This window comes from Rhinolophus ferrumequinum, chromosome 13, assembly GCF_004115265.2.
Source record: "Rhinolophus ferrumequinum isolate MPI-CBG mRhiFer1 chromosome 13, mRhiFer1_v1.p, whole genome shotgun sequence".
Taxonomy (NCBI): domain Eukaryota; kingdom Metazoa; phylum Chordata; class Mammalia; order Chiroptera; family Rhinolophidae; genus Rhinolophus; species Rhinolophus ferrumequinum.
The window spans coordinates 38,208,422-38,349,499 of record NC_046296.1 but is presented as its reverse complement, the minus strand read 5'-3'; the positions used below and the strand labels follow the sequence as shown (position 1 = coordinate 38,349,499).

General features: G+C 47.4%; 1 protein-coding gene and 1 long non-coding RNA gene across 3 annotated transcripts; one reads left to right on the top strand and one right to left on the bottom strand.

Moving 5' to 3' along the window:
* Positions 1 to 24,048: 24,048 nt before the first annotated feature.
* On the bottom strand, positions 24,049 to 70,970 carry KCNK12 (potassium two pore domain channel subfamily K member 12). The gene is made up of 2 exons (XM_033125065.1): positions 70,546 to 70,970; positions 24,049 to 25,098 (listed from the first exon to the last, which is right to left on the bottom strand). The coding sequence occupies exons 1-2, from the start codon at positions 70,934 to 70,936 to the stop codon at positions 24,197 to 24,199; spliced, it is 1,293 nt and encodes a 430-aa protein (XP_032980956.1). The 5' UTR covers positions 70,937 to 70,970; the 3' UTR covers positions 24,049 to 24,196.
* Positions 70,725 to 100,495, top strand: LOC117033106 (uncharacterized). Of its 2 annotated transcripts, XR_004424833.1 has the most exons (6): positions 70,725 to 70,843; positions 73,130 to 73,226; positions 74,240 to 74,336; positions 95,498 to 95,576; positions 98,091 to 98,236; positions 98,612 to 100,495. It is a non-coding gene; the product is annotated as an uncharacterized LOC117033106 (long non-coding RNA). The 2 variants fall into 2 exon arrangements; XR_004424834.1 differs by lacking the exon at positions 73,130 to 73,226 and having other exon boundaries at positions 70,738 to 70,843.
* The last annotated feature ends 40,583 nt before the right edge of the window (positions 100,496 to 141,078 follow it).

The following is a 141,078-nucleotide window of genomic DNA, read 5'->3' as shown; positions in this document are numbered from 1 at the left end:
GCCGTTACTAGTTGCAGGGGGCGCTGCCCACCATCCTTTGCGGGAGTTGAACCTGCAACCTTGTGGTTAAGAGGCCGCGGTCCAATCAACTGAGCTATCAGGGAGCTTAGCGGCAGCTCAGCTCAAGGTGCCTTGTTCAATCTTAGTTGCAGGGTCGCTGCCAACCATCCCTTGTGGGACTCAAGTTGAACCGGCAACCTTGTGGTTAAGAGCCCACTGGCCCATGTGGGAATAGAACCCGCAGCCTTCAGAGTTAGGAGCACAGAGCTCTAACCGCCTGAGCCACCAGGCCGGCCCTGGGAAAGATTTCTTAAGTCACAAACACCATCCATAAAATTTGCACACTTAGCTATACTGAAATTAACAACTTTTTTTTTTTCATTAAAAGGCATCACAAAGTGAAAAGACTAGATCCATAATGGGAGAACATATTGGTACCACATAAAATATTAAAGGATTTATATCTAGACTATATAAAGAACTATAACATCACTAAGAAAACAGATACTTTAGAGCAGGGGTGTCAAAACTGCGGCCCGCGGGCCAACTGCGGTCCATGATCCATTGTTAATTGGCCCGCAGCAAATTCCAAAAATATATTTAGTTTACTTAAATAAACCAGGTGAGGCAATACGTGGCCCGGCTGTTTGTGTGTTTTACCGCATATGGCCCTTGGTGAAAAACATTGAAAAAAGTTTGGACCCCTGCTTTAGAGTTTTAATACAACTAAATAACAAAAAGACAGCCCAGTTAAAAGTCAAAGGATCTGAACAGATACTTTTCCAAGAAAGATACACAAATGGCTAATGAGCACATGAAAAGATGCAGGATGTCATCAGGTAAATGCAAAGCAAAACCACAATGAGCTGTCACTTCATACCCGTTAGGATATCTAAAATCAAAAGTCGGATAACAAGTATTAAGGATGTGGAGAAACTGGAACTCTCATACACTGCTTCTGGAAGAGTAAAATGGTGCAATTGCTTTGGAAAACAGTCTAGCATTTCTTCAGTTTCCATATGACCCAGTATTTCCATTCCTAGGTATATAAGTATATCTAAGAGAAATAAACATGTCCACACAAAAACTTGTACACAAATTTTACAGCAGTATTATAATAGCAAAAAGTGGAAATAACCCTAATGTCTGTCAATGAATGAAGGGATATACAAGATGTGGGATATCCATACAATGGAATATTACTCTGCCATAATAGAATGAAGTACTGATTACAGGTTACAACTTGGATGAACTTGGGAAACAATGAGGAAGCCATTCCTGAGAGTATATGATTCCATTCACGTGAGTCCAAATAAAGTACAGAAACAGTAATTAGCAGTTGCATGGGGCTGGCAGGCAGGGAACAGGGTGGCTGGGGAGTGATAGCGAACGGGTATGGGTTTTCTTTTTGAGATGAAAATGTTCTAAAACTGGTGATGGTTGCACGTATTTGCATGTACTAAAAGCCACTGGACCTTACACTTTAAATGGGTGCATTGTATGGTGTGTGAATTATATCTCAAAGCTTGTTTTTAAAAAAATTCAGGCACTTTACCCAAGAGAAACTCTAAATGGTCCGTACACATGAAAAGGTCTTCAAGCACCTGTCAGAACAACGAAAACCATGCTTAGGAACCCCTTAGGACCGCCTCCCCAGGTTCACAGCCTTTCAGGTGTGACAGTGCCAACTGCTGGTGAGGGTGTGCGACATCTCTGTTGGTGGGAATAGTTAGTAAAGCTGAAAATACACACATGACCCAACAGCTCTGTTCCTAGGTGCATAGTCTAGATGCTTAAACACGTGCCACGTACGGCACATAAAAGAATGTGATAGTATGGGAACAACCCAGCTACGAAAATGAACTACAGCTACACAACATAGATGGGATCTTCAAAACAGTAAGCAAATGACAAGGAATAATACAAGTTTTCGTCATTCATAAGTCTGAGTGGTTTTATCTGCCCAGCGGTATGAAATGCGGGAGGGCTTCTGGAGCACTACAGCATGCTATTTTTTGACCTGAGTGGTGGTTTTGCAGGCTTATAATGTTAAACTATATAATTGTACTTAAAGTTTGGTATGACAACAAATGAAAATTTAAGACCAACGAGCCGTTTAAAATGCTCGTCTTCATTTACTGTGCCCTTTTGTTATCATTAGAGTGAGTTACATCAGTTTTTCTTTTCTAGATATCAAAAATTTGGGAACAAGACAAACTCAACAGGAAAAATTTAAATGCAGACATTTTTATTGGTTTACAAAATAATTTAGTCACAAGTGAAACACTGAGTCAAAAAGCAATTTTAAAATTCCAATGAAATATCTCATCCCCTGGTTAGCTGTGAAAGAGTTTAGATTGCTGCAGAAAAGCATGTATAAAATGGAAATCTGTCCACAGTTTTAGTTGTGAGGGCTACAACAATGGGGCAGGGGTGTTGATTCTGAGAACTGTAGTCTATGAAGCTCTGATAAATCAGGCTGCATTCATTTCTCTAAAGGACACTTAGTGTTTAGTCCTAAGATGTTTTGAAAATGAAAAAATATAATAGACCTGTTTAAGATGTTTCAGACTTAAGCTGTGCTTATTACATGAATATGCTAATAAAGCAAGCAGGCCTTCAGTGAATCTCCTTTTGGAGTGATAGATGTAAAGCAAACGATAAACTAATTTTTGATCTGTGGAAAGACAGTTGCATATAAAATTTTTAATTGTGGCTTTTTTCTTCACTCGGACATGAACTTGGGTAACACCAGAATAATGGCAAATATAGAAATACCCAAGATTGCGAACTCAACCTTATTCATGAAATCTGTTGGTCACATAACCTTTTTCTGAGAAAATACATGAGTTTTTGCATTTTTTTGAGGCAGAATATGTATTTGATATCTGTACAGGTTTCTCTGTCTTTTATGTCTGTTCTTATTGAAGTGCATTAATTCCTAAAGAATGAGGCCTATATCTGCTTAACTCAGTTTGTACACTTAGTAGAGCATAAGTAATGGACATTTGAACATATTTCAATAATAAGATGGAAGAGAAAACAAATGTAAGTCAACAAGAGACAAGAAAAAAGATGGAAATACAAAAATTCTTGCTTTAGAATTATGCTACACGTAATTCATAAACTACATCTAAATTTATACAGGAGATTATATTGGTTTGCATTTTTTTTTTAAAGTGAGCACTAAGAATCCGTCCAAGATGCAATTGTTTTTGTAATTTGATTTTTTTCCTTAAAAATACTGTTTTGAGGGTAAAAATTGTAACAGAACAGAAGAAAGATGTTTTAGGATAGATATATTTAAAGAATAACTTTTTCTTCTTAAAATCTCTTATGTTCCACATACTAAGCACATCCTGTTAGACTTCTTGAGTATTCAATGCATCTTCTATCCTTGGTCTTTCTGTATTTAGCTTTTTTGGGAAGTTATGTTTTTACCCACAGCATATGGTATGAGCTGCTGATTCAGTACTGAGTGGCTCTTTAAGCTTGTTAGTTACATTCTGTTGATTAAAATGGTGTGCAGAAGAAAAACCAGTCCCTGGTCTGAAATAATGCTAATCAGCTTATGGGGAAAAACAAACGAGTAAGGAGAATTTTCATTTACAGAGAAAAGCTCTGTTACTGCTTTCCTAGGCTCAGTGTGTTGGGTTAAGGTGACAGGGTATGGCCAGGGAAGATGATAAAAATGCCCAGAATGATACACATATTTTTAGACTAAAACTGGAAATGGAGCCCAACTTAAAATAATCGTTATCTGTCTAATGTTCTCTCCACTCTCCTTGATACATAGGCTGCTGCTTTCTCTCATTGTTCTGCTGCAGAATTGTCCTATTTTGCCCGTTTTCAGATGTTTGAACATTTTAGTGCAAGTGCGCGGGTATCATAGAGGAAGGAGTCTCTTGTCAACAATGTCTCATTGCTGGTAGCAATGCCTCCTGTCCTCTGAGGCGGGGAGGGGGAGCTCTCGCCCCGCAGCCCCCCCCCCCCCCCCCCGCATGCACGGCATTCATGGTGGCTGACAACATTCAGAACATGGTCCAGACTCAATGGGTGTTAGCTTATTTTTGCTTTGGCTTGTAGTTTGTCCAAACAAGTGCCCACACACCTTTCATCCAGCTATGTGGGAAATTCAGCAGTGGCATGAACAATGTGGGATGTTGGCAGCCTTCACTGGACCAAACGGTTCTTATTTCTAGACTTGGTGAATAAAAGACTACACTGCTGCCGCCTTTGGTTCACCTCAAAGAGAGAAAAACTATACGCTCCATTAAATGGTTAAATGAAGAAGACAAAAGCTGTCAGTGGACAATTTCTTATTCTAACACAAGAACAATGGGCAATGAATTCAGAATCAATCAGTAAACAAAACCATAGCAATTAACCAGTATTATCACACTATTACTATTGTGTTTATTTCCTAGAATTTTATTGACAGTTCCCAGTTAAGATTCAGTCACTTTATGAATAATTTTGAATGGAGATAGCTTAAAACCGAATTAAGGATAGTTAAATCTAAGACAATACAACTATTTTCAATTTAGCCACTGATCTGAAATTTTAATACGCATCACCCATCCAGCAAGATGTATTTTATTCGTTTTTCTCTTCACATAACAATCAGTACTTATATATATTATCAATTTTAATGTGATGTTTTATTGCTCAATGTTGGCTCAGCCACGTCAATCATGGAAATAGACTTTCCACATTGAATCCTTGATATTACAATGTGGGTGAACAATTTGGCACTATTAAATACTTTGAAAAGGGTAAGGTAGTGTGCTGGGCTCCTCAAAAGTCGCCTCCTCTTGATACTGAAAGGTAGGTACGTACTTCTATTCTCTATTCTCTGTGCTTCATAGATTGACAACCCCTAGGCTCAGGTTCAGTCACTTGCCAAGGTCACAGAACCAATTAATAGAGCTGGGATTTGACCCCCCAGCAATGCGTCTCCAAGACCTTTTTTTTTTTTTTTTAATTCAGAGGCTTAAAATATAGTTAAGAACCTGAGATGCATGCATGATAAATTTAATCTTTTAAATATTAATGTAAAAACGAGAGCTGTAGGCAATGCAACAGGAGTTAAGGAAAGTAGAGGGAGGTGTGGTACAGATGTTACATTTCTAATTCTGTTGTGGAAGGCTTGTCTCTTGGCTGCCAAAGACACTGCAAGAGGCATCTACCTGGGCACCCACTGCCCACTTGGGAAACCCAGCCATTAAGAAGCTGCATTATTTCAGAAGTCCACCAGTCACCAAATGCTGACATCTAATCAAGGGATTGCAATGCACTGTGTTTGGGCAAAGGATTATATTTCAGTGAGGAGAGAGAAAGATGGCAGCTAGACGCCTGGAAAATGAGTTAGAATTGAATGTCCGCAGTGTTTGAAACAAGACACTGAAGACGGTGCACTCGTCGTCTGGTCACGGGACTGGGAGGTTCTGTATGTTCTGTCTAGAGCCAGGAATGTTTTATCCGTCTATGGGGAATAACCCTAGACATTCTCTCCATCACTCTGCTCTGAGTATGTGCTTAGGGACCTGCACAGACCTGGAAACGGAGTTAAAGGGAGCAACAATGTGGTGTATGAGGAAGGCTGTTTGAGTTGGGTTAGTCCTTGCATTGCCACCTTAGCTGGTGTCTTGAAACTACTCCTTGGATTTTTTTCCCCTCTTCTGTAATTTAAGGGGGTTGGATTATTAGAGTTGTCAAATGCCACATCTTCAGGTCCAGGCAGTTGCAAGGTGCAGAGAATAGTGGGGTTAAGGTAAACACCCCAATCTGAAAGCATTCAAAAATTGAAAAACACTGCTGATCAAGAAAAGGAGTACAGGTCTGATTTTGTTCCCTGGGTTGGTATCTAATATTTCTTGATTATATGAAATGATTTTTCCATACAAGCTAAAAAGAGCTCAAGCCTCTGTTTCAGTTAGTCTGTGTCAGCATCCAAATAGCCACCCCAACGTGGTCCTGCCCTCAGCCTTCACCTTTTAAATTCATTGTTAATAATCTTAATTTTTTATTCTTAATCAGCAGCAGCATTTCGCTGGTTTCTATTTTTTGGTTTTTCTGTTTTTTAAAATATTTTTGTATGAAACAATCTTTTTGTTTCTTTGTATTTTTTTCTTTTTATTTCTTTCAGCTGCTTTATTTTTTATTAGCTGTGATCTAAGTACATTGAGGCTTGGAAATATTCATTGATAATGCTTTTCCCTGAAACACTTTTGGTGGCCCCTTCACTAGAATCAGACATGGAGAAAAAAAGACCCAATGAATTCCAAGTAGATAGAAAGGGAGAGGACCTCTGAGAAAGGCAAGGTGATTAGATCAAAGCAGCTCCATGCTTTTTCAGCTCCATGAGCTTAAGTCTAGGTTTTGGGGAGAGCCCATCTTAATAGGGGTCAGGAGATGAAAGCAGGCTGTATCCGCCAGAATTGGAGGTGACTTAACCAACCTTCAAGACTGAAAAATAGTAGCTTGAAACAAATCTAAACATCAACTAGCTGGAGGACAGGAATCCCTGGAAGGATGGACAAGAAGAAAATGGAACGAGTGGACCTGCTGTGTGTCAGTACAATGAGAGGAGTTTGGAGGTGAGTTAATAAAAGCTACAGAGTAACAGTAACTGGGAGAAGGGAGTGGGATTAACTCCAGGAATATCAAAAGTTATTTTTAAACAGTAAATAGCAAGAGAGTACACTGCCTACCTCAACTGTGAATTTTACTCTTTAAATTATAATTTAAACACCAACAAGTGATTTAAGAAAAATAGTAAAAAACAACTACAAATAATTGGGAGGAGGAGGGGTGTAAGAGTAAATCTGCCACTGTTTCTGTGAGATAATGTCTAAAATTAGAAATTAGGAAATAGCAGCATAAACATGTTATTTTAAAATGTGGAAATAAATGCTAGAGGATTCTAAGAACTGAAAGTGGCTACCTCTGGGCCAGGGAACAGGGCAAAACTGAAAAGGAGGCTGTTGTTTTTCATTAGAAACCTCATGATTCTACAATTAGATTTTTAAAAATTACGTTAATTACTTTGATAAAAAGCAATATTAAATTGAAATGAACAGAAGAAAACTCTAAAAGTACATTTAAATAGCGATCTTACTTATTTTGCATGTTAACATCTAAAGAAAAATCCAACAAACACATGTCAATTGTGGTTGCATTACTGTATAATTAAGGTCCTTCTCTTGGAGACAATCTAAATTGACAGGAAAAATCTGTCTCAAATCAAGGAGTATCACAAAATATCTTCAAGTGCCCTTAAAATTGTGTCTAAAGAGAATTTACTATTTAAAAAAAAAAACATATCAAGGGCTGGAGAGGAGGAAGGGGAAATGGGCGGGGGTGACTGCTAGAGAGTATGAGATTTCTTGGGGGGATGATAAAAATGTTCTAAAATTAGATTATGGTGATAATTGCAAACTTCTGTAAGTATACTAGAAACCACTGAATTGTACCTTTTAAAATGGGCAAACTACGTGGTATGTAAATAATATTTCAATAAAGCTGTCCAAAATAGTAGCTTAAATAAGACATAATAATAACCAACACATTTATTGTGCTATGTGTCTGGCACTCAGTTTCATCTCAACAACATATTAGGTAGATACTATTATTCTATTTTACAAATAAGAAAACGGGTATAGAGAAGCTAAGTGACTTGCCTAAGCTCATACATGAGTAGATTAGGACAGAAGTTATTTTTCTTTCACATAAAAGGAATCTGGAGGTAGGAGTTCTAGGTAAGGTGGCTCCATGAGCACTGGGGACCCTGGATCCTTGGAGCTTGTTCTTCTACTTGGTGTGGTTTCTTTTTCCAAAGTCTCCTCATGGCCCCAAACAATTGCTGGGGCTCCAACCAATGCATCCACAGTTTTGGCTGCAGGAAGGAACAGTGTACAGGAGGCTCTTTCCTACCTTGAAAGAAAATACGAAAGTTGTACACATTGCTTCCACTTGCATTTCTTGGCCAGAATTGAGCCACATGTCTACGCTGAGAGAACTTGGGAAGTGGAGCCTTTTATCAGATCTCCCCACCTCGTAAGGGCAATTGACCAAGACTCATTTTGGAAACTATGCTTTGAGAATGGCCAGAGATTTTTAATTAGTGCTTAGTAAATGTTTTGGTATGATAATGTTTCCTCTTCTACCGGTTGTCTTCACAGCCCCACCTAGTCTTTAATTTTTATTTCCCCTTCAAAACGTCACTTAACTTCTGTTCTTTCCTTCTCTTTCCCTCATAATTCTTTGGACTCCATTCTGTTCTGTGATCACTGTTTCCACTGAATCCAACTCAGGACCTTGTCTGTCTTGCCCACAGTTCTGAGCACAGTAGACATGGAATATGCGCTCAGGAAATACTTGTGTATAGTGTCAGCTCCCTGTGGAGCTGGATTATTGACACCTTTGAGCAGGGACTCTGATATGCCCCGACGTTTATGCTTTTCCCTCTGGGCTGTCCTGTAGGGTAGTGGGGCATTGGAACATTGGCATGGCTGGAACGAAATGACCCTCCACAGAGCAGACTGGTAGAGGACTGAAGCCAGAATGCAAAGGTCAGGTGACATGTCCTAAGTCTCAGGGCTGGTTGGTGGCAGTGCTGACCTGCAGAGCTGACCTGGTTGGTGGGCCTCCTGACCCCCAGCCACCTACCCTGGCTACAGAGCTTCTCAATCAAACACTGATTTCCAGGCAGAGCCTCATCACACAGTCATTAAATAAAATAGAAATGGGTAATAAATTTTTATGTATTCAGAAATTGTTTCTCTCCTCCCCTCCTCTTGGGATTGATTAACCTTGCTGGAAATAATGAAACTGAACTGATTTTTTTGGAGCACTAGATCTAAGTGGTAATTAACTGGACCTTGTTTATAGACTTTAAAAAGACCATAATACTTATTAAGATGATCCTTTTCTCTCATCTACTCTCCCACCAGTTTTTCTTTTGGTGTGAGAACTGACAAGCCAGAAAATAAAGGTGCTGCAAGAAAGAACAGTTCCTTTTTTCTAGGACTGTGTCAAATTTCTAAAGGGCAGTGCTGGAAGTACCATACTCTCTTTGGGGGCAAAATTGTGCTTCTAGGACACCTCACTGGAGAGCAAGCTCTGGGGGAAGAATGGCCAGTTCAGGACGTACCTGGTCCTTGGCCAAATGCCGTCCTTCCCAGAATCCTGCTGATAGAGACTCCGAGTCACCTCAGAGGGTTCTTTGAGGCCATTTCTGCTTTCTTGTGACTCTCTTAACATTATCTCTCAGACCATGGGAATCCATCCAAGTCTGTCTCTTCGTTCCTCCTTAGATGAAGTAGACTTCTGTTTGTCCTTAACTGGCCTCACGCGTTTCAAAGTCAGCCCTTCCTCCAAGTCTCTCAGGGGTTATTGAGCAATTCCATCTCTCTGGCTAAGGACACTTGGTGAGCTTGTGCAGGCACCACAGTGTCCCTCGGAGCTAGTCCCATGGTGACTCCTGCCCAGATTCTATGGTCATTAGAGATCCCAGGTAACAGCTCAAGAGAGGGCACCATCCCTTGGGAGCTCTGGGGACTTGGCCTCTTAAAACTTTAAGACATTCTCTAGTACATCCCACCTGGGCCCTGGCAGCCCAACAACCTAGTAATGAAAGGACTACCTCCTTGGCTTGAAACTGAGTTGTTTTCATTCCACGTGTAGCTTTTACCCTCTCTGGTTCCTCTTCTATGGCTTCCAGGCTTGAGCCATGCTTCTGCACACATCTCAGTTAATCTGCACACAAACCCGTAATCTATACAGACACGAAATGGAGGCTCAGGAAAGTGAAGTGACTTGCTCAAGGTTCCTGAGCTAATGAACGATGGAAGGACTGGCTTCCCACCATGCCTTGCTACTCCTGTGCTCCCAGAGAAAGCACGGTCACAATCAAACAAGCCGACTAATGTGGGCGAGGCAGGTGATTTCCCCACTTACCGACTAGTAAATGGAGATTCAGAGAGGTGAAGGGCCTTGCCCAAACTCACACGGCTGGTCTTCTGTCTCTAAATCCACAACACCAAACAACTCAGCTGGTGCAGCATCTGGCAGCATTTTCTTGGCAATGTCTTTGCAGGAATCTTGCGGTCAGATTCCTCCTGCAGGGGTAAGTAGTGGCCTGTGCAGACTATGCACTGTTTCATTCATCATGTTGCTGGGTTCTCGTTTGCCACTGTGGCAACAAAATGTGTGATGTTTTCCTTTTCCATTTGCTGAGAAATGCAGCTCCATGCTGTGTATCAGGCACTTTCTGTAGGCAGATATTTATCCCTTAATTCTTGACTTAAGTGTGGGCAGAACTCAGGTAGTGGGAGAAGGTCTACAAGTAGCTGGAGGTTGGCTGCAAAACCCTCCTTTCACTGACTCACCTGCACACTGTTGTGTGGGGAATGTCTAGTCGGAGGCAGCTGTCTTTAATGTATCCATCATCTCTTTATTTACCTCATTTTGTTGGCTTCGTAATCCCTCGTGGATAGGATGGTCCAATTAAAATCTCAGAAGGAAGCTGGCCTCTGTATGTGGTCCTCAGTGGAGCGACTAAGCTGAGCACAGTAAAATGAAAGGTGAGACAAAGCCACTGCCCAGGTTAGGATAATTAGAATCTGAGGCTTCGTCCTTGTGTAAAAGGAAAAAAAGAGTCCTGGTTGTTGATATTAGAGAAAAATGTTTTATCCAATAAAAAGTCATCCTGACAATTTTCTTCTATTGGAGCTTGAGGAGAAGCCTGGGCGTGTTTGATCTCCCAGTGCTTTCTCTGTACTTCTCTTAGGACACTTTTCACTTTCTGCCAAGTTGTTTATATGCTGATCTTAATATTCAATTTTTGCTTCTAGATTGTATGTTTCTCTGTCTACGTCTGCGGACAGCTTGCAGCAGTTTGTACATAGAAGGTGCTCAATAAATGATGTAATATAAATGCATGGATGGCTAGATGGCTAGATGAATGGATGGGTAGATGGCTGCTTGGATGGCCCCTAGTAGTCGGGTTGGCACAGGAAAAGTAGAACTTGTGGACTGATGAGGGGAGGGAAGACGGGGCACCGATAAACAGTGGTACACACTGTGCCCCTTACAACCAGCCTTTCCGCTAATCCTTACACCGATACAGAAGGTAGGCTTTGTTTTCCTATTTCAAAATGTTGAAACTGATGCTCAGAGGGGTTCAAGAATTTGCTTACTGGGACCCTTATCTAGGTCAGCCCCACTCTCAAAGTCAACCTGGCACCAAGTAGACACCGAAAGTTGATTTGTATGACGTTGTTTACCCAGAAAGTGTGTCGATGTTGGATTAAAGTGGCTTCAAGTGGAGCGGACTTGGGCATGACTGAGAATCCGCAGTAGGAGCTGAGGGGAGAGCTGGCCTCCCCCGGGCCTGGGGAACTCAAGTGTCAGTCTCAGAAAACTGTTCCGCTCCTTGGTTAGACAGGAGTGTGAGGACAGGTGGGGCCTTGCTCTCAACCTGTCCTAGAATGCTGTGTGCTGGGCCAGGTGGGGCCCGGGCCCAGACCAGCCGGCCCTGCCTATCTCGGCCCTCCTCCCCTCCCACGTCCCCCAGCCTGGCCTTCCCCACAGGCAGCAGACTCGACCGTTCTCAATGCTTTTTCCAGAGTGTAAAAGCTGAGAGAGGTGTCCCCTTAATGGGCAGGCCTCGGGGGAGGAGAGATGAGGCCTCATTGTGGGGTGGGGGGGCGGTCCAGGAACAACGTTCGCCAGGCCTGGCCTCATGTTGATGTCACCATCAGAGGAGACAGAAGCCAATGGACAAAAGGGTTTGGAAGCCCCGACTGTGGATTTAATTCTAGAGACTGAATCCTGGGTGTGACAGCCCAGAGAGATCGTGGCCTGACCTGCTGAAGTGTCCTGGTCCCAAAGCCTATCCCCACCCTGGCTGTTGGCTGTACCTCCCAGAAGCCCTGTCTTGGTGACTTGGGGATTGAGGCTCCCATCAGCAGGCCCACCCCTGATGAAACAAGCTGCTGTGGCTGCTCTGTCCTCCTTGAGGCTGGGCTTCTGAGCTTCTGACAAACGGGGAAGCTGCTTAGCCTCGTGCCCACCACCCCCTCTCCCCAGCCCCTTGAGGTGCCAGTGAGGCCTGTTGTTTCTGCTTTTAGCTTTGCCATAAACAGCCCTATGTAGGGTTCTGTTATCAGTCATTTATTTATGGAAGTGTAAGTGGAAACCATAATATCTCCTTTCTCTCCTGTTATTTATACCGCAAATCATATTGTGGAGAAAAATGTTTCTGTCAGCAAAAAGAATAGTAATCCTCATGTCTATTCATATGGCCTTCAATAATAGACACTATTATTTTACATATGCCATCTTTTGGGCATGGATTATTATAACCTTATCTTACTGGTACCCCCGTGGTAAGCACCCTCATTTGCTTACCTGACAACTCTGGGAGGCCCAGATAGTACTGGCATCTATTTGTACAGGGACTCTCAGGGGTCCTCGTGGCCTTTGGAGTGGGTGCTTGGTGCCTGGAACGCATCCCCAAGATGGAGGAAAGAGATTGCCTCCTCCCATCCAGCAGGAAGTTGGCAAGGGAGAGAGGAAACTCCCTGTGAGGTTGCAAAGACTTAAGGCACTGGTACTGGATCTTGAAGTCCTGTGGGGAGAAGTACTTTTGGGTATGACACAGTGTACTGCCACTGGGCACAGGGGTTAGGGAGCCAGGTGGGCTGGGGTCACCTGGGGTTAGACCTTGAAGGCCTTGATGTGAGTAATGGAAAGGAAATGTTAAAAGAGGGAACCCACAGCAGTGGCGTAGAGCATCCCCTTGGGGGTGAGGGCCACGTTCTCCTAGCTATGGCTGGTTTGGTGGATAAAGCAGAGGCTCTCTGTCAGAAGTGCCAGCCGTTCTGCTTCGAGTCCAGGCTTTCCCTACATGTAACCAGGAGGCTTGAGCAAGTCGCTTCTCTTCTCCACCCCCCCACCCCCCGCCCCGCGCCTCATCTGTTACGTAAGAGGGTCAGAGTAAACCAGGGCTTAGGGCGGCCTGTGCAGGTATCTGCCTTCCAGGAGAGAGGGGCTGACCCAGGCTGCAATCTGGCCTCATCCACAGACAGCTCTCCTGTGCGGCTCTAGGCAGCTGCCCCAGTGGGCAGTAGGTGAGCCAAAGCAGGGAATGAAAGGCCAGTGACACTCGGCTTGCTCCCCCTGGGGTCAGATGGCTTGTTTTACCACTGCCTCTAAGAAGGCACTGGGACCTGGTGGCAAATCTGTCTGGAGTTTCTGCAGCAGGAGCGAAGCTCCTAAATCGCATCGATGGTGAAGCAGCTGGGCCTGAGCCCCACCTGGCATCCCCGTGCAGCCCCCACAGTCATGGTGCAGGGAGGATGGGGCGCCCACTGCACGTGACGCTGTGGGAGGAGAGGGGAGCGCCTTGATGCCTTCAGGGAAAGGGGCTGAGGGGATAGCAACATCTAGAGAAGGTTGCATCCCAAGATGTCTTGGGGCCCAAAAACTTGATCTGCCTCTCATGCTTTTGCATCATTCTCATTAACCTGTTTAAAGTGAATAAAATTCCCAGAGTAATATTCTTCCCCCTTTTTATTATTTTGAATTTTAACCAATGGAAATGGAAATCCCTTATTAGGGAGGGTGGGGCGCGGATAGGGGGACTGGAAGGGGCAAATGTTCAAAGTTTCTGGAAAAGAGATGTTCTCTGTCGCTCCTGCTAGTGGAAATCCCCCCCACCCCCCACTGGATGCTCAGAGAAGAATCTAGGGAAGTTGGAACACGGAAGAGGCAGACAGATTGACAGACTCCTGCAAATATCGGGGTGTTTGGTTAACAGTATTTGAAACTGGGGTCAGGACACAGAGACCCTGTCACATAAACATTAAGTCAACACTGGAGACCAAGCATTTGTTAGAAATGTATCCGGGAATGGCTAGAAAGTTTTGTTTTGTTTTGTTTTTTAAGATTTTATTAGGGAAGGGGAACAGGACTTTATTGGGAACAGTGTGAACTTCCAGGACTTTTTTGTTGTCCTTTCAATCTTAGTTGTGGAGGGTGCCATTCAGCTTCAAGTTGTTGTCCTTTCAGTCTTAGTTGTGGAGGGCGCAGCTCAGCTCCAGGTCCAGTTGCCCTTGCTAGTTGCAGGTGGTGCAGCCCACCATCCCTTGCGGGAGTTGAACCGGCAACCTTGTGGTTGAGAGGACGTCCTCCAACCAACTGAGTCATCTGGGAGCTCAGCGGCAGCTCAGCGGCAGCTCAGCTCAAGGTGCTGTGTTCAATTTTAATTGCAGGGGGCGGAGCCCACCATCCCTTGCAGGACTCGAGGAATTGAACTGGCAACATTGTGGTTGAGAGCCCACTGGCCCATGTGGGAATCGAACTGGCAGCCTTCAGAGTTAGGAGCATCGAGCTCTAAGTGCCTGAGCCACCGGGCCGGCCCCTAGAAATTTTTTTTTTTAAGGGAAAGAGTGTTCAGGCTTACATTCCGCTTCATTTCTCTGAAGCCAGAAGTCAGCACAGTTGATTCACGAGGCTCAAATGGCCTTTCCTGTGGCCCGTATCTTATTAGTAGGGTTCCCGTCTCTATCTGCCAGGAGCCAAGGCTTTTCCCTCCCTCTACTCCATCAGAACCTGGTCCCAGGAGAGGATGCACTGTCAGTCATTTACACTTTAGTGTGACAATGTCATTTGTACTCTCTCTCCCAGGGATGTCTGCATTCCATGATTGAACGTTCCCATGAAAGTTGCTGTTGCTGTAAAAGGCATTTTGGCACTCCAGGGGCAAGGAAGGAATTTATTTTGGGTAAAGAGACAGTGTTAGCCCCAATGTTTTCAGTTGCAAGGGAACCTAACTCACCCCATAGGCAAAGGGGGAAGTGACTGGCTCACACTGGTGGGAAGAAAGCGGAGGAGGCTCCAGGTTTGGAGGAAGAACTGCAGGCGCCAGGCCTCTGGGACCACTGCGGGGCTCAGGCACGCAGCTAGGGCTGCCTCTGCCGTCCTCTGCACAGTGGCCGCCTTCTCCCCTCCTGCAGCAGACACTCCACCTGGCAAAGGACTGCTGTGACCTGGGTCTGAGGAGAACTTGATGAGCCTGGTCTGGACCAATGTTAGATGGAGAAGCAGAGAGGAGGGAGTATAGGCAGAAGAGGGCGATAAACTGGTGTGAACTGGTTGCTGAGATTTTGATAAACAAAGAATGTATCTATTCTTTGCCTGATGGAAGGTAGATGAGGAAGTGGGGGCAAAGGAGCAGAGCTGGGGTGAAGTACAGAGCAACTCAGTGCTGGGTATGGGGCTCAGCCCTGAAGCAGCCTCTCTGACGTACCTGCTTCTGTACTTGCGCTGGATGTACCTGCTTCTACGGTCATCTGCCACCATGTCCTGGCTCCTAGACTATAGAGGGCCAGATTCATGTCTTATAGCCTGTAATCTCCATAGGGCCTAGCACAGATCGTGCACACAGTAGGTGCTCATATGTATATATTGAATGAATGAACTCAAGACCAAACAAACAGCCTGCACTGAGCTGTGAGCTTGAAGGAAGGATATCTGGCTTCTGTTGGAGATTCAAAAGAGAGGCTATGAATTGCTATGTCAACTTCTCCTTGCTGGGCCTCATTCATCTCCACCTGCAGAGTCAAGTGAATGCTCCTCTTTTGTTCCCCCTCTGCCAGAACATTCCACAATGAAGGTCTGAGTCGAAGGGAGTAGCTCCATACAGTTTTTTTTTAAAGATTTTATTGGGGAAGGGGAACAGGACTTTATTGGGGAACAGTGTGTACTTCCAGGACTTTTTTCCAAGTCAAGTTGTTGTCCTTTCAATCTTAGTTGTGGAGGGCGCAGCTCAGCCCCAGGTCCAGTTGCCGTTGCTAGTTGCAGGAGGCGCAGACCACCATCCCTTGTGGGACTTGAGGAGTTGAACCGGCAACCTTGTGGTTGAGAGCCTTCTGGCCCATGTGGGAATCGAACCGGCAGCCTTCGGAGTTAGGAGCATGGAGCTCCAACTGCCTGAGCCACCGGGCAGCCCGCTCCATAAAGTTTTACTCCATGTCTTACTTGCAGCACTTCCTAGAACTAGGCTTTTAATATAAATGTTTGTGTGCCTGTGCATATATGTATTTGAAGCCATGGCTCTCATCTGTGTAGGTACATGTATCCCAAAGAAATGTACCCATAACCCCAACATCTGCAGTGGCCTTGGTGAGAGAGCCTCCCCCTTTATCAGGGGGATGCCAACAGAGCATGGACGTTACCCACACTGGTTTAAAGTCCTAAGGGCGGCCCTGGGGGTGGGGGGGATGGGTGCCTCATGGTGAACAGCAGCTGGGGGGCCTTCCATAGAGGACAAGGGAGAAAGGCCACCTGGAGGCAGAGAAGACCACAATGGTGCTCAGTGGTTAGGGAAGGGCTTCCGCTTCTGCCACAGCGCCCCCGACCCATCCCAGGGCCGCCGCGGAGTTCAAGCTTTCCGGTCTCAGAGATCTCTCTAGAGCAGGGGTGTCCAAACTTTTTTCAACGTTTTCCACCAAGGGCCCTATGCGGTAAAATACACAAACAGCCGGGCCACTCACTCGAGGTGAAGGACGTATTGCCTCACCTGGTTTATTTAAGTAAACTAAATATATTTTTGGAATTTGCTGCTGGCCAATTAACAATGGATTGCGGGCCGCAGTTGGACCGCAGGCCGCAGTTTGGACACCCCTGCTCTAGAGCAACACTATGTAAGAGACCTTGCTGCAATGACAGGAATATTCTGTGTGCTGTCCAATATGGTAGCCGTTAACCACATGTGGCTATTGAGCACTTGAAGCGTGGTTAGTGCAACTGAAGAGCTAAACTTTTAATTTAATTTTAATTCATTGAAAATTAAATAGTTGTGTATGGCCAGTGGCTACTGCATTGGACAGTTCTAGAAAATAGACTGTAGTTGTCCTAGAGGAAGCAGAGACAAATGACAGCAGAGACCTGGAGCTCGGAAAGGTTCCTGCAGGGTTGGGTATGTGTGTTGAAGCTGCAGCTTTCAGCAGGAAGCCGGTCAGTCCTCAGCAGGACACATATCCTTCTATCCTGCATCCAGATGGCGGTCCTGCTCAGCCCCGTCCATGCAAAGAGAACTGGCACACATTGTTCACGTTGGTTCAGACACTTGGCAGATGTTTGCTAAGGGTGGTTCTTGATAGGAATCCCCGTGGAATTCTTACAGTTCTCCTCCCGGCCCTCCTGAGCCTCAGAGCGACAGAGCAGAAAGGACAGCCCCTCATTTTGCTGACGGGGAAAAGGAGGTTAGTGAGGGAAAGGGATCTGCTCACAGTCAGCCAGAAGTGAGCAGAAGCGAGCTCTCATTACCGAGCGTTTGTTGCCTTATGCTTAAGCCTTTCTTTAGCGATTCCACCAACATCCCTTCTGTGAACATTTCCCTCAGAATGGGGTAGGAAAAGGCCAGGAATGTAATTTTCTTGGCCCAGACGCCAGTTCTTGTAGTCACAAAAGTACTCTGCAGGCTCCAGTCCTGTGGAACTGCATGCGGTTCCCTCTCTGATCTTCTCATCTCCTGTTCCTTCTGCCTGGACACCTCCTGCCCCCATCAGCAGGCTCACTGCGGCTCCCTCTTGGGCTCAGCATGGACAGTCTGCCTCTGAGAGCCTTTCCTGACTGCCCAGGCAGGCTGGCTGGCTGTCCCTGGGTGCCCCTGACAGCCCAGACTGCCCCGTGGCGTACAGCCCTCATCCTGCCATGCTGGGTGCCCTGTCCTGTCTCCTGTTAGCCTCTCACGAGCCTGGAGTTCAGGAGAGCAAGGGCTGTGCTGTCTTTCTCACCCTTTTCTTTCCAGCTCCTCACACTGGGCGGCAGGGGGTGGGTGAATGGGGTGGTGGTGGCAGTGCTGGACCCAAACTAGACAAGTTACTTAACCTCTCTGATCCAGTACACAATGGGGGGAAAGTACCAAATTCCTAGGGTTGGTAGAGGATAGTGAGATAAATAGGCAAATCTTTTTGTCCAAGGGCCTGATTGATAAATGTAAGTTCCTTTTCCTAATCTTCTCGTTAGAAAAACAAATATATGCACAGAAAGGTAACTGATCGTGGAAGAGAGAGGGTTGGCAGTCCATCCAGGGATGCCGGCTGGGACTCTAAAATGTCATAGGAATCACAGGCCTTAGACCTTGGCAAGGTAAGGACCACTTCGTGCAGTCGAAACCCCTATCTGAGCTGATTACACAGCTGGGGCAGGAGACCCAAACAGAAAGGAGGGCTGATGGGTGGCCAGAGCCCAGACCCCTCCACTGCCACTGTGAGCTAATGGGTCTTAGCTGGAAGCAGCATAAAAGGGAGGTTTCGTTTCAGAAACACTGTAGGCTAGTATTTTTCAGACTGCTGGGGGTGATTCATAGGCAGATCATGAAATCAATTTGGTAGCTTTGACCAGCATTAAAAAGACCAAAAGACCAGACTAGAAAATAGTACACTGCATGTCACTGCAGTTGAATGAAACTTGGGTGATTTTTGCAAATTGAGGTGGGTAGGGTGAGGACTTGAGGGACCTGCCAATTACGTCTCATCTTTAGGGCAACCTGAAGGTAAAGGATGAGCTGGGGCGGGGGCTGTGAAGGGGAGAAAGAGTCTCAGTAGGGTTTGCCCTGTTATGATGGTGTCAGAAAGGAGAGGTTTGCAAAAGCTTCGTGGGCAGAAGCAGTCATCTGGATGAAGCCTTCTTCCCCAGCTGGCAACACAGAAATGGTCCCCTGCAGAAGCAACAGGGGCTGCCTGGGCCTTATTATCACGAAATGCCTTTTACAATGGTGACACTTTGCACTTAGGGAGCACTTGATACTTTTCAGAGTTCCCAGCCTCTCATTAACTTTCCATAAGACTCCTGGAAGGTGGAGGGGACCATATCATTATCCCACTGTAGAGATGGGGAAACTGAGGATGTGAGCAAGCAGAGTGACTGCCAGGTGCAGGACTAGGAGATTCAGACCTCCTAGCTTCTAAACGGTGCTCTCTCCACCCCGCAATGAGAATGCTTTGTGTTCAGGGTGAAGGTTCAAGACCCTGGTTGCCCATTAGAATCACTTCAGCAGCTTCCTCAAAATTCCCGTCCTCGGGGCCGGCCCGGCGGCTCAGGCGGTTGGAGCTCCGTGCTCCTAACTCCGAAGGCTGCCGGTTCGATTCCCACATGGGCCAGTGGGCTCTCAACCACAAGGTTGCCGGTTCGACTCCCGCAAGGGATGGTGGGCTGCGCCCCCGGCAACTAACAATGGCAACTGGACCTGGAGCTGAGCTGCGCCCTCCACAACTAAGACTGAAAGGACAACAACTTGACTTGGAAAAAAAAGCCTGGAAGTACACACTGTTCCCCAACAAAGTCTTGTTCCCCTTCCCCAATAAAATCTTTAAAAAAAGAAAAATTCCCAGGCTTGCCTACACTCCTCCTCAGACCATTGAAATCAGAATCTCAGGGGTGGGATGGCGGGTGAGAAGGGAGGCGGAACCCGAGCAGCAGTGTCTTAACGCTTCCTTTGGCGAGCCCAGTGCGCCATGTTGGCAATCACAGCCATAGTTGCCACTCATGTCCCGACTCCCGCGGTACCAGTTGCCATTGTGCCTTCTTTCTGGCCCTGGCTGTCAGACACTGGCCTTGGCCCAGTCTGGCCACGCTGCCTGGGAGGTTCATTGTACTCCTGGCTCAGAGGGATGTCACTATTGTTTTGCAGAGTAACTCCTTTGGGGAGCTGCCACCCAGGTCCCATCCTTGAAGCTGAGGTCTCCAGGGGCCCCCTGAGAAGAGGTGTGAGCAGGGAGATGGGCAGGCAGGCGGCTCTGAAGACAGAAAGCAAACAGCTCAGGGGGTGGCAGGCTGCATTTTATTCATCGTTGATTTAAACACCCTTCAAGTCCTCTCTTAGCGCTGCTCAGAAAAATAAATGTATTGGTTAAGACAGCCTGCTGGCCTGCCCCACATGCTCTTCCCACCCCTCCTGAGAGAACGCGTAGCATAGAAAATGATTTGTAAAGCCGGGGGAGGAAAAGAGGCTAGAAGAAAGGGGATGAGGGGCTTGGGCCAGGTTAGTGCAGAAATCTCATTGCTTCTCGATGCATAATGAGACTGGCTGGGCGAGGGGCTGCACGTGCCTGAAGGTGCCAGAGCTGCTCCAGGGCCAAGAGTCCAGGCCGCGAGTCCGTGCTGAGCCGTCCTGTGGTCTGGGATGGTTTCAGCAGCCCTTCTATGCCTTCCCACCCACAGAATGGAGCAAGCATGTTATACAACAACCATTGCAACAAAGAAGCCCCAGCGCCTCTTCTGGACTCAGAAGTGCCCTAAGCAATCTGTCTGGATGAGTTTTCCAGACAGTGTGCGTGTGGAATTGTGCTTTTTGTTTATTAAGAATGTAAAAAGTTACAGTAAGATGGAACCACCTGGCCCACAGCTCCTGTGGTCTCCACTTCTGTGGGCTGCCATCTGCCTTGGTTCCCCAGAAGCTTCTCCTTTGGCCATGAGGTCTCAGTCACCCCTCACGACAAAGCACTCAGGAAGAGGACATCTGCTAGGAGGCCTGACTGAGGGATGCAGGAGCCTGGGTAAATTCAGCAGCTATTTGCCAGGGCTTGGCTTGGGTTAGGATGCTGGCTTCTGTGTAAAACACAAATTCATGCAAAGTGTACATGAAACTCCCCCAAGGCAGAGAGGAATTTTCCAGGCTCTAGTAGATCTCCAGGGAGTCAAGAACGGGAAATCTTTCTTCTTACAGTGGCTCAGACAAGGATTTTTCCTTGGAGAAAGGGGTTGGTCGCTCTTTGTAAGGCTGGTGTGTGTGTGTGTGTGTGTGTGTGTGTGTGTGTGTGTGTGTGTGTGAGAGAGAGAGAGAGATACTGTGATATATACTGCTCATGTGAGATGCCCAGGACTGTCAGGCATTTTCCACAGGCTAAGGGCCCAAAAGTGAGTCTTCTGACTCCTTCAGACGGGCAGGCTCTGGCTACAGTCAGAGGACACAGAGGCCTGACCACCTGGCCTTACTAACTAGCAAGGACACTACAAGTGGCTTCTTTGCCTGCCTGCTCAGCTGAGAAGGCCTGGCTGTTCACCAAGACCCTGGCCTCTGCGTGGCCACAGCCGGGTGGCAAGGGCTTCTTAAGAGCCCATGCCATCTTTGCCCCACAGCCCCAGCGTCGGAGGGATGAGTGTGGGCCTGAAGTTAGGAAGCGACTCCTGGAGCATGGGGGGTGGTAGAATGCAGTGAGCAGACAGCTGCGGGTCAAACTGGAGACCCCTACATGATGGGAGAGGCCACAACATCTAGGAGAATGGAGCCCTTAGTGTGAAGTTTTGAAGAACCTGCACCAAACAAGGGTCCCTATCGATGTCAATGTTTCTGAAATGATGGGAGGACCCCATCCCTGCTTGTCAAGGAGTTCTGGTTCTCAATGCCTGCCCTCAAGCAGCATGTCAAACAAGCCCTTTAGATGTAGGTCTAGCTTCCATTAATCCCCTGACCTTGGGAGCCTGGCTTTTCCCTGGCATCTAGGGCACTGAGTCTTTGTCCTGAGGTGAAGGATGAAGATGTTCTGAGATGGGGGGAGGGAATCAGGGGAACACGGGCAAAAATACACACATGCCACTGGCCCCTGAGCTACCATTGTACGTTGGAGGACTGGTGTTTCTCTGGGAGGTTGGTGAGAGGAAAGGGTCCTTCCCTGTTCCCTCAAACTATGCCTAGGATTTCTTCAAAAGCTTGCCCAAGCTGCCCGCCATCACCTTCTTCCAAAGGCAAACCATAGGAAAAGAAGTCACAATAGCTAAGGCTGCAGCATGAGTGATTTAGGACAGACTTTAGGAAGCACTGCTAACAGAAGACTGCCAAAGAAGGTACTGAGTTTTTCTTCTCTGGAGGCTGGTCCTGTTCCCTCCTCTGGGGATGGAATTCTGTGCAGTTCTGTGTGCTGGTCAGCAGGGTCCCCTAGACACCTCTTTGGCCTGTCTAGCTCAAGGAGCCTCGATGGCTGGGTCTGAAGCCTCTTGTGCTGTTTCTGGGGTGCGCTTCCTTTAGGCTGCTGCTATTTTCCGTGCTCTTACGTTCTCAGTCTAGATGCCTCTGTTAGGGGATCTCTACTTCCCCCTCTGGATGGTTCAGATCCCCAAGTTATTTCTCGTTGTCTAGGTGACACTTCTAATTGGATGCCTTTTCATCTTTCCTTCTTTGAAAGGGATAAATCTGACACGGTGAGAGGGCCCTGCCCTAGAGAACATGTGCCTCTCTGAGCGTACAGTCCCTTCAGTGTGACGGCAGCCTTCACTCAGGCACTGGCGGGGTGCTCACGAGCTGGCCTGACTGACAGTCACGGTGGATCCCGGGAGCGGGGCTCATCTGCAAGCCTACCCTCAGGACGCAGCAACACTCACCTCTCTCCTGGCCGCTCTGCCTCACTATCTTTATCCCCAGATTAGGGCCTGTGTTTAATAACCAATCCCAACTCAGATTAGAAATCACACAAAGTAGCTGGAGAGTCACTCAGATCCCAATGCATTTTTTCCTTCCTGCCATGAACTAGAAGGGGAAAGAGGAGGTGACAATCAAGCGTGACTCTTAATACTGTGTGTGTGTGTGTGTGTGTGTGTGTGTGTGTGTGTGTTTTCCAGGCACATATGCTTCCCTCACTACCAGGGAGGGAGATTTCACTGCTTTCGATGCCTCTCCAGCAGACGGTGCTTTTCTAAGACTCCCCGTCAGAAGCTGTATATACTGGTGGGTCACAGTGTATCTGATTAGACTCTGGCATTGATCCTTGGCATAGTCATCTTTTCAGATGAGAAACTGGGCTGAAAGGATGGGCATCTGGCCTTCCTCCAGGTCAGTGACTCCTCTGTGGCAGAGGGTAAGTCTGGGAGAAACTGTCCCTCAGCTTGAGGATCATCCAGAGCAAAACCTGAATCCTAATACTGCTTCCATCCACCTGTTCTGTCAGCTAGCTCCCTCCCTCCTGCCTTTCTCCACCTCTAGTACACACTGTGCATGGAGGAAACAAATTCACTTGATTATGAATGGGGGCCAAAAAGGGTTTAGAATGGGATGTGTCCCCAAAACATCTGGAGCCAAATTCTCTGACATTTGTAGGATGGCTGCCTTGGGTTTCTGGTGCTACAGGCCCTGGTGCTCCAAGGGTGCAGCTGGCACAGCTCTGATTCAAGGGGGTTGGGGGCTGTTCTCTATACCCTCAGGATCTCTAAAATGGGAAAGCATTGAGCTGATAATCAGGAGTTAAGAAAGAAAAATCCACACCCACAAAGCAAAATCTTGTCTGAGAAGACTCAGACATTCCTGGTTAATGAGGAAAAGCATTCTGGTGGATGATGCTGGTGAAAGAAAGAATTAGGGGATTCAGAGATGCGTCTGGAGCCTCCGAGATCAGGCAGGGGAAGCTGAGCAGAGCTCCTCCTGCCGTGTTCCCCAACCTGCAGGCCACCCTGGGCTTCCCTCATTAGAAGTGGCTGCCCTGTGTGCTGTGCTGAGGGGACTAACTCCAGGCTGAGAAAGGCCAGCTAAGCCCCTTACCAAGGAAATTTCCAAATCTCAGGGAAATGCCACAGTCCGCAAGTTGGTGCTGTTTCACCTCATTGCATAATACTACAGCATTCTGTGTGTGTAGCCGCTGTTCTATACATACACAGCAGGAGGTAACAGATGGCTCTCCCCACCCCCACCTGTCAAAACTGTGACTATATCACTTCTGACGACCAGAAGGAATCTGCTAGGCTGGGCCAGGATTCTAAATGCTGCGGAGGTAATTCAGAGCCATGAAAAGTTGCACCATATGTTTTGGGGTTGCCGGCTGCTTAAGTGCATGGGTGCCGGGTTTAATGCCAGTCTGCAAAACCCAGGGCTGGCACTCTCCTCCCTGCAGTATGCACCGGGTGAGGGTCTGGGGTGCCACTTTTTCTCTCCCTGGAGATTCTGCTGGGGGTCACGGTTCTCCAAGAGGGGACCCACAAGGAAAACAGGCTCCCCCTAAACCTGTTCTTGATAACATCAGGCCTGGCCAAATAGTATTTCTTTTTTTAAAAAAAAGTTATTTTTTTTGGTTTCATTTTATTGGATAAAGATTAAGAAAGCGCCAGCGTCTGAGAGAAAGAAAGCGAGCCACGCCCGGTGGCACGCCAGCCTGGCGAGGGCCCCTGGCGCGGCGGGGCGGGCAGGTGGACGGGTGGTCTACCTGGAGGCGCTGGTCTCGGCCAGGCGGTTGTTCATGATGCCCAGCGCGCCCACGCCGCCCGAGAAGCCGTTCTGGCGCGTGTTGATGCACACGCTGCGCGGGTAGCCATTGGCCGTCTCCGACAGCTGCTTTTGCAGCAGTGCCAGCGACACCTTGTTGGAGGCCGTGAGGTCGCGCATGGAGATGAGCTCGCCCGACAGGCGGCGGCCCTCGGCGTCGCTGTCGCCAGCTGTGGGGTCAGCGCCGAGCGTGGCCAGGCGGCGGCGCAGCCGGGAGCCCGGAGTGATGGCGTTGCGCCGCGCCAGGGGCGCGCCGGGCGCGGGGCAGCAGCGCGCGCAGCAGCGGCAGCTCAGCTTGCGCAGCATCCAGTTGAGCACCTGCTTGATGAGGATGGAGATGACATTGAAGAGTGAGTAGATGCAGCACACGCCGAGCAGGATGAAGAGGAAGTTGCCCAGGCGGTAGAGCCCCTGGTTCCGGTAGGCGGCGTGCTGGCTGCTCACCAGGTCCCCAAAGCCGATGGTGCTGAAGGTGACAAAGCAGAAGTAGAGCGAGTCCACGTAGTCCCAGCCCTCCACGCTGGTGTACATGGCTGAGGCGCAGCACGAGAGCAACACGGCGAACAGGCCCAGGATCAGCAGCACGTGGTACACCGAGGGCTTCCAGCCCGCCAGGCAGTCGGCCTCCGAGAGCGCGGAGCCGCGGCGGAAGGTGGTGGGCAGCAGGCCACTGCGGCGCAGCTGGCGCTCCCGGCAGGTGCGCATGATGAAAGCCAGCAGCGAGATGATGCGCTCCAGGAAGAGGTTGAAGAACAGGATGGTCCCGGCGCAGCCGAACAGCCCGTAGGCGATGAGGAAGGCCTTCCCACCCACAGTGGCGGGGGTGGTCATTCCAAAACCTGTGGAGATAGGGCAAGGGTCAGCGAGGTCCCTTCTGGGCCGGTCGCTGTGCCTATGCAGGCGATGACATGGCTCCTATCTTGAGTGGTATCACTCAAGTGTAGGGGCAACAGTACTTAGACATTTCTCTCCCTGGTGGCACTTGACATTGTTTCTGATCTTGGCAACTGGTAAACTGATGGGGAACTCATGGCCCCTCCGGTTGGGGATCTATAAATCAAAATGGGTGGGGCAAAATAGTCACTAGGAAGGATCTATCAGGGCCCACAAAACAGAAACCGCTGCAATACCTACAAAGCAAGTGTCACCTGCTCTCCCACCCCTCAGTCAGTTTTGTAAGGTAACCATTGGCATACCTGGGCCTTGTTAGGGTAAAATTCCATAGTCTTCATCATATGGAATTTCTGAGGAGCAGGGAGAGTATGTTCAGTCCAAGTAGCTCTATTTGATGGTCTCTGAAAAGGGGTTTATGAAACTGACAAAAGGGTTGTTTGAGAATGAGTCCACAACCTTCCGAGGGAATGTGGCTGGGCCATGGGGTGTCGTTCCTTCTTACCCAAAGACCGCCATCACCCTTGCTCGCACTTGTGGCCAAGGGAAAGGCTTTGGCCCAGTGGGGTCCTGTGCCGCATGTGATGGGGTCGCTTTCGTCCTGGGAGGTCGGCTCTGTGCCTGGGCAGCTGCTTATTGCTTTGAATTCTTAAAATTAAGTCTTAACTTGCCCACTTGCTCAGTGCACAGTCTTTAAGGGAGATTCTTTATGAATTGAGTTTGGCATAATGCTTGGCTTCCCACTAATGTGCTCAGTCCTTCCAAACTGTGAGCTCAACCTGCTGCTGGCTTTAGTGTCTTTGTTGGATCCATGGTTGCCTGACTCTGGTTATGGGAGGGGGTTTAATATCTTGGTAGGAAGATTCCCTTCTGCTTGGAGACCGAGCTGAAAATGGATCATCTGTCTGAGCAGCTTTCAACACCTCTGCAGTGAAAGGTCAGGGGCATCCCAGTGTAATTCATAACCAATGTCAAGAAGGCTGCCTCTGGCCAGCCCTGGGAAGCGGGGGAGTAGAGTTTTGTCTCCTTTGGCTTACTATTTCCTTAAAAGGGTCAGAGAAAATATTTTTTCAGAGTAATTCCTTAAACTTGTGTGCTAATCCCGTTTCCCTGAAAATAAGACCTAGCCGGACAATCAGCTCTAATGCTTCTTTTGAAGCAAAAATTAATATAAGACCTGGTATTACATTATTATATTACATAATATAATATAATATTACATTACATTACATTACGTTATATTATATTATAGATCCAGTCTTATAGTACAATAATACCGGGTCTTCCATTAACTTTTGCTCCAAAAGTCGCGTTAGAGCTGATTGTCTGGCTAGGTCTTATTTTTGGGGAAACACGGTCATTCTCTAGATTCCCTGGAGGAAACGCCCACTTGCCTGACCATGGTCTTGATCTTATGCCTAATGATTCAAGTTAGGAGGAAACATTATGATGACACCCATGTTGAGGAAGATGGAATATTTCCCTACATTCAGAATTTGTCCGCAAGAGAGTGAAAAACCAAACTAGCAGTGTGACCAGAAATTTGATAGAGGGATTTTGCTACACTTTAAAGCCAAATTCAAATTCTTGAGTTTGTTAAAAAAAAGAAAAAATCAGCTCCGAATCTATAGTATTTCTCCCTTATCTGTGGGTTCACTTTCCGCAGTTTCAGTTACCCATGGTCAACCACGATCTAAAGATATTAAATGGAAAATTCCAGAAATAAAAAAAATTTGTAAGTTTTAAATTGTGTGCTGTTCTGAGTAGCGTGATGAAATCTCGTGCCTTCCCGCGTGGGCCATGAAGCATCCATTTGTCCATTGTATCCACACTGTATACCTGCTTCCTGCCTTTTAGTCACTTAGGAGCCGTCCTGGTTATCAGGTTGACGGTCCTGGTATCGCAGTTCTTGTGTTCAAGTCACCTTATTTTATGTAACAGTGCCACATTTACATAACTTATTAAGTGTATTCTAACTGTTCCATTTTATTAGTTATCAATAATCTCTATTGTGCCTAATTTATAAATTAAACTTTATCATAGGTATGTATAAGAAAGAAACAGTATATGTAGGGTTTGATACTATCTGCATTTCAGGCATGCACTGGGGGTCTTGGAACGAACATATCTGCCATGGATAAAGAGGGACTACTGTATATGGCTCTATGGGGAGTGACAGTGTTTGTATTTACGTGTGTGTGTGTGTGTGTGTGTGTGTGTGCATTTATAAAAAGTCCTAGATCAATAACCTAAATGTCCAGCAACATAACTTACTCATGGTCTGTTCATAAAAGGAAATACTATATAGCAACGAAAAAGCATGAACCATAGCTAGTTGCAAGAACATGGATAAATCTCGTAAAAAGAATGTTAAACAAAAGAAGCTGGACACAAAAGAATACACTCTGGATTCCATTTATATAAAATTAAAAACCAGGCAAAACCAAACCATGGTGATGTTTTTAGGGATGCACACTTGGTTGGTAAAATTATTAAGAAAAATCAAGGAAGATTTTTTTAATAGAAGTCAGAATTGGGGTTTCCTCTAGGGGTGGCAGGGGGCAGTGACTGGTAAGGGATACAGGGGGCCTCTGCATGCTGGAAATGTGTTGACCTGGGTGGTGGTTACATGGATGTTATTTGCATAGTAATTTGTGAAACTCTGTGTTTTATGAGGGTTTTTGGAGGGGGTAATCTCATGATAAGGAAAACCTTTTTAAATTCCTAGGCTGTTCTAACTGTAAAAGAGACCTTAATTCTGATCTACCCCTCACTATATAGGTGAGGGAGCAGGGGCATAGGGGACATGGCCTATAGTTTTTGGGAGACAGGCACCATTCATGTGTCCTGGCTTCTAGCCTGGTGCTTACACCATTATATACAGCACTGCTCTACTCATGTAGGGTAAACAGCACCTCTGGTAGAGGGATCACTTGGCTAATGGACAATCCTGAGCCTGGAAAATTAATACTTTGCCTAACTAACAGAATGTTGACTGGGATTTTCCTATTATTTAGGATTTTCAGCTCAAAGCTAAGAGTAACATGTGGTACGCTAACCCCCATTATAATGAGAAGTTCTAGATATCTCCATATTCAATTACTAAAACAGCAAAATGGGTCTGGTACCTAGCAACCCCCACCACCCACCTCCAGGCTGTACTGAAAGGATAGAAATTATCCAGGGATAATGGGAGATGGTCATGGAGTAGGAGAGTTATTGTTGTGGGGGGTGCCGTGGCATCCTTCTCCTACACCCAGGCCAAGTGATGGAATGTGGTCAAGAGAGCCTCAGGCTGCAGCAAGAGGAGAGATGACAGCTCACCTCCCAGTGGATGCTCCCTGAGCTGCAGACATTCTCAAGCCCACCCAGGGGCACTGGAGTGGAGCATGGTGAGCATTCTGGGAGAGCCAGGGGTGGCTCCAGTGCTGGAGAGTTGGGGTGGGAGGCTGACTGGAGCAGCCCAGTCCAGAGGCAGGAAGGGGGCAGCAGTGGGAGCATCTGTACTTTTAGGACTCGTTGCATCACGGATGTATGAGTTACATGGGTCAAGTGGACATAGTGGAAGGCAGCCAGATCTGAAGAGATTCTGCGCCAGAGGGCTGCCTGCTGGATCAAGAGGCCCTAGCAGTGAGAGGCTGATGGGCAAAGGGCTGGAGACAGAATGCAAGGTAGTCACAGGAAGTACAATGGAGAGGACACCACCCACTAAGGGAATGGTGCAGGGCAGTGGTCCTTGGGGTGGGGTGTCTTCAAAGACTCATACATGGGCCCCATGAAAGGACATGTCTATCCTAACAGTGGGCACTGCTGTACCACCAGCAAAAGCCAAGAAATGATGATAGTGGCACCAGTGACATAAGGCCAAGAGCAAACAGAGTACCCCTCCAGCACTGCAGGTCCCTGCATGTCCCTCAGCCATGGGCCAGGCCAGAGCTGGAATGAGAGGTTGAGCTTTGATTAGAAGTGAATTCAAAGATTTGATTTAGATTGAACATTTGAGAAAGAGTATCGATTTTAAAACTGCCAGTACTTTTATAAAAACACTATTTGGAAAAGCCTTGCTTCTACCCAAGCTGTTGTTAAGAGATCTAAAGGGGTAGCTTTTTAAGACAATAGATAAAGCCACTTCCTATGTCGGCCCATTTAATAAACTGGTTCCACCTAGATTCGCTCTGGCTGTGGCGAAGGCCTACCTGCCACCCAGCAGTGTCGGCTCCCAGGTATCATCTCACCTTTCTCCACAGCAACCTGTGAGGGAGGCACGCCCCCAGTCAACAGGAAACCACAGGTCAAGGGGTTACGTAGTTGTCAAGGCCCACAGCCCAGAAATGTTGGGGCTGATGTCTAACATTCACGTTCTTTCCACCACACCAGACTGTCTTCTGACAGTACCACAGGGCCTCCATTCCTCTTAGAAAACCAAATCGCAGTCCTTCAGGGTGGGCAGCCAGGAGAGCACTGTCATGTAGGGAGGGTAGCTGAGCCTCAGTCAAACTTCTGTCCCCAAGAGTCCTCTGTCCTCTTGTGGCTATCTTCCCATTGATTGTTGCTGGGCAGAGGGGCCACTGCTTCTTCCTGGATGTTTCCACGAAGGGCGATGCATCACCCTAAGACAGGTGGGACTATTCAAGCGGGACTAGACCCAGGAGGAATGCGACGCAGAGAGCACTACTACTTTTGGCTAACAGTCGGGCTGGTTGCTCAGGCAAAGTACTCATCTGCCCCTAGGAGTCCCCACAGGACTGCTTCTGCCTGACCTACCCCCTCTGAGTCAAAGGTCATCTCCTCCATCTCCGGGAGCATCCTCAGATTCCTTCAAATTCCGCCATGTCTAGACTCCTGGCTTCCGCCTCAGGGAGCCCTTTGAAGTCTGGTTTCTTACTGAGGATCTGTCCTCCTGGATATCCCTGAATGACAGAACTAGACCCGAGATCTGTTTTTCCACCCACCGTTCTCCTTTCCCACAGGGGATGGCCTTATGCTAGGGCCTCTGTATGGCAGCACCACCAGATATGTAGCTGGGAGACCAACATGCACCCACTCGTTCCTCAGCAAACATTACCTGAGGACCTACTTGGCAAGCCTCTCGCTAGGCTCAGGGATATGGTAGAAAACTAGGCAGATGTAGTTCCTGCCTTCATAGAGTCTCCGGACTGCCTTGGAGATTTTGTACAGACCCTCACCCCTCTGCTGTCAGCACCTCACCCCTGGGCCAGGGCACAGCTTTTCCCTGCTTCCCCCACATGGAGGCTGGGCCAGAACTTGGCCTTGGGTCTCCTCCATGACCACAGTCCCAAAATGATGCCAAATACTTGACTGGCTGTGGCACTGTCTGCCCAGAATGAGTGGCCAGGCAGGTCACGAGGTTCTCTGACAACACAGAAGGCACCCAATGCCAGTGTCCGTCTCACTGCCCCAATTCCTGAGGTCGGACTCCTGTGCCTGCTTCACGTCCTTTTGCTTCCCTACAGACCACACTGTCAGCTCAGCTCTAGAGACTAAGTGGAGAGGGCACAGTCTACTCTCCGTCCCCATCAATAGACTCAGAGCTCTGGTGGGGGCCGGGGTGCTGAGGCCCTGAGGGCAGTGGGGTCCCTGCCTGGGCTGCTGCCTAGCTAGATGCTCCCCAGAGTGGAGGAGCCATCCCCAAAGCTCTGGCAATCTGCAGGCGTCCAGGCTGGCTCTGGAGAGGGGCCTTGAAGCTTCAGGCAGAGAAAAGGCAAACCCAGCCAGCCTGAGAATCCCCTCCTTCCCCAGTCACATCCTGCAGAGGCGTAATCTGTCCCCGGGTTCACACCAAGCCTGCTATTTTGTTTATGCCACAATTGATCTGTCATCCCAGTTTGCAAAGAGCAGACACTTGGGGGCTTTATTATGCCACTTTGACAAAAGCTGTGAAGCTCGTTCCCACAGCCTGCCTGGTGCTGCCTTCGCAAATGGGGCCCGAGTGACAGGGCCTCCGGAATTCAGTTCAAAGAGCCTGGAAGGGAGATGGGGAGCCCAGCACTGATCTCTATCAGGTGGCTCCACTGGAGCCATATCCAGTGGACACATCCAATCCCTCCAGCCACCCTGTGAGGGAGGCCTCATCAACCCCAACCAGGCAGGCCAGGACATGGGCCAGGGGAGGTGCGGGTGCTCGCCCGAGTTTTTAGTTAGTAAGTGGCTAAGCGGACCCTGAAGCCCTTCCCACTGCGCCAGATGGGAAGTTTTGGCCCCTCACATTGGGGGCCTTTTCCTGTTGGCTCTGCAGTGTCAGTGTCGACTCTGAGGAGGAGAAATATAACTGAGAGTCCAATCCAGGATACTTTTGAGAGTAAAAGGGCATTACTAATAATTACCCAAGGACAGCATGTGTAACCAGAGCTGTTCCAAGCAACTGGGATGTATGAATGATGTGCAGGTTCCAAGGTAGGCCCCATTCCAGAGGTTTATGTAGTGGGCCAGGGGAGGGGCCAGGAATCTGCATTTTAACAAATGTCCCCTGATGATTCTGATGCAAATGGGCTAAAGCCTTTCCTTAAAGAAACAATGTTATAAATTATCCATAAGGTCAATCCATGATGACCTTGCCGGTTGGAATCTACCCAATTTCAAATATTTTGATTCACATTCCTTTTTTTTAATTTCAGTTTCATTGAGGTATAGCTGGCATAAAATAGTAGGATATTTAAAGTGTACAATGCTATGTTGATTTATATTTCAAGTGACCTAAAATCCTTGTGGTGGACATTGTACCTGTCTCTTTAATAACCATTACCCCCACCATCAACCGTATAGCAGCCCGTCCTCTTAGAGAACTGACCCAACTCCAAGGGCTACTCCCATTAGTCTAGGCCTATCAGGATTATCCAGTCCCTTACCATGATTGGCTCAAGGATGGGTAGGCCTAAGCCAATCAATGCAGGGCACTTCTGTGGCTACAGAGATTGGCTCAGGAATGGGCATGTGACTCCATTCAGGCCAATCAGATGAGAGAAGAACTTCTCTGATACTTTCTGGGTTAAAAACTTGTCACTTTAAAGGAGAGCTGCCTTGCAGACTGAGGAGGAGATAGCACCAGGGGTGGTTGGCAGCCATCTGTGGCCATGAGGAGAAGCCAGCCTTAGGATGAAGCTGATACTACATATAGGAGGCTGAAAGAAATGAGGCTTCAATGACCCTTATGAGCTGTCAAATCAAACTGGCCATGCTGCCCAACCTACCTCTGAACTTCTAGTTGCATGAACCCATAAATTCCTTTTCCTGCTTAAGCTTTCTGTGACATGCAACCAAACACACTCCAACTGGTGCCAATGGTTAATGGCCTGGTTAAGCAGCCCAGTGTCAAGGAAATAGCACAGACTTGAACTCAAAGGTTTGACTTCTATTGTGGCCTTCATCAGCCAAGTGATGGGAGCAAGTCCCTTTCACTAAGTCCTGAGCCTTGATTTCTTCATCTGTAAAATGTAAACCTCCCAATGTGAACCCTTTTTGTGAATTGTAATACACTCTACCAAAGTGTGTTCCTCATGAAGAGATAATAGACTTAATGGAGAGGTGGGGAGAATTCCCATGGTTTTTTTTAAAAAAATGAGTTAAAGTGAAACAAGTTTATTTACTGCAGGACTTTTCAGGACGTTTACTGTGTTGTGACTTATGAATCCAAAGGGGTTATGCTAACACTTACCTCATGTGACTTGAGTGTTTCCGAGAGTAATCTTTGGGAAATGTTGCACTCTACCCTCATGAAGAATTAAGGATGAGACACTTAACAACATACACGAGGATTTCCCACAGTTTAGAAAAGTCACCGTGACACTGCAATGCCTAGAACAGTGCCTGGTATGTAGCATGTGCTTTGGCCAAGTTTGCTGAGTGAATGGATACTCCTAGGCTCTCACTTTGCTTGTTTGGAGTAGTGATTCTCAGACTAGAATGCCTAGAACCTACCTGGGGATCTTGTTAGATTTGGGGCTGAGGCTCACAATTCTGCATTTCTAACATGGTCCCAGGCGATGCCACTGTAGCTGTCAGTGAACTTTATTTTGAGTAGCAAGCACAGATGACTTAGTATTAATTATATTTTGGGGCCTGTCTTCACCATGATATTGGAAACCCCGTGCTAGTAAGGGCCACATCATATTGGCTATCTTGAATTAGGCTGCCTAGGTTTGAATTCTAGCTCCACCACGCCCTAGCTCTGTGTCTTTGAGCAAATTAATGAACCCGTCTATGCCTCAATTTCCTCCTCTGTAAAATGGAAATAATAATACACTTACCTCAATATTTTTTTTGTAATAAATTGAGTTAATGTATGTAAAACACTAGGAACAGTACCTCACACATTAATAAGCCCTTAATAAAGGTTTATGAATCTTTCTACTCTCTACAGTGAATGAAGAAATCTTGTATAAATTAGGCACTGATGGTTATTTGCTGACTGAATGACTGAGAGTAAACATTGTAAGAACTTCTAAAGGCTGAAAGGTAAATATCAGAGAGAGTGGGAAAGCTGAGGTGTGGGGTCGGGGGCGGGGGATGGGAAAGGACGCACTAGGGTTGCCAGGTAAACATACAGGTCACCCAGTTCAATATGAATTTCAGATCATGAATCATTTTTAGTGTATGTCCCATGTAACGTTTGGGACAAACTTATACTAAAAAATGATTGTCTGAAATTCAAATTTACCTGGGAGTGCTGCATTTTTATTTGCTAAATCTGGCAATCCTACCCATGGCCCACTTGTCTGCTAAGTACACTCCTCTGAGAAGGCTTTCCCAACGTCCCCTTATCACCTGATCCTTCGTGACTGGCTGGAGGAGGCATTAACAGCCTCACTTTAATACCGTGTTTTCCAGAAAGTAAGACCAGGTCTTATATGGTATTTCCCCGAAAACAAGACCGGGTCTTATATTAATTTTTGCTCCAAAAGATGCATTAGGGAGTATTTTCAGGGGATATCTTATTTTTTCATGTACAACAATCTACGTTTATTCAAATACAGTCATGCCATCTTCTTCTGGAACTCGTCATCACGTATTAAATGCATCTGTCTGGCTGACGATCTTCCCTGGGGCTTATTTTCGGGGCAGGTCTTATTTTCGGGGAAACCTGGTAATCAAGAAGTCTGAAGCTCACACCAGGCTGGGCCTTGCCCAAAGCCAGGCCGGCAGCCAAGCCTTCCAGTGCCCCTCCCTCTCCAAACAGGGCCAGAGAGAGATGTGGGGTGGGCTGTGTGGGGGAGGGTGGGGCTGCCATCAGGCTGCTCTGTGGCTAGAGCCATGACACTGACACTCCGCTCCTAGGGGAGAAAGAGGAAGCTCCTGGCCACACTCCATGGAGGAGGGCAGGACCTGAGAGAGCACTGGGCCAGAGAGACATCCCTGGGACATGAGCCTCAGCCCTGGAACCCCAAGGTTGCCCATTTCATCCTTATCTAAGTCACTCCCTGGGGAGGACAATCAACCAGCCTGGAGAAGCCCCAAACCTTTTGGGAGGGGTGGGTCTGGAAGAATGGCTGGGCAAAGTCATTAAGGCATTCAGTGAGGAATGAAACCTCGGAGGGGTTAATAATAGCTGACGTGTTGAGCCCTCACTATTTCCAGGAACTGTGCCAAGACTTCATGTATATCAGTGCATTTCTTCTTCACAACAACTCCATGAGGCACTGGGTTTCATTCATTTAAGTCACAGCGTTTTCCTTGAATTTTAACATCCCTGAAATCAGGATGCATCTTACAATCAATGACCTGGCATAGTTTATTTGATAATATTTTGAATTCTCAATGGCATGCAATAATGGTGCATTTATAGTTGACGGTGTTTTACATTTAATGAATGACAATGGGAATTATTATCATCCCCAATTGTAAGATTAATAAACAGACTGACATTGAATAAAGACACTGCAGTTAAATAACTTGCCCAGGTCCCAGAACAAGCAAGTGGCAGAGCCCAGATTTGATAGTAGAGGAAGTAGCTTGCAATGTGATGAGGGAGAAAGTCAAATGCACAAGAGTTCAGAAGAAGCAGGTTGTTTCTGGCTCAAGGAGCAGTTTTTCAATTTGGCTACACAACAGAATCACTTGGGAAATTTAAAACCATCCCCAAGGACCAGGTACACGCAGACCAACTTAGGTCAGAATCAGCTGAGGTCCTCCTGGCGGAGTGACTGGGAAAGACTTATAGAGGAAGAGGAATTTGTGCTCAGGCTGGAAGGGTAGGTGGGATTTTGAGAGGGAGGAAGTCGAGGCATGGTTTGAGAAAGGTGTGCCGCGCTGGGAGTGCACAGGACCAGCCGTGTGAGGGGTTCACCATGGCCAGTTTCCATGTGCAGCTCGGTGTGCGGCCCACAGACAGTACGCAGTACCTTCTGCCACTGGAGTGGGTGAACCTGTGGAAGAACAAGGCTGGGAGAACTTCCTCTCCACCTCGTACTGGGGCTGAACTTACAGGAGATTTGTGGGAGTGAGAGCTTTACCTGGCACCTCTAGGAGCTTCTCCAGCACCTGAGCCTAGCATCTGGCAACATACTTTGCTTTCTAGAAACTGACAAGCTCTGGAACCTCCAGCTGCAGAAGATAAAGTCAGCAAGTCTCCATTCTTGTGGCTTGGGAAGGGCCAACATCACCTTTGTCGGAGAGCTGAGAGCAGGAGATGGGAGCGGGGGCTCTGGCATTAGACTACGGCACCTCCACTTGCTAGTCGGGCAACGTGGAAATGTTACCTCTCCTTCTAAAAATGGCCTGATGACTGCCTACTTGGAAGGTTGCCGTGAGGAGTAAATGAGGAGGTGGTTCTCACATGCTTCCCACAGTGCCTAGGACATGGTAAGCACTCAAAACGCAGCAAGCTTAATTAGGAAACACCACAGGCGAGGCGTGGCCCTTGCATCACAGCTGAAGTGCCACGCTGTTTCACCTGACACGAGCTATAAACAAGTGCTGACTAGGAATTTTGGCAGCAAGGAAAAGCTCTCCCCAGGACCAAACCAATTCTACCTCTGACTTGGCTGTCCTTCCACCTCCCTGGGCCTCAGTTTCCTCAGTTGTTCCAGGTGAGTGGCAACATCCCTTCTGGGCTTGCTTCAGGCTCAGGGCTCTGAGCTGGGTGGGGCGTCCAGCTGGAGGGAGGCACCACCTTCTCCAATCCCAAAACTGAGTGTGGCCGCGGGGTGGGAGATTCCGGAAAATGGGACTGCTGTGGAAAAGTGAATACTGTGGGCTGCTCTATTTGTTGGCATTTGTGGATTTGTCTATATCGCAAACTAGATGGACAGACAGCTCCCTGAGGGCTGCGAGCTTGGTTTCCTTCACTCCATAGAGGGTTTGGGGCTGGGCTCATACTGGCCGCTTGATGACTCAGGCCAAAGAGGCACTGGCCAGCAAGACACTTGGAAAAAATGGGCTCCTTCCCATTTTCCTGTTTGCTTTTGACTTGTTCTGTGGGGGCCTTTTTGGGTTGATCTTCTATGTTTGATGAGAGCAGGAGAGCAGGTAGGGGTGGCTGAGAGGGCAGGGGGGCTTGGAGAAGAAGACTGAACCCCACCGGCTGCAGGCCGGTGCTTTTTAACGTCAGGAAGGTGTTGGTAAATTATGAGCAATGGGTAAGCGACACCAAGAATCGGCTTTGAACCGTGGCGCTGCTTTCCTCACCAGCAGGGCTGACGTGAACCTCCCCCCTCTCTGGGCTTGCCTGTGGGATTAAGGTTTTCTCTCCTCACCAGAAATCATTCAGCAAAATGAGTTATTAAAAGCTGGTTAACTACTCCTGCCTCCGGGTAGCTTCTGATTAACAACCCCTCCTGGGGAGCAGCTGTCAAGCTCAGGCCCCGGGGAGCTGGCTGAAAGATGACTCATTTACATAGAGCCCATCCTGCCTCCCTCCCCAGCCCCCCCAGATCTGTCCCTGTCTCTCTGATGACTAATCCTTTTCAGGGATGAGATCACCACCCCTCCTGCCCCCCACAAAAAGAGCAGAGCCCTAGCCTCAGCCCAGAATTGTGGGAGAAAATGGAATCCAAGGCCAGGGAAGGCAGGGATGGTCCCTGATGGGACAGAGGCCTGGCCAAGAGCCTGGAGTTGGGGCAGTGAGATGAGGAAAGCCCCGATGTCTGCGCTGTCCCTGTTCCTTGCTCCCCTACTGCAGGGTCCCCCCCACAAGGCTGTGGTAGGGCACATGCAGCCTCTCAGAAGGGCAGACAGACCTGGCTGTGGGGTGAAGACAGGTCCATCCACCTCTGCTTGGAATTGTCAATACAAGGTCAAGTGAATCACATTTTACCTCAAATCATTTATCATAGAGGAGCCGAGTTTTAAAAAGGAAACCTATGGTGGTTCCTGTTTAGCAAAGACTCCTGCTGTCATGTGGACAGTTGCAACTCTTCTCAGTCAGTTCAGTTTTTATATACCTGGAGAAGCACCCCTTTCCCCAACCAATGGGAGGAGGGCCTCCGTGCCCAGGCTGAAAGGAGACGTATGGAAAGAGGCCGAGTGCCTGAGAAGTTAAATTCCAAGCCTTCTGGACACTCAGGCCTGGGGTCCACTCCTCAGGTTCTGGATCTATCTATCCAAGGAGTTGTCCCAGCACTTGCCTCCCCCCCACTTCTTCTCACCGCAGGCGGCCTGGTTGGCTGCACTGGAGGAGTGATAAAGATGAGACGACACGATGAAAACAAACCCACACTTTAAGCTCCAGCCAAGAAAGTACTCTAGAGGGTCCCTGCAGAACCCTATGTCAGCCGTGCTGGCCCGCTGACACGCCCCCTCCCCATAGGTCAGTGAACTGAAGGGTCTCTGTAAGGGCCTGGCTGGGTCAGGGGGGTCTGGACTTGTGGCCCCTACACTGAGGCTAAGGGGTGAAAGGCACCCCTCCTCCACACCAGGTGGGGGTCGGTTCCCAGGGCACATTCCGCTCTCAGCTGCCTACAGGAAAGGGAGGTTGATCCCTGGCTCACAGGAAGTGAGGGATGGAGGCGCTGAGTTTATGGAGCCTTTGGCCCCACCTACCCGGCACTCTGCTGGTGCTTTCACAGTCCTATTCCCAGAGCAACTCCTGGGGGGGTGGGGCATGGTCATTATCCAAGTGAAGAAACAAACGCTCAGAGAAGTAATGAGTGAAATAACACCACCAGCATGCAGCTCCAAACCCCACCTACGTCTCTCCTTCCATTCTACTTCTTGAGATCCGATTCAGCCTTTGGTTCAGAGAATGCAACTGTGATTTTGCTCTGAAACATGAAAACAATTGTACAAAGCCAGAGACTTGACCAAAATACCTGCCTGGGTCCGTGGCATGAGTGCACCAGATTCCGAGCGACAGGAGACAGAGGCTGGGGCTCAGTGGTGTCAAGGACCTTGTCCAAGATCACAGAAAATGGCACAACTGGGATCCCCACTCAGCTCTGGCCAACTCCAAGTCCCACTTCCTTTCACTCATCACTTGGCGTTATCCCCTCCTCTATGCACACAGAGAGGCTTTGATGGCCTGGGACGCATACTCACTGGTTTCTCTCTCCTACAGTTCCGTTCTGCACCTTGTCCCAGATCAGCCCTATCGAAGCACAGTTCTGCTGGGGTTACTCTCCTGCTCATACCACACCGAGCTCTTAACTGACAGCAGGATCTAGCATTTCTTAGACCAGCATTCAAGGCCCTGGCCCACTATTTTTTGCACCATCTCCTCTCTTTGAACCTTCTTCTTCAGGCCCTCGGATTCCCTCTGTGACTTATTCACACACACATATTCATTTGCCAAGTATTTACTGAAAGCCTGCTCTGTGTCAGGCACTGTGGGGATATGAGGTGAGCAAGACATGCAGAACCCCTCCCTGCACAGAACCGAGTGTCTAGCAAATGTTATCAGGGATGTTCTCTCCTCCATGCCTTTGCACCCACCGTTCCGCACCTTTCCAGGTCTGCAACCACTTAGCTCCATCTCAGCCATACACATCCCGTTCATCACCGGGCAGCCCTTCAGCTCATGGCCCCTGCACTAGTGACTGCTGTCCCGGAGCACTCGTTAACCCTCTGAGTTTTTCCTGTGTTGTCTTGTCAATAAGGACACAACCCATGTCTTACATGTCCTCTCGCCTTCTATAATGCAAGTGCTAAATTCCTGACAGAACTGGCAGTTTGTTGAGTGGTCACAGGCAGGTACTGTAACAGAAACATGGTTTCCATCTTAGTTTTCGTTAATTCATCTAACATGTCCTTGAGACCTGCTACGTGCCAGGCATGGGGCTGGCGAAGGCATATGCTGATATGTGTATTGTCCATGCCCTGCAGCCAAAGGCCACCAGGAACACAGCCACAGTTGAACAGAATTGAGTGTACCGACTCCTTGCCACAAGGGAGACTGCACCATGGGGACCTGTGGGGCATCTAAGTCAGCGGGTAGCAGAAGGAACTTATTTTGGATTTGGGCTTGGTTAAGTGATTTTGGGGAAGGCTCAAGGAAGCAAGGCTTTGCTCTGGCTTGGACACTGCCAGGGATCAGGGATAATTCTAGGGCGGGGTGTCACGATAATTCTTACCCAGAAGATGGGAATAATGGAGCAAGGCCAGAGCTGTGATTGGTGAAGAAGCAGCAGTTGCTCATATTAATCAGAGAGAGGTGTTTGGTCATTTTTGTGGTTTGGATTGTGTGCTTATTTGGTCTGTGTTCAGAGATGATTATGGGTGAGTGGTCTTGTTTTCATCTCACTGCATTGCGGTCATAAAGGAGCTGTGTCTGACGTAGCTGTCCTGTGAAATGGCTTATGTTCAACATCAGAGCACCCCAGCCTAGCTGTAAGCACCAGGCTGGTTAGTTCCCTGCTCTCAGGGGCTGCTTTTGTCTTCTCAAAATGGTTCTTTACTCAGCATTCCATCACAGCATTTTTTGGATGCCATTCATTGTTTGTTTTTAAAGAAATTCCTTCCAAATCTTCCAATTTATTTGGTTATATCTGTGCATGTGTGTGTGCACACATGTATTTAATTCCATAGTTGGAGCACACACGTATAGATTGAGGAAATATGGGTGATTTTTATTTTAATTTTCTTCTATATGCTTTTATAAATATTTCACATTTCCTGTGGTACAAACAGGGTAGTTACTACTTTTGAAACCATAACTTGTCCTCCAACATGCATTGTTATTTTTTTTAAATTTATAAATAAAAATGAATAAGATAAGGTCCTTGTTCTCAAAAGAATGACCATGATACCCTATGAAAATAAGAGCATGTGTGATGTGGGATGCCAGAAACAAGGGAAGAGGCCTGGAAAGGCTTCCCAAAGGAGGTACTGCTGGCTGAGTCATAAAGATGCTTAGCCAAGCAGGTGGAGGTGGTGGGCAAGGGCCTGGGGGGTCTGGGTCGGGATGAGGATTCAGGGGTCATATGGATAAGACTGCTCCGGGAACATGTACAGTATGAGAACAAGGGCCTCTGGGGAATTCCAGCATTTAAACAGCAGAGAGGAGCCTGTGAGGATGCTTTGATTCCCTCAATAAATATTTATTGAGGACCTACTATGTGCCAGGCACTGTGCTAAGCCCTTGAGATACATCAGTGATTCAAACAGATAGAGTTCCCTGCCTCATGAGGCTGGCATTTCAGCATGGAAGATACACAAGTAAATATACACAAACATAATACACAAGTAAAGTATGTGGTATGTTCGAAAGTGCTAAGTGCTGTGAAAAGAAGCAGAAAACCAGAGTTGGCTACATGGCTGGGGTATGCTGTGGGATGCAAGGAAGCAGGCTGTGGTATCGAGTGGGGTATGTCAGCACAGGCCTCCTAAGGAAGTACCATTTGATGAAGGACTGGAAGGAGGTGACATCTGGGGTAAGAGTGTTTCAGGCCAGTCGACAGCCAGAGCAAAGGCCCTGAGGCCGAGCAGCTGGAGAACAAGAGAAGAGGGAAAAAGAAATAACACACTGGACAAAGATTAGTCAGCAGCTCTCTCATGGACACTCTCAGGGCAAAGTTTAAGTTAGAGAAATGCCCAGAATATGAGAAAAACTTATCACTCTCATTTTTTTTTTTTTTTTAGAATTAGAGATAAACAGATAAACCAGTAGTTTTATAAAAAGAGGAAGAAATATAATAAATGATTCAAGTAGATTTCAAGTGACAATGGAGATATTGAATATAACCAATAACTGTCTTTTTTTCTCTATCAGCAGAATTTCATGCCATTCTAGAAGGAATTAAGATTATAAGAACAACGATTAACATTTTAAATAGCTCTGGACAGGGTATAGGGCAAACTTTTAGATCTTATCACATTTGCTCATCACTATAACTCAGGAAAGAGAATGTCATCATTGTCCCCATTTTATAGATGATCAAATTGAATCCATGGGAAGTAATGTGACTTTGAGTCTGCGCCAAAATGTGTTGCCTCCTATCTCTCAATCTCACCTCTAAAGCCTGACATCTTTCAGTTATAACAAAGGAAATACTGGAGAGCATATCAGTTTGTGTTTTGTATACAGGGTGTATATGATCTCAGTCAATGTTTATGTATTAAAATTTTACATGACAGTGATAATAATAACTTTTTAAAAAAGCCAGTCTCTCTGGCTGCTCTGTTGAGGACAGCCTGCAGGGTCAGGATCAAGGAGTCCAGTTGGGAGGCGGTGGCATCAGGCAGGTGGGCGTGGCCCACAGCAGGGTGGTAGCAGAAAGGGACTAAAGAAGGGAAGGCAAAGGAAGGACACAAAAGCAGGAGAGAACAAAGTCACCAAAGCCAGAGGAGGCAAGTGGTTTGAGAAGCAGGAATGAGGGGGCAAGGAAACTTCTAGAAGGATCTAGTAAGATAGAAACCTAACAGTTCCCCTGGGTTTTGGCAACTAGGAGGAAGCTGGCTCTAAGCACGAAGGGAGGGGGCACAACCTCATGGATGCCAGATTGCAGGGGGCTGTAGAAGATGCTGAGAGGGGAAGAAGTGGACAAGCTAGTGGAGACTGCCTTTGAAGCAGCTTCCTGGGGAAGGCTAAGCTTACACCCACACCTGGCAAGGCTCAGGGTCAAAACAGGCGCTTCACTTAACCTCAGGGAGTGTCATGGACTGTATGTTTGTGTTCCTCCAAAATCGAAATGTTGGAATCCTAACCCCCAAGATGATGGCTCTAGGAGGTGGGATCTTTGGGAGGTTATTAGGCCATGAGGGTAGAGACCTTACAAAGGGACCCCGAGAGCTCTCTCATTCTCTTTCCACCATGTGAGGACACAGTGAGAAGGCAGCCATCTGAAAATCAGGAAAATGGCTCTCACCAGACACTGAATCTGCTGGCGCCTTGATCTTGGACCTCCCTACCTGCAGAACTGTGAGGAATCGATGTTGTTTAAGCCACTCAGCCTATTGGTTGATTTGTCAGGGCAGCCTGAACGGACTAAGAGAGGGAGGTTGAGTAACTTGCCCAAGTATCAGAATATGGTGGTTAAAATCCCAGGTCCTGTAGTCGGAGATTCGGGTTGCATCTGGTCCCCACCACTCATTCAGAGCACTTGCCACAACTCCATGTCCTTATCTGGCCAATGCAGACAGTATTACCTCACAGAGTGCCTGTGAGGCTTAGAGGGGACGGCGCCTGTACTCAGCAAAGGGCTTCGCAGCATAAATACTCCGTAAATATGCTCGTTATTAAGGCTACTCACCCCACAAAGAACAGAGAAAGGAGAAGGCCTAGCTGGGCAGACCTCTGTCTCGGAGGAAATAGAAATGATGGTCCAAAATTTCCTAACAGTATATCAAGTGTCAGCTCTTGCGTTGAAGGCATTCATTCCCTGTCTTAGTCTGTTCGGGCTGCTGTAAGAGAATACCATACACGACAGAAATTATTTCTCACTGTTCTGGAGACTACGAAGTCTAAGTTGAAGTTCACCTGCAGATTTGGAGTCTGGGGAGAACTCGCTTCCTGGTTCACAGACAACATCTTTTCTCTGTAACCTCACATGGTGGGCGGGGTGAAGGATCTCTCTGGGACGTCTTTATAAGGGCTCTAAACCCACCCATGAGGGCTCTGCTCTCATGACCTAATCACCTCCCAAGGGCCCCACCTCCTAGTACCACCACCTTCAGGGTTGGGTCTCAACATATGAATTTTGGCACAGGGGACACAAACATTCAGATCATAGCCCCTCACTCACCTCTACACTCACCTGGTCACTCACTTTTATAATATCATGAAGTACCTACTAGGTGCCAGCCATGAGGTATGTTCATTGTACTGAGGGGCTTACTGTCTGGCCTGGGAAATGGGGAGCACAGGGTCACCCCACTAGGGGCTGGAGACCCTGGGAAATCCCCTCTTGTAGGGACTCTAAATGTCATCTCGACATTAAGTCAGGTCACCAAAAAATAGCAACAATGGACCATGTTATCCTTGCTCTGCCCAGACATGCTTTCACTATGGTTTAATGTTTCACTTCCAGCCTTTAGGGAGGGATGGTGGAATCACCTTTTTGAAAAGGTGTCTTCTTTGTCTTCTGCAAAACCAAAGAAAAAATATCATTGCCCATGTCCCTTACTTAAAGATGCATGAAATTAATTTCTCCTTGAATTCAGGATCTGAAGTGTTGGTTTCCCAGGGGCACTTGGGCCCCTGCTCTCTTTTCTGGAATGCTGAGTGCCTAGTTTGCCTGCACAATGGAAGTTCCGAGCCAATGTAGTGATTAATTGTTTAGGACCGTGTCCCAGCAATTGGTATACTTCTCATCCACTTTCAATTATTTTTCAGCTTCTGCCATCCCTCCCTCCCCCTTCCCTCGTCTTCTTTCTCCTGTCCACAACATTTGTTAAATACTTGCTATGTGCAAGCACTGTGCTAGGACTCAGCCCTGCCCTCTCAGAGCTTACAGTTCAACTTATTCTGGTTTATCACTTAAATTTGTTCTAATCCTTTGTGGAACCAAGCTGGGTTTTAGTCATATATAATAAGCAAGAGCAATTTCCAGAATTCTTCAAGTCACAGTAGTCCCATCAAATACATGGCATCTCTATCTCTAAGGTGGTCTTTAAAATGCATACCGACTCTCCTTCACCCAGGGAGGTTCTGACGTGCTTCAGTCTGAAGGCAGGGGATGGCCTCATGACTTCTTGTTCCCACAAATTCGTATGCTGAAGCCCTAACCTTCCAGGACCTCAGAATGTGACTGTACTTGTTTATAGGGCCTTTAAAAGGGTAATTAAGGTAAAATGAGGTCATACAAGTAGTCCCTAAATGTGAGTGGTGTTCTTATAAGAAGAGATTAGGACATAGACACACACAGAGAGAAGTCCATGTGAAGACACAAGAGAGGACAGCCACCTACATGTCAAGGCGAGAGGCCTCAAAACACACCAACCCTGCCCACACCTTGATCTGGGACTTCCGGCCTCCAGAACTGTGAGAAAAGCCGCCATCCAGCCTGTGGCACTTTGTTATGGCGGCCTGAGCTGTCTAATGCAGCCCGTTTGCTCGGCTGCAGAAGCCCTGCATTGCTGCACCTTGCTCATTCTGTTTTACTGCAGTCGTGGCAGCAGGGAGCTCAGATGCAAAGCTTAGTTTCTGAGCCCTGATCAGGAGGCTGTGTTTATATTTATCCTGCTAACTGCAGGGGACTGTTTATACCCAGAGCAATAACCTCCCAGGCGAGATGGGGGTAGCCAAGGAACCAGCTGCTTCTGTCAGGCCTGCTGGGTTCCTCCCGCCTCATGCACATGCTCAGGCCCTGTGGTTCTCATGTGCCACCTCCCTTCAGCCTCTCTCTGATGCCAGCTCTCCTCACCCCCACACGGGGCTTGGACTCCAGGGGTGGAGTATGGCCTTCGTGGAGCACAGGGGGATTGCACAGAGAATAACTGCTTCTCACAAGCTCTCCGGAATGTGCACAGCCCAAGGCCTGGTGCCTTTGCAAATGAGTCACAGTTCTAGTCTCACTCAGATCCAACACAATACTGGGTATTTAGTAGGTGCTCAAGAAACAGAATAAGAAGGAGTTTGGGTTTTTAAAAATCACAGTAGTCCACCCACATTCACGACTTAACTTTCAGTTGTTCCACTTATCTGCAGTCAACCTCCATCTGAAAATACAGAGGGTGCCAAAAAAATGTATACACATTTTAAGAAAGGAAAAAAAAATGTATTAAAATTGTAATACTCAATATATACCGATAACAAAAGATGAATACGAGTCATATGTATACATTTTTTTTGGCACCCCTGGTATTAAATGGAAAATTCCAGAGATAAACAATTAGTAAGTTTTAAATTGCACACCGTTCTGAGTAGCATGGTGAGATCTCACACCATCCGTCTCCACCCTGCCCGGGACATGAATGACCCCTTTGTCCAGCATCTCCAGGCTGTATACGCTACCCGTCCAATAATTGCTTAGCAGCCATCTCCAGTATCAGATTGACTGTCGTGGTAGCGCAGTGCTTGCATTTTAATAATGGCCTCAAAGTTCAAGAGTAGTGACGCTGTCATTTCAGATATGCCAAGGAGTAGCTGTAAAGTGCTTTAAGTGAAAAGGTATTAGGTACAGGAAAAAACACAGCATATAGGGTTTGGGACTATCTGCCATTTCAGGCGTCCACGGATAAGGGGGGACTACAGTAATCTAGACTCACACTTCATAAACTGTAAAGTGTCTCTGCCCCACATCCTCCCTTCCTGCTCCCCTTCCTGGGAACTCTCAGGGGGAGGGTCTCCTGGCAGTGCGTGCCAGCCACCCTGGGCTTGTTCTGGGGTCTTACAGCTGGGTTGAGCTTTCTGGGGCCTAAGAGAGGTTTCAGCTGGAGCCTGGCCACACTGCACAGATTCTTATTTTATCAGAGAAACCAGTAGTGCACAGGTCCTCAGCAGGGACAGCGTGTGAGATGAGAGTACCAAAGCCAGGTGAAGGTGCCCCTGCTTCTGCTGCCTGCAAAGAATTCAAGTGTGCGGGAAGCCAGTGCATGCCACAGTGACCAGCCAGAAAAGACAGAAAAGTTTACAGGTTTTCAGTGCGGACTAGTGAGAACACTTGATATTCCTGGGTGGGTAAATATATGGGTCAGTCTACACATGGACATGCGGATATGATCTTTTTAAAGGAATTATTTGATGTGGGGACTTTAATTTACTTGAGCAGGTATGTCAATATAACTGAAAAAGAGTACTGCCTGAGCATTACCCTGTTTCCCTGAAAATAAGACCAAGCCAGACAGTCAGCTCTAATGCATCTTTTGGAGCAAAAATTAATACAAGACCCAGTATTTTATTATATTAATGTATTATGTTATATTAATATATGATATTATATTAATATATTACATTATATTAATATATTATATTATATAGACTCAGTCTTATACTATAGTAAAATAAGACCAGGTCTTATATTAATTTTTGCTCCAAAGGACGCATTAGAGCTGATTGTCCAGCTAGGTCTTATTTTCGGGGACACATGGTAGTATACTGCAGATCCTGTCACAATCACCATTTCCACCACCACCACAACAACAAAGAGCAACAACCCTACCACAATAAGCACAGGTTTGTTTCTTTTCTTTGTTTTTTTTTTTAAATCTCTGATCACTACACTGTGTCACTTTCCTTACTTGCCTCACAGTGGCCCATGTGGGGATCGAACCAGCAACTTTGGTGTTATTAGCACCATACTCTAACCAACTGAGCTATCTAGTCACCCCCGGGGGTTTATGGTTTTAAAGGTCATTTTCATACACAGTTTACCTTTCCTCCCAACCATCTATGCGGTGAGTACTATTATCCTGTTTTCAAATGCACAATCTGAGGTCCTCAAAGGCATGTATAAGGCAAGAAAGTGGGGGAGGTGGTATCGGAATTGGGATCAGTGACCACATAGTGGCTGACCCTCCCCTTGCAGGTCTCTGATGTTGGACAACACTGTCTGGGACTTTCAGAGCAGAAACCCATTGGAAACTCAGCTGGGCCCCTAGATGCACCTGCCCTGTGGCCAGCCAGGCTCCCCAGAAAGCAATGGGCTGTATTCTCCCAGGCATGTGCTATGGGCTCTTTGGGAAAAAGAACAGAGAGAGGATGGGGATGGTTATGAGGGTGTGGAGCTGCCCGTGGACTGGTCCTGGGCGCTGGGCCAGCAAGCTAGGGCTGGGGGATGGGTCAGGGCCACCTTCTCTTCCCTACCGCTGTGATTCTGGAGGTCTGTAACAGGACGTGTAAGTCTCTGTTTCCCATCTCTCTGCCTACGAGTGAAACATCGTCTACCCAGCTTCAGTTCTCATAGCCACTTCTGCCACTGATGGTAGGAGGGCAGGGATTCTTGCCACCGATGAGCTAGGACAATGCTCCGTCACTGTTCCTGGAATCAGGGCCCCCCCAGATGTGGTGCCAAGTCCCCAGGGCCTGTCGTCCCGCAGCTCTTGGTGGCAGTCAAAAGCCAAGCAACATTCTAGAAATACCACCACCAATTTCACGTCTCCTTTTGGACTGACTCTACTGTCTCAGAAGAAAGCAAAGACTGACCTCTACCCTGATGACAGACACACAGACACGCCAGCACTCCCCTTGCACTGCCCTGTCCTCCCACACCCTCCCGTGGACACACACAGCATGTCGCAGGGGTCACGTGAGGCCAAAGGAATTCTCATCGTCTCAGTTCTTGGTGAAGTCCCAGCCTGTCCTTCCAGGAAGCCTTGTAGCCCAGGGAAGCCCTGGCACCTCCGTGAGGGGCCCCCACTGCGTCCGCTCTATGTGACAGGGATAGCTTACTTGCTGAGAACAGCAGCTGGGGGTGCCTTTCTCTTCCAAACCCGTAGAGATGGCCAGCACCATTATTCCCGTGTTCTCAGTAAAACACATCAGTCCTGTGTACTTTCCTATCTAAGTCATAGATTGCAAAAGCTGAAATTGCATGCGATTTGTTTTAAATGCACTTTGTTGGCAGATGTGGGCTCAGCATGAGCACACTATAGTTTTCCAGCCTCTTAAATGGCCCCCTGTAGCTAACACATACCACGCACCGAACATAACCCAGCCCCTTTCCACCCCCCAGATGTCCCAATTACTTACATGGTCTTCACCAGGGCCCTTCTGGGGGGCTCTGCAGGCTGGGTCCTGTGGGGGATGCAATTGTGCTTCTGACAAACTATGGCACACCTTCTCCAAGGAATACTGTGCTTCCAACGACAGGGATGATTTACAAAGTTTATGTCTATGTTACATATCAATACATGAAAAGACCCCAAATTTCTGTCCAGAAAAAAGACTCAAAGACCTATCTCTGGAATTCTATTTTAGTGGTGGAAATGTGGGGATTTATTTTCTTTCATTTCTTTGTGCTTCTCTCTTTTTCAAATGTTCTATAATGAGCACATAATAATTTAATGAATTAAAAATATTCATTTTGTCATTATTTTTAAAGGCAGGGTCTGAGAGTTTGGTGGGGAGGGAAGTCATACGTGTGTGGTCAGGTCATCATTGACAGCAGCTAAAAGAAGAAGGAGGAGCAGTGTAGCCTGAATTATTAGGGTGGGCTCTGCAGAGGAAGTGGCCTTTGAATGTTATGGGGATTTTGCATAAGTGAAGGGGAAAGGACAGGAGAGGGTGTTCTGCGCAGAGGTGTGTGTGGTGAAGACCCAGAAGTACACAACACCCGGTCTTGTGTGACAAGAGCTGAAAGTGCAGCAAGGGGAGTGTTACCGTGTTTCCCCAAAAATAAGACCTAGCCGGACCATCAGCTCTAATGCGTCTTTTGGAGCAAAAATTAATATAAGATATTTATTATATTATATAAGACACGGTCTTATATTACATAAGACTGGGTCTTATATTTACTATATTATATAAGATCCGGTCTTATATTAAAATAAGACCGGGTCTTATATTGAGTTTTGCTCCAAAAGATGCATTAGAGCTGATGGTCTGGCTAGGTCTTATTTTCGGGGAAACAGGGTAGCTACACTCAGACTTGGAGCGTTTGTACAAACTTGGCCAGTTTGTAGAAGCCTGGAGGAAACCCGGGAGGCTATTGACAGAGGATGGACCCTTTGGGAGGTCTGGAGACAGCTGGATGTTCTTCCCTCATTCAGTCATTTAAGTACCTTTTATGTCTCTAAATTCCTCTTTCAGGCAGCACCAAGTTTGCCAATGGGAAGGGTGTGGGGTTGAGGGTGGAATGGCAGAGGAGGCAGGGACACCTGGATTAGAATCTCAGTTCTGTCACTCACTAGCTCTTTGATCTGAGAAAGCCCTTTAACTTCTCTTTGCTTCCGTTTCCTAATCTGTAAAGTGAGGACATAAATTGTACCAACTTTGGGGCCGGCCTGGTGGCTCAGGCGGTTAGAGCTCCATGCTCCTAACTCTCAAGGCTGCCAGTTCGATTCCCACATGGGCCAGTGGGCTCTCAACCACAAGGTTGCCAGTTCAATTCCTCGAATCCCGCAAGGGATGGTGGGCTGTGCCCCCTGCAACTAGCAAGGGCAACTGGACCTGGAGCTGAGCTGCGCCCTCCACAGCTAAGCCTGAAAGGACAACAACTTGAAGCTGAACGGCACCCTCCACAACTAAGATTGAAAGGACAACTTGACTTGGAAAAAAGACCTGGAAGTACACACTGTTCCCCAATAAGTCCTGTTCCCCTTCCCCAATTAAAAAAAAAAAAATCTTAAAAAAAAAATTGTTCCGACTTTGACAGGATGGTGGTGAGGAGTAAATGAGATAAAGTGTGTGAAGCGTTTTGCACAGGGCTTGGAAGTGTTGGCCATTTGCACTGTTCGAGAACAAGGAACAGAATTTCTAAAGATAGGGAATAAGGAAGAATGGAGAAGAGGAAGGTGGTAGAATAAAAATCCCAGACTGAATTTCACTAAGCTTCTTTTTTTTTGCTGTGGATAAATAATTTGCTCAGGAGGCCAGCTGGCATTATCTACATGCTTTCTTGGGGAGGAACCCACCCCACATTAACCTCCCAGAGAAAGAGACCACTGTGGACAGGGAAAAGCTGTAAATGACTCAACACGTAAGTGCCCCAGGAACAGCCCCCCGCTTCCCCATCCAAAACACTTCCAAGGGCTTTGCAGGGCCCAGAGATGTGGGACCCATTTATCTGGCTTGGACTCCTCCAGCTCTGCAATTACTGCAAGGGTGTCTGAATCTATTTGTTCACTGGGTATTGTTCTCAGACATAATAACGTTCTCCTACATGCTCATGCTATTAGTTTCCAAATATATGTAAAAGTAAAACCATTAATGCATTTAAAAGTGGTATTGAATTAATTCAAAGGACTTTATATCAATATGTATTTTCCCTACTAATGGATTTTGAAAGTATATGCAACTTCTATCACATAGGTTCTATAAAAATATTTCTAGCATTTAAAGTGGTCCTCAGGTTTTAAAAGGATGGTAGACTTCTGGTTGAAGGTGATCGTCTAATCACCTGAATTTATCTGCTCTCCCTGTAAGACCCTATTGAAATGATGGTAAAGGAATATAAAGGTGTAAACTAGCGACACCACTGAGAATGGGGAGGAGCTTTCCAGTGGATGAGGAATTTCAACATGCTTCTGGAAGGCGGACAGCAGGTGAAAGAATGGTAATGACCGGGGTGAGTACAGTTCAGAGAGGGCAACAGCTGAGGAGGGGAAGGACATGCGGTGCCTCAAAGAACCCTGGGAAACACCACATAGACAATGGCAGGCTGCTCACGCACTGACCTACAGAGGAGCTTCAGTCTACAAGTCCTACTTATGCACACTGAGTTTCCAGTCAGATTTTCTATTTTTAATTCTTAAATGTGAATGGACAGCCACAGCTCAGACATCTGAGGAAAGCCTGCGACCTCTCTTTCTCTCTCTGTTCTCCTCCTAACTTAGCCACTCCTTCATCTTTTAGACACTAAGGTTCAGTCTTCAGATCTCTTCTGGGTCTCATGATCACTCCCCGGGACTCAGTGGTTCCAACCTCAGCTGCGGAGTTTAACAAAATACTAATTCCTAGGCCCCACTCCCAGACAATATGATGCAATTGGATGGGGGAAGGGAGCCAACCTGGGAATTAAGACTTCTTTTCCCCCCTTCCTTCCGCCTGCCCCGCACTCCGGTTCAAGCTGTTGCTTCTCAGTCTAGTTGTGTAGGACACAGCTCCCTGGCCGATGCTGGCATTATGAGCCTTGCGCTCCCCCAGGCTGAGGGGCAGTTGGTTTGGCTGCAGCAGCACTCAGCAGCCCATGGCAGCCTCCCGCTGCTCTTTGCAGCCCAGCTCCAGGGAGAGCTGTTGTTCACAATCTTAGCTGTAGAGGGCGCAGCTCACTGGCCCATGTGGGAATCAAACGAGCGACCTCGGCATTACCGGCATGGAGCTCCAACTACCTGAGCCACTTGCAGGCCTGGAAATTAAGACTTTTTAAAGCTCTCCAGGTAATTTTAACATGTAGATGCAGCCAGGGTCATACCCACTGCCCTAGTTGATCTTGGGCAGGGCTTTAAATAACGCTTATGAGTGGTCCTCATCCCTGCCTGCACCTTAGAATCATCTGGAGAACCTTAAAAAATATCAATTCCTAAGTGTGCTTCCCCAGAGATTTTGACTGAATTGGTTTAGAGTCAAGCCTGAACACTGATTTTTTTTTCTAAGTTTTTAAAGTGATTTTAATACCACTGTAGCCAGGGTTAAGAACCAGTGGTCTACAGATCACAAATCCCAAATTTGTATCTCAGCCCTGACCTCTCCCTTGAGTTCTAGACTTAAATATCCAACTGCATAACAGACATCCAACTTGAAGTCCAAGGGATGTCTCAAAATTAATATTTTCAAAACTAATTTCTTGATTCTCATCTTCCTTCCAACCACTCTCCCCTCTCCCCTCCGCACCTTGATTCTACTATAGCCTTCCTCACCCCAATAAATGGCAAGGTCAGTTGTTAAAGTCAAAAGTCTTAGAGTCCTTTTAGATTCTTTTCTTTCTCTTATACCCTAAATCTACCTTCAAAACATATCCAGAATCTAACCACTGACTTTTGCTTCAGGACATTAGGGAGTAGCTGGATCCAGACTTTTCTCCCACCACCAACAATTAGGAAACTGGAAAATAATCTACAAAACAATTATATTTAGATACTGAAAAACAGTATAGGATTATCATCCCTGAGAGAAGGGAAGCAAACAACGTGAGACCTTGGTTTCACCCTGGTTTTCTGCTAGAGGCAATTTTCAGACTGCAGTAGAGTGAGACGGGAATCCAAATAGAGCTCAGAATTCTTGCTGAATTGAGGAGACAGAGAGTTAAGTTCAAGGAGGGCAAGGAAGCTAAAACAAAGGCAGTACTTGCAGGGTAGTGTACTGGAGAGGAAGAAACTAGCAAAAGAAAGAGCTCCAGAAATTTGCATAGGGGTTCTGTTGAATCTTTGGCTGAATAACAATCTGTGCAACTCAAGACCAAGAAAATAACAACTTCTAGGAAAGAACAATTGCCAGAGCTATAAGCCAAACAATTCCCAGATCTCTCACAGATCCAGAAATCACTCTGCCAGGGTTCCACTGTTTTACTAAATACACAAGGCATTCAGTAGAGACCCCATAAAGGTTATGCCTTAATAGTGTGGCTAAACTAGTCCCAGAGAAAAGGCTCCTTTATATCTGCCTTTAAAAAACTTAAAAGCAAACCTGGAAAAAATCAAATACATCTATAAATAACTTAACTGTCTGCCAGGACACAGTCCAACCCTTTTTAATGGACTACAACGTAAGCATCAAGAATAAAATTCACAATGTTTCTAATAAAAAATTATCAGACATGTAAAGAAGCAGGAAGATGTAATCCACAAACAAAAGAAAAAATCAATCAATAGTAATAGACCCAGAAATGCTAGAGACTGGGAAATAAACAACAAAGACATTTAAACAGCTATTATAAATATGTTAAATATGCTCAAGGACATAAAGGAAAAGATGAACATAATGAAGAGAGAAATGGACAGAAAAAATAACTAAATGGAACTTCTAGAGATAAAAAAATAATGTCTGAAATGAAAATTTCACTAGATAGGATTAACAGTAGATTAGACACTGCAGGAAATAAAGACTGAACTTGAAGATACATCAATAGCAACTATCCAAAATAAAGAGGAATAGTAAAGAATAAAAGACTGAAAAACAAAAAAAGCAAAGCTAAGAGCCTCATTTACCTGTGTGATAATATCAGGTGGTCTAACCTACGTGTAATTGAAGTCCAAAAAGAGATTGTGGGGATAGCAGTATTTGAAGAAAATGGTCAGAAATGTCCCAAAATTGATAAAATTTATAAATACACAGACTAAAGAAGTTCAATAAGCCCAAAGTAAGGTAAACACAAAGAAAACTAGACCAAAGCACATCAAAACCAAATTGCTGAAAAGCAGGAATAAAGAGAAAATTTTAAAAGCATCCAGAGGGAAAAGGCACATGACTTACATATAAACAAAGATAAAAATCATAGACTTCTTGTCAGAAACCATGCAAGCTGAGAGAAAATCTTTAAAATGCTGAAAGAAAAAACAAAAACAAAACAACTATACTTCAACCTAGGTTTCTATACCCAGTGAATGTCTTTTCTGAAAGATCTAATCACGTCTCCCTGGCTCCGCCAATCATATCCTGGTCCAAGTCACCAGCGTCTCTCATGTGGAATATTTCAAAACTTGTTTCCATGCTTCTACCTTTCCTCCCGTACAGTTTCTTCTTGAACAGCAGCTGGAGTATTCTTAAAATATAAGTCAGATCATCTCATTCCTCTTCTCATAACCCTCCAGTGGCTCCCCATTTCACTCAGAGTAAAATACAAATGACTTGCCATGGTCCCTACATGATCTAGTCCTTGGCTATTGTCTGACTTCACATTCTAACACTCTCCCACTTGACCCTTCTCCAAACATTATTCCAGGCACACTGGTCTCCTAGCTGCTCCTCTAACAAAGCACGAAAGCTCCTGCTTAAGCACTTTGGCACTCGCTGGAATAATCTTCCTCCAGGTAGCCACATGGCTCACTCCCTTGCTTCACTCCACATCTTTGTTCAAGGGTCATGGCATCAGAAACCCTTTCAGATCACCCTGTGAAAAATAGCACCCCATTTCTATCACTCCCCATTCTCTAATCTTCCTTTTTTCTTTTTATGTAGCATTTATCAACATAAGACGTTTGTTTGTTTGTTTATTTGTTTATTGACTGACCATCTCTCCCAACTAGAATGTTGGCTCCATACAGTGGAGAAATTATCTATTTGTTCACTGCTGTAAATAGTATGTGAAATTAGAAACACACACACACACACACACACACACACACGGCATCCATACCTCAAATTTTTATGGAGCTTTCCAGTTCTGGACTCCTTGATGCATAAAAACATTTTGGTTCCTTGTGCTTTGCTCAAATGGGGCAAAGAGGAGTTCTAAATGACATGTGTTTTCCTACAGTGGCACCATACTGGGGTTGGAAACATTACAAGGGAGAAGAGCTAGGGCCTTGCAGATGCTGGCTCATTGATCATGTTACATAGAGAAGCTGGGCCTCCCCTGCAGGGTCAGAATCACCTCCTTCCCTTCTCCACCCTGGGGCGGGGGTTAGGGTAAGGAACTGGGATAGAATTAATCAGTACTCGGCTCCAAGTCTGCAGCTAGGGTGCCCTTCTGTCATAAACAGCTATACATTAAAAAAAAAAAAGTTTTATGTAAAAACATTTAAAAAGAAATAAAGCAGATATGTAGTTGAAGGTGAAGGTAATTTTAGGGACAAAGATGCAATGAATTAAGGTCACTGCTAAATACCAACCTCTATTGCATTCTTGCTACCTTTTGAGCAGGGAGGGGAGGGCTGCCAGTGGAGCCCAGCTCTGGGGAAGGGGATCTCTCCTCCAGCCTCAGCCTGACTTCACTCCTCACCTCATGTGTGGCTGCAGCCTCCTCAACAGCCTTCATCCCAAATCTCTGGATGCACTGTAGAGATCCCCAGGCCCACAGCCCCTTTCCCTGGATCTTCCTGTGTGGCCTTGATGTCAAGAAATGGAGCAGGAACAGAGAGCAAGAAGACCCAAGATTAGTGAAGGTCGTGTTGAGTCCTATTGAGTGCCAATCACTACATCCTGTCATTTGGCTCCTGAAAGCATTTCTCACAGCTTCTCTCCTGCTCCTTTCCAAAGGCCACAGGATCCCTATCCCCAATTCACTCTGCATACAAACATTCAGCATCCAGGGTTGCCACATAAACAAATGAGCAAACATTTATTGACCCTCGACCTACTATGTAAGCGTCCTCCCCACGACCCAGTGAGGCAGACATCTCTGGGAGAAAGATTTATATATATAGCTGCTAAGTCTAACATGCCAAATTCTGCTACCTCTTTGTTTGAAGCGTGTCCACCAGTAGCTATAAAGTAAAATTATAACTCAAAAACAATGAGACACTTAGAGCTCATGAAGAAACAATACACATTGCCAATCCTTTTGAATGAATTTGGAATCACACTGCAGTTCAGAGCTGAATATACAAACTAAGTACACACTCCTCAAGGATTCACCACCCATTGAGACATGTAAGCTCCCCATAAAGTGGAGGGGACAGCTGGTAGTGGGCTGATTTAAATGTTCGAGGTGAACAGCCAAAACAAGGGATTTCACAATTATCTGGCTGTTTCCAGGCAATCTAGAGACCAACAATTTAGACTAAGTAGACCCCTGACTTAATGGTGTAACTATAGAGTGACTATCAGCCAGAATGCTGTTCTAAAACACTCATCATCACATTACACTCCTGCTCAAGAACATCTAATGGCTAAGCCTTATTACTCCTAACGGCCAAGTTGAAACATTTCTGTCTGGCTTTCAAGGCCCTCCAATATGACGTAGAGCTACTAAAGCAGTTTTACCTGTTATTGTTCCCTAACATGCCTACGGAGGCTGCTCCTGACCTTGCTCACACTGTTCCCCCAGCCTACCTACCCTGCAACCCAGGAGGTGGCATCAAACACTGGAATAAGCAACGGATCTGGGGTCAGCTCAGGGTCCAGCTTTGCCTCTCACTGTGGGACCTCAACGCAGTTATGTATTAATAAAAACACTAGCTTACATGAGAGTGCTTATTGAACACCAGGGCCAGACTAAGCACCTACATTCATTGTCTCATGTAATTCTCCCAGCAAACATGTGAGACAAGCACTATTGTTATTCCCACTTTATAGATGTTAAAACTGAAGCTTTGAAAGTTCATTCATTTGTTCAACAAACTCCAGGTACTGTGCCAACCAATGGGAATGAAACTATGGATGAAACAAGAACCCTGCTCTGCTCTCATGGAGCAGGGAGTGGCCAATTAGGCAACACACAAATACATGAGCCAGATGGTGTAGGAAAGTGGTACATGCTCTAATGAGACAGGGAAGTGCAACGGACTGTGGCTGGAGGTGAGCGGGGGATACTACTATAGTCAGGGTGGTGAGGGAAGGCTCCTCAAGGGTGACATTGAAGGCGCCTCAAGGGTGACATTTTTAGCTATAGACATCGAGGCTTGAATGCAGTGGAGAAATCAGCCATGCTAAGAGTCATGGAACAGTGCTCCAAGAAGCATGAACAGCAAATGCAAATGCCCTGACGCCTAATAAGTCCAGTTCGACTGTTGTGAGTTGAGCAAAAAGCAGTAAGGGGGTGGGCGGAGCGGGGACAGATCATATCACGTAGGGCCTTGTAGGTCACGGGAGGAGTCAGGTTTCCTGTAATGGGAAGTCATTGAAGGGTTCCAAGTACAGGGAGGACTTGATCTCATTTACACCTTGAAAGATCTCTTTGCTGTGTGGAGATGAGGTTGTCAAGACGTAGGGAGGAAGCTGGGAGTTGGTTAGGAGATGATTTTGTTGCCCCAGCAGTGGACGATGGTGGTGGTTGGAGGAGAGCAGTAGAGATGGGCATGGAGATGAGGGCACGACATCGGAATGTATTTTGCTGATTGAACTGACGGGATTTGATGATGGATAAGATATGGAAGGTGAGGGAGGAAGAGGAATCAGGACAGTTCCTCATGTGGGTGCCATTTATTGAGATGAGGAAGGCTGGGAGAGGACAAGAGTCAAGAGTTCTATTCTGGTCTTTTTGAGGTTTGACACGTATTAGACATCCACATGGAGATGTCGTGGAGGCAGTTGGACCTATGGTCTTGAAGCTTAGTGTGGAAGACTGGGGTCATTCACCTGAAAGCCATCAGCAGATAGATGGGATATAAAGCCATGGGTGTGAAGGGATCAGAGTTTGCCAACCTAACATATGCGGCTTTGGCATAAAGGTTGTTTTGAGCGGAAGCCAATGGAGAAACAGCAGAAACAAGAAAAGCGTTCTACCCTTCTCCTATCTGCCTAAATGTAGGATATAAATTTCCCTTTGTGAAGATGTCCCCCCTCCCTTCAACTGTACCAGAAAGAGGAGAACAACTCTTAAATCACCAGAGACACTCCGACCACCCTGAGACTGCATGAGGCCACTGGAGACCTTACAGGAGCAGACTCAGAAACGTGGCGTGGACTCTTGATTGACGCAGATCCAGGAGAGAAGGGAAAGGGAAGGGAGATGTGGACTACTCTTTTGAGAAGTTTTCCTGTAATGGGGAGCAGAGAAATGGGAGGTAGCAGGAGGGTGATGCAGGGGTCACGGGAGGGGTCTATTAAGAGGGAAGAAAATACAGCCTGTTTACATACTAATGGAGGACAAATGAACAATGCAAGGGGGCTGGGTAATGACAAGAACAGCGTCCTTGGGAAAGTCAGAGGGGACAGGACCCAGTGAAGCAGGCATTTGAAAGTGGACAATTCGTTTGCTGTCTTAAGAGAGAAAGCAGCTCCACATGATGAGTGGATTTGGGAGTGAAGCTAAGAGAGTCCCTGTCTGATTACTTTTATTTTCTCAATGAAGTATGAGCAGAGAGCGAGGGTTATGGGAGGCTGGAGGTGGGATGAGGGGGACACAGTAGGAAGGTAGTAGGAGAGTCTGCCAGTTGGAGCATCCAGCTGGTACCCAGAGCCTCTGATTTAAAGTTGGACCAGTCAGCATCTTTGCATGGTTTTCTCAGCCACATTCAGCTACTTAGGTGCAGGTAAGGAAGAGGTGGAAAGCTGGCATTTTGATGGTGGCAGAGTGGGGACAAGGGTATATATAGCACAGGAGAGAAGGACGTTAAGAGTCCTTGCTGAAAGAGTACAGTCAATCTAAGGTGGATTAGAAAAGAAGTGAGGCCCCACAGATGATGGAAACGTCAGAGTAGGAGACTGCAGGTCTTGTGGTCCAAGGATTGTTCTATTAGGGTAATAGAGGAGACGAGCTGGAGGGACGGGAGGTGGTGGTCAGAAGGAGAGATGTTTACAGTCAAAAACTTTGAAGGTAGTGTAGTCACCAGTCATGGCAAGACCATAGGTAGAACAAAGTACCTCCTGGAGCAGGACAGAAGAAAACATTGCTATAGATGAGATGGTCAGAAAACCGTGAGCTCCGAGTCTTGGATGGGTCATGCATGGGAGACTGGAGAGGGGTGGGGGGAAGGCAGTGAGTCTGACTTCTTCAGAGAATGGACGGGAGACCTGCCCCTGGCCCTCAGAACCTCTCCCTAACTGCTGTATCCCACTGCAGTTGTCTCTTGGTGATGCAGATTTCTTCCCTCTTAAAATGGACACTTGAAGAATGCCCAGCTGCCTGGCGGAACAGTCCACCTGCCCGCCAGGTGGACTATTTGATAACAATGCGTATCAAAGAGCTGTGTAAGGCCCTGTCCGTACAGTAGGCACACAATCCAGTCTTCAGCTGGCCTGACCAACTCAGTCAGTAGGGCAGCATTCCACCTACGTGAGCTCTTGTCATACACGCTTCTGAATTGCCCACTGGGTCGCGTATTGCTCACACGTTTGACCACAGTCCCTTGACATTAGGGGCTGTGCTGCTCTAGGGGTCTGAAGCTTGTATGAAGGTGGCAATGCCAGTCAAGAGGACTTTGTGCCACTGCTGGGTTCCTGACTCACTGGTTGTATGTTGCATCTCACCTTAAATGCACCTGGGCGCTTGATTACTTACAGAAAAACCCTGGAATGAATTCCTTCACAAACTGAAGTTTTCTTGTACAAGATGAACCATCCTCTGATTTGTAAATGGGGATTTTCATATTTTACTTTTTCTTAAACGGGTGCCGAGGGAGAATTGAGAATCTGGGAAACAGCCATTATTCCACAGATATTCCTGGAGCCCCTCGCATGTGCCAAGCCCTGTGCCAAGCACTGGGAGACACAGCAGAGAACAGAAGAGCCAGGCTCCTGGGTGCGCAGAGGGTCAGGCCCTGCAGTTCCACGTCAGCACTGATAAAGGCAGGGTCCTCTTTCTTGCCTGCTGCCTGAGGCTTCCAAACCTCCCTCAGAACTGGCTTACCTGCCATCTCAGCTTTCCTTCCTTGCCCTCCATTTAAAAATAGAATCCAATAATCAAAAACTGCCTGGTCTCCAAAATGCATCCTGCCCCCATAGGAAATGCCAACAAACTCAACATGGGCAGAGTTTTGTGTTTTCCTTTTTCCCTCTCAGCCCGGGCTGTCCCTGCAGCATTTCTGGCAGGTCCTGGTGTTAGCAGTTCAGAATTCAGAGCACTTGGCAGCCAGGAATGAGATTGTGGCCATTTGGAAAGACTTAGGGAGAAGTCACACAGAGTGGAATTTGGGGTTTGTGTTTATCTCAACTGTAACTTTCCAGAAAGCTGGGATAACTGATTCCAATAAAAGCCTCCCCAAATATTTTTGGAGGCATTGTGATAGTGCTGGGTTGTATGGAAGGAGGTGTTTTTTTCCTGGTTTGAGGAATTATATTTAGTTACTAGTAAAAGTTGTGTCCCATTTGTGAGCCCATATCTGGTTTCTAAGGGGTGAGCCATGGGCGGGTGACAGACACGGTGGAATGACTGGGTTATGAGGTAGAACTCAGCAGGGCCTCCTTAGGGCTGGGGGCTTTGGCCAAGGCCGGGCCGAGGGGGAATCTGAGTCAGGGGGAATGCTGGGAAGCCTGGTCTCCTCATTCAGGACTGAACTTTTCCTACGACACCTGGGGCCATAGGGGCTGAAGCTCAGAATCTTCTGGTTTCATTTCACTCCAAGGTTCTGCTGGGCCCTTGGCAGGGTAGAACAAGGACCAAGCTGACTCAGAGAGCCACGGAGACAGCATTGTCAGCCAGGGGAGCCCCAGCCAGAATGAGCTGGCTGCCTGCTGTACACCTGCCAGCGGCTGAGAGATCGTTAACCCAATGGTCCAGCAGAGGGGCCAGTGCACAGCCCAACCCTCTGGCTCCAGGGCCTGGGACGGGGAGCAAGGCACTGGGAAGTTCCTGGAGACCAACCTGAGCCCAGCCTTTTCTATTCTTTTTAAAAATTATTTCCATCAGTCCAAGGTTTTCAGTTACTCACATTCATTTATTCCATTCAACGTATATTGATTAATCACCCACTTTGTGCCAACCATTATGCTCCATGATTTACAGAAACTACCACTTTGCTTTAATTATCTCCATCGCCAAACACAGTGCCCATGTCATAGTAGTTATTCAGGGCCTAGCTGGTGCCATGATGGCTATTCTGGTTATTAATGTGGCAGTGACAAGCACTGCGGACACCTAGCTCCTGACCTGGAAGAGGAGGAAAGGAAAGGAATTTGTGACACCTACTGTGTACTGGGTCCCGTGCCAGCTTCTGACATCACTTACCTCACTGAACAGAGGCCTGCATTCTTGCCAGGAAAACTGGCATAGAAACAAGTAATTATCACAGCTCTGGGGGCAGTAAGAGGGGCTTCAAAAAAGGCCTCACTCTAGAGGCCGCATTTGAGCTGGGCCTTGAAGACCAAGTTTACTCAGTAGAAAAATTAAGAGCATGGGAAGGGCGTTCTAGGTGCAGAGAACAGCACAAGCAATGGCCCAGAAGCTTAAAGTGCCTGAGTTTAGTGGTTGGGGCTGTGGAGGGGAGTGTGAGGGGTGGAGTGGGCCAGGGAGTGAAGGGGCGTGGCCAGAAGCTAAGAGTGGCTACCCTGTCTCCCCAAAAATAAGACCTAGCCGGACAATCAGCTCTAATGCGTCTTTTGGAGCAAAAATTAATATAAGACCTGGTCATATCATATCATATCATATCATATCATATCATATATATCATCGTATCATACCTGGTCTTATATTATAGTAATATAAGACCGGGTCTTATATTAATTTTTGCTCCAAAACACACATTAGAGCTGATTGTCCGGCTAGATCTTATTTTTGGGGAAACATGGTAGAGAGGGTGGTGCATTGGCAGGGTCTTGATTTCATCATTTCCCTAACATCTGGGCAGGTCTGCCTCCAGGACGTGACCTTGGGCAGAGTCTCTCACAAACCAGCTGGCCCTCGGAAAACCCAGTCCTGAGCTGGATGTGTCCTCAGACTTTCCTGGCTGGTGTGCTCCAGTGCAGACCTTCTGGTTGTTTGGTTTTCTGTTCCTCTCTCCATGTCCACTGCTGCTATTCCAAGTGCACGGCTGAGGGCCCTCAGGGCTGGGTTCCCTCTCTGGGCAGGCGCTTGGTGCAGTGGGGCTTCAAAGCTCCCTTCAACACAGGCTCCAGAGCTCTACTGAGCTCTGCACAAAGCACCAGGCTTGTCTACCGTCTTCCGTCTGCCTGGCAGCCTCCCTTGCAGAGAGGTGCAGGGATGTGAAGGACGGAAAGCAGGCAGCCCTCAGCTCAGAGCAGCCATTGCGGCTGCAAGGAGCACAACACAGCCAAAGCCAAGTCCCTAAACTGTGCCTGAGCGCTGTCTCACATCCTCATCTTCTCCTCCTCCAGCCCTCCCCCCAATAGATCTGACTGGGCTGTGATCCTGCCCCCGCTGAGGTAACGCTCAGGGGCAGCAGAGAGGATGCTGGGCAATCAGGAGCCCTGAATCCTCTATCCTGCCGTTGACTCACTTGTTGTGGGACCCCAGGCAAGTTCCTTAACCTCTCTGAGTCTCTCTGTCCATCTGTGAAATAGGGTGATAGCGTCCTCACTGCTGTTCCAGGGTTTAGGGGAGGTGCGGAGGACCATGGGGGAAACACAGGAAACTGGCAAGCAGGACGTGTGTGTGTGTGTGTGTGTGTGTGTGTGTGTGTGTGGTGGGGGAGGCAATGCCACCCGTGATGCTTCAATCATCCCTCTGCTCCCCAGACAAAGGCCCTGCTGCCAGCATGGTGGGGTCTGGTAAGAGGAGGTGCGGGCAGGGCCTGCAGCCCCCATCCTGCTCCAGGCGGCCTCTGATGGACAACGCTTTCTCCACATCAGGGGAGCTGCGGTAGCCCCCAGGTGAAAGGTGAGGGGTGAAATCTGGGCCTGGGGCCTGGAGCAGCACCCTGGCTCCCACCACAATGGGACTGTTTGCCCCAGTGCCACCCCCCAAGACCTGCACTGCATTCCTCACCTCGGACCCACCTGAGGCACTGGGGGCCTGGCCTCTGCCACCTCTGGCCTCGCTGCTGGGCTCAGCTCCACCACCTCTCCCTAAGTCCAAGCATGGCCAAGGGGCCCCAGCCCACCCGGAAGCCAGGATGGTGGGCAGGCGGTGGCTTCCCAGGGCCCTGTTCTGGGCGTGGGGAGCAGAGCAGCACATTGGTTTAACCCTCCACTTAATCACTTGTTCAGTTATTTGCCAAATATGCTCTTTAAAAAGATTACAGGGCACACATACGTATGTGAGGAATTATTAAGACATTCTAGTTGAGGAACCAAAGAAAACGCATTTTAAAAAGCACCCTCCCAGGCCAGTTATGTAACAGTGTCGGACAGCAAAACACCCCAGAGATAGTGGCCACTGAGAGTGCGACAGGTGCCACACTGCAGGGGAGGGAGTGACCCCAACGGTTGTGCACAGTGGTGTGGCTGGGTGAACTGCAGGGGATGAACAGTGCCTCGGTTGCCCTCCTGTGCAGCGAGCAGCGCAGCGCTCACCAACGGGGCTAGCCCAGCTTTGGGCAGCTAACGCTGACGGAAGGCTCGCCAGGCCCTGTGCACGGATTAGCTCACTCAGTCCTTAAAGTTACCCCATGTGGCAGGAACCATCATTGTCCTCGCTTTATAGAGCCAACCTGGGTAAGGAGAGGTACGTCCACTCGCCCAGAGCGCACGGCTTGTAAGTGGCAGATTGGGACTGGAACTCAAGCTCAGGGAGGAGGCGACACTCACAGACAGGGTCCAGAGCAGCCTCCACCAAAGCCACCTGCGGCTGGCAGAGGAGGCCTAGATTCTCCGGAGGAAGAGCTAGACCTGGCGATTGGCTAGGGGAAGGCAGGTTTTAGAACAGAACTTCTGGGGCCAGCGCTTGACAGCAGTGGTGGCAGCCAAGAGCTGGCTTGGGGTGAGGGCCAACAGTCTTTGGTTCTGTCCCCACTCTCTTCCAGCATCTCCCATGTACTGTGAAAAGACTTTTCTCCATCCCATGGAAGGTCCTACGACCTCATATCCTCAAGACCCTCTGCCTCTCCAACCTTCCCTGCATAAAAATCCTGCCATTCTCTCAGGTGAGGCCAGAGGCCAAGACTGCCCAGCGGGCCCCTCTAAGCCTCACGCATTCTGGTTGTCTGGCTGGCGGCCCCTATCCTAGCCCTGGATCCTGGGAAAGTTAGTGGAGCTGGGCAGAAGCAAAGGGAGGACCAAAAGATGGAGGGAGACCCAGGGCAGGAGGTGACCACAGGAACACAATGGCCTTTTGCTCTCTCCCAGCTCCTGAGTCTGAGGCAGCCACGCAAGGGCAGGGAGAGTCCCACTGCATTTGGTGGGGGCTCTGGACTCCATCTTCCAACACAGACCTAAGGCCCGGCCACCACCTTCACATGGAGCAGGAGCTTTTCCCTGGAGGACACCTCCAAGGCACTGGACTGACTGTGCCGCTCCTCAGAAGCCCCGCCTCCTCTCTACAAGCTCTTCCCTTTCTCCGGGATGTACCGCTTAACGCTCCCCTGCTTGGAAGCCTGGGACCCGCTCAGAAGAACCATGGTTGGAGGATCTGAGTCTATACTTGTCCCATCATTTGCGGGGGCAGGGGGGGGGAGAGAGAGAGAGAGAGAGAGAGAGAGACACAGAGACAGAGAGACAGAGAGACAGAGAGAGAGAGAGAGAGAGAATGACCTTGGCAGTATTCAGGAAACTCTTCCAGGGCAGGGCAAGAGCTCAAGCCTTGAGGTCACGGACCTCAGAGTCCATACAGGTGAGCTCCAGATCTCAGCAAACGCCCCTCTGACTTGCTGTGTAACTTTGGGCAATGTCTCCCCTCTCTGAACCTTGTGTAAAATGAGGAACAAGGCTAAGTTAGCTTCTTCAAGTTGGTTGTGGAGGATATCTAGGGCTCCTCAGAGAAGGCTTTGGGGAGTACACAACATCCCAGGGGAGGCCCAATGGGCAAGGCTCTGGCCCCCACCCCTAGTTAGAGCAGCTCTGCTCCTGTCTGTTTTCTAACTGGGCTGTGTGTTGGCTTTTGTTGACAAAGTGGTCTAAATACTTGGGAACAGTTCTGGAGGATTTCTATGGTGCTATCCAGTTGCAATACTCTAGGGGTAGATCTTTGCTCCATGTGGCACGATTCTCGGCTATTCCAGGCTGGGGCCCCTGGGCACAGTCAGGACAGAAAGGAAAACTGCTCTCCCTCAGCTTGCTTGGCCCAAGAGTAGGGGCAGACTGTCCCTAGAGCACAGGTGACAGCAGGGAAAAGGGTCCAAGTACACTTCTCTCGCAGTCTGGAAGCTGCTTCAGCCTGTTGATCCTTCCTGCCCTTCTCCACTCACCTAAAACTTCCCAAAGGAAGTGGCTTTTTCTTTAAAGCAAGGGAAACTAAAGACCCTGAAGCCACAGCCTTGGTGGGGGTGGGGTGTGGGAAGGGGCAGCTCAGCTCCTGGGACTGAGTACAACCTGGAGAGAACCAAGTGGATCTGTGGCCTGTTTCCATGGAACAATTAGCTGAATAACTATCCAATCTCTGCTAGGCTTTGCAGAGGTGTAGGCTCAGCTTGGGAGAGACCAGGCAGCCCCTCCCTCGCTCCAAAGAGGTCGGCCATGGAGGCATGAAGACAGCCGTAGCCATTCACTCAGCAATTTCACTGCTAGGAATTCAACCCAAGAAGATATTACAGAAAGAAAAGGCTATCTGCATAAAGATGAGCACTGTGGCATTACTCAAAATAGCCCCCAACAGGGAATCACCCAGCTACTCAGCAATAGGGGCAGTAAATTATAGAACATCCACCAAATGGGATGCGTATTGTGCACCCACTAAAATTAGTATGTGAAGGCTATGTGTAAACATGGACACATTGATGATAACATTTTAACAAAAGGGAAGCAGTTTGGCACAGACCAGTTTATTTCCTTCCTTTTCCCTACATAAGGTATGACAAAGAACTGCAGGGGAACTTGCACAAAGGAAGAGTTAGGTTTGGGCAGTTGGACCATGAATGACTTGTTGTCTTAGTCATTGAATAAATACTTATTGAATGTTTACTATGTGCTGGGTCTAGTGCTGGGGGCTGAGGATGGAGCAGTGAATGAAAACGCAGTGAATTTCCTGCTCTCCATGTAAAGTTTCAAATCGAATGCTATATTCTTTTCCCTCAATGTCCTTCAAAGTTGTCATAGCATCATCTTTCAATACAAAATAGTTGGTGAGGGAAATAAGGGAGGAAAAGTGCTCTTCTCCTGGGTAATGTATTTCACTCCTGGTATTAGAACCACTTCCAGCTGGATTACACACATGTTAGAAGAAAGTCCCAATGTAAGTGTGGTAGTGACATTTCAGTCTTATAATGTTTCCTTTGAAGCAAAAAAAATAAAATAAAATAAAATAATTAAATCCACGTTAAAAAAGAGGAAAAAAGTTAGGACTTGTTACTAATCTCGCAGCTGAATAATTAAGTGCGCCTAAATCTGAAAGTAGCAAGCTACATTATGCAGTGCCAAAAGTGACAACTCTTATACCTACACCCTCTCATCTATAGCGGCATGGTTTTAGCTGCGTAGCTGAAATATGCTGCCAGAAAACCTAATAAAAGGAAGCAAAAATATTTCTGTTTATATCAAGCTGCCATTTGAGAAAGACTTTCAAATATGTTCTTCCCTATGTGTAAGTCTGACAGCAGTTGCATAATTAAAACTCCGGTGGAGAGTTTCCTTTTAATCTTTTCAAAGTAAACCAGCAAAACATCCTTTAAGATGTCAAATGATAGATTAATACTCTTTGGATTGCTTAAATATTTTTTGAGCTGGAGCACTGCCTCCAAGAATATTGCTTAGTACTAAACGCACACAAGCGGCAATCTTTCTCTCTAGGAGTTCACAGGGGATGTAGATAACGACACGCCAAAGGCCACAAGTGCATATATAGTGAGTTATGCTTGTCTTGGATTTTGTTCAATGGAGGGACGAGTAAAAGGACATATTCACATGAAAACAAACTTGATTTCAACCCCTTGGGGATAGGTCACATAGCATAAGTGGGAGAAATAATAATTACCCAGGATTTTAGTTCAGTGTAAGCAATCAATTGAATAATTTAGACCACAAGGTGGATTTTTATTTTGCTTGAGCTATTCAGGTTGACTTTCTATACAGGCTTAGCTACTGCTGAACAATCACTGGCAATTTTCTCACTGGTTCTGTGCCGTGTAGACACACAAACGGCCTAGCTCTGGATGTGGGACTCTGTTTAAGCCAAATGTCAGGACAAATATTGCATCTCCTCATGATGTTCCATCTGACCCTCAGTACTCACAGCCACACCTGAACTTTTCCTCTATGCCTCCCTCTAGCTGGAGGCCCATTCCTGTTCTTTCTCCCCATCCCCGACACACACATGCAAAAGAAGGCTGAAGGAGAGCAAGTGGCTTCTGTCCTTGGACCAGCGTTTACCAGAAGGTCTCTCACTTGTTAGCATTCCAGTCTCTGCCCTTCTTGGTTAGATCTTGTCTTCCCGGATATCTAAGACCTGCCAGATGCTGTTAGTCAGTATAACCTCTAAGATAAGTCGGTTCCTTCGAGTTTTCTCTGGACTTAATGAGTTGTTGGCCTGATAACAGATCGGTCTTTCTGCCCAGCCCTCTTCTCCTCTCTTCTCTTCTTTCTCCTCCCCTCTTCTCTCTCTCTTAGTCTCTCTCTCTCTCTTTCTCTCTCTCTCTCACACACACACACACACACACATTATTAAATACTTCAGTCTCAAACAAGAATGTGACTACCAATTATACACATGAAATCTGTGGAACAAACATCGCCTAACTTGGATTCTAGACCCAGCTAAACACATAATTAACGGTGAGTTGAGACAAGTCCCCTAACACTGCATCACATGGGATTGGACGAATGGCTCCCTCCTTGTTCTAGTCATCTTTAGTAAGGATAGCCAAGATATGCCACCAACGGCCCATACTAGAATGTGCTTTAACCTTTGCTTTGTAGAATAAACTTTAACTTTTCAAAATATAGCACCGGATGTGACATGCACAATACATCATATTTATGGAATGAAGGAAGGAAGGGTTTCTATACTAAACTCTAGATGAGTCATTTAGCTGGGTCTACACAATACACACACACACAGAAAAATGTCCACACTGTTGCATGGACCATTCACGCTGTGACATTCACTGAGCAAATAAAACTGAGTGCATGCTAATTTTCCTCTTCACTGGATGAGGATCCTGACTGTCCATTTTGGACTCTTTGGCTCCCTGAGTTGCTGAATCCATAAAAGCTGAATCCAGTAATAATGATAATTGTCTCGGGGCATTTAAGGAGAAGGAACTATATAAGCAGAAGAGAAACTGACATAAGTAAGTCTTTACTTAAATGTCATCCAAGTGCATTTTTCAAGAGAAGGCTGAAATGACAATCGTGCTATTTTGGAATTCAGCAGAACTTATCTGACCAATTTGAACCACTACCCCAGACCATGACAGCAGGTAGATAACAGACAGAGACCCTGCTACTTGTGCTACTATCTTGGTACTCCTGCAAAAGGCTAGTTCAATGCTGAGCTGTCCACAAGCTAGTTCTGGTCTTCGTGCAGCTCCCTCAGAGATGAATGTTTTCCTGCAGCAGATTTTGGAAACAATGTGCTGGGTCATTCGTAACACAGCCACACGCTTCTGCCCTCCTACACTGCTTGCCTACATCCAAAAACACAAATCAAGAAAGAGAACGTAGTTCCTTTCCACTTGACTAAAGAACAGCCATTCCTGCCAGGAGATTAAAGGCTGGGGCTTGGAACTATTCGCCAATACACTGACTTGATTTTGTGCAAAGAGCTGAGGGAAGCTTTAGAAGCTGTGGCTGGGCAGTGAATGAAGAAATTGATAGGAGTTCATCAGAGAGACAAAGAGACCCCACGGGTCACTGGAATGGGGCTCCATCTGGATAAACTCACAGCCCATAGGGGAAGAGGACACTGCTTTCCCTTTACCTTTGGGTTCCATTAGGAACCCAAAGCCAGAGCATGTCACTGGGAGAGAAATGCTGTGGCTGCCCAATATGTGCACAGGTGTGCCTCTACGTGGAAGAGAGCAAAAGGGTGTTTACAAGAGGAAGAGCGCAAATCAATAATGAGCTATGAACACATGATGTCATCCTCCAGGACTAAGCATCCCTAGTACTTTTAAAGCACTTAAAAAAACTCTAGTTGCTATAGCAACTTGATGCAGCCCTTAAAAGGGGATTTTTTTGAAGGGGTCATTTTATATCTTCAATCACCATAACAACATGATATAGCTTTTAAAGCGTATTTTTATCCAATTTGTGTGTGTTTTGGAATTGGGCCATATTTGCCTTTTTTATTTAAAGTAATCATATAAAGCATGACACATGAAAAATCACTGAAGGAAAGGAAGCCCTTTAGTAGACTATACATATACACTCAGAGAGACCTCTCCATCTGCTCTATCCTGCACATGGCTGCCGTCTTCCTGCCTCCCAGCAGCCATCTGACGATGGCTTCTGCTGGTCAGTTAGTCCATGCCCCTGTCTCTAAGCAGCGTATCAAGCCAGCCCAGAAGCTACCCAAGGGAAGGTGTGTCTATGAAATCCCTCACTTCTCAGCCCAGTGAATCTAGCCTCTTCCTTCAAAACCACCACCGGGACACAGTGCCTTGGGGTGACTAGAGGTCCCACCAGTCAAATGCCTTCTCCTACCCTGGGACTCCAAGCAGGAGTGGATGGGACACACATAAAACCTTGCCCAAGTGAAAATCTTGTATAAGTTATGCACTCTGTACAGTAACTGGGAAGGAGGTCTGTTTCATGTGACACCCAGGGCCCAGGGAGAGAGGAGGGGATGGGCAAAGTAGGTGAGAGGACAAGAAGAGATGGTAGATGTGGACCCTGGAGCAGTGGTGGCTCCAGGAGCCCTACAGGAGACGCTCAGAGGAGGGATGAAAGTGGGAGGAGGGGGGAGCTTCAAGGAGTATTTACAAAACATTTTTTGCAAGGTTGTGAAACCATGAACTGTTTATGCCAAAAAATAGGGAGAAGGGATGATGGAGAGTATAGAGAAACTACCCGTCCCCCCACCCCAGCTACCCCTTGGTGCAACTATTGGTTGGAAAGAATGGCCAGGTAACAAACAGAGGTGAAGAAATTGAAGGAGACGGTGGGGGGGGGGAGGCGAGGAGAAGGGGTAGAAAGCCGGGGGGGGGGGGGGGGGGGGCGCAAAACAAGAGTGGCTGAAGTCCTGGCCTCCAAGTCTCACGGGCTTTTCTTTGAGGAGGGGGCGGTGTAGACTGTAGGGGAAGCGTGTGGGAAGGAGATCTCGCAAAAAGATTTGGGGGAAAGTGGTCGCATTTCCCTGGGGAGAAGGGCTAGAGGTTGTTGAGGGGAGAAAGCATGGAAAAAGGGGAGGAAGTGAGAGAGGGAGAGGGAGGAAGGGAGGGGGAAAGGGAGAGAGAAAGGGGAGATAAAAAAGCTGTGAGTAAAGGTGAAGAGAGAAGGGGCTTTCCAAATCATTTGTAAAAGGAAACTGAGACCCAGGGGCTGTGAGAAATAGGAAGGCAGCCGCAGGCCTTTGGCACCTGTGCTCACAGGAGGAGAAAACTGAGGCGCACAGAGGTTCGGAGCTGGCAGGTGCTGGAGCGCGGGCGACCCCCGCGTCTGCCCAGTGCCTGCATGAGAGTTCTCCCCATTTGGCCGCACTGCCAGGCGAGTCACCGCTGGGTGAGCGCCAGGATGGCCCTTTCACGCCACCTTCCGCGTGGAAATCCAGTTACGAGAGAGAAGGGCAGGAGGAGGGGGACGGGAGGAGAGGAGAGGGTGAGACTCAAGTCGGCAATGGGATATCAGAAGAGAAGGGGCAGCGGAGGGACGCGGACCCAGCCGCCGCACAGCAGGAAGGGCTGCAGGTGAAAGGCGCGGGGAGGAAACGCGCGCGGGGCGCGCCGCTCACCTATGGTTGATACCACTGTGCCCACGAAGTAGAAGGCGCCGGGGAAGTCCCAGCGCGGGCGCAGCGCGTCGGCCCGGACGCCGGCGGCCAGCGCGGCCTCGTAGTGCCGGAGGAAGGCGCGCAGCTCCGGCTCCGCCACGCCGTGCGCCGCGCTGAAGTTGCGCAGCGTGGCGCCCCAGCGCGCCCGCGCCTCCGCCTCGCCCGGGCTCTCCAGCGCCGAGAAGACCGTGGCGCCTGCCACCAGGTAGAGGCCGATGAGCGCTGCCAGCAGCACGAAGCGGCCCGTGTCCTCGTTGAGGTGCGAGCGGCGGCAGCAGCAGCAGCAGCAGGAGGGGCGCGGCAGGCGGCGGCGGCAGCGGCGGGGCGGGGGCCGAGGGCTGCGGGAGGACATGGTCCGGAGCTCAGCCCCAGGGCCGGGGCGGCGCTCGTGGCCCGGGCCGCGACATCCCCCCCACGGGAGCAGAAGCGTGAGGATGGTGGCCAGTGGTCGGGGGGCGCCGCGGAGCCCCTCGCCGCCTTCCCAGAGCCCGGACGGCTGGGTGCCTCCGCCTCCTCCTCGGCGCTCAGGCCGCACACGGGTCCCGCGGCCCTTCCAGCGCCCGGGCTGGGGCGCTCCTCTCCCCGCCCCGACGCCTCGCGGGCTCCCGCGTCTCCTCACCCGCCGCCCTCGGGCGCGGGGGGCTGATGCTAGGCCCCTGCCTCCTGGTGGCTGGCGTCCGCGGGGCCGCGGGCCTCATACTCCTCTCCAGACAGGCCGCGGGCTGCGGGAGGGGCGGGCTGTAGAGCCCGGGCGCCTAGGACTGGGACGCGGCAGCGGAGCACAAAGAGAGGCCCCGGGGGCGTCCCATGAGGCGCTCCCGGCTCTGCGGCTCCCAGGCTCCGGCTGCACAAGCAGTCCAGCTCCCGCCCCCGGGCCTGAGTTAGCGGCGTCGGCTTCGAAGCCTCAGAACCGAGCCGAGTCAGGGGAAGCGCTCCCTTTCCATCTCTAGCCGGAGAGCCGCCCGGCACGGAGAGGCGGAGTCACTGGCGCCCGGGGCGGGGTGTTGGGGTTGGGGGGAGTAAAGAAGGGAGGAAAGGGGTGGGGAGTTGGGCTGCTGCGACTCCTCCGGGTCGTTCTGGCGGCACAAATGCGGGGCACCGAAGCAGGTGTCCGGACTGCAGTGCTGGCTACCACCCCACCAGGAAACCCCGTTCGGCCCCTCCCTGCACTTCGGTTCTAGAATCCCTCCCTTATCTCCAAGCTGCCGCCAAACTTTGCTCAACTTGATGGTGCCCTGTGGTCTCCGGGGCTGGGGGCTGCACGATACGACTCCACCGACACGGGGTTTCTCTGGCTCCAGTCTGAAGTTTAAGTTCCCTCTTACTCGCTTCTTCCTGGATCCATCCGCAGCGCCAGGTCTCAGATGGTTCTTTTGGGGAAATGATCCCGCTTGGAAAGGAGTGGGGGTGGGGTCACTCGGCTCCGGCGACCCAGGAATGAGGGCGTCTCCCCCGCCTCTCCACTGAGCAGGCGGCCAGCGTCAGCACCGCGGACAGCGCATCTGTGCCGCAGCCGCGGGGCAGGAGGCTCTAGGGCTTCGGGGCCGCAGCGCCCGGCGCTGGGCTGTGCTCCCCAAACGCAGTTTCCCTTTCTACGTGCTGCGTGTCTCCCCAGTCGGAGGCAGGTGGGATCGCTGAAGCAGCTTGCTGACAGGGCGGGGATGCTGCAGAATGGAGACAGAAGGAGTCTAGAGCAAGTAGGGAACCAAGGTGCCACCAGAGGAGGAAGTGTTTAGGTCCACCGTCTGCTTGGATTTCCTCTGGCCAGTTTAGCTCCCTGGCACCTCCAGCCCAGCGTTGGGGAGTCTGGATGAGAACCTGACTGCGACAGGGTGGGTAGAGGAAATGTAAGGGGAGCTACCTAGCTGGCTCCCCTCCACCCAGGCTGGAGGCGGGGAGGATGGGGTGCTCTTGAGCGCCGGGGGAAATCGTCACCCCTTCTGCCCTTCCACCACCGGGGAAACACCAAGGATGCTCTTCGCTGTTGCGGAAGCTTCTCTGCCAGTGGGTCTCAGGCCATCTTAGACTGGGCCACAAAGTTCTGTGGTGAGGACGCCCTTCGTACAGAAAGAAAACCATCCTCTTTGGACAGCTAGCCCATTGCCCATTCCCCTTCCACAAGAGGGGGGACCCTGATGATGATGAGATGACATAGATGACAGAAAATAAAAGATAATGTGACTGTGCTTACGTACCCTAGCTGGGTGGACTGTGGCAAAATGCAGACCTGGCCCTCCACCCTAAATACCTGGCCTCCACCACAGAAAACACTCAAACGAAGGTTGACCCAAAGTGGTGGCAGCAGCATAAGGCCCTGAAGGGTCAGAGTGCTCAAAGTGATCCCTGAATGAGCCTCCACCACCCATTGAGCATTTTGTGGACTGGAAACCAGGGGCCTCTGACCACAGGGCCCAGGTGGAGACTGGGTGTGGGGGAGGGAGCATGGAAACCTGTGGGAAAGCTGCAGGGCATCTGACTTGGGATGCTGGTTTTCCCAAACCAACATACACTGGAGTCTTGAATCATCCTGGAAATGCCTCTCCAGTTTGTAGATGGAGCCAAATGGAGATGGCAGGGGACCGATGGGGAAAGACTCCACCACCAAAGTCAGAAGCAAGCTTCCTGGCGCTGGGTAGCACGCGGTGAGTTTCGCAGTGATCTTCTTAGAAAGAGGCAAAGGAATCTTTGTGTGTGTGGAGGAACATCTCATCTGGGAGAAAGGGGAGCCCTCTCCTCCTTTGTTTCCAGAGCTTGGTGGGAACCTTATACAGACACAAATTATTGCCAGTGAAGGCTATTGTTAGGATTGGCAAAATACACTTCAACTATTTTCTCTCTCTCCAAGACTTTGCCTATCCTGGGCCCTACCCTGGTGTCGGCCCAGCCTGTTCCCCATTCCTACAATACCCCCATCTCTACAAGCTCCTGCAGGCAGGGGAGATTGTCCAGCCATGGATCTCTGGGTCTGGATTCCACTTCACTGGTCGGAAGCACTGACAGAAGCCCTGAGAAGTGTCATTCCAGGAGTTGGCTCTGGAGTTTCCAGATGCATTGACAGACCTCTCAGTGGCTTTCTTTGCTCAGACTCCCAGGGCAGGGACAGAGTGCTTCACTGCAGTGTTCCATGCCTCTGGACCAGCTCCTTGCCCAGTTGGCGGAAGGCCTACCTTGTCTTCCAGCTTGTTATTCTAGCTTGATTAGCAGTGAACCCCTGGCATCAGTCTCCACTCTGAATGACCTAATCAATTTATGTAATAGCAAAATGATGAGTTCCCTGCACATAGGTACAGGTTCTTTGGGGAACCAGACCCATGATGAATGCCAATTTTGCCCACTGAATCAACATTTAAGTCACTGACTTCCAGCTAGCTATCCTCGAAGCCTTTCCCCCAGCCCGGAATTGCTCCTACAGGTTCCTAAAGATGGGGGCTTGCTAGCTCAGTGTATCCTCATTTGGGTCCAGCTTGCCTGCACCTGCCAGTCATGGTTGTAGTCATGCCCATTTGATCTGATTATGTGACTGATATCCCTAGACCACAGGCTCCAATGGCTCCCCCAAAGCTGTAAAACTTTAGTGCCATCTTTCTCCTCCTCGCTAGCTTTTCAAATATATAGCTCAGGTTAGACCTTTTATTTGTAAACTTTTCCTTTATAGGATATTTTGACTCAATCACTTGGATGCCATCATTTCAACTTGTAGATCATTTGATTCTGCTACGCTCTTGGGAACTTCAGAGAAGACACCTAAGCAGGTATGGCCTCTGTCTTTCTCTTTCTGTCTCTCTTTCTCGTTCTTTCTGTCTTTTATAAAAGAAGACACAATGGCAGGAGTGGTAACTAGGAAAATGAGGTAAGGTCAAATGCAATCAACTGGCAATTTCTCTCCTAGATATATACTCAAAATAATTTAAAATATACATCATACAAAAACTTGTACATAGATGTTCAAGCAGCATTATCCGTAATAATTATTAATAAAGAGTGGAAACAGCCATATGTCCATCAACTTGTGAATGAATAACTACTATGTGATATAACCATACAACTAAATATTCAGCAAAAGAGAATGAAGTACTTATATATGCTAAAACATGAGTGAATCTTGAAAGCGTTTTACTATGTGAAAGAAGCAAGTCACAAAAGATGACATACAATTTCATTTGTATGAAATGTCCAGAGTAAGCAAATCCATAAAGACAGAAGTAACTTAGTGGTGGCTAAGGGCTGGCATATTAAAGAGGAATGGGAGTCACTGCTAACAGGTATGAGGTTTCTTTTGACGATGATAAAAATGTTCTAAAATTGATTGGGGTGATGATGTGCATAGTTCTGACTATGCTAAAAAGCATCACATTTTATTTGCTAAATGGGTGAATTGTATGGTAGGTGAGTTATATCTCGATAAACCTGTTAAAAAACAAATACAAATGCAACTAATTGAACCAGTGTTTTTTGGAGAAAAAAAAAAGAACAGAAAAGAATTTATCCCAGAGAAAAATAAAAAATTGGAAACAATTTAGCTTTGCTAAAGAGAAAATTGATTATGAAATTAAAGGTGCTTGCTCCAAAAATACTTTCTCTTAAAAATTAAATGATGTAGGTAAAATTTTGATGAAAAACTTATGTGTTCCAAGTAGCAGATTAAAAATGTCCAGGGTGCTTCCAAATGTCTTTGATCTTCCTGATCTCAGAATTCTACTAATATTCATTGCCTGCATTACTCATTGAAAGTTAGTTGTGTAGCAGGATACCACAATGCTATGAACCGTGTGTGTGTGTGTGTGTGTGTGTGTGTGTGTGTGTGATGAGCTCTATATGCTCTGCTCTTCCCACAGGAGCTTGAGGTCTGGTTGAGGAGACAAGATATACATTTATGAAGCAGTAAGGACTTTGCCATAGCAGATAGGAGCTGATCATGGGAGGTCAGAGAAAGACGCGCGTGGTGAGGGCTGTAGGAGTCGGAAGAAGCTGTGGGTAGAAGGCAGGTGCAGACTGGTCCTGAAGGCCAGGTAGGGTTCACGTGGACTGGAAGACGGGAACATCCCCCCCCCAAGAGAATTGGCCTGGGTGCAAACGTGGAAGCACGTTGTGTTCAAGTCACTATGGCAAGCAGTGAGTGGATGTGGGTGAGAGGAGAGGGAAGAGTCTCTGTGTTTTATAATCCACGACCTTGTGGGCTGGCCTCTCAGCCTCTCAGTAAGACTTCAGTGCATGCAATTGACCCCCTGTAACCCAACGGGGAGTGCTTTTCTTCCAGAGTGAGAGTCAGACATCTAACATAGGTGGACTGAGGCCTACTGAAGCCAACTTTATGGCAAACTTTCTCTCTCCCCACAGACACCGCCACAGTGAGTGGTATCTGCAGAGGAAAAGAGGGATCAACAAGGAACATATTGAATATAGAGTCAGGGGCTCTAGTATTAAAACTTGCCTGGGTTCATTTCCATATCTGTCTTTCAAAAGAATGCACCATGTTATCTTTATGTCACTATGAAGCTTGAGGATTAGTAAAGCCACTGATGCCTGTCTGTTTACAAGGAGCTAGGAAATGAAGCCCAGAATCCTATGGTGAGGAGTGGCCACGAGACCACTGGGGATCACTCTGTGCCTCCGCGCTCTCTTGTCCAGAAAGCTGTGGGTTCCTTGTCTGAGCGTCTCCATGAGCCCTCTATTCCATCCAAATCACTCTTTATTAAGAAGTGATTTTTTCTAATAGCTATGTACGGTGTCAGATGGGTAGTAGACTTGTTGGGGTTATCACTTTGTGAGGTGGATACATATCTAATCAACATGTTGTTTTATACCTATGAAACTAATAAAAAAAAGTAATTTTTAAATGTCTATTTCAACTCTTTCTAATTTTAAAATCTGATCTATATTTTTTTGTTCTACAAGTAAGGCCATCCAAGTATCCAGTTTGTCCCAAATGGATTTTGATATAACTTTTTAAAGACTATATAAGTAAGATATAATTAACTTAGAATAATTGGAAAATTCAAAAAAGCAAAAAAGAAGAAAACACAAATTACCCCAAATTCCATCCCATTATCCAGAATTACTGTCATCAGTCATTTTAATGAGTTTCTTGCCTCATTGGCTGGCTCTATCTGTCTGTCTATCTATCTATCTATCTATCTATCTATCTATCTATCTATCTATCTATCTACCTATCCCTATCTATCTGCACATAGTTAATGTTATTAAAATCATGGAATACTGTACATACTACTTTAAACTTACCTTTTTATTTAATATAGGTTGTTCAAAAATATTTCAAATATTTCAATTCAAACATGTTTTTGAGCATATACTATGGCCCAAAACTGTTCCAGGTCGCTGGGATTGATTAGTTAAACCTGGAGCTTACATTACTTTCATCTATAGAGAGAGGGTATTATTTACTGGCATCGTCCCAAATGAAGTTTCAGCTGAATTTCACATTGCGAGTGTCCCTGGATTTTTTAGGTTCCTCCCTCTTTTTCCCACCCTGTATTTTTTCATAACTCTTTCCATCTCCATTAAAATATCAGTAAGTGTTTGGGTTTGGCTTCTCAATGAGATGGCTAGTTCCCACCCAAGTTCATTTTCTCCCTCTATTTCAGCAACAGAACAGCCGTTTTATTTGGGGTGTCAGTGTGCCCAGTTAAAACACTACATTTTCCAGCCTTCCTTGTAGTTAGGTGAGACTGTATTTTTAAGTTCTAGTAAAATAGTATGTAGTACTTTCAGGAAGGCTGTGCAAAGGAGGCTAATTCCACAGGAAGGGGTGCCCTTTTGCCCTTCTACCATTTCTCCTTCCTCAGTCAGGCTTACTAGAATGTGGATGTGATGGCTGGGGCTCCAGCTGCCATTTTGAATTATGAGGTGACTTTGAGGATGGAAACCACCTTGTGGAGGAGAAAGATGATGAAATGAGCTTGCATAAAAGAGGAAAGTCTTCTTTATGGGACAGAATTAGCCTTTATGTATTTAACCCACAGTTTCCCATTATCTTTCACTAATATTCCTAATATTCAGAAGTCCCAGCTTGAAATCAGTCTGAGGTAAGAATTTAGACTTCAAATGCTGTGAGACAATTAACAGGCCTGACTCCTTCATCGGTTTCAATTTTTCCTTTTCATCCCTCAGTCTCCCCTCTTCTCTCTGGTACCTTGTGCCCTGTGGCCTCATTGTGGTTGACTTTCCTGTAAGGTCATTTTCCCCACCCTCCACTTGATTCTTCCATGTTTTTGCAGTTGGGAGAGCTGAAATGTCACCAAATTTTCTAATTCAAAAACACTAGTTTACCAGAACCAAAAGCAAAAACAAAGCAGAGGAGGAGGGCACAAGGACAGAATGGTGTGGGGTTGCCATAGCTGATAGCTCATTGTTCTAATGAGTCAGAGATTTGAGAATATTGAACCAATCTTTAAGAGTAGAACATTTGTTTTAGCTAGGCATCTCTAAGAAAGAGGATTGAACCCAAGAGAAGAGAGGAGTGGAAGGTGGCACTGGAAACCAGGCAGTTTTGGGAAGCAATTGTTCTTATAACCAAACCATTCTTCATATTATTAACTTGGCTTGCGGGTTGCAGAGCACGTGCGAAGACAAGAGATTTGTTCATTAGACATCAATTAAAACTCCCATGCTGAAGATGGATCACAGTTAACTGTTTCCCTTGCTAAGAGCCCAGAAATGAGCCTTGGTGGGTAGGGAGATTGGAGGAGGGGTGCGGGACTGGGGGTAACGTTAGGCGGGGTGGGATTAATGGAGGTAGGTATGGGGATGGGGTGGGGAGAAGAGTCTTGGGGATCCCTTTCCAGGTAGGGCTTTTGGGGGAAGCAGTGTTCCTGTGGAGAGAAAGTCTTCTCTATAAATGAACGTGTATGTGTGGTGAGCGTAACCTTATTCCTCCCTCCTTCCTTCCTCTTTTCCTTTTTCCCTTCCTTCTTTCTTTCTCCCCTCGCTCCCTTCCTTCCACCTATGCAACAAATATTTTCAAACCTCTACCCTGTGCCAGACAATATGCTGTTAAGGATTCTGACTCATTACAAATTGCCTTTATTTTAGGTCGGGGCAGGAAGGAGGGTGGGAGTGCATTGAGGACAGTTGAAATCACAGATAAAGAAGCTTAGAGCCCAGAGAGGCAGTCAGAGCTACTCACATCCCCAGTGCACTTGCAATCTCCACCAACGCAAACGTCCATTGGACTAGCTGGGCTTGAAGTGGACTCTATTCTCTCTGTGTGTGGTCCTGAGGCCTCCTGCATCCAAGTTTCCAACTGAATATGCAGTGTCGAAGGCTCCAGCTGAGAACTGCAGAATCCCAATATCTGGACATTGGACCTGGGAATTTGCAGGCTCAGCAGACTTCCCAGGTGAATCTCTTGCACCCTGGCATTTGTGGAAGTTGGGCTTGGGCCCTCGGATCAATTTAAACGGGCCTTACAGGGTAAGAGTCTGAAAAAATACTTGGCCATAATTCCTGTGTTGTGAGGAAAGGCAAAAGAAATGCAAAGTGAGGTCTAGGGCCAGTTTTCCCATTCACTTGCCACATGGCCTTGGCTATTTGCCCTCAGCCCTCCCTTTTTTCATGCCACCTATGGGTTACTGTTTGAGCCAATCTACCAATAAACATCGTCTTCCTTGCTGCAGAATTGTAATTGTATCTAAGTATCCTGGATGCTCAGCTCAGGGGCAAAGAGGTGATGTCATTAAAAACCTTTATATGAGTGACTCATACAAGATAGCTCTTCAGAGTTTGAAGAAAATTCCATCTCTATCCCAGACTCCCTGCCCTGCTATCAGGGAGATTCTTGGAGGCCTAGGAACCTGGATTTTGGCTCTCCCAGGAGCACAGTTGTGAACACATGTCTGTATTATCTCCAGGGCCCCTGAGGATATTGGCCTGAAGCCCCAGGGAGGGAGCCTGTCCTCCCAGTGGTGGTAAGCAGACCCTCTGTTCAGCATTCAGCAACTCACGCTGTGTAGTAGAACAATTGAGATTTGTCAGACAGAGAGATGAGAATGAAAAGGAAGAAGAAAGAGACCAGCTCTGGAAAGGTTTTCCAGAAAGTTCCAGTGTCTTCCCGGCTTGTTGACGGAGGAAGGTGCTGAATAAATGCACTTTTACAGGTTGATTACAATCTGGAAAGTATTTTTTCATTATATGAGTCCTCATTATGTTATACATAAAAAAGTATAATATACTGTAACCTGAGAGTAATAAGCCAGCGAAGTACTGGCTGGATTCACCTTGGGAACTGTGGCTGCCCTTGGTATTTCTCATAAGCAGATTTTATCAGGAGAAAAGCCCAGGCAGGGGTGAGGAAGACCCCCATGAAAATGCCAAGATTCCCAAGACTCTTTCCTCTTCCCACTGCCCTGAATGGAAACTATGTCTCAAAGGGGCCCAGGTTCAGGGAAAGAGCCCTGTATTTGCTCATTTCTTTTTCCAACAAGTATTGTGGGGCAACAACTACATACCAGGTATGTTGTGAGGTGCTGGTTACAAGAGCTAAAATTGACTTTGTTCCTGCCTCCACAGAGCTTTTGGCCACTGGAGAATCAAACATCACACAAGTAAATGAAAAACAAACGTGACAATAGCTGAGGGAGAACTACCTGGGTCTGTGAAAACGCACCTGACCAGAGTTGATCGAGGCGGGGCTGAGACGTGCAGGCATGGACCAGCGGGAGGGCGTATGAGCGCCAGAGAGCAGCCATGCAAAGGGAACGGCATGTGCAAAGGCCGCTTAGCAGCAGGGCAGAACTGAAGAAGGCCACGGTGGGGGCATATGAGGCCAGGCAGAGGGCTGACCTCTCAGGGCTTTAGAAGCCCTATAAGAACGAATGCCTAAGAAAAAGGGGAAGCCACTGTCATATTCTAAGCAGAAGGTGCTGGATTCATAGGCTGCCTCTGATTCTCCCAAAGTCTCACTGTGGGTCAGAAGGAACTTGGTCCAGAGTCCTGATTCCTCCCTCTCACCTGCTGCATCTGGGCAGACACCCAACTCCTGTCTATTCCACCTTAGAAATTACTCTCAAATGGAGCTTCCTTCTCCCCGAGCCCACTGCCACTACCACAGTGGGAGTCCCAGCCTTCCCTCCCCTGGATGATTGCAGTCCTCCTGGGTTCTTCACTTGAGAGTCTTCCCTCTGCAATCCACCCTCCATGGTGGCTTCCTTCCTAAAACACACACCTGGCCTCTCCCTGGCTTGTGCACGGCTGGTAGCTCCCCAGAGCCTAGGGGAACAATCCTAGTCTCTTTAGAGCAGCCCTCAAGACTCTGCTTTCTCTGACCTAACCTGTCCGCTGCCTCTTCTCCTTACTCCCCCATCCCCCAGCTCCCTCTGCATCAGGTGCTGTAGCCCTAAGGAACTTCTCAGCCTTCCCCAAACACACACTCCATAGCACTTTGCTGTTCTCCCTTCCTGGCATGCCTTCCCTTCTTCACCGGAAACTTCCTTTCCTTTGTCAACATAGCAACGGATATGTCACTTCCTTGGCCAGACACCGTCACACGCACACCCCTCCCCGCCCCCCCGAAGGAACATTCTGCTGCTGTAGCTCCTTTACCCTCAAGAGAGGGGGGAAACACCTATGATGGATGCTCAAGAAATAAAAGTCCACATATTGTATGATTCCATTTATATGAGTTGTCCAAAATAGGTAAATCCATAGGAGACAGAAAATAGGTTAGTGGTTGCCAGGAGTTGGGGGAAGGAGGGAATTGGGAGATATGAGGTTTCTTTTGGGGGTAATAGAAATGTTCTGGAACTAGATAGTGGTGATGGTTGCACAACATTGTCAGTATACTAAAAAACACGGAGTTGTGTACTTCAAAGTGGTTAAAATGCTGAATTTTATGTTATGTTAATTACAAAAACTTTATTAAAAATGATGAAAAGATAGATAAATAAACTACTTTTTCTTATTTTCTAATTTCTTTTCATCTCAAATCTTTCCCCCATTCCTCATCTACTTCCCCATTGGCAACCATTTTAATTTAAATGGAAGAATTTATCTGATCACAGACCACAGATGAATTATAATAAAATACGAATTAGTAGGGTTGAATCATTGGGGTTTGACATTTTTGTAATTTGTCTTTCTCCTGCTCATGTAGCAACTCTGAAGGCGGGGAGAAGCCACCCAGCCCTAGTGTGTGTCATCTTCAATACGTCCATCGTCTGCCTGGCAAAAGACCAAACTTGGATTGATATCAGTGAGAAACGTCATCATTAGAATTGTTTGTAGTTAGACTGTGACTGAAATAACTTTTCAAAGCCCTTCATACACATGGGCTCATTGGTTCATCATGAAAACCTTCTGGGAGAGGCATCCTTTTAATGGACAGAGAACGCGTGTACCCTGCCCGGCCAGTGAGTGGCCGGGGAGGGCTGAGCTGAGCTCTGTTGACTTGTTGGTCATTTCAACTGCCGGCGGGAGGGAGGATGCCAAACATTGTTCTGCTTGTGGGTTGTACTTGTTACTCTTCTGCTTGTTCTTGGCTTGTACTTGTTATTCTTGAGTAGAGCACAGCGTCCCAGGAAACCTCAGAAAACACTAGAAGGCACAGGCATTGAAGACATCACTGTGGCCACGATTGACTCAAATTCTCATCGTCAGCCCCAGGAGACCTATGAGACATACCATTAAGTGGAAATTACAGCAACCCCCTTCATCCCAAGATGTGACAAATATCCTTGTGATCAGAGAATTCTCAGCTGAGAAACGTAAGATGTGATTTGCAAAAATGGATTGGGGAACCAGTTAATCTGTGAACACTCATAAATATTTTTCCATGAATTAATAAGGAAATCCCCACTTATATTTCAAAAGAGAACTTCAACCAGATTGTAGATAAATTATGTAATTTGTTACAGGCTAACATTTTCTTGGCACGTACTATGTTGTAAGCACTGTTATAAATACTTAGTACATTAATGCATTTATTTAGTCCTCACGGCAACTCTATAAGGTAGGTATTACTATTGCCCCCATTTTATAAATGAGGAAATTGATGCACAGAGAGGTTTAGTAATTTGCCCATGGCTACACAGCTAGCAAATGGCAGAGCTGAAGTTTGAACCCAGGCAGGCTGACTACAGAGTCCATCCAACAAATGGGGCCCACAGGGCTGTGGTTAGTGGGACAGGCAATCAATGCCAACGTGAGATTTTGGCTGAAACATTTGAGGTGGAGGATACAGCACACAGAAGGAAATCTGCATTTAACAGGATCTCACAGGAGCTTAATTTGTGATTGTAAAAGGCTTTCTGTTGTGCAGTTTGCTTTTTTTCCCCCAGAGAGGGAGTAGTTTGCATGGACTATTTTGATATGTTTGTGCAGAGGCCAGGTGGGCCAGGTTAAGGGTTGGGAGCTGGTGGGGAACCAGTGAAGCTTAGTGGGCTGGGCGGAATGAAGGAGGTGGGCTCGGCCTCGTTATTCATCTCCTACCCCCTTCCTACAGAGCACTTTCCAAGACTATACTCTTCATCTGCTCCCTGTCCTTTTCTCCAGCACACTAGAATCCTCCCACATTTCAGAAAGATTGCAAATCACCTCCCTTGTCCTCTGGAGGGAAGGGCCCTGATTCTTAGGCGAAGAGCTAGACAGAGATGGTTAATTAAATTTTCACATAAGTAGGCAGTGGCTTCCCTGGTTCCCTGACATGGGGGTCAGCAGTAATTCTTTCAGAGGAGCATTGTGGAGACTCAGCAGACTGACTCTGAGTTGGATGGTTGCCTGACGGGCTGGCACAGGGCCTGGTACCCACACTCTCTCTGCCGCGGCCCAACTCCCACCTCCTTACTTTCTGAGAAGCTCAGCTACTGCAGATGGGCACTCCTGCCCTCTACATGCTGTGGATGTCGGGGAGGGGATATGGGCTGGGGTGGGGCAGGGGGACGCCTAACTGACCCTTAGGCAGTTCCCCACCCAGAGGTCCCAGGCTCTGTGAGAAAAGCTCTTCAGGGCTGCAGCCCCTGAGGATTTTGTGCCACGTGGCTTCCTCCAGCCCTGGGAGAAACTCTTGAACTCTCATCTCTGAAACCATCTGCATCCCCCCCCCAGATGTACTCTTCCCCGCAGCAGGTGACCCAGTGCAGGCTTACGGTGTCTACACTATCAAAAGGACTCACCCTGACTGATTCAGCAGGGTCAGGAGTGGGCATGCACGCAGGCAACCCCTGCCCCCAGCATTACCCTATCCCTCTGGCCCCCAGATACTCTGCCAGGCACAGAGCAGGACAGAGGTACGGAGAAGCGGAAATTCTGTGTGTGTGTGTTGGGGGTGGGGTGGGGTGGGCATGTCCATCCATCAATCCAGTCAAACCAGTGCAGGCTCCTCTCTGGCCCCTCCCTGCTCTCTGTCCCTCAGGCCGGGGACATAGAGTGGCCAGGGTCAGTCAGATCTATACTAAGGGGAAAGATCGCAGAGCCCATCAGAACCTTCCTTCTCATTCTCCAGGGAGGCAGGGGTCTCTGTCCACTGGAGAACCCTTGGACCATGCTGACCAGGAACCTGTGTTGCCCTTTATGCCAAGGCAAAATAGGTAGCTGCCTATGCGGCATGAATTAGAAAAGGCTCAGTGCCACCCTCAGTAGATTTCTCTTTTCTGTCTGATATCCCATTATTAGCAGTTCTCACCTTTGAGTATTAATCGTTTCAATGTTTATGGAAAGGGGAAAGTGTTACACTTGAAGTCCCTCTCTTCCACATTGTATTTCTCTTACCGTATGAAAGAAGGGCTCTGGTGGGGCACAAATTTCCCATCCCCCCATGTCTGGAGCAGGGTGGAGGTCACTCAATCAGCGCAGCTGCGTGGAAGAGCAGTGGGCTTGCCTTCTCTATTTTGCTGTGAGCGTCACAGCAGTGCATGAAGGAGCGGACAGGCAGGGAAAAGTGGTAGGCTGGTTGTGAGTGGCTGCTGTGAATTTGAAGTCAATTCAGTCTGGCTGGCTTACTGAATCGATGTTGGGAAAACACAGCCCTCTCCTGGGAGGAGAGGTGCTTGGTATAAATAGAAGGTATTATCGCTGTGAGGCAATTGAGGGATGTCATATTGCTCAGTAGACAAGGCAGTAGTGAGAACCCCAACCAGTGGGCTGCAGGGCTGTGAGCGACTTACTGTCCTTTGCTTGTCCCAAGAGAAAGAGCCCTTTCTGCATTCAGAGCTCACAGTCAGGGTGACCTGAGCAAACCCAGTGCCCGCTCTGGGCCCTTAGCCCTTCTCTGCTGGGCACATTGAGCCACCTCCATCTCAGGCGGCACTACATAGGATCCTAACCCTGCTGGTGAACTGACAGCAACAAGAGAGTGCCCATTCTCCACTCAAACTCTGAGTAAGAGCTGTGCCTTTCCCTGATATACCACCAGGTTCTTTATTTTAAATAGCTTTATTGAAATATAATCTACACACCATACGACTCACCCATTTAAGTGTATGATTCAATGTTTTTTAGTATATTTGCAGATACATACAACTATCATTACAGTTTTAAAACATTTCATCACCCCCCCAAAAGAGTACTGTACCCATTAGCTTACACACACACACACACACACACACACACACACACACACACACACACACACATCTCCCTGTCAACACCCCAGCCCTAAGCAACAACTCTGTGTTCTGTCTATGGAGTTACCTAATCTGGACATTTTATATAAATGGAATTGTATTCTATGTGACCTTTTGTGTCTGGCTTCCTTCACTTGGCATAACGTTTTCAAGGTTTATCCAGGTTGTGGAATATATCAGTGCTTCATTCCTTTTTATGGCCAAATAGTGTTCCATTAAAGCACATACCACCTTTTGTTTATTCATTCATTGATGGACGTTTGGGTTGTTCCTGCCTTTGGCTATTATGAAAAAAATTTTTTGTGGACATGTGTTTTCATTTCTCTTGGAAATACACCTAGGAGTGGAATTGCTGTGTCTATGTTTAAGGAACCCCATCTTGTTCTTAACAACAATTTTCAAACAATACAGGTAACTGGAGGCCTGATAGACAATCATTCAACAAATACTTATTTAGCTCCTTCTGTGTTCCAAGCACTGTTCTGGAAGCTGGGGAAAGCACTATGAGTAGAGATCAGTCAGCCATGTAGCTTTGCTCCTGTAAGGACTTTTACTCTGAATGGAATACAGAGAACTCGGAGGTTTGTTTTTCCCCCAAAAGATTTATGGAAGTATAATTTACAAATAATAAACTGCACACATACTCGTACAGAGGGTGCCAAAAAATGTGTACACATTTTAAGAGATGTTATCTATGTAGCAATAGTTCGCCATAATCAGAAGTGTCTGGATGCCGATGGTAACCACTTTGAGCATTGCAGGACTCAAAACATGACTATTTATTGAGTATTACAATTTTAATACAGTTTCTTCCTTTCTTAAAATGTGTATACATTTTTTGGCACCCTCTGTATAAAGTAATACAACTTCGTGAGTTACAAAGTGTATATATCCAGGAAACTATCACCACGGGGTAATGAACATCATCCCTAAATTTTTCTTGTGCGCCTTTGTAATTCCTCCCTCCTGCCCTTTCCTCCCCACCTACCCCAGGCAACCACTGATCAAACTACAAATTAGTCGCATTTTCTAGAATGCAAGAGTGTGCTCTCTTTAGTGTGGCTTCTTTCTCGGCATAATTATTTTGACATTTCTCTATGTTCTTGATTGTACTAATAGTTTATACGTTTTTTATTGCTGACGTTGTATGGCTCGTTCATTGTATGGGTGTGTGACACTTTGTTTCTCCATCTCCCCATTGATAGACATTTGGGGTATTTCCAGTTTGGAGCTGTTATAATAAAGCTCCTATGAATATTTGTGCACAAGTCTTTGAATGGACATATACTTTGATTTCTCTGGAGTAAATACCTAGGAGTGGAACGGCTGGATCATATGGTAACTGTATGTTTAACTTACAAGAAACTAACAAACTGTTTTCTAAAGTGATTGTACCATTTATACTCACACCAGCAGTAGATGAGAATTCCAGTCACTCCACATCCTTTCCAACACTTGGTATGGTCAGTCTCTTTAATTTTACCCCTTCTAATAAGTCTATAATGTATCTCATTGTGATTTTTAACTTGTGTTTCTCAATGACAGTGGTGTTGAGTGTCTTTTCATGTGTTTATTTGCCATCTGTATCTTCTTTAGAGAAGTGTTGATTCAAATCTTTCACTACTTTTTTTTAAAAAACGGGTTGCTTGTTTTCTTACTATTGAGTCTTGAGAGTTCATTATATATATGCTGGATATAAGGTCTTTATCAGATATATGATATGTAAATATTTTCTCCCAATCTGTGGCTTATCTTTTCATTCTTTTAAGTGTTTTTCACACAGAAGACATTTTTAATTTTGATGAACTCCAAATCATCAGTTTCTTTTTTGGGTCATGCAAAAGCATGACCAAAAGTTGTCATATCTAAGAAAACTTTGCCTAACCCAAGGCACAAAGATTTTCTCCTATTTTCTTCTACAGGTTTTATAGTTTTACACTTTACATTTAAGACTGTGATTTATTTTTGAGTTAGTTTTTGTATTATATATGGTGAGAGGTATGCATTGAAGTTCATTCCTTTGTGCCATTTGTTGAAAAGACTATTCTTTCTCCTCTGCATTCTTTTTACCTTTGCACCTTCGTTGAACAATCATTTGTCCTTTTGGGTCTATTTCTGGACTTTCTGTTCTGTGCCATTGATCTATTTATCTATCTTTATTCCAATACCACCCTGTCTTAATCAACTTTTTAATAAACTTGAAGTCAGACAGTGTTCCTCCAGCTTTGTTCTTTCTCAAAGTTGTTTTGGTTATTCCATGTAAATTTTAGAATCAGCTTGTTGATTTCTACAAAAGAGCCTCCTAGGATTTTGACTGAGATTTCACTAATTCCATGGAACAATTTGGGGAGAATTAACATCTTAACAGTATTGAGTCTTATGAGCCATGAATACAGTATATCCCTCCATTTGTTGAGATCTTTGCTTGCTCTCAGCAATGTTTTGTAGTTTTCAATGTCCAGGTCTCTGCAGGGTATTTGTGCTCTCACATATCTTAACATGGAATGGTCACCTACTAGGTGAGCTCCAGGTCTGCAGCAATAGTTATTCTGTTGACTGACAGAAGAAGGCGTCTCCTGGGGCCACTTGCTGGGAATACGGAGGTGGTTATAAACATGTGGTATCAACAACGGCTCACTCTCCCTGCTAGAGAGTGCCTTGCAGTTGCCCCTTGGGGATTGATGAGCCTTTTGGCTGTCATCCTGCAGACCTTCAAGATGAGCTCAAGCTCCTTGGAGCTTCATGCCCAACGCAAGCCTGGCACCCAGATCCACAGAAGCGGGGTTGAGCCTGTCTTGCAGAAAGCCAGCTCTCCTTCACACTCAGCTTGTGCACAGCCTTCCTGACATAAACTCGTCATCTCAGGTCTGTGTATGTCCGTTGAATCATTTTCTTGGACACTACTCTCAGTTTTTCGAGGAAAATGCCCACAGATGAGAAATAGCCACATCAGTGCTGTTGATGCCAAAAGTCAAGAAGTAGTGGTGTCAAGGTGAGTGTTAGTTCCCCTCTCCCAGGCCCTGCCAGCTTATTCTGGATTAGAGCCATAGATGCCAGGCTGGCCTCCTTGCCTCTAGACTCTCAACTGCAAATTATTTCTGCATGGGGTGGGCTAGATTTATCCTTATACATCACTATGGCATCAAATTGATCTACTCAAGAAGTAACTTCTGTGACTCCCCAGGGCCCTCTGGATAAGGTCCAAACTCCTTGGCCTGGTATTCAAGGAAGCCCAACATCTAGTCCTTCCCCATGTGCCCCAAACACTCTGCTCCGGCCAGATCCGTCTTCACTGGCCCCAGCATGCACCCAGCTCTAAGCCATTGCACACGCAGCCCTGTCCTGCTCATCCCCAACTCACCTGCCCTAATCTCACCTTTCCTTAAAGACCAGCAGACAAGGCTCGGGGCTGCCTCCACCGCACAGCCTCTACTCAGCCTTCTTCAGCTGAAGAAATCAGCGTTAGAGCACAAGTACCTTCCCCCATGCCCAGTCTGCGGGGTTTGGGCTCACGCCTCTCCGAGGCTGTGCCTCCCTGGACTGGCGTTTTCCCCAAGCATGCAGCTGGAAGAAGCACTCCTCAGCTGCTTGGATTTTTCTCCTACTCTCTTTTGATTCCTCAACTTCCATGCAAAGTGTCACCCATGGATGCGAAGACTGATTAATTCTAAGTCTGGGGCTGGGGCTGGTACAGACGCAGTGGTTAGATACTGAATTAAATGACTGCTAAGGTCCTTTGCCGACTTATCACGACTCAGCGCACGGAGGAGCAGGTGACATGCCCTTGGGCCTTCTGGAGATCAGTGCCTGTTCAGGTGTGAGCTTCTCTTTCAGCTTTCCTACCTGGAAAGCAATCGCTGGCCATTCTTGTCAACCTGGTTGCTCACTAAGCCAGAGAATATATTTTGTTGCGAAGGATTTAAGCACAGTTTTCTATTCTCAAGGGACCTCCCACCTCAAGTCCAATTTCCTGTCCCTACCTCTGGCGCCTGAACACCCACCATTTGAGGGGTCTTTTTGGTGGAGTAAGGAACTGGTCCCTTCATGCTCCTGGTCTCTAAATGCCAACGGGTGGCTGCGAGAGTGGTGAGTTATGATCTCTATTTACACATAAAATCTCTGACACAGCTTCCACCCAAGTCCTCCAGCTTCCTCTTCAGCCAGATGGCCCTCCCTAAGCCCTTCCTACGGAGACATCTCAGAGCCACCTCCGGCTCTCCATATGAATGAGTTTATCCGGCCTTTCTCTGAGTGGGAGACAGATTGCAGGCCTGTTCTAGTGGCTGGGTTTCTGCGTCTCAAGCTCTGGGCACAGATACGAGGTAAGTTCTTTGCCTGTGTCCCGTGCCTCTGTGTACTGGTGAGCAAGTGTGTAACGAACGGGCACAGGCTCTCCCCGCCCACTGCTGTTTGCACGTCCAGATATTGCTGTGGGCAGCGGTCAGACTTCGCTTCCCGCGGTCAGCACACTTAAGGAGCGGTGAGATGCCAAGTGCTGCAGCTCACTCGAGCTCTCCCAGGCCTGGATGAGCTACTGACGCGTTTCCTCCCTTGCTGCCTTACCCTGAGTGTGATCTAACTGAGCCTCAACAGTTTCTTTACTGGGCATTTCATTTGTTTCCAATTCTTAGGCTGTTATAAATGATGCATCAAGGATCATCTCTGTGCATTCTGTCTGTCATTGAAATGGCCTCCATGGGAGCCAGACAAAGACAGGAGGGATGCGTAGAATCCAATTGGATTGTAAATATATTCCAGAGATGTGGCCCTGCCAGTGTAGAAGAGCATGAGAAGAATTCAGAAGAGCATTAAGTAGCCAATAGAGGAGTTCCAGTGGAGGGAGGGAGGAGTTGGGGGAGGGAAGGGAAGGTTTGCAAACGCAAACCAAACTTGATAATTAGGGAAGGTGTCATCGAGAGCACAGCCCGACACCACCTCATTTGGAGGGTGTGAACTGGGAAATCTCAAAATTTTAAGCGGAGCTACTGTAATTGGGCTCATATTATCCCTATTTTCATAAGAAAAAAGCTCAGATCTAGACATATCCCAGCCAAAATGTGGTCTGTGGGAGCCTCAGCCTAGCAAGAAAGTCACCCTAATTTGCTTAGATGGTAACCTCAATTTTCTTAGAATGGTAAAATTGTTGCCTTAATGAATTAGTGTTTTTAACCCAAGGAAGGCTTAGAATTAAGTATGACATGAAAAAGCAAATCAAAATCATGATATTGCTAAGTTTTCTAATTATTAAGTTTAGGCATAATCTATGTGTATTTGGTTTTTAAAGTGTTTATTTAGACTGACGACAGATTAGCTCGATGAGTCCACCTTTCCCTGTCCTGCCTCTGCAGTGGCTTTTAAAACAATGACTATATTCATTTTGCCCTCTTTCATCAGGCAAAATGGGGGCCTGCCCAATTTCAAGGGGAGTAGAAAAAAAGCTCCACTTGAAATTGGGCAGGCCCCCATTTTGGGTGGCATGGTTCTGGAAGACCATGTGAAACTGAAAATATTGCTGTGGACCCCCAGGGCCACCCAGCTTGCCCTGACAGTCCCTTTGAAGCTGTTTAGGTTTTCATTAGCCATTTCTTCAAGGCCCTTCCAGCCTCTATCCACACCACCCAGTGCCAAAGCTGCATTTTTAAGGCTTTATTATAGTAGCAGCCTACTTCCAAGTATCTCAATCTGTATCAGGCATCTATCGCTGCACAGTAAACCATCCCCAAACATAGTAGCTCAAAGCACTAACAACACTCATTTTTCTCATGAGTCTTTAAGTTAGGCAGGACTTGGTGGGGACAGCTCATCTCTTCGCCACTCTGTGTCATCTGAAGCAGTTGGAAGGCTGGGCATGGAGTTCACTGGAGGCTTACTCACCAATGTATCTGGCAAGTCACCCAGCTGCAGTTAGGCTAAAACCAGCAAATTCCTCCACATCTTCCCCATGTGGCCTGGGCTTCCTCACAGCGTGATGACTGAGTTCCAAGGCGAAGTGTCTAGAGAAAGGCAGATGGAAGCAATATTGCCTTTTCCTGGCCTAGCCTCATAAATCATGCAGCGTCACTTTCACCACATTCTGTGTCGAGGTAGTCACAAAGGCCACCAATTTCCAAGGGAGGAGAAATACTCTCCACCACTTGGTAGAGCAGCGGCAAGGTTCTAGAAGGACATGTGGAACCAGAGATATTGCTGGGACCGTTTTTTGAAACTAATCTTCCATGTTTCTGCATGGGTCTGTCATTAGCTATGGACTACCCCAGGAGATACAAACTCCCAGGTGCTGTCAGCTGGGAAAAGTAGTGACCGAAGTTCTGTCTGCTTAATCTAGTAGCTGGTATGGGGGGTTCAAAATATAGGTACGTGGAAGTTGGGCAAGGGGTGCACAGAAACACTCAAGGATAGACCTAGGAGCTCTGGAAAGTGCACCAATGGTGTCTGTTTCAGGACAATTATACAAAATACTGATGGATCATATCCCGTATCTCATGTGACAACAAGCATCTCAGCCTTTCAGGAAACATTAAATAACAGGAAATGTGAACCCAAGATCAGCTAGAGGCTCATTTGTAACAAAGAGCTGGCCTGACCTGACATGTCCATCTCTTAAATCCTTATGGTCTCTGACCACTGAAAGGACGGACCGGTGGCCTCCTCTAAATCATGCTGTTACTTAACCATGACCTGTTTTGATCCAACATAGACTGGAAATCAACCATTTTGTTTTTACTCATGGTCCTATATACATGCAAAATGAAGAAGTCTTTAACCACTGAACATGTTGTTTTAATAAGGCGTAGATAATAGCTACCACAATATATTAAAAGATCTTCGTTGGGCCACCAAGACTGTATTGTTTTGGGTATGGTGGACTGCTTCTCTGAACAAACAACGGGAAAGATTTTTTGCTAAGGATGAGCAAACACGTTCATGGGAGGTGGGCATAAAAAAGCTACAGAACATACTCCTTGCCTGCTAACACCAGGAAGACTGTTTAATATATTTGTCAGGACAGTGTCATGGAATAGACTTTCACTATAAGGTTTTAAAAGCTCCATCAAACCTAGAAATTTTTCTATTATTGCCAAAACGTCACAGGCGCTTAGACCCTTCCCACCACCATAGAGTAGCTCTGAGAACACTCCAAATAAAAGAAGAAAGGATTCACTGAGGTGTCCCAAGGTGGCAGGACGTGTGTGAGGTGCTGTTCCCAGACAGAGCAGACATCCTTTGCTCTGTAAATCAGTCTCTGAAGGAGTCAGCCTGACTCCAGTTCTGACATCATGGGGAGAAAAAGCCTGCCAAGCTGCCTCAGTTTCCTCAGTGCAACTGTGACCAGACTGATTGGAAGAGACATTGATATTAGCAGTGCTTAGCAGTGCAACAGGGGAGCCACACCCCACACCCTGTTCCAGGAGGATTGTGACAGGGTGATGGCATTCCCGTGACCTTATGTAAACCTTCAGTCGTGTCTCTAGGGACCATGAGCTTCTGGCTTCTCTGGGGTCCCAAGCCTGTGGCTGTGACCTCCATGGCTAGATTCTATTTCTTTCTCTTCTAAATCAAGACTCTCTCCTGACCCATCTTGGAGTCTTTAATGGAGAACAGTTTTACTACACAAAGCACTTTTTCTGGGGAGATCACTCATCGAATCCCAGGCCTCTGTCTCCTTGGAACAATGAACAATCCCAGACATAAGAGAAAGCCATTGTGGAATCCCAGCCCACATGTCTGGGAAGCACTGAAGGAGAAGGATGACCAACACTGGGAAATATAGCAGGCTCTTCTACTGGATTCCAGAGTGGTATTCAGCCCAGACCTCCCCCCTTTCTCTTCCTCTTTGGCAAATATCATAGGAGCAAGAAGACCTGATCTAATCTTTGCTGCTAGAACTGTTCCCTCAGCAATGGGAAATGCACAGGATTTGGAGATGGAAGGCCTGGGAACAAGCTCCAACTCACCCCTTACTAGCTGTGTAACTGAGGCAAATCCCTTGGCCTCTCTGAGCCTGCTTCCTCATCTAAGCCTGCCTTCCCTTCCTCAGAGGGGTGAGGTGGAAGACAGATGAGATGCCTGGGAAAGAGCTCGGTGAGTTCCAAAACTCTCTGTCCAAATATAGATGGCATAACTTGCACTGACTCAGCACAAAGTTCCAATTCCCTGTCTTGGGAAATCGCACAAGATCGCTGCAGGATCTTGAAGACAGAACAGAACTGAGTGATCTCTACTGGCTACTGGGCTGCCCTGGAGACAGACATTGCAAGGCCTGGCACCCTCAGTGCATTCCTAGAACCTCTCAGGCCCGCAGCATCTCGAAGCAGTGTTGAGCGTGGACTATCTGCGCATACAGTGACAGGAACTGTCTCTTCCTATAATGGCTACTGACACAGAACGCAGAAAATTAGCTTACAGAATTAATGAAGACCTCAGAGAAAAGCAAGATTTGGGATGAAATGCCAGTGTCATGCTGGGTGTTGAGGTGTGATCAGTGAGCTTGACTTTGTGGTTCGTTTGCCCTGGGCAGCCTTGCTTTTCAGCTGCCCAGAGCTCCACCTACAGGGAGAGGACTGCTGTCAGTCACACCATCTTTGATGCCAGTGGCAGCCACTGGCCCTTCCCTTTTGGGTGTCTGTTCTCTCAGTGCAGAATGAAAGGTGTTGGCCCTGAAATTAAGGGCTGTTAGCCCTTGACTAGCAGGTTGGGGAGGACTTTTAGGGGCATCCCTGAAATTCTTTACTTTCTCTGTCTTGGAGTCAGGCTGATCTTGGAGAACCCTGAGATCTGGGCCATGAGATGTCTTGGGGATGATTTTCAATTTTCATATGAAAGAAGCAGATCTAGAGAGGTTCTCCATCCTGATTCAACTAGGATAGTTGGGGCTCATTGTACAGCTCCCAGCACCAGACCTGCAGCCCAGCTGGTTTGCTCAGCTAGCTGAATAAAGGGGCACTTTTAGAATAGAGGCTTCTCAAGGTCAAAGGCGTTTGGGGAAGGGTTACCAGGAGTCCAGACATGGGAGATAGTCCATGTGCAGTGTGATTTCAGGAACCAGGAAGGAAGCCTCAACTCTCTCCCACCACCCAACTTAAAAAAAAAAAAAATTAGTTATAATGTGACACTTGGGCTACAGGTAAAACGCAAATTCCCTTGGAAGCGTCATAGTACTTTAGTTACTAGTAATTTACCTTTCCTTGTGAATGAGTTCTAGACCTATTCTTAGAAATCTTGAGTGGAACAATGCACGTGGGCCCTGGAGGATATTAAAGGATGCGAGCTAACTGTTATGAAGTGCTAAACGCCAGGGAGTGTTAGACTCCAAGGTATATTTTCTTATGTTGGTCTCACAATAACTGTGTAGAATGGGTCTTATTCCCATTGTATAGATGAGGAAACTGAGGTTCAGCAAGCAATGAATTTGTCTAAGGTCAGTCAGCCAGTAGCTGATACGGCTAGGACTGGAAGCCAGGTGGGACTGTCCCCAAAGCTGTGAGGATCCAGGGCAGAGGACATGGGGGGGCCGATAGTGTCAGAGGGGAAGAGTGGGGACTCAGACAGCAGGTGAAACATCACTAGGCTGTGAGCGTCCTAATGTGCAGCCCCAGGACTTGGAGGAGAGGCTGTTCCAAGTCACCCTCCAGGCTGCTGTGTGCGCTGTGATAGTGGTTGGTGCTCTGAATCTAGAAGGAAGAAAATCTAGAGCAGTGTTTCTCAATCATGTGCCTCAGAGGGCTTGTAGAAACACAGTTTGCTGGGTCCCATCCCCAGAGTTTCTGACTCAGTAGGTCTGGAGTGAGGCATGAGATTTGCAATTAAAACAAGTTCCCGGGTAATGCTGCTGCTGGTCCGGAGACCACACTGGGCAAACCACTGGCCTAGTGTGTGTCTCAGCGAGCTTCTGGTTGAGGGCAGAATATGCACCTGTAAACGAGCAGAGATCTTTGTTAGGTGGGGGTGAGGAGAGGCCGCTCTGATAAAGAGACACGATAAGAAAGCAATGGTTACAGAACAGATGTTTCTCCCAGAGCGACAGTCTGCAGTGCATGCTGTGGGGCATCGCCCAGATCCCTCCTGCAGGACTGACACCCCATTTCCCCAGCTGCTGGGGAGGGGGCGTTGGTTGTTGAGGGCTCATAGCTGAGTCCCTCTCTGAGGACAGCCCTTGGCCAAAGAGAGCTGCCTCTCCCAAACTACACCCCCTTGCAGTAGCAGCCTGCATCCAAGAAGAAGTGGTAGAGATGGCGTACGGAAGCCCCACCCCCGGTCTCAGCCTAGGACGACTCTGAAGGGCCTTCATTAGCTGAGACCTCTCATCCGCCGCAGTTCAACTTCTGCTCTGTTACTGGCAGGTGCTGTTCCTGAGCGTGCACCCCAAGAAACCTCCCTGACTGAGTCTGTTCCAAGTAAGCTGACCAAAGACAGTCCAAGGTGAGTGTTCCTGGTTGACAGTACCTTTCTTTGCTGCCCTGAGTCATTGAGGGGCCAGGTTCTTTCTTTCTTGTTTCTGTCTATGATCTCTTTGTCTCTGCCCTTGGCTGAAGCCAGGCTACAGGCTTCTCTGTGCTCCAGTTTGTGGAAACTGGAAAGAGAATGCAGAAGAGCACACTGTGCCTTCCAACACCAGCCTGGAAAAGGTTTGCATCACTTCTACCACTCCAGTAAGTTTCTTAAACCTAGTCCCATGGCTACACATGACCGCAGGGATGCTGGGACATAGTGTATAGCTGGCCAGCCACACTAGGCTATAACCCCTGCTTTGGAAGAAGAGGAAAAGAAAAGATGGTGGACAGCAGGGGTTCTCCATGACAACCTCTGAATATGAATTCGTGTGGCCCTAACTCCATGTGCCACAAAGCTCTGCAGCCAGAGTAGCAAACGTGAGCCGTTTATCAGGCACGAAGACCCCACAAGCATTGCCACTCCTGGGGGCAAAAGCCCCAGCATTATTTGGAAATCGTTCACTACGGACTCTGCATACAAATCTACTCTACAGATTCTGCCCACTCTCTAGAGTACTCACTATAACTCTCCCGTTTCTCTCCCATTCAAGAAAGCTTAGCCGGATGTAAGTGACATAAAGTGACCTGACAGCGATAACCTTCAATAGGCTCAATAAAAAGAAAATAATTCCCAAACTTCAATTTTTCATTATTAGCTCCAGATAACTTGCAAAAATCTTCTAGTTAATCATGGCACACAGTTGCCTGCTTTCTCCTGTCCCCTCCCCACCCGAGGGGAGGCTGGGCTCGACAGTGCTCAGGTGAGGAACTGGCTTATTGTACCTGGATAGGGCATACTGTTCTTGGTAATCCCAGGAAGTCCTGCCGATAGGCCTGGGGCACAGGGTTGTGGCACACTGACCCTGCTGTTTCCCCCGCCTGCACCATCCCCTTACTCAGTTTAGAGTCCATGGGCCACCTTCTTATGACTTGGTTGCAAACACGTGTAACTTCCTTGCCTCTCTCCCCCTCTGTTAAACCCCAGCCACTCCACTCTGTGCTGGAGAGGCCAAATGCTGCTAGAGAAGACCTTAAACTGGGGCTCACTGTGCTGCGTCTTTCTGTTTATGACCCTGCATTTCAAATATGCACTCAGCAGCATCAGGCAATCCTGCGCGCCTTCCTCGGGCACCCCTGTCCTGCCTGGCCTCACCGTGTCCCACACCTTCTCCCTCTGCTTACATCCACCTTCCCTCTGCACTCCAGTCCTTGCAGGTGCCTCATCCTTCATGGAGAAAAAATCATTAGCGGGAACTCCTTTACCGACCCATCACGAATGCCGCCTGCTTCTCAATCCTGTCACACATTGAAGAACTGTCCTTGTTCCTATGTGATAGGAGCCTCTATAAATCTTATCCCAAACTCTGAGGTTCACGTCTTTAGCCCCGCCCTCTCCCTGAGCCGAAGACTCAATATATGGCATATGCACATGGGTGTCCAAAGGGCAGACCAGGGGCTGAGGAGGGAGGCCCAAAGCCAGACAGGCCTGACCATCGCTGAGGGTCAGTCCTGAGGGAGGGTGCCCAGGGAGAAAGAAAACTCACCCCCAGCTTGTTAGAAAAGCCATCGCTGAGGTGGGGAGATCAGTGAGGGGAGAAAGCCAGGCGAGGTCATGGCCACCAGGAGGGAGATTTCCTACCTCAGACATGAGTCGTTGCAGGAGGACTGAGAATGGGAAGGTCGCAGCGAAGGCCCCTCCAATTCTGCTCCCAGCAGGCTGTGCCGCTGGCTGCACTTTGGCCTCAGAGATGACCCGCCTCTCTGGGCATAGTTACAAGACTGGCCTCTTTCTGAGCAAACGAGAGTGGGACCAGGCTTGGGGGCTTGCCCTGCTCCATCTCACGGGGTCTGAGGGAGGATTTGCTAACAGCCTTTGTTCTGATGTGGCTTCTAGGGCAATGGATGGAGGGCTGGGTGCGGAGGGAGACCCCTCCTTGTCTCCCTGCCTGCCTGGGGGCTCTGGGAACTCTAGGTTCCCAGACTGCCAGCTGAGGTTACCTCTTTAAGAAGCTGCCTGGCCCTGGGTGAGAGACAGACTGTTCCTTCGCCCTGGCCCCTGACCCACCCTCTCTCTAGCTCCCCACACTGTCCAACCAGCTTCGTTGGACAGCATCTGGGAGCCAATTTATTCAGACCCTGAGGTTTGTTTTGATAAGGGCTTTAAAGCGTGTTAAGAAATGTGCAAAGAACTTTGTCATCACTTTTCCCTTTCAAATGTACCTGAGCAATTGGATCAGGAAGTCCCCTGCCTGTCTCTTCCCCTGGCAGGCCACCAGGGGTAGCCAGATATCCTAGGGGCAAGAAGCTGGGGCTCAGTCCTATTCAAGCTGTCCCTCTGGCCACATATCCTGGGCTGTAATGATCTGAGCCAGAAGGGGCTGGGGGGACATTGGCGGGGGAGGAGTAGCTTCTCTCTGTTCTGTTTCTTCACTCCCTGTTTCAGAGGGACTGTAGGTTCCCAGGAGGCAGAGCCCAGGACTTTGAGGTCCCCGGCACCCGGAGTGCCACTACATGGCACAATGAAGACTTGAGTCGTGGGGATGGACCCAGAAGAGAGGGCAAGGCGTGTGTCTACATCCATCTCACTAGGTCTGTCTAGCTTCCCCTGTCACTGCTGTGTCCTAAGGTGGGCTTCGGGGCATGGACCAGAGGTCACTAGGGTGTCTCCTGGGAGTTCTTCCCCGGGCTGTGTGTGTGGATTGGATGTTTGCTGTTGGTCTGATCTGACCACATCTGAGCTTAGGCACTGAGAAGGGAATGGCCCATCTCAAAACGGGGTTAGAGGCTCTTATGGGTTCAATTGTGTCTCCTTCCTCTCAAATGATATGTTAAAATCCTAACCCCCCCATACCTCAGAATGTAACCTTCTTTGGATAAAGAGTTGTTGCAAATGTAATTAGTTGAGATGAGGTCACACTGAAGTAGGGTGGGCCCCTAATCTACTATGATTGGTGTCTTTATCAGAAGCCAGAGTCATTCAGGCAGAAGACAGCCATGTGACAACACAGGCAGAGATTGGAGTGGTGCATCTGTAAGCCAAGGAACACCCACGATTGCCAACAAACACCAGAAACTGGAAGAGACAAAGAAAGATCCTCCTCTACAGGTTTCAGAGAGAGCATAGTCCTACCAACAGCTTGATTTTGGATTCCTGCCCTCCAGAACTGTGAGATAGTACATTTGTGTTGTTTTCTGCCTACCGGTGTGTGGCACTTTGTGAGGGCAGCCCTAAAAAACTAAAACGGAGGTGAAAGCCACTTCATTTCAGAGTACCCGTTTAAATAGCATCAACGTTGTCCATGCGCGGCCAGTCGAGGGTGCCAGGATGGTTCAGAGACTCATCCGTCATCCTTCCTGAGTTTGTCCCATCACTGCTCTACTCCTGGAGGCCCTGGATGGAGCCTCGTTACAGTTAGGGCAGGGGGGCCCCACTGGAGTCATGGGCAGAGACTGGGCCTGGGGTCAGGGTTGGTGTGTAGTAGACCTGGATCCTAGCCTGGGCTCTCAATTATCTCTGCTGCAAAGCCTCATGAGGGCAATTCCTGGGAAACCCACATGACACGATGTCTCACTGAGGTTCAAACGAACGTCTCAGCAAAACAGAAATTATTACAGCTCATCAAACTTCAGAGTCAGCTAGAGAATGTTTGGTGCGCTGAGTGTTAAATGTGTGAATGCTGAGGGTATGGCAATGCGTGAGGTATCCCCATGCTATGCCGGCATGTCCTTAAGTGCCCAGGTGACCCTGGACACGCAGACCTGTCTCCTCTGCCGTGTGTCATACCTGGGGACTCTGCTATACTTTCTTGTGCTCACCACCACTCCAAGAACACTAGCTCTCCTAAACCCACACCTGGCCAATCTGAAAAACAAATCCAAGTCCTCAGTGATAATAACAAACCGCATTTGTTCACCTCCTAAACGCTGTTCCAGGCACCGATCCATTTTACAGCTCTACGACACGGCCTTTTAGCTCCTTGTTACACGTGTGGACACAGAGGCTCAGAGAGATTGAGGACTTGACCCAACTGGTGGTGGGGAGGGTACAGCTGGCACACGAGTCCCAGGCTGACCGACTCCAAAGCCCCGGCTCTCTCCACTCGGCCCCCACGGGGCCTTACTCTGTTTTCCTCCCAGAACAGCTGCCTTCTTTCTTCTGACAGGAGTCTTTTAGAAAACGATAACCCTTAGGAATTTTAGGCACCGTGACAGGCCGCTGATGGAAAACGTTGGAGTGGCAAGTCCTTCTGGGGCAGCCTTTATGCCTATGAATTCAGAAGTCTCGATGCTTAGTTCTGGGTCTATTTTTAGTGCCTCGATCTTGCCAGCGGCCCAGGCGTGTCCTGAAGCTCTGTTGGCTTCCTGGGGCAGAGCTGTCAAGCAGATTGAACTCTACCTATTGAGATGCTTGTGGCATTTGAGATGAGGTACTTCTCTCAGTTAATTCTAACCTGCCAGTGTTCATTTTTTTCTTTTGAAGCCCAAATAGCAACGTGTCAGCTCCCTAAACAAAGGGCCAGCGTTGACTTCTACTCCCCTCTTTCGGTTAGAGTCATGGAAGGTGCCAGAATGAGGGAGTTGGGACTGGTGTTGGTATGTGTGTTTGGGGTGGAGGGGAGAAAGATCATGGGGTTACATAAAATATGGGACACCCATTCCATGGAAAGCAGTGCAGCTATTAAAATGTGATGTATTTATCAATATGAAAATATATTGTGGAGTCAAAAAGAACGGGTTACAAAACTGTGTAGCATAACCCATTTTGCATTTAAAAATATATCTACACATAAAATTTACCAGGAAGGCATATTCTGAAATGATTATAATTGTTATCTCTGGGTGGTGAGATTTTGGGTGATTTTATTTTCTTTTACCCACTTATCTGTTTTTGTTTTTTTTGCCTTCTAATTTTCCCCCTAAATTAAATACTGGGGGTATCAAAAAATGTATACACATGACTTGTATTCATCTTTTGTTATCGGTATATATTATTACAATTTTAATACAGTTTTTTTCCTTTCTTAAAATGTGTATACATGTTTTTGGCACCTTCTGTATATATGTTTAAATTTAAAAACAACACATTTCCTGATAAATGTGGAACTGTAATAGCAAACCCTGACCTTGCTTTCAGTAGATACTGGCTTGTGTCAAATCAGGTCACAATAAACTTATGTTTGAATTAATTCCTGCTCAGGCCCCTATTCTATTCATTTTATAAACCTAGTTTTCTATTTTGAAAAACTTAAACCCCACGGAAAAGTTGCAAGAATGGTACAATCAACACCCAAAGTCCTTTCACATAAATGGATTGGTTGATCCCATTTTTTGTGCCATTGGCTTTATCTCTGTATATTGTTCCATGTATTTCTAATACCCCAGCATCTGACACTGTTTTTAGTGAACGAATGAACGGCTGCAGTGGCAGGAAGGCCAGTTCTTGAAGGACACGGTAGTTTGTGCAGCAGGTGCTACTTGAGGTCCAGCCGGTGGGCGAAGGAGAACCAGAGGCAGAATGGGCCCCCCCAGGCAGAGAGTAGCGGGAGCAGAGGCTTGGAAGGAGGTCAGCTCAGAACTTCTACAGAGCTAGCCAACAGGAAGTGGGAAGACAAGTGGAGGTGATGCTGGAGGCATGAGTACTGGGGAGACCCGAAAGCTCTCAGGTACCACCCGGAAGTGTCCAAGAGTGAGGGGAGTAACACACTCTTCTTGTGCATTTTAAAGATCACTCTGCCGCCATGGTGCAGAGGAACTTGAGAGGTACAAATGGAAGGAAGAGGAAGATGAGTTCTGGGGCTGTTACAGTAGTCCAGGATAAGGACAACGACGCCTGAACAGGAGGGAGGGGACAGAAGGAGGTGGCATCCATAGCTGTTGAGGTGACTGCCTGGGGATGGTCAGGTGGGGAAGACAAATCCCAGGGTCTAGTTTGGAACATGTGAGTGGAGGCCAGAGCTGCTTCTCTAGGTGGGGAACACAGAAGGAGGAAAAGCCAGCAGCGAGAGGGAAGGGAGGAGGAGACATGCTGCCTTCAGTTTTGATACACTGGGGTTGAGTAGCCTATAAAACATCCAAATGGAAATACGCAGCAGGCAACTGATCCTGAGTCTGGAACTCAGGGCCAAGGTCAGGTCTGGAGTCGAAAATTTTGGAATCATAAGAGTCATCTAGGTCGGGTGACCACCATCTTGGTTGGCCTGGGCGGCGCTTGTTCATGCTTATGTTCCAGCATATTTATTAATAGCGCCCCTTTTTTTGTCTGATCTGGATAGTAATTTATATGGTCACGCGGAAAAGTTGAGACTAGCGGTTTCCTGTATTCACCTGATACTCACCGTTCTCTGTCCTGGCTGGGCTCTGTGGGTGTTTTCTATTGTATATGGTTAATTTCTAGAGGCTGTGTCCTCTATCCGTGGGTATCCCCCACTGTGCTTCTTCACGTGGTATCTTTCTGATAGATGGGGCCTTAGAAATATTTGTCTTTCTCGTGGCTGAGAGATCCACAGGCCCCCATCTCCTAAAGGGAAAGAGGGTGGGAGGGGGTCTGTGGATTATCTTGCTGGAGGCTGCTGGATTGACATGCCCCCTTGGACCGAGCTCGTTCTAGGTATGGGATTTAGGAAATGTCAGAAAGGCGAGGAAACTCTAAAATATTCTCACCCTGCTGCCTTCCCTTCCCCCTGGCGTGGACTGTGACAGCCAGAATGATGGAAGGCCTGTCCCCCACCATGCCCCCTCAGAGGCCCATGGGTACCCAGCCCTGAAGCGGTCCTTCTGGAGCCACCGCCTGATGAGAGCCACGCCCTGGACCAGCAAGTTGTGGTGACTATAACGCTGAGGGCTGTGGAAGAGGCAGTTGTGAACAAGAAGATTCTCTCCATCCTTCACCTGGGACTTCTCGGAACTCCCAGTCATGACTGCTTTGCTTTAGACTGTAGGTTCCTGCAGGGAGCTGACTGCCCCATACCCCCAAATTGCCAGAAGCTGCTGTAGATCCCAGGCGCCTCCTTACTTACTCTCCTGGAGAAGCACTTCTGGGGACTGACTTTAGCAGGGCTGGTCTCTGGACCGAGCCCTTCTTTGCTGCCAGCAGGGAGACGCTGGTGGGCAGATGGTGAGGCCTGCCCTCCCAGCTGGTCAGCCACACTGGGCTGGCAGTGCCCTTTTGAGTGTGCAGGAGATGGCAGGAGCCCGCAGGCCAATATCCGCCCTCCCAGGTGTCCACATTTGGCAGCCCTACCTGTCTCCAGCCAACTGTGTCCTTCCTTGGCACATGAAACTGGCAGAGGAAGGAGCTGGGCTTCAAATTGGCTCCCTGACTTTTTAAACATCACAATGTTGATGTTCCCTGTTCTGTCTCTTAACACCGTTCATCCTTTTTTACTACCCCTTGGTGTTTCCTATGTGCTCTTGGTCAGTTTGGCGTGCAGGGACGTCCTGTCCCTTGGCCCCCAGCACTTACGCAGTCCCTGATCCTCACTGGCCTGTTTGGAGAGCAGGTGGGCCTTGCTGTCTTATGAGTGTTTACACAAATGGAAAATGTTGGAGTTTAACCTGTAAGGGAGCCCACGTCAGGAAGTTCCAAAAGTAAACGCCTGATGGTACTGTGCGCTTCCCCTGAGCATGGGTCCACAGGGAACAGCCCGTGTCATGTCAACACACATCCTCACATTTACTCAGCATCCTCTGTGGGCAAGAGCCGCTGGAAGACTGGGAAGGCTCCTTGTGCCCTCCTCCACCCCCGCAGAGCTTCCAAAATAAAGACAAATTCATAGGCTATTGAATCCCAAAGTCCACATCACACTGCTGTGCAGAGCTATCAGGGAGGTGGGGACTTGCCCTGAGCACAGGCAGGAAGGTTTTGTGGAGGAAGGGCTCACTGGGAAATAGGCTGGGAACCAGCGTGGGAACGTGCTGAGATGCTTCCAGCAGGAGGGAAACGTGAGGAGTGGTGAGGCTGTGTCAGGCTGGAGTAATGGCATAACCCAAAAGCTGCAAGGAGAGCTCAGGGACGTGGGTGGTGGGCCTGGAGGGTGTTGGAGCCTTGAATGCCCATCCGGGGACTTAGGCCCTTCTGAGTGCAGGAGAGGAGGCATGGACTCCTGGCTTTGCCATGACTCAGCTTGACTCATGGGCAAGTTGCTTCTCCCTTCAGGCCAGATGGAAGCGCTAGACCAGAGCAGAGGTTCCCAACCAGGAGGACAGGGGTGCTCTTTGAAAACTACACACATCTAGTGGTAATCCTGCTGGTGGATATTTCTGGGCCATGGCCCGGACCTGTCTGTTTTAAAAGATGCTAGTACTTCTTAACTGTATCACTGGATGAATTCTTTTCTAAGACCCCATTAGCTGTAAAATGACCGTGTTTCTGAGGTATGAGAAGATAGTGATGTATGTAGTAGGGGAAAAACTTTTCCTCTACTCTTGTAGGTTCAGTTACTGAGGTCTGCAAATTAAAATGACACCAGACATTAACAGCAAGAAAATATTTATTTACAGCCGCATTGGATATACATGTAAGAGTGTTCAGTCTTGAGTAAGGGTGGTTACTCTTCAAAAGGGTAGTTAGAATTTGGGGCTTACGTACCTAACTTAGTAAGAGAAGTGGAGAGGAGAGAGCAGGCTCCTATAGAAAGAACAAATAATTTCTTTAGGAGACTAAATGGAAGATAAAGTTTGTGATGTTTGTCTATACAGGTATGAGTGGACTTTTCCTCTTCTTCAGAGCCATAAAACTCCCCCCAAAAGGGGATTTATGGTAAATTTGCTCTTGGTCTCTCTCCTAGAAGCAGACCCACCTCAAAGAGGGAATTTATGGCAATCCTGACTTCTCAGAGGTTTCTTCAGATAAGGGAAGCTCCAAGAAGGCTTCCTTCTGCATCTGTTGGATCTCAAATGTCTTCAGCTGGAAATACTTTTTATACCGATGCTGGGGTTCCAAGTGCCTCCCCACAATGGAATGGCCAATATGTAGGAATTGCTGGCCACCCAGAGCTGACCTACAAGCAGAGGGAACCAGTGGCAGAGGATTCATTCTCACGGTACAGGCCCTGCATCTGGATTGCTGAGATTATGTGGCTAATTTCAGAACAAAGCTGATGGTGGGAGATGGAGAGACTTTTTGGGGACTGAATGATCCAGATAATTGCAGTTGTGGTGATGCCCTCCCAGCATGCCCTGGGGTGGTGGGAGCACATTTGTCATGGGTTGAGGTGAGGAGAGGTGGTTGGGGATCAGGGAATAAATAAAAGGGGTGAGCAGTGGTTTCTCAAGCAGGCCTGAAAGAGCGGGGGATGGCTGCCAGCATCCCAGGCAGGGAGACATGAGTCACACCCTGAGATACTGACCTGTCAGCACCCAGCCTCTCTAGGAGTTGGGGTGGAGGGAGGAGGCAGCTCTATGAGTTCCAAATGTCAGGCTTTGCCTGCGGCTATAGCCTCAGGCTTGAGATGTTTGTCATCCCTCATCATCAACTTTGCAAAACTGTGTGACTGACTGGTCTTTGTTCATAGTTCTTCTGCTGCTCTTTATCCTTGAGCCATCAGAAGCTCTACTTCTGGGCTGTCCTAACCAGAGCATTTGTACCTTGGTCGCTGTCCTGTGAGACTGTTTCGTACGTGGGACCCTGGCCCATACAGGAAGTCTTCGTAGGGGCAGGTTTGTGAAGACGGGAGGGAGGCATTACTTCCGTGACTCTATTCTCAGCAGGCTGTTTCTCCCCCAAGACCTCAGTGTGTACTCATTGCCGTCTCACGTGGGACCCTGGCCCATACAGGAAGTCTTCTTCCCAAAGAAGAGGTCTTTTCTAATGTTCTGAGGAGAATATCCAGACCCTCACCCCTGGGAAGTGTGGGCAGCTCCTCAGGGTACCTGAAAAGCTAGCAGTTGCTAAGTGACATTGCCAAGCACCTCGTCCTCCTGAGCGGGCCAGGGCCACTCCAGCTGAGAACAGCCAGAGCCCTTCTTTTCCCTCTGGGACCCACTTCCAAGGAAGCCCAAAACCAGTCGCTGTTTGGTGTCTTCCTACCCTTCCTGGTATGGAGTGCGGGAGTGACTGACCCTTCCTTTCTCGGCTATGTGTTCTGTGGCCTCCTGGGTCCCAACCTCAGCCCCACGCAGCCACGCCCCTTCTCCCTCACCAGGTTCTGCATGTGCACACTGCTCTGTGGCCTGGCCTCGGGCAGGGCTGCAGTGCAGGGCCGGGTGCTGCAGGCTTTAGCCCGGCCTGGGCAGCCCGGTGGAAGCTGAAGTTGCAATTTTGCCAACCTTGGCAGAGAAGTGCTGAGTCTGTCTAAAGTAATTGAAGGCCATCTTCTGCCTGTGGGAGGGATTTTTATTCCCAGGCATTCTGCTTGACCCCTTGCAGCAGCCCTGTTTGGCTCGCTGAAGGTTCATATTTTTTCCCACAGCAGGATGTTTACGGTGTCTATGCACTTGCCTTTTTGAAATGTCATCATCTAGAATAGCTCTCCTTTATTTTATATTTGCTCTTCCTTTTTATCTGTTAAATGTGAAGTGGGGAGAGCAGCATGAGGCAGCCTCTGTGAGGCTTGCTCGCGCTCCAAGCAAGCCACACGAGACTCTTTCCCCCCGGTTTGCCCCTGCACGTTCCTCCCACCACTACAGAGCAGAGTCTGTATTCCAGCCACAGACGAGCCCTTTGACCTTGAACCAGGCAAGGCTGACAGCCCTAGAACAGGAGTGGCTGCTGTGAAATAATTCAGAGACGTCATCCCAGAGCAGAGACTGTCCTCCTTCTCAGAGCAGAGAAGAGGCTGGAAGAAGACAGGCTGGCTTACAAAGCACTAGACCTTCTGGGAAGGGAAAAAGCAGCAGCCGTTTGACCCAGAGAGGGGCCCTTGGTGAGCTGCCTGCATCCCAGCATTGAGATGTGGTTGATAATTTGAGACTCTCGCTAGGATTGACTATCCGATCCGGCAGTCATAACTAAGTGAGACTATTGAAACCTAAATTTAAGTGAACTAAAATTAAGGAAAGTTTAAAAATCAGTTCCTAGTTGCACTAGCCGCATTTCACATTCTCTATCGCCACAGGTGGCCAGTGGCTACCTCTTCGGACAGCGCCAATAGAGGACATGTCACTGATGAAGGCTCTTGCAGAGAGCACCGTGGGAGACAGGCTTGACAGAACTGATCAAATGCCCTCCACACTGACCTGTCTACAGAATCCATGTTGTGTACACGCCTTCCCAACTTTTCGGTGGATATTGAGAGGCTTCATCTGCTCTGTAAACCCTCCCAAGCTTCTTACTCAACCCAGAGGGCTGGCTGCTGTGGTCTTGTGAGGCCTCCCTTCTAGAAAGAACTAGCATGCCTCTGTAACCAGGCTGACGAGGCCACCCTCAGCATCCCCAGGATAACTAACCCCTCGACATTTACTGCCCAAATGAGTACCTCTCTGTGTCTGGCAGTGACACTTCTCACTAGACTGTCCTTTACCTCACTGCTACTTACTAGTAATGACTGGGTGACACTGGATGACAAGACCCATCAGACACTCCTGTGTCTGAGGATATTTTCTTCTAGGATCCTCAGTGTTACCCCTCCATTCCCTCAAGCATCACCCCAAATGTACACGTCTGTTACTATCCTAGTAGGTGCAACCCACAAAGCCCTTGGATCTGAATTTCTTGGTGGGGAAGGGCTTCTTTAACATGCAGGTTTCTTGGTCCTACAACAGTCCAGTGGAATCAGAATCTCTGGGGTGGGGCCACTGAATTTGGGAACCACTGCTAGTCAGGAAGTAGCTCAGGAACCACCTTCGGAGTGGTTCCTGAGCTACTTGGAAATCAGAAATCAACCCCTTTGCATCTGGGATCTCTGGTATATTGTAGCCCAAACTGCCTGGGGCTGAGAGCTGGATGCTGGGGGCTGGTGGTAGTGGTTGGGTGACAGATATTTCCCACCACGTCATGTCCACCTCCTGCCCACCTCACCCCACCCGTGCCCCTGCTGTGCAAGCACACTACTCGCCCCATAAAGTCTGCTGGGTAACACTTCTCACTAGACTGTCCTTTGCTTGGATGGTGTAATCTAGAACAGGATTCTCAGGGGGACACTACCCTTTGAGACCTTTGCTTAAGAAAAGCCCGCCCCAGGCCTGGCCTTGGGGGGCAGGGACGAGTTCCTGGCCTTCTCTCACAGACCCTGCTATGTGGGCTCCCCGGGTCCCTAGCCCTCGGGGCCTGCCTCAGAGAGACCTTCTTTCTTTTCTCTAAATCAGGGTTTCACAGTCCTTATTAGCCCTCGCCCCACTTTGGCGAACATGAAACTTTACCTCTGGAATTCTCATGTGCCATTGTCTCCCGTCTTCTTGCCCCGCCCCCCCCGCAAATATTCTGTTGTTGGTGTTACAAAAATAAGGTTGGCTCTCGTTTTCCAAATGTAAAACGGTATGCACCTAATAGTGAACAGAGTGTGAAGGTGCAGTTCGTTACTAGAGCAGAGTTTCTCAAGCATGAATGAGCATCTGAATCCCCTGCAGGGCTTGTGAAACACACGTCGCTGGGCCTCACCCCGAGTTTCTGAGGTTTGGGATAGGGTCGTGAACTGGCTTTTCTGACAAGTGTCCGGGTGACGCAGATGCTGCTGGCTGGGGGAACCGCACTTTGAGAATCACTGTTCTAGGATGATTTTCCTCAGATGCTCTCTCCCTGGAGCCCGAGGAAAGGCCAAGCCAGATAATCCTATGGGTCTCTCTGCCTCTGGGCTCCCTCCCTCTTCTGAGTGGAGGTTCTATAAGACAGACCAGCCCTTTCTCAATAACGCTGAAGCCTCTCCTGGTGAAGCTCTGCATTGTTATTCTGACCAAGTCTCTGCCTCTGCAATGGCTCCATCCACCCTGGAGAGCCGAGCCCTGTAGGGAGAAAGGAAAGGGAGGAAGGAAGAAGAACCCTCTCTTGCTATAGTAATATGGAACACAGGTTTTCAAACTCCACATCCAGGAGTTTTGGTGGGGGTGTAATACAGTATGTGGGGTACGTGTGTGTGCGTGTGTGTGTGCACGCATACACAAGCATGTTTATCGTTCCTTAGATTTCTGGGCACAGTGTGTAGTACCCAAATGAAAAACGCATACGGTGAGTCTGAATGGACTTGATGGAAAACGCAGGCCTCCTCTTCCAGCCAGGAACACTGCATAGCTTGCATATTTATTCAGGGCTTGGCGTCTCAGCAATAAGTTTGTGGAGTAAATAGGCAAAAGATGGAGGACTTTTCTGCTCTGTGTTTACAGGGTTAGGCTTTTCCCAAACGATCCATCTTGAGCTCTCACCATAAAGCAGGCAAGCAGACCTGACACTTTCATTTTGTGAGAAGTTTTACACTGTTTATTTTTTGCCCTGGGAAACAATCTAGTTCTCTGCCACTGAGCCTGTCAAATTGTAACAGAGTGCCTGGGCTCACTCAGTGGTTTATGGGGCTTTCTCTGAAATCCTCTGTCCCTTTCCACAGATGGCAAAAGCAATGGAAAATCTCTTAGCAACAGCCGTGAGTGGCCCATCTGTCCTCAGCTGTCCTCATGTCACTCATTATTTAGTATGTCTTACATTGCTCAGCTAGTCTCTACTCTGGGCTGGTCACACCTGAATAGTTACGCTCATTAAAGAAAAGAACTTGGAGAGGAGGATGATCTGTTTTGTGATGGTCTCTAAAATATGCCTTACAAGGGAAGACACAGGGAACTTGGAAGGGGTAATATAGAGGAAGATTCTCAGGGGGATGATACCCCGTCTTCAAATATCTAAACAACTATTAGGTAGGAACATCTCTCGAATTTGCTTGCTGTGCTCAAAAAGGAAGTCCTATGCTGTCAGTCAGACTGTTTGCCAGGATTTCCTCCTCTCTAGGCATCCAACATTAGGATCCCATGGAGCCTTCTCTCTCTCGCTTCCCTCTCTCGGCAATTTCATTTCTTCTCATGGCTTTAAATATCATCTTTAGGCTGATGACTCCCAAATGTGTATCCGTAGCCCAGATCATTTTTCTAAAATGTAAACTTGTATATTCAGCTGCCAACACATATCTCGACTTGATATGTCCCTGACATCTCCAACATAATATGTGCAAAAGTGAACTCTTGATCTGCACCCCCAGCCCAAATCTTGTCCTCCCACAATCTTCCCCATCTTAGTAAATGGCACCAGCCTCCACTGAGTTGTCAAGACAGGAATCTGGGAGTCATTTTTGGCACTTCTTTCTCATTAATACCCCACCTCCAGTCCATCACCAAATTCTGTTTATTCTCCTTCCAAAATATGCACCTACCTTCTCTCCTTCTCCCCACCTTTATATCCACCACCCTCCTTCAAGCCACCATGGCCTCTCCCAGGGACTAGTACATGGCCGTTCCTGCTTTTATGTTGCCTGCCTCTAATCCATCCTCCCACACGACAACCAGAGAGGCAGCTGAAAACTCCACATCTGATCATGTCATCTCTCTGCTTAAAACCCTTCAGTGGCATCCATTGTGGTTTGAATAAAGTCCAGGCTCCTTCTAAGACCCACAAGGCTCCGTGGTCTGGCCCCAGCCTCTCTCTCTACTTCATCTGGTACCATCCTCCCCATCACAGTACACGTGAGCCATACTGTTCTCTTGCAGTTCCTCAAGTGCACCAAGTTTTTTCCTGATTCCTCTACCTTGGCTTGCCTTTCTGCAGGGTCCCCACCCCCCACTCAATCTTTCAGTTCTCATTTTACATGCCAACTTTCCAAAGAAGCCATCTATTTTAGTTATCTCCTGCTGTATAACAAACCATCCCCAAATCTGGTCGTTTAAAACAAACACTGTCTTAGTATTTCTCACACTTCTGTGAGGGGTCTGGGGTTTATCTGGGTGGGTCATCTGCTGGTCTTGCGTGGGGCTCTCTCAGTCAGATGACAGCTGGGGCTGAAGCATTCAAGCTGGCTTCACTCCCATGTCTGGCATCTTGGCAGGAACTTCTCACTGGACACTGGGAGGGTTGGGACTCTCTGTGTCATCCCAGGGGCTCGCCCTCTCCACCTGGTCTTTGTAGCAGGCTGGCCAGACCAATTTGGGCCTGGAATAATCCCATTAAAAGCCTTGTTAGACTAGAAAGCCATGGATATGTACGTTATGTGAATAAATCGTTCTCAGGAGTGGTGGTGGGGTATAGTGGAAAGCAACAGGACTTTGGAGTCTCAAAGTTCAAATACCTCCTCTGCCATATGTGATTCTTGCTTGTTAATTAAGGCCCTTTTGGTTGCTAGCAATAAAAACAGATTCTGGCTAGCTTAAGCACAAAAGGGGAATTTCTTGGAAGGATCCGATAGTAGGGTCGCAACCACAGCTCAACAGCAGAAATCAGTGGCCCTTTCTCCAGAGTGGGGCTATTAACCATTCTCAACCTCAGTGAGTCCTTATCTTTGTGTCTCATGCTTTAGTTTCAAGTCTCATGTCTCCATGTGTCTCAAGGTTCTGTTTGACCCAGCTTGGTTCCAGTATCAAATTCTTGGTCCATCAATCAGCTGAGGCCAGGGGACAGAGTCACCTGGTACAAACAGGACTGCTGGGGCCCCAACAATAGAGTGCTGGCCAGAAAAAGACATCAGTGTGAGACAGTTGGGGGCCCAAGAGGGTCAACAGCACCAGGTTAATCTACTTCTCAAAGTTGTTTTGTAAGAATTAATTAAAATCATGTCCCAAAGTGCCTAATACATAGTAAAAACTACATGTATTGTGTGCCGTTAATGTTTTAAATACAGCAGTTTTAATACTGCTGAAGAATTGAACGGCCCAGGAATAGCTTCAAAACATCATCATACTCTTGAAAGAGGGTTCTGAGCTCATCTTGAACTTGCCTTGCTCCAGCCCAGGAATCTGACATATCTCCAAGGACCCCTCATTCCTTCTATGGAAAATGATCTTTAGAAGCCAAGATCTGGCCCCTAGATGTGTTCAACGCTATTGAGATATCGCCGCGTCCAGGGCCTCTCAGGGGACAGATCTAGAGAAAACACACACACACACACACACACACACTTATGTCTACATTTATTTCTATCACTGTATACAGAAAATTGTGAGTTTATACTGATACCTCCAATTCCAATCCAGCACACAGGGTTTACATTCTAGTTTTCTCTCTTTCCATATTAATTTCCTGATTCTGATGATTATATTGTGGTTTTGAAGGAGAATGTCCTTATTTGAAAGAAATACCCACTGAAGTATTTACCCGGTGACGGGGCACGAAATGAGCAATTTACTCTTGGATGATTCAGGAAAAAAAAGTTCTTCAAACCATACTTGCAACTTTTCTTTCAGTTTGGGATATTTTGAAATAAATTTATTAAAAAAAAACAACAAAAAACAAAAAAAACAGTTATACAATGAATAACCCGGTACTACCTACATGGGCAGGTAAATTCCTAAAAGGAGAAACAGCGTGTCAGAGGGCCTGTGCATTTATAATTTTAATGAATGTTGCCCAAACTGCCCTCCATAGAAGTCTTACATAGGCTTTAACTGGAGGGGATACGAGACTCTCACCCTCCCCGTTACAGTGTTTGATCAAACTTTAAGAAAAAAAAATTGGTGAAACTGTTTTCTTATATTGTTTTAATTGCATTTCTCTTATTGTGAGTGACTCTGAGCATCTTTTCAGAGAAACTTAGAAGCCAGTTGTATTTTCCCTTCCTTGAGTGGTCAGTGCACAATATTTACCCATGATTTTATTGGCTGATTGTTCCTTTGTTATTGGTGCTATTGTTATTATCGGTATCATTATTGATTTAGGACCTTTGGATATGATGGAAATAAGCCCTAAAAATAGTAAATACTTTTCGCAGTTTATCACTTGTCTTTTGACATTTTTAAGGATGGTTTTCGTCATGCACATAGTTTTTATGATTATGTAGTCACATTTATCACTTCTATTTTATAGCTTTCTGGGTTTTATACCAAGAAAGGATTATTAAAATATCTGCTCCCTATGTTTTCTTCTAGTCTATGTTTTTAAAGTTTAATTCTACACTTAGATATTTGACACATTTAAAATTTGTTGTGATCCAACTTCACTTTTTTTCCAGACAGCAATCCTATTTACTGAATAATTCTTCTTTCGCCACTGGTTTGAAATTTGCTTTACTGTACACTGAATTCCTGTAAGTATTCGGGTCTATTTCTGGGATTTCTATTCTGGTCCGTGGGTCTGCCACAGCCACTCTCTGGAAACACAGCTGGAGAGAGCATTCTGTCTCTCGGTTCTCACCTATGTCTCTGGCCACTCCTTCTCAGCCTCCTTCTCTGGCTCTTCCTCCTCCCCATCCCTCCACCTCCCCACCCTACCCCCACGCACCCCTCCGGCCTCTGTATCATGGCCTCCCCTCCTGCTCTATCCTTCTCTCCCCCAGCACATCTATCTCATCGAGCGTCATGGTTTGAAACACCCGCTGCGCGTTGATGGTCTGTGGTTTATTTCTCGGACTCACACCTCTCCCTCTTCTTCCACCCTGAGGTAGCCAGCTGTCCTCTCAGTCTCCACCTGGAGGCTTCATCTGCATTTCAAACTTAATGTATCTGAATCCAAACTCCTAATCTTACCCCAGAATCTGCTTCTCTCATAATGTTCCCCACGCAAAAAACAGCAGTTCCATTCTTTTGGTAGCTCAACTCAAAGATATTCACATCTTGACTCTACTTGACATCCACTGTCTCTGTCAAGTCCTGCGAGCTCTGCCCTCAACTATATCCCGCATCCAGCCAGCTCCCCGACCTCCCCCACAACCCCATCATCTCTCACCTGGGCTAAGGCAATAGCTTCCTCACTGATCTTTTTGTAGCAGCCCCAATTTCACTCCCTTCAGCAGCCAGCGTGATCTTCCTAAAATTTAAGTCAGATCAGGTACCCCTCTGCTCAAACCCTCAAGTGGCTCTCAAAGTCCCACAAAAGTCCCCGAGGCCTCCCTGACCTGGACCCAGCTACCTCTCAGACCTTCATCCTCTTCCATGAACCTTCTCTCTTGCTGATCTCCAGCTATATTGGTCTCCCCTTCTGTTCCTTGAATATGCCAAGAGGACCCCTGCCTCAGTGCCGTAGCACATGCTGTTTCCTGTTCTTACAATCCTCTTCCTTCAGCTACACACATGACTCTCTTCTTCACCTCCTTCAGGTCTCTACTCAACTGTCACCTTCTTGGAAGATCTTCCCTGACAACTCTATGTAAAATAGAAAATTACACCCTCACCTTCCATCCCCACCCTGTGCTTACCAATCCTGAAATATTATATATTTTCTTATATATTTATTATTTACTCTTGCTAGCATGGAAGTCCCCATGAGGACAGGGACTTATTTTCTTTTACTGATGCTCTTCAGCATCTAGAAGGGTACCTGCCACATAATAGGTACTCCATACATACTTGTGGACTAAATGAATGAATGAATGAATGAATCTGTTGTACTCTAGTAGTGTGATGTTGTAATTATTGTTGTTTATAATACCTATTTTTCATTTAATCCAAGATGCCACAGATTGCAAGGTCTACTGCTATTTTATGTACCACCAAGAACAAAAACAACCACTGCCAATCAAGCCATGACACAATGCTTTCTTATCACTTAAAATGTTAACTTATACTTATTGAAAGAATACTTTTAGAGTTACGCAAATGTAGAAGTTTATCATATATCACACATATAAGAAAGAAAATATATGCAAAATAGCTAAGGTAGTTCTAAAATGTCTTTATATTCATGTTTTGAGTCTGACCATTAATGTCCTTATTTTTCCAAGCTGTATTTTCCCCTGTGCCTTCAAAAGCTCAAGTTTGATGATGTAGCATTTATTAAAAGAACCCCCCACTATTATTTCCAGGATTTTCTTCCAAGTTGCTGATGATCTCAGCCAGTGTTGATGTATATGGACAGGTGATGGCAAGTACATCCTGACACACCTTAATTTCAGAGATGTTAAGTTGTAAAAGCAACAACAGACAGAAAATAGAATTGTTGAATTATGTCCTATCTGGTAGGGCTAGTTCCCCCTACTTACTCTTTTTTTCCAATTTTTTTTTCTAATTTGTCTTGCTTATTTTTCCTTTGTGAGTAGTTAAAGTCAGGAAATCTTATTTATACAAATAAATGATAATAGCAACACAAGCAGAACCAGTTCTAATCACTTGGTTAGTTATTTTAGGTCTCAACTGTGCCTTTTACTTTAGGGTGGAATCAACAAATACCTAGTAGCCACTCCCATGCCATGCTCTTGGCAGACATTGCCAATCTGTCAACCTTCAATTTTTCACAGATTCCAGAGGAAACATTAAAATCTTTTCAACCCAGCATTCCAGGCAGCCATTAGCAGTTGATAAGAGTGGGTCGGTACCATTAAATCTCTCCAGACCAACAGTCAGTGAGGGCATACGGAGATGATGGGGGGAAAGTCTAAATCTGTCATCAATTCTTCAACAAGGCAAGTACTAAACGTCACTCTAAATGTCACTACCCCTCCTTTGGGAAAAATCGTATCCCTGTATCAGTTGAAGGATATTTAAAGACTTCCCAATGCCAAGCCGCTGAATTCAGAGGCAGATCACACTATCCATGAATGGCATTGTATAAGATCTGTTTTTGGCAAATCTGAGAGGCCAGCGGCTATTTTTAATTTCAAGTGTTCTCTTTTCCCACCCGAAGGTATTTAGCAGCCCCCATAGGACCTTCATTCACACTCAGGAGTAAATGACTGTTATTCTGATCAGATCCCCAAGCCCTCTCCACCCCCACCTGGAGCCCAGCACCTTATTCCAAGTAGTGCTTGGGAATCACCTGGGCACTCTGTTACGCTGCAGGCTCTGATTGGGTGGGCCTGAGATGGGGCTGGGTGGTGCTGATTCAGACTAGAGAAGCAAAGCGCTGTTTGTTAGCTCAGGCTGCCATCACAAAATACCACAAACTGAGGGGCCGGAACAATAGAAGTTTATTTCTCACAGTTCCGGTGGCTGGGAAGTCCAAGATCAAGGTGCCAACAAGGTAGGTTGCAATCTGAGGCCTCTTCTCTTGGCTGGTGCACTGCTGCTGCCACCTCACTATGTTGCTCACGTCACATGGCAGGAACTGCCTTCCTGGAAAGGCAGAGAGGGAGCTCTCTGGTGTGTCTTCCTGTAAGGACAGTATTCCTATTGATTTTGACCTCATTTCACCTTAATTACTTGTCTAGAGACCCCATCACCAAATACAGCCTCCCTGGGGTGTTAGGGCTTCCACATAGGAATTTCAGGGAGACTTGAGCATTCAGTCCATAGTACTAGGAACAGAACACTGGAGGAAAAACATTCTATTTTGCCGAATCACTGCGGAAAGCAAGTATTCCCCAGACACATACACCAGGCCTGAACTCAACACCTAAAGCAATCAAGACAAAGGATTTGTCAGGGACCAAGGCCAGCAGAATTGTGTTGCTGGCAGGGAAAATCCATTGTCTAATTCTGAATCTTGGCATCCTAGAGTTGTGGGGCGAAGCCTGTTTTCAATTCGTTTTAACAGAGCATCTCTCTGTGGCAATGCCAGCCAAAGAAGCCAACTCTGCAGGTTCCCAGGCAGAGGGCTTTGTGTATGGGCTACATTTAGTGCCCGGGTAGCAGGTGGGCATCTGCCTTGCTGAGCCCAGCGGTACTGTGCTCACCGCCCCAGAGTGTCAGGATGACTCCCAAGGGCTTATGTGGCAATGTGGCGGCTCCCCACACGCCGCGCTGACCCAGACACCTCCCTCCCTGCCCCCAGATGGCTCTGGAAAAGCTGCCTTGGTGGCACAGTGCCTCTTTGTGGCACCATGCCCTGGGCCTGCTGACGTTTTAAGGGCCTGTAGAAAATATTTGAAACCAGAATGTAACAGCTCCAAGAGATAAAATTTCTAAATTGGAGTTAGTAAATGTTAATTAAATGCCCATAAAAATGTCAATGGTCACCTACAATTCAGCTCTACTGGTACGTATATATGTCTAATAAATATGTAGTTATATTATTATATAATAGGCTTTAGTGTGATAATAAGAACAATAGGGACCATTTACTTTTTAAAAAAGCTCAAAAGTAGAAAAGTGCTTTCAAATTTTCTAGAGCAAAGAGGTCTATTGAACATGGGCTATGAGTGCCCTGGGATGTCTGATGTGCTGTGGGAGGTTCCCTAAGGTCAGTGCACGCAGGGCCGGCCAGGTGTGTCCTCTAATGCCCATGAAGGTCCCACCCCGCTACTGCCGTGTTTCTGAGGACGCTTAGCTTGGCCCCGTATGATCCAGCCATCAGCAGGCCCCAACACTCTCAGCAGAGCTCTCAGCGTTATCCAGGAACCACCGGCTGCATTTGCAATGCTTGTGAACAATGCAGATTTCTGGGCCTCAGAACCTACCGAATCACATTATCTGGGGGAGGGCCCCGGGTGGCTCTACTTTTAACAAGGTCCCAAGTGATTCTGACACACAAGAAGGTATAAGAACTGGAACTCTAAAGAATCTGCTCCCCCTTTGGCAGACCTGAGCGGAGTTGGTGAGAAACCAGTTTCAGGTTATGAACAAGGACCCTCTGAGGTTCCATGGCAGAGTGCTGGTGCCAGAGCCAGGACCTAGGGATGAGGTCTAGGGCTGGAAGGGACACCAGGTAAGACCAACAGACTGGGGCTTGTACCTTTTCTGGCTTCTGAAATCTACCTGCCTCAAGCCAGTCCACAGGGCTCAGACCCTGGCTCTGAGCTCTTTGGAGCTCTTTGGGGCTGGATTAAATATCAAGAGCAGGAACAAAGGGATAGATAAGGGGGCTGAGGGGTGGGGAGGGCAGATATGCACTCATTTGTTCACGTAACATTCATTCATCCAATATTAACTGAACACCAGTTCTGCAGCAGACACTGGGGTAGGCCCTGGCCATATAGCAGTGAGCAAAAATGGATATTGTTACCACCTTTGTGGGGGGCACAGATCTGGCACAGCTGCTGGGCAGATGCTAACAGGGCTGCTTGGGCCTGGTGAGAACTGGTGGAACATGAAGGTGTGGCCATGGACCAGAGGAAGGGGTCCCATTTCACTCCAAGACAGAAAAGGGCTCTGGCAGAGGCAGCTTCTGAGGAATGCCTGCGGGTGGATTTGGCAATCCACCAGGAAGTCTCAATACCTGCCCCTTACCCCTTCATCCACCTCCACTCCTGCCCATTCTACTTCCAAAATATCTCTTGCCACTGGCCACTTCTCTTTGTTCCCACTGCTGTTGTCCCAGCCCAAGCCACTGTCTTCTCCCCCCGGGAGCCACTGACCACTGTCTTTGCAGCCTCATTCTTAACCATCTCCAAATCATCATCCTCGTAACTTGCTGCCAGAGACATGGATCTCCTGCTTAAAGCCCCTTTAGTGACTTTCCTGGGCACTTAGAATAAAACCCAAACTACCTCCCATCATTCAGAAGACTCCCGATGAACTCGTCCCGGGCGTCCTCGCCAATATTGTTCCACGTCAGTGTCCATCTGGCTCACTGCTTTGTGCCAAAGTGTGTCAGCCCTGACCACACACACACACACACACACACACACACACACGACACACGACACACCTGGTGGCATGGCATGTCTTGCTTCCTTTTCCATTGCTTGAATGATTGCTATTTGTCCTTTAGGCGTCTTCTTTTTTTTTTTTAATGTTAACAACTCTTTTTTTTTTTTAAGATTTTATTGGGGAAGGGGAACAGGACTTTATTAGGGAACAGTGTGTACCTCCAGGGCTCTTCTCCAAGTCAAGTTGTTATCCTTTCAGTCTTAGTTGTGGAGGGCGCAGCTCAGCTCCAGGTCCAGTTGCGGTTTCTAGTTGCAGGGGGCACAGCCCACCATCCCTTGCGGGAGTCGAACCGGCAACCTTGTGGTTGAGAGCCCACACTCCAACCAACTGGGCCATCTGGGAGCTCAGCGGCAGCTCAGCTCAAGATGCTGTGTTCAATCTTAGTTGCAGGGGGCGCTGCCCACCATCCCTTGTGGGAATCAAGAAGTTGAACTGGCAACCTTGTGGTTGAGAGCCCACTGGCCCATGTGGGAATCGAACCGGCAGCCTTCGGAGTTAGGAGCATGGAACCCCAACTGCCTGAGCCACCGGGCCGGCCCCTAGGCTTCTTTTTGAATGTCACTTCCACAGAGAAGCCTCCTTGACCACTCCACACCCCAAAGATAGATGAGGTCCCTTGTCTCTCTTACCTTTACTTTGTATTCATAGCGCTTACATGGTAATGATACATATTGGCTGTTTAACGACTGAATCATAAGCTCATCCCGGCAGAGACCTTATCAGTTTTGACCCTTTTGGGAAACATGGTATCTAGCACATCCTACTCAGTAAATATTTGTTGAATGAGTAAATGAACAAGCAAGTACATCTTCATGCCGTACATGCTCTAAAGTGTCCATCTTTGTGCCAAGAGTCATGGGAAATGCAAGGAAGAGGGAAAAAAATCAAATTGTAGTCCTTGCATTTTAATAGATTTGAAAAGATATTTATCAGACATGACATTTGTATTACTTATCTATTACTGAATAACAATTTACACCCAAAACTTAGTCGCTGAAAACAACAACCATCTGTCACCTCACACTGTTTTGGTAGGTCAGGTATTTGGAAGCAATTTATCTGGGTGGTCTGGCCCTGGCTCTCTCATGAGCTGGTTAACAAGTTGGCTGAAGCTGCAGGCCTCAAGTCTTGACGGGGGCAGGGAGATCCCTTCTAAGATGTCACCCTCACATGCCTGCCGTTAGTACTGGTTCTTGCCTAGTGGCTTCAGTTCATCACCAGATGAACCTTTTCATGGGGCTGCTTAAATGTCCTTCTGACCCTAACATGGTAGCTAAATTCCTCCCGAGCAGGCGATCCAAGAGAGCATGGACCAGAAGTCACCATGTCTTTTATGACCTAGCCTTGGGATTCGCACTGTCATTTCTGCCACATCCTATTGGTTATGCAGGTCAGCTCTACCCATTGAGGGAGACTACCTGGGGGCATGAATGCCATACGGTAAGGATCACTTGGGGCCATCACAGAGGCCAGGAACCAAATGCTGACGTGTAGTGTCCTGTACATAAGTGTGAATTCAGAGAAGGGAGCAATCTCTGCAATAATTAGGGTCAGTTTTATGAAAGAGGTTGACTTGCTCTGTATCCTGAAGAATGAGTAGCCCCTGGAGAGTTGTCCACAAGTAGATGAAAGGCAGGCCAGGCGGGGGCACAGCCTGAGCAAAGGCACCAAGGCAGGGAACGGGCATCATGGGTTTGTTAATCAGAGAGGAAAGCTGTCTGGCTGGAGCTGAGAGTGCACGTAGGGAAGTAGAGATAATACAATGTAGTTGGGTGACATTGAATGAAAGAGGGCTTTGAAAGCTCGGAAGTGGCATTTGTTTTGATGGGTTTTTAAGGAGTAGCAATGGTGAGCATCATGAGGACCCACAAAGATGAAAGCAGAGCTTTAAGAAGCCTCGTCCAGGGGCAGCATGTTGGATGGCTTGGTCTGGGGAGAGACTGCAGGCAGTGACGTGAGCCCTGGTCTGGTGAGAACCTGAATTAAGGTATTGGCCTTAGGAGTGGAAAAGGGGGCAGTTGTAAGTGTTATTCCAAAGGAAGAATCAACACTACCCAGAAAGCCTGGGAAACGGAGAATGAGATAAGGAGATGGGTCTAGACGTTACTTTTCATGTACAAAACGCACCTGTTCCACCCTTCCCCCAGGACTGAGTTGAGCATCATGTGATACAATGCATATGGAACCACTTTGATAAAAGAGAAATTGTAGACACTGAAAGGATGACTATTCTAGGAACAATTCTTTGGTGAGCAGTGTTTATTTTAGGACAGAAGGAGGTATGGTTGGGAAAAGAATAGAAACTGTTTGGGGACAAGTCTGGCCAGCTTCCCCTCCCTCTACCCTCTCCACCCTGATAGATCTAAAACCCAATACGTCTCTCTTCCCCTCTTTTTGTCTGTGCCCCACTGTTCTCCCAGTTACCCAGCTGCCATCTGGGCACTTGACTCCATGTATCTCAGGAGACCTGAAAGCTTCCTCTTCCCCTGTACCCCACTACAGGCACACAGCAATCAGGAGACTGTGCCAGGAAGTATATGCCCTGGCCAGCCTTGGCCAGCCCTGGCCAGCTGCTGCTATTGGCTGAGCAGCCTGAGAGCCTGGGTTTTGTGGAGCCTGAAGTTATACCCAAAATGCCCTGCTTGGAGGGAGGGGCTGACCCAGCCAGCAGACTGACCTGCAGCGTCTTAACTCCACATCTGTCTAACCTCTCCTGGTCCACTTAGTTCCTTACCCCAAATTAATTTGCAGAGAAAACTAAGCTGTTCTCTCCTTGCTATGTTCATTGTGCACAGCCCTGTAATTACTTATTCTCATTATGTTAATAATAATGAGATTCTGGATTTGTATTGTCCTTGTCATTTCTAAGTACTTTCACAAACATTGTCACTAAGGGGCATATGACAAAGGATAGCACTATTGTGTATTAAGTGCTAGCTTCACAACTTACCAACTGGCTATCTCTGTTCGGTAGGCCTTGGTCTCCCCATCTGTGAAATGGGATAGCAACAGAATATAGTTCATCAAGTAACTGTGAGAACTGAATGAGGCTGGGGTGCCTGGAAGGTCAAGGCCATAGGGCAGAGCTCCCACTCAAAGTGCCCGTAGGCTGGTTGGAGCAACATGTGAAAAAACTCTGTTTTCTGAGGCTGCCTAGTCTTTTGTTAATACATTTTCAGCAGGATGTTTCCGCCACTTGCCTTTTTTTAGAGACATGAAGAGAGGAGAATTGAAAACATTTCCTATGTTGAAATGAAAGGCACTATTTAATCTTGTCACCATCTGCCTTCTTTCCAGGCTGGAAGCCCACAGGCCCATCCCCGTTTCCTAGCGACAGGGCAGACACACCTTCCCCATTAGAGAAAAACACCCACTGTGGAGGGGGCAGGGAATACTCCTGCCCCAGGCAACTGTGAATGAGACACCCCCGACCAGAAGGGGGACCCCCCCTTCCCTGGTCATTAGTCTTTAAATACGTCGCCCTGTTCCTCCTTCCCAGGGTCACACTGCCGCAGGGCCAGCCCTTCATTTGCAGAGTCCTTAAGGGGACCCTTGGTGCCCCAGGCCCCCCTCTTCTTCCTCAGCAAAACTCAAAGCTTGTCTTAATTTCCGAGGACTACCATAACAAAATACCACAAACTGGGTGGCGTGTAACAGCAGATATTTATTCTCTCACAGCTCGGAGGATCGGAAGTCCAAAATCAAGGTGTCAGCAGGGCTGGTCCCTTCCAGAGGCTCTGAGGGAGAACCGGCTCCATGCCTGTCTCTAGGTTCTAGTGGCTCCAACAACCTTTGACGTTCCTTTGCTTGTAGACGCATCACTCTCTACCTCCATTCTCACGTGGTTTCCCCTTCTGTGTCTCTGTGTCTTCTGTCTCTTATAAGGACCCTTGTCATTAGATTTAGGGTCCTCCTAATCGAGGATGATCTCATCTTGAGATTCTTACTTTAGTTATATCTGCAGAGATCTTTCGAAATAAGATCACATTCTGAGGTTCCAGGTAGACAAATATTTTTAGGGGGGTATTATTCAACCCACTGCAGAGTGGATCATGAACCTGGGCTCCTCCTGTCTGGGTTTGATAAACTACTATTAGTGACAATATGTGGGATGCCCCTCGGTCCGCAGCCCGGGGGTGGGGTATAGATTTTGAAAGTGGAACTTGGGACAGGGCAACACCTTAACCAAAGAGGATGTAGCTCCATGGTAGCATATCTGGTGGGGGATCCCCCAGGAAATGCTTCCCCACAAGGTGTCTCCCTGGTGATTCTGCTCAATGCAGGGCAGCAGCCCTGCCTGTGCAGCTGTGCAAATAGGAGGGTCACACCTGCACTGTCCCAGCAGGAGCGGCTGCAGCACCAGCTCCTGTTTCCTGCAGGGCTGCTGGAGTGCTTCTTCCTGGAGGTCAGCGTAGAAATCAGTGGAGAGGTCCACTGCTTGTTGTAGCCCACCCTGGAAGAGGCTCCCCTCCCCAGCCTCTAAGAAGGACCCTCCCTATTTACCTCCCACTCGAAAACAAGACAGCCACCTTCAGATTTGGGAGGGTTTCCAGTTTCCCCAATACCCCCGAATGGCTGAAACCTGACTACCTGAAATCCATTCCTTTTAGTTCTTATTTTTATTTTTTAAAACATATGCAATAACAACAGAAAACTATCACGTGCATTTTTTTTTGAATAGGTAATAATACATCCTCATAGTTCCAGGTTCCAAAGGAACAAAAGGATATTCTGTGAAAATTCTCCCTCCCACTCTTGTCTCCCAACCACCCAGTTCACCTCTCCAGAAATCACTGATGTTTCAGTCTTATGTATTCTCCAGAGATATATATATATAGTCATGGATCTTCTTTTCCCCTTCTTTTCTGAGTAAATGGTAGCTATTATACCTAGTTTTGTATCTTGCTGTTTTCACCTCACAATATGTTTTGGGGATCTTTCCATCTCAGTCATACAGAGCCTGCTCATATTTTTTTAAGCGGCAGAAGTATCCTGAGTATGGAAGTACCATAGCACCTCAGCCAGGGTCCTGCTGACGGACATAGGGGCTGTAGTCTATGTTTCCTGCTACTACGAACAAGGCCACGGTGAATAATCTTGTGTGTTCATCGTGTCACATGGGTGGGATTAAATCTCTAGGGTAAATTGCTAGAAGCAGCTTTGCTGGGCTCCCCCTCCCTCTGCCATCAACTTTCCAGGTTCTCAGGCCCTGAACTGAATGGCACAGCCGCCACCAGGCTGACTGGTTTATTTTAAGATGGTACATGCTCTGCAGGTGGAAATGTGAGACCTGCCTTGATGTAGTAGTTACCGATGCAGCCTGTTACTTCTGATGAGATTCAAGACCACACAGTTTTTATCCTGCTATTAAACCTTGCTGCTGCAAGCTGAAGCCTGCTGCCAGGCACAGTCTGTGTAGGGTCCCTCAGGATGGCCTGGGGCCAGGGACTGCAGGTCTGGGACCTAGCTGCAGCCCCGCTCCCTGTGACCTTGACAAGTCACTCACTCACCTTCTCTGAGACAGGATACCTTAATCCCTGTCACTCCTTTTCCAGACTTGAGAATGGATATGAAAACGTGTTCCAGAGCTCAATGAAACCACACCCCGGCAGCACTCACATCCTGTTAATAATTACGGTGGCCAGGCGATAGAGTGAATCCCATTTCATCCTTCCACTGTTTGTTTATTTCCAATTGTATGGCTCTCTGAAGGAAAGATATGGTTGAGGGAACACCTTCCGTTGTGAGATTACCTGACCTGCCAGGGCAATGCAGGTTGCAGGCAGACAGATCTCTGGGGCGGACGTGACCCTGCAGGCTCAGCCACCAGGGCAGGTGAGGGTGGGGTGTCTATGAGAATTTTATGCTTGGAGGCCTTGAATATTGACAACTAACATTTCCCTGGTACTTTACACTTTGTTAATATGTGATTCAGTCAGATTCTTTGTGCAATGGCAGATTTAAGCAGAAAAAGAATCTAGTGACTATTTTTAGGGGCAGCTCAGAAATCAGGCAGGAACTAATGGAAGACAAAGCAGCCAGAAATTCAAATCACTCCCCAGGAACGAGGAGGTGAGGACCCCACAGCTTCAGACACTAGATGTCATGGCAGGCAGCAAGGCCACTGCCCAGGCTGGACACAGGACCCAGAGACTAAGGTGATCTACCACAAATTGTCATCCCCATTGCCCGCCTCAGCCACTGTGGTGGGCCCATTGAGGGTAGCCATTGTACCAGCTCTTCTAAGTCTCTTACTCCAGAATTAGTGCCCCCTTCTGCGCAGGATGTCTGATGAGTGAAGGGTCACCGCCCTCACCATGACCACCGAGGAGGTGGAAGAAAGTGGGTGGTCTTTTCAGCTTCTCCAGTGGGAAGCCAGCCCGCTGCCATAAAGACATAGAAGGGGAACCTTCAATCCCGAGGGGGAGAGGCAGATGTAGGGCAGCAGAAGGGCAACTGCTCACGACCCTTTGCTCTGCAGTCTTACTTGTTGAGGGCTACTGGGCTGGGGGCTTTACCTGAATCAGGGCTGCTGGGATCTTTACATGAGACTCTGGAATGTTAAAAGCAACTTTCACAAGGTCACAAAACAGGTGTGAGTGGACCAAGACTAGAGCTAGGTTTCCTCATTCCTGTCACTTCTAAGGCTAATCTCTGTCTCCAGCTCGAACACCAGACTCAGCCCTGGCCAGACCAACAGCTTCTGCTCTTAACATCAAGGTCTGCAAAGCCATGGTAGGGTTCTCTCCCTGTCTGGCATCAGCTGGGTCTGGACCATGTGTAACAATCCTAAACCCTAGAGTCTCAGAAAGAGCTCCCAAGAGACGATGTGGTCCTGGCTCCATTTTTCAAAAGTTGCAACAGACTCATGAGGTTTAGTGACTTGTCCAAGATCACGCAGCAAGACAGGTCCTCCAGAGGGCAGGGGTGAGCGGTGAGAGTCGGGAAGACACCTCAGGAGGTGATAAGATCCCTGACCTTGCCAGTTACCTCCCTTGGCCCTGCAGCCAGGAAATGACTTTCTTTTGGCCATTCCTCCCAACTGGTTCTCAGGGTTTGGAGAAAAGCCTTCCCTCTAGTTTGCTAGTTCAGCCCACTCATATAAGCTGTCTGGCGTCTCCCAGCCCCACGACTGCATATTGGGGTCTACATATATACACACTGATCCCAAAATTAGTTGTTGGGATGTTGAAGGGCCAGAAATGGGTTTGAGACTATTTCTAGGAAGGGGATCTGTGATAGCAAGGGTCACGAGCCAAGGAACACAAATGGCTCCTGGAGGCTGGAAAAGGTAAGAAAAGGATTGTCCCCTAGAGCTTCCAGAAGGAACCAGTCTTACTGACATCTTGATTTTAGCCCTTTAAGAGTCATTTTGGACTTCTAGCCTCTAGAACTGTACGAGAAAACATTTATGTTGTTTTAAGCCATTAAGATTGTAGCCCTAGGAAACTAAAGAGAATCTTTCCAGGAGTGCTCAAACCATGTAGCATGAGTAGCCACCTGCTTTGCCTGTGGGTAAGGGCAGCTCTGGCTTTCTCTATCAAGCCTGCTATGCGGGTGCAGGAGAGGCCTCCACACGAGCAAAGCTGCCTCTCTGCTAATCCCTGGGTGTCTTCAGGTCTCCTGGCATACTTCCTTACATGTCCGTCCCTGCCCCGGGCCCCTTTGCGCTCCCCTCCTCCTGCCCAGCCCCCTGGAACATTCTGCCCCATCCCCCCATCCTCCCCTTGGCCTCTATCAGAGAGCTCCCGCCTTCTACACTAACCACCAACCACTCAAAACCCAGATTCCAATTTCTTTCTTCTCGGGTTTATAGTAGGATAAGAAAAAGAGTTGGGATTATCTTTAAAGGCAGCACCAGAATCCTACTTAGGGAGGGACTTGTTTTGTTCAGGAAAATACTGTTTATGGGCCATTTGGTTGTGAGAAGATAGGCCGGTCCTTGGGCAGGATCTGGAAGGAAGAACTGAAGGAAGTGAGGGCTCACTTACTTTTCACAAGACACTTGGCATTTGCTCACCAACAGAAAGGGCTAGAGACCCAATGACATGACAGGAGCCAGGTCAGTAGAGGCACAGTGGGGACGTGCAGCCTATCTAACTTTTAAGTTTGTGTTTGTATAAATTTCCTCTATCTCTTTCAGTACCTCGGTGACATTTTCTACAACTAAAGGGCCTCTATGTGCGTGTGACTTTTTACTTTTGTTTTTTGCCTTTATTTGGTTTACATTGAGCCAAGGGGCCCCGTGGTTGACACAGGGGAAGGCCAGCACATCTGGGATGGAGAGATGGTCTCTAAGCCGAACCTCTGTTTAGGGGAGCTTAGAAGCCTTTGCCCATAACTTCACTTAATCCTGCTACAGAAAAAGCCAGAACTGGACAGTAGTTAAAAGGGTACAAACATTATTTTCAGGGCCATTGCAATCGGGGGAAAGAGACCTCAGTATAGAACTAGGCTCAATTCTGAATACAGCCTGAGCAAGTGGCAATTTATAGCCAAGGAGCAGGGTGGGCGTCAGTGAAAGGAGAATTACTGAGAGGAAACATTAGGGGAAAGGGGGAGATTCTGGCTAAACTGACCTAACAGGATTCTTGCTGAAGGTAGGCCAGGGTAATCAGGTAATACCTGGGGCATGGTGCAGGATGAGGAAGCGGATTAGATCTTGTGAGTAATCAGATAGTGAGGCAGGGGCATTTGGTTAAACGGCCTTATCGGGGGTTCTTGCTAAAACTGGATTTTACAAGGAAGGGCACAGATGGACCCAGGAGAAGGTTCAGGTGCCTGACTAAAGATTGGTCAAGGAAAGAATCTTTGTCAATCCTCACAACAATCCACTAAGATATCTGCTATCATCCTCATTTTACAGATGAGGAAACCAAGACACAGAGAGGTTATATAACTTGCCTAAGATCACACAGCTGGTGGAGTAACACTCCAGAGCCCCCGTTCTTAACCACTGGGCCACATTGCTTTCTAATCCCCTCCCTTACTGCAGTGAAATTGTAAGCTCTGCCCCTCCCTCCAAGAATACAGGGAAACCTTGGGCAGCTGTGAAGTGGGAGTTCAAGGCCATTATAAGATGGCTCCTTAGTGGGCAAGGTGACCCAGTTCATACCTGGGCTGCAGTTTGTCCTGGGGCCTCTCCGGGCTCTGCCACTAATGTTCCTAGAGAGTGTAGTGACACAATGTGGCTTTGCTAAATAGTACTACCCCCGACATTTGTAAAGGGCTCCATACTTTCTCTGTGTACTTTCCCATGTTCAGTCTAATTTAATTGACACAATTGTCCCAGGAAGTGGACAGAAATCATTGCTTCCATTTATGGACGAGGAAATTGGGGGTCCCAGAAGCCACGTGGGCCCCCTATCTGTAAGTGGCAGAATTCTGAACTAGAACATGAGATTTGTTTTTCTTTGTACCCCACTGTGTTCCCTAATCTTGTTAACTACTTTGAAAAGCAGTACCACCACCCTCTCAAAAAAGAGCCCACTCCCTAATTTTCTTAACATTTTAAAAGTACAGGCCCTAGTTGCTGATGGTCTTGAGCTGGAAATAACGCAGCATCCTTGGGCTTCAGGGCAGGGCTCCTCAGATCAGGCCTTAGCCACTATGTAATCTTGGGTTTGTCCTTCCCAAAAAGGACTCTGGTTAGGGTAATTGTTGCATATTCATCCCCAGGCCGCTTTTACATAAATGCAGAGCCGAAGGTCAAAGATCAAGCTCTCACTGTTATGATTAACACTGCTCCTTGCAAAAAAAAAAAGAAAAACAGCCTTCAGTTAGCTTACACGGAGAGAGGCTAGTCCACTTCAGCTAAGGGAGAAATGAATGCAACAGAACAGAGATGCCCCCATATCCTAATTGACTTTACCTTTTCAACTTCTCTTTTACTTAATAACATCTTCCTTGGCAGTGACTGACTATGTAACTGTCCTGTATCCTGGGGCTTTCTCAGTAAATGCATCCAAGGCTCAGAGAAAAGAACAGCTGTCTGTCTATTGCAAGGTGTGCTGTGAGCCCCACCTTCCACAAAACCTGGACTGAGCCCTTACTTGTTCCTATGGCATGTTTCAAGCTTGATGCCACGGGAAGCCCAGGCAAGATCCCTGCCCTCAGGAAACTCACAGGCAAGCCTGGAGTGGAAAGGGTCGGGAGGGAGAACTAATACACAGGAAGAAATGCAAGAAAACCAGTGCCTGAGGCTCTAAGAAGGGAGTTAAGGAAAAATGGGGGGTAGGGAGGCTCCAGGGAGGCGATGGAACCCATTCAACCCTGAAAGCTTGCTCATTCATTCCAGAGAGTTCCCCAGTGCACTCCATGTTCAGGCCCTGGGGAAATAGCAGTGGATGGGCCAAAGAAAAATTCCTGCCATCCTGGTGGGGAGAGAGGCCGTAAGTACACTGCAGAGCAAATTAGAAAGCAGTGAGTGCCACGGTGGGGAAATCTAACGGGCATGGATGACGGGGCAGGAAGGGTCTGCGAGTTTAAGTGAGAAGTTTGAGTCAAGGTCAAAGGGAGATAAGGGAATAATAAACTCAAAGGCTATCTGGGGAGGCCTCCTGGGGAAAGGGAACGGAGATGGAACGATGTGAGTCAGGAGTATAACCGCAGAACCAGCTGACGAGATACTGACTTGTTGTTCAGAGACAACAGACCAAAACCGTGGGTCCTACGCCAAAGCATATGCAGAGGAGAGAACTTGGACTTCCAGCTGCACCCGGAACCAAAGTCTCGCCCTCCTCCCCCACACAGAACTAAAGGACCTGACAGAACTGGAACTTGAACACCAGAACCCTTTCAAAGCCAAGGGCCTGTTGTCCAAGAAGATTTACCATGTTTCCCAAACATAAGACCGGGTCTTATATTAAGGTTTGCTCCAAAAGACGCATTAAGGCTTATGTTCAGGGGATGTCATCCTGAAAAATCGCGCTAGGGCTTATTTTCCAGTTAGGTCTTATTTTCAGGGAAACAAGGTAGTGCTGATGCCCCTTTACCATAAATGGCCAAGTTCTAAGGTCCTCCAGTTCAAACTTTCCCCACCGGCACTTCTGCATACCTGTTCCCCCAGCACCTTAAAAACCCTTGGCCTGGTCCAGTCAGTGAGCAAGATGCATTGGAGGCACTTTTAGGTACCCATCTTCTCGTTGGGTGCCTTCTCGATCAATGAACCTTTCCTTACTCCAAACTCTTACAGTTTGAGTTTGGCTTTTTCAAGCTTTGGGAACAAGGACTTTGGGGCTGGAAACAGGAATGTGCCTGGAATTTCTGAGAAACAGCAAGGTTGGAGAGTGGACTCTTTCTTGGCCAGAGGTTATGACTGGGGAAGTGTCTCTTATGTAAGAAGTTAGTTACTCTGGCCAGCAGTACAGGCAGGCATCTCTGAACCTCCACTTCAGTTCCCCATGTGGATACCCGTAAGGCTAAAAGGATGGTGTGTGGAGGTGGGGGTGGCCGCTGACAGGTCACAGGTGAGAAGGAGGGGCAAATCACATCAGGGTCTTAGCAGGTGTTTCACTCTCCAAGGGACACCAGAGAAAGCTTAGGAGCAGAGGAGAAATGTGCTCACATGTTGGTTCTCAGGGGATTACTCTGTTTTAAGAATAGTCTACAGGGGCCAAGGGTGGAAGCAGGGAGACAAGTTAGTACAGTAGAATTGATATGTGTACGCTTAATTTAAAAGAAACTGCTAAACCAATTTCCAAAGTGGCTTAACATTTTGCATTCCCACTAGCAATGCATGAGAGTCCATTTATTCTAAATTCTTACCCATCAGTCTTTTTAATATTAGCCATTCAAGTGGGTATATAGTAATATCTTACGGTGATTTAAATTTTTGTTTCCTGGATGACTAATGATGCTTTCGTGTGTTTGCAGTAGAAAGTCGACGGTGGTTTAGAGCAAGATGGTGGCAGTAGAGGTGATGAGAAGGGTCTGATTCTGGATATAATTGATCTGGAAAGAAGAGTAGGGTGATGTACCTCAGATGGGAGAGCCAATGGACTCTGGAGCAGGCCTCCTTCCTGAGTCCTGTGGGAGCGGGAACCACAGCCAGACAAATTGGATCTCTGCCAGAATTGTCCCCAATATCCACTTCTCCTTCTGAGGCAAAAGAGCCTTGACTTTTGCTAGGCACATAGCTATTCAGAACTGGAGACTGCACTTCCCAGCCTCGCTCGCCGCTGGGAGAGGCAGTATGACTGAGTTCTGATCAATGAGATGTGGACAGAATAGTTGAGGGCAGCTCCCAAAGCCTTCCTTAAAGGGCAGCCGGCACTTATTCTGTGCCTGTTCTTAATGCTCTCCCCCTTGGGCCATTTGCCTGGACATGAAAACCACCAGCAATGTATTCTCAAGATTCTCAATCTATCCTCAAGATGGGGGATGCCAGAGCTGGAAGGACCCTGAGCCCCAGGCACCATGGAGTGCTCTGTCGGTCCTAGACTGCCACCTCCCGAATTCTTGCGCGAGAGGGAGAGGGAAATAAATTTCTAGTTGGTTTCCACCATTATTATTTTGTTGTTGCTACTCTCCATGAACCTAATCTGACTGATATGACAGGCAACCAACAGTGTCAAGTGCTTTTTGGAGGGAAGGGTGTATAAGCTTTGCCTCCAGATGGGTAGGATTTAGAGAATCAGAGGCCAAGTTGGTGAGCATTCTAGCCTGAGGCAGGATAAGAAGTGAACCTGGCTTGAGGGTGAAACTGAAGAGGGTTACTGGGCCCAGATGGCTTTGATCACCCCACTGAGACTTGGGCTTGAGACTCTTCTAAACCCAGAGAATCTGTACTGTTTAGAATGGCTCCTGGAGAACATGTACCCCAGTGTTTAACTTAAATGTATCATGTTACACGTTAAACCCCCTTTACTTATTCACATGGGAATAAGTCTGTCTTCACTGCTGGAAGGCTGAGCCTCTACGTGCTCCTGCACGTTATTCAATGCCACTCCCTATTCCCATACAAACAGAGAGGCAGGCAGGCAGGCAGGCAGGCAGAGCTCATTCCTTAAAATCATTAAACCACCAGTCCTAACCTGCCCCTCTGGTTCTCTAAATGTGTTCTCGTCCCGAAGTCCAACTCCCAGACCAGACCGAGCGAGCTGGCCAGGGCAGGAAGCCCACCTCCCCCCTCAGCACCTGCCCGGCCTGCGCCACTGGGCTCCCACTTGCTGAACAGCTCCATCGTCCCTCCGAGCCGGCTCCCAGCCTCTTCCCTTTGCTCTGCGCCAGAGGAAGCAGGCAGCTGAGCCAGCCTGGCTATGTGGCAGAACTGCCCACGGGGGCCTCATGCCTCCTCCTCCCCGCTTACCAGGAACCTCCCTGATGGCAGTGATAGGAGACGCGGGACCATAAGCCACTAAAACGCGCAGCCCAGAGTCCAGCGAACATCTTAGCTCTCCTCCGAGCTCCAGGCTCCCAAGGACAGATGCAGAGCGTTTGTTTTCTGCACCTGGAAGTACAAAACAAAAGTGGTCCTGTTTTCGTGTGAACTACATGACCACACTACGCTGGCATGGCACTGGGGCTTTGCGGGAGGATCACTGGGGAAAGAAAGAGCTTTTTACCTGAGGTCAATTGATGTGCCTTTAACACTGGGCAGGGCCACTTCGGTGCTGGTTCTGTTTACTAGGGAGATGGTGGAAGGCAGATAGAGAAGAAGGAAGGAGGAGGAAATGGGGGTGGGGGTTGCTGCCCTCCACCCAGAAATCTGCATTCCTGAGACCATCGGTGTTGTTCCCAGCCTTTCTTCTACAAGGATGCCTCTAGAAGGCAAACTGGAGTTTTTTCTAATACTCAATTTGCTTCCAAGTTTTGATTACCCACTGCCATTCTAGTCACCAGTCCAAGCAAGGCTGTCACATAGATGATGTCATTCCAGCTGAAAATGAAGAAACTAGGGCTTTAATTAGCAGTAGAACCTCATCTCAGGGAACTTTAAGATTTCACTTAGGCTTTTGGAAATGTTGTAAGTGGCCCAGTAACACACCACCACCACCACCACCACCACCTCCATTCCCACCCCAACTCTGGCCCAGGACCCAGCCTGAGAACCAGTGACTCAACCCTAAGAAATGCTTCTAGAACTGCAACCCTTTGAACATCCAGGGTCTGTGAGGGTCCTCCAACCCATCTGCAGTGCCTCCGGGTGAGTCTTGACCTGGGGGCATCCCATTCCTAGAAATTCCAGCAAGTTCTTCATACCTCCAGATGCTGGTCGTGAGGAAAGTAGTTGTGCATGCACGTGAAGGGAGGGGAGACGGGCTCAGGTTTCTTGAGGAAGCTAATTTTATAACTAATGAAATCCAAAAAGTTCTGCAAAATCCTAGCACTGATTTGCAACACTCCTCACACCTTCAGGTTACCCAAAGTGTTGTTTTCATAGAGAGAGGAGCAAAGCAGTCTTGAGATTTTCTCCTTCAGTGAGAAGAAGTAAAGATGCTTGAGTTTCTTCAAGTCCCTGACCCTGCCTTACTTACTGTGTGACCTTGGGCACATTATTCAACCTCTGAGAGCCTCATTTCCTTACCTGAAAAACAACGTTCTGAAAATCAAATGAAAAACTCACATAGAGCATTCACTGTCTCGGACATAAAATAAACACTCAAGTGATGTTAGCTGTTACATACAATATTATCCACCTTTATTGAATCCCTCACCCCACCTCCTCCTAAGAAGTTGACTTGTGACTCCTGAGTCTGGCCAGGAGCTCCCTCAACATGGAGACAGTGCCTTCCCCACTGGAGCAGGTTCTCCGGCAGGGCTGAGATGTCCTCTCCCTCCTCTGTGCCACCTACCCTCACTCCTCCACTCCAGGCCCAGTGCCAGGCCCAGTGCGATGAGGAAGGGGCCCAGAATATGCCACTGTAGGTAAAGAAAAATAATTTTACCTCTACTCTTCTGAGTTCTTGGCTGAGACCTCTCTAATAAAAGACAGCGAAACAAGAGAAAAACAAACAGAAGTTTATTAACATGTTTACCTCATGTGAACATGGGAGATACCCAGGGGAAAATGAGTAACTCCCTGAGGTGGCTTAGAATTCAGGTTTAAATACCATTTTAATAGGGAAAGGGGGAGACCGATTAGGGGAGAGTAAGTGGTTTTTAGGGGAGATGAATGGGCCCTTAGGAGAATAGATGGGAAGTGTGACAGTTTGTGACAACGTATGTCTGGGGGTTCTGGTCTCCTCTCCTGTGATGACAGTCAACCTTCCCTGGTTGATGAAACTCCTGGGGAGATCTATGGCAACTGAGTTCCTTTTGGAGGATCTGTCTTTAGGTAGATAAGGGAGTTCAGAGAAAGCATCTCCCTGTCTTCACTGATTTCCAAGTGTCTACAGCTCAAAATCAATATCCTCAAATGGCATATTTTGGGGTGACGTGTTCTGCTACCCTTCACCACTGTGGCATGAGGACTATTTGAAGCTGAAGACATTTGAGAATTAACAGCTGCAGGAAGAAACTTTTCCTGAACTTTCTTTAACTTCCCAAAAGCAGTTTCCATAAAGAATTCAACTGTCATAAATCCCTTCCCCAGGAGTTTCACAGCAGGAAAGATTGACTTTTATCACTGACTATAAGAAATCAGCAGACGTCAGCACCTGGATAAGAAATCTTCTGAACAGATATTGTCACAAAACTATCAAATCTGCCATCTGTTCTCCTAAGGGCCCATTCATTTTTCCTAAATCATTTGTTCTCCCAGCAGTACTCCTATTCCCCTCCCGATCCCCTGTTAAGATGGCATGTAAGCCCCAGTTGTTTTCTAACCAACTCCTTGGGTCACATTTTTCTGTGAACTCCCTGTATATACGTAAGTTAAATAAGAATGTCTTTTCTCTTACTAATCTGTCTTTTGTCAGTTTAATTTACAGGTCCCCGTTTGTAGAACTTATCAGGGTAGAGGAAGATTGTTTCCTCCCTAACAGTGAGGGCTCCCTGACTGGCTGGCTTACTGGCCAATATTTTATGTAATGGCCTTGAGGTTTTCCTCCAGGAACCTTTTAAGACTGTGGCGCATTGAAGAAAGCATGCCATTCCGACAGAGAAGTTGCCCAGGGAAAGGGCAATGGGAGGCAAGACCTTTGTGAGGGCATCACATTCCCATCTGGTGCTTCATTTCCTCGGCTCAGAAATGCATTGCTTGTGTGCCCAGTGGTGATCAGTTTCTACAGAACATCTCACAGTAGCCAAGCCCACAAGACTGTCGGATAAGACCAGCACGAGGAAAGCCAAATGGTAAGCTAAAGTTGCTTGGTGAGTATTGGACTCAGAGCAGGTAGACAGTGTTTGATGATCCGAACGTCTGAGACTAGCAGAGAGCCCGATGTACGGCCACTATGTATGTCACACAACTCCAGGGGGCACCCTTCTCCTTGTGGACTATGCTAACGGAGCCCCAGCCCCACCCACTACCGAAGTTGTGCAATGTGGACACAATTACAGAGCCACAATCATCTGGAGGTGTGTCTTTTACAAATGTGAATTTTGGGGCACCACTCCAGACCTAAGAATTCACCATCTCTGGCAATGGGCTCGGAAAACAAGCCGCCACTGACTGCTTTTGTGGTTCTCTCTCCACACACAGGCCTTCTGATCTGTAGATTCCTCTTTAGACATGTTACTTCTTTCACTTAGGGCATTTTGGGAACCAGGGAGCTCTTTGATCTCACTAAAACTTTGTATATCTCTGCTCTGATACAGTAAATATTTAATTTATATTTTAGTATCAGAGGTCAATTTGATTTAGCTATATCTGGTGAGGACATTTAATTTTTTTTAATCCTAAGAGGCTCCTGTTATGGTGACCTTAGAATTTGTTGTACAAACTAGCACACGAAAGCCATCCATGGTAGTTTCCCAGTGCTCGCCTGTCAGTGTCACAGTGGGAGGCCATCCATCACCTCCTACAGAATTCTGCTGCTCCCTCTGCTCATATAGAAGCAGGTAGTAAGTGCCCTTTGTTCTAGGTGAAAGGTGTAAGCCAGTGTGTTTCCGTTTTTGTCTTTTTGTTTTGTTAGACCAGAGTTGGTTACCCCTAAGCTTAGGAGCTCTAAGCTTGACTGCTGGTGGGTATGGAATGATGGAATGTGTGTATTTTCACTGGGAGTCTGGATAGGGTGGCTGAACTTCTGGGATTGGGCTGGACCATCCAGTTTGTGCCACTGTGCTGATGATATATGAATAATGTCCCCTTTCCACTCGTGTGCTAGTTTGTACAACAAATTCTAAGGTCACCATTACAGAAACCTCTTAGGAAGCAGAGGATAAAGATTTTCACCTGTTTCCTTTTGAAGATCAGTTTTCTTAAAATACCTTTGTGGCCTGGGGTACCCTGATTGAGGTCAGAAAATGACACGGGATCCTGGGGGGAACTCCCCAGAAGGAGATGAGGAGGCTGCACCAGGAACCAGGTATAATGTGGCCCTGGAGCTGCAAACTTCTCCCAGCCGTGCAGCCCCCTGGCTCTGTATGCATGTGTGTGCAACTACGTGTTTCCATTCATTCATTCAGGTATGTTTACTGTACCTGTCCTATGCTAAGCTCTAATCTCTGTGTGGGATACACCAGTGGAAAATGTATACCTTACCTTATTGGAGCTTATTTTCTCTTGAGGGTAGAAAGACCATTTTTTTAAAAAAAGGAGTAAGTTAAAATACTATCATATGACATTAAGTATGATTGAGGAAAATGAGTCAGAGTAAAGAGAATGGGAAGGGGCAGTTATTTTATTCGCAGTATCAGGGAAAGACTCACTGATAAGGTGACTTTGAGCAGAGACCTGAGGGAACGGAAAGAGCAAGCTGTGAGAAACTGGGGGAAGAGAGTTCCGGGTAGAAGGAACAGCGGGTGCAAAGACCCAGAGTCCAGACAGGCTTATCTGATCCCAGAGACTGGGGGGAGGTGAGTGGAAGGAGGAAGGGAAGCAGCAGAAAAGAAAGGGCAAGAAGGTAAGGGAAGGTTTATCTGTATACTGTAATTGATGGAGGAGTATCCCTTTACCACCTAAGTTCTTGGCTGGGGCCCCTGTAACAAAAGACAGATTAAGAAAAGCAAAGCATCCAGATTTATTTAATGTAAATTTATGTGACACAGGAGCCTTCCTAAGGAAGTAAAGACCCAAAGATGTGGTTTAACCTCAATGTTTTTATGCTAAGTTTGATGAACAGTGGAAAGTCATGGAAGCATATGGTAGGACAAAGAGGGAATGAGCTAAGGTTACTAACTGGAGGAAATTTAGAAGGCCTGTTTGTTAGAGTTTTTCTGGGTGTCCCTCTGTCTTGGAGATAAGGACGCTCCTTCCCTTCAGGTATAGGGGAGCACCTCTCACATGAGGGTCTTATGACCTGCTTCGGGGAAAATGGTGGGGGAATGCATCTGCCCGTTTTCTCAAATTCCTGCAGCTTAAAATATTCAACATGCCAACGTGCTGTCTTTGGGGGTAGCATGTTCTGTCAATACTCATGAGAAGTTTGGGGAGAAAAGTAACTTAATCTACCTATGTTTATAATCACTTAAACTTTTTATTAAGATTTCAAAGCTACTCAAAAGTAGAGAAAAGAGTCAAATAAACTCCCTGCACTATTACCCAGATTCAATAGCAAACAAGATTTTGTCAGTTTCTTCCTTGATCTCTTTTCTTTGCTGAAGTATTTCAAAGGAAATTTCAGACGTTATGTTGTTTTACGCCTACATTCTTCAGTGTGCATCTCAAAACAATGTGGTCATTTTCTTATATAACCACGATGCCATTATTTCACCTATGTCAAAGATGACAGTGATTCCTTGGTATCAAATAATATCCAATTCATAATAAAATTTCCCAGATTGTCTGAAACGTAAGTTTCTTTAACATTTGATGTGTTTTAATTGGGATCCAGACAAAATTCACCCAATAGATTTGGTTGATCCATGACCCACCTTTAAAGGAATCAGTTTAACCGCCGCGTTGAGAATAGACCACGGCAGGGCAAGGCAGCTCCAGAAAGCTAGTTCTGAGGCCATTGCTCTGATCCAGTTGAGAGATGGTGGGACTTGAACTGGAATAACAGAGGAGGTCGTGAAAGGGGGTGGATTCTGCATGTTTTTTTTGTTTGTATTTTTCCTTTAAGATTTTATTGGGGAAGGGGAACAGGACTTTATTGGGGAGCAGTGTGTATTTCCAGGATTTTATTGGGGAACAGTGTGTTTTTCCCAGGACTAATCAGCTCCAAGTCAAGTTTTTGTCCTTTCAATCTTAGTTGTGGAGGGCGCAGCTCAGCTCCAAGTGCAGTTGCTGTTGTTCCATCTTAGCTGCAGGAGGCATAGTCCACTATCTCTTGCGGGAGTAGAACCAGCAACCTTTGTGGTTGAGAGCACGTGATCCAACCAACTGAGCCATCTGGCCACCCGGAGCTCAGTGGACGCTCAGCAGCCACTCAGTGGCAGCTCCTTGTCTTCATTCTAGTTGCAGAGGACGCAGCTCACTGGCCCATGTGGGAATCGAACCAGCAGCCCTGTGGCCCAGAGGTTGGGCTGTCACCAACTGAGCCACCCGTCCACCCCTTGCATGTGTTTTGAAGATAATGCTGACAGTATTTGCTGATGGACTGGATATGGAGTAGGAGAGTAAAGGGATTACAATTTTGGCATAAAGATAATTTTAAAGTGAAAACATTTGAAATCTCATCCGAATTTCCCTTCTCTGACTAAAGCAGATAAAGACTAAGGAAAACAAAGCCTCTGTGAAGGTCAACAAGGGTCACAGGGACTGAGGCTGGAAGACGCTCTGGACCCAGACAGCTAGTGCAGCCGTGCATTTCGGGGACAATGGAGAGGTTCGTCGTAGAGATTCTATAATGGACAGAGTTCAGCCTGGGAGGCAGCGTGTGGGGTGCTGTGAGCTGTGGGCAAGCTCTCTTGGTCTGGGTAGGACTGCCTTCCACAGCAACACCAATAACATTTGTAATAATTTACGACAGAGAAGCCTCTAGCGGAAGATAATGGATTTTCTGCTGATAAGAGCAAGTGAGAGCTGGGAAGATTGATTTGAAAAATCGAAGAGATCAAAGGGATGTAATCCCATTTGCACCTCTCACTCACAGAACAGATCATATCAGTTTCAAAAAAGTCTGAAATTAGACACATGAGGGGCAGTCTCTATTCACCATAGCCCTAAGTTCAGCATCTCTTGAACATTACAATTAATTTTAAACAATCTCAAAACAGAAACCTCTCTTTTCCCTCCCTGACCATTTTCAGGCTGTTGCCTCTCTATTGTTTTCTCTCTCTCCATCTTGTCCAGAATTCTAGGTAGAGTCTCTTCAGGCGCAGTCAGGGTTGCAAACAGGCATGGAATGATCATTCTGGACCAGAATCTTCCATGCCTGCCATCCCAAACAATCTAGTCCCCTTAGTTCTGTGAGTTTGGAACATTTAGGGAAGTTCTCATAGATGCCAGATAGCTGCGTTCTAGATGGTTGAGGTGTTTAAGATGTCTTTGTTCTCAGAAACCCACTTTGAGTGGTAAGTACATGGAGCTGTCAATCTCACAGGCATCCTGGGACTGGAAAACATGCCAGAAAGTCCTCCTGGGGCCTGGAACAGGGAGGCTTGGAACCACGGCTTTACCCTGCCCTCCCCTAGGGAGCCGTGTAGACTTGGAGAGGCTGTTCCATCCTTTGGCTGTCAGCTTCCCCCTAGTTTCTCTGCTCCCCAATGACCTCACATTGTATATGCCTTTGTACAATGACCATGGACTGTAAGTGGGAACAACTCCAGGGGGGAAGCAAAGCTGCCTTCTGTAGTGGGGAGCCCTGTATCCACAGGCAGATTCTCTTTCTAGGGCCAGTTATCAGGATTAGGGACCGGTCCTGTGCCAGCTCCAGGCTGGCAGTCTTCTGTGTGTATTTTGAGGGCACTGGGAATCTCACTTGCAAAGTTTTTCCACCTCCCTGCTCCAGAAATTCTATTAGAGCTTCTGTTGGGTTAAGCCGTCTACAGACAAGGCCCTGGGGCTGGGGAGGAGCAGAGATGGACAGGAGACTAGCCCCTGAAGAACTACAGTAAAAGGCAGTTCGTGATAGTCACAGAAGGGGGTCTCACTCGGTAAATGTGTTTGTTGAAGAGAGATGAGTTGACAAGTGTCCACACTGTAATGAATTGTAGGCCTCTGGGCTGGGGAGGTCAGAGTAAGCCGAGCTGCTGGAAGAAGCTGGACTAGAGCTCGCAGACAATGATGGGACAGCTTTGGATATGCGTAGGGAGAAAGGGGTCATTGAACAGGGAAAATGACCCTCAAGGTGTTCAACACCCAGCCTCAAAACTTTGAGTCTCCCCTGTACTGAAGCAATTCTCAAAACAAGATTTAAAAACAAGATTCACTCCAGTATAAAATGGACATATGCTAAAGATTTTATTCACCTTTTTAATGGGGGAAGGAGTGAGATGGTAAGGCTGACAGAAAGAACATTCTAGGGGTCAGGGCAGGTGAGGTAGAGAGGGGAGGGAAGGGAATGTGGCTATAAAAAGGCAAGATGAGGGACTTTTGTGGTGATAATTTGTCCTGCATCACCTGTATTGGGGTCAATATCCTGGTTGTGACAGGGCACTATAGTTTTGCAAGATATTACCGTGGGGGGAAACTGGGTTCAGAGCACGTGGAATCACTGATTCTTACAATGGCATGTGACCTTTCAATTATCTCAAAATACAAAACTGGGTATTTACAGACAATTTCATAAAGACACGTTGGAATAAGATTGCTGAGTTCTATATAAAAATTGCCTAATGTCCTGTGGAGCAATAAAGATAACCTTTGGGGTTATCATTTCTCCTATATGTAAATCATCTGCATTTCTACTAGACACAAATCTCGGGTTAATATGCAACTTCACAGACTATGAGACCTTAGTTAATAGTAAATAGCAAAGCCAAACAATGGTATATTCTCTTTTTAAAAAAAAAATTAATCTTTAAAAGAACATGCAAATGTCAGGAAAGAAACACTTTTCCTCTACCCTCTAAGATCACTGTTTGGGGACCTGTGAATTAAACTGGCAAATGGAAGATTAGGAAGAAAAAAGACTTTTTTTGCATGGGTGTTCAGAGAAAAATGTGACTCAAAGAGATGGTTAGAATTTGGAGCTTATATGCCATTTTAATATGGGAAGAGGAAGAGGAAAAAGGGGGCTTTGGGAAAAACAAATAACTTTTAGGAAAGAGAAATAGGCCCTCAAAGAATAGATAGGACATATGAAAGCTTTGTGACAATGTCTGTCTAGGTAATTTCTTATCCCTGATCACCAAACTCCTGGAGGAAGGGATTTATAAGAATTTTTGCATTCTTTCAGGAGGCTCTGCTTTTAGGCAGATAAGGGGAGTGCAGAAAAAAATAACTTCACAGTGATATATTCTAGATCCTTTCAGAGTCACCTTCTTGGCCTTATACAAGTTTAAACACACACACACACACACACACATACACACACACACACACGCAGTAGTCCCCACTTATCTGCAGTTCAGTTACTCACGGTCCAAAAATATTAAATGGAAAATTCCAGAAATAAATAATCCATAAGTTTTAAATTGTGTGCCATTCTGAGTAGCCTTATGAAATTTTGCGCCATCCCACTCCATCCTGCCTGGGGCATGAATCATCCTTTCATCCAGTGTCTCCGTGCTGTGTTCTCCCACCACTCGGTGGTCACTTAGTAGCCAACTCAGTTATCAGATCATGACTATCAGGGTACCCCACTGTTTGCCTTCACGTAATCTTTATTTTACTTAATAATAGCTCCCAAAGTGCAAGAGTGGTGATGCTGGCAATTCAGATACGCCAAAGAAAAGCCGTGAAGGGTATGTACGTATAGGAA

Coding starts and splice junctions, on each gene's coding strand:
- KCNK12 (XM_033125065.1), bottom strand. CDS start 70,936: ATGTCCTCCCGCAGCCCTCGGCCCCCGCCCCGCCGCTGCCGCCGCCGC. Junction 25,099..70,545: donor CACAGTGGTATCAACCATAG/GTGAGCGGCGCG, acceptor CTATCTCCACAG/GTTTTGGAATGACCACCCCC.